At 33.3% G+C, this 144,179-nt stretch overlaps 3 protein-coding genes across 5 annotated transcripts; 1 reads left to right on the forward strand and 2 right to left on the reverse strand.

Moving 5' to 3' along the window:
• Positions 1 to 14,645: 14,645 nt before the first annotated feature.
• On the reverse strand, positions 14,646 to 30,011 carry LOC118195211 (cdc42 homolog). Its single transcript, XM_035366473.2, has 5 exons — positions 29,573 to 30,011; positions 26,885 to 27,075; positions 20,739 to 20,921; positions 19,726 to 19,923; positions 14,646 to 14,859 (listed from the first exon to the last, which is right to left on the reverse strand). Exons 2-5 carry the CDS (start codon positions 26,987 to 26,989, stop codon positions 14,758 to 14,760), a joined length of 588 nt encoding a protein of 195 aa, XP_035222364.1. The 5' UTR covers positions 26,990 to 27,075; positions 29,573 to 30,011; the 3' UTR covers positions 14,646 to 14,757.
• A 12,979-nt stretch (positions 30,012 to 42,990) lies between these two features.
• Positions 42,991 to 96,607, reverse strand: LOC118195210 (cdc42 homolog). Of its 3 annotated transcripts, none has more exons than XM_035366472.2 (5): positions 96,459 to 96,607; positions 82,842 to 82,992; positions 75,507 to 75,689; positions 71,132 to 71,329; positions 42,991 to 45,116 (listed from the first exon to the last, which is right to left on the reverse strand). In XM_035366472.2, exons 2-5 carry the CDS (start codon positions 82,944 to 82,946, stop codon positions 45,021 to 45,023), a joined length of 582 nt encoding a protein of 193 aa, XP_035222363.1. In that variant the 5' UTR covers positions 82,947 to 82,992; positions 96,459 to 96,607; the 3' UTR covers positions 42,991 to 45,020. The 3 variants fall into 3 exon arrangements, with proteins under 3 accessions (XP_035222363.1, XP_035222360.1, XP_035222361.2); XM_035366469.2 differs by lacking the exon at positions 96,459 to 96,607 and adding an exon at positions 90,533 to 90,682; XM_035366470.2 differs by lacking the exons at positions 42,991 to 45,116; positions 96,459 to 96,607 and adding exons at positions 57,960 to 59,496; positions 90,533 to 90,553.
• Positions 96,608 to 112,900: 16,293 nt separating this feature from the next.
• Positions 112,901 to 129,082, forward strand: LOC118195209 (uncharacterized). The gene is made up of 3 exons (XM_035366468.2): positions 112,901 to 113,135; positions 117,354 to 117,508; positions 128,534 to 129,082. Exons 1-3 carry the CDS (start codon positions 113,045 to 113,047, stop codon positions 128,783 to 128,785), a joined length of 498 nt encoding a protein of 165 aa, XP_035222359.1. The 5' UTR covers positions 112,901 to 113,044; the 3' UTR covers positions 128,786 to 129,082.
• The last annotated feature ends 15,097 nt before the right edge of the window (positions 129,083 to 144,179 follow it).

Below are 144,179 nucleotides of genomic sequence, written 5' to 3' on the forward strand. Positions count from 1 at the left end.
TTAGACCTCAGTTTCAAACTAATTAACTCTGGCGGGAAGTATGTAAGGATTCTAAGTTTTACTAACGTTTATTTTATTTTAAATGTTTACTATCACTTCTTATTTTCTACTTCCGGCCAGAATTAAAAGCTTTAACTTATTTATGCAAATTTGTCTTGCTAACGCCAAGTACTTAAGTTGTGGCTTTTTGCCAAGCAAGAGAGCGGAAGGAGTTATTGGAAGCAAGCCGCTTGCCATTTTAGTGTTACGAGTTTTCACTCGGTTGCTGGTTGCCTTCAAGGCCAGAGGTTTAGTCCTCTTGATAATTGCAAAACGCATCGTAGTTTTAGCAGCTCTCTGTACTACATACGGACTTTTGTTAAATAACGGCCAATCTTAAAGCTAGGCACTTGTATACTAATTCAAAGTTAGTTTTAGTTAGAGTTTTAGTTAGTAGTTTTATATTCTTACGTTCAGACCACAAGTGGTTGGTCTCTGTATTCCGAAGTTCCGGAAATCTCTGTAAAGATAGAAAAATAAAGGGTTTCGTATACCCTTCCTGTGTGTATTGTCTACTTCACAGTTTATTGAACATGGCTTGAGTAAGCTCCCTGTTCCGAGTCAGGACAGTTCATGTTTCCAAAGCAAGTCAAGAGGAACACAAGTCCTGATAACTTTAGTAGTGCGCTGCCAGCGCTTTAAAGAACTATCAGAAAAATCGGTTAAATCAGGCTCTGTTATTGATGTTAAAGGTCGCCCGACTAGAAAGTGTGCGGATGTAAGAGCTTCTAAATCATTGGTGTCATTTGACAAAGGGGATAGTGGACGTGAATTTAAAATTCCTTCAATCTGGTTCAAAATTGTAAGAAACTCCTCAAATGTAAAAATACATCTCCCAACTGCACGCTTAAGATAAAACTTAAACGACTTGCCTCCCAGATACCTCCAAAATGAGAAGCCCTGGGAGGGATAAACTTCCAATGAATTCTTTCAGATGTCAGATATTTGGTTAAGAATTCATCAGGGTATTTCAACAAATTGTAGAGTCGCTTCAATTCCTTGCTAGCCCCAACAAAATTTCGAGCGTTATCGCTATATAAGGATGCGCATTTACCCCTTCTAGAAATAAATCGCTTCAAAGCTGCAATAAATGATCCTGTAGACAAATTTGAAACGATCTAGGTGGACTGCACGAGTCAAGAGGCAAACAAAAATTGCAACATACACTGGTGTGCAAAAATTAAGGACGAGACGGTTTTTTCAATATAACTTTGTACAAAAGCCTTCCAAATTAACACATTTAATACCGTAAGATCTCTAATACGTAAGGACATGAGTAATGTAACCAACACTTACTAAAAGAGAAATCAGAGGGATAAAAAGAGGCTTTACTGAAAAAGTAGCATGGAGCGCAATGCGACTGAAGGCCGAATCATCCCTGTGATGGGTGTCCAGCAAGAAACATCCGGTCTTTAATAGGGGATATGATCTCCCCTGACTGCTAGGCAGGTTTCACAGCGTCTGCCCATGCTGAGAATGAGGGTGTCAATGAGTTGTTGAGGCATTGCTGCCCATTCGTCTTGCAGCGCCAATCGAAGCTCCGGAATCTTTACTGGTGGTAAGGTACGAGCTGCCAAGTGTCTGCCTAGAAATTCCCATACATGCTCGATGGGATTGAGATCCGGAGATCGTGCCAGACAATCCATACGTTCAATATCCTCACTCTCTAAGAGCTGTTCGGCAGCTACTGTGCGATGACATGGTGCATGAAAAAAAAACTGCGGACCCATAGCGCCTCTAAAAAGACGCACATATGGAAGAAGAATCTCGTTACAATAACGGGTCCCGTTGACTGAATCTGCGTCGAAGATGTGAAGGTCTGAACGACTACCAAGCATGATGCCTCCCCAAACGAGAACACCGCCACCTCCATACCTGTCCCTTTCAATGATGTTCGAGGGATGATTGCGGCTTCCCCGCACTCTCCAGATGAGCATGCGATGAGAATCGCTACTCAGACTGAATATGCTCTCAGCTGTAAAGAGTACTCGTCCCCATTCATTGTCTCTCCAATTCCGGTGTTCCCGGCACCACAGAGAACGCCTTCTCCGATGGGCAGGCATTAGAGGTACACACCGTACAGGGCGTCGTGCAAACAGACCACCACCGTGCAGTCTTTTGGCCACGGTAAAACGCGATATCGGTCGTCCAGTCGCCTGTGTCGTGTGTCTAGCGATTTCTCCCGCTGTCTGCCGCCAGTTTCTTCTGGCCTGTAAGGCAATATACCGGTCATCTGCGGGTGTGGTTCCTCGTGGACGACTACTACTAAACCCCCGGATAGCTGTTCCTGTAGTTTGAAATTGTCTCCAAAGTCGTGAGACGATACTGTGAGCAATTCCGAACTCTGCAGCCACACGTCTCACACTGCAGCCTTCCTCCAACTTCCCAATGATTCGACCTCGCGTAAAAGCATCCAGATGTCGTCTAACAGATTGATTATTCGCCATTTCTCGCTGAGGCAGCAACTCGGTGTGATTTTAACTGCTATACGGCGTGCAATCTCTTTGCCAGAAATACTGATCTTACACCGACAACATGCTTTATACTACTCAGACACTCCCCCATTACGTCTACCTGCATATCTGCGCATGTGCTACCGTACATCACCTTACTTAATCTCCTGATTGGTCTTTCTGTCCGCTCTGCCTCTTCGTTCAGCTGATATGCTAATTTTTCGACTTCGTCCTTAATTTTTGCACACCAGTGTAAATCTTGTGCACTACGCTCTTCTTCTCAGTTGTATACTTTATAACAAAAGGGCCACAAAAGTCAACACCAGTATGGTTAAAGGGAAAGGATGGGTTCAGTCTCTCTAATGGTAAATTTCCCATCTTTTGATCCAGCAATACTGGTTTTACCTTGGCACATGTAACACATTCTCTTACTACGTTTCAAGCAAGATTACGTCCACTTATCGGCCAAAATTTTGTCTCACACTATGCAAGAGCGCTTGTGCTCCAGTATGAAAATTTCGAATATGGTAGTGTAACATAATTAAATGAGTCAGTTTATGATTTTTTGGCAGGACAGCAGGGTGCTTTGTGTTAAAGGGTAAGTTAGCTTCCTGCAGTCTATCACCTACTCTAATAACTTGAGATTCATCTAGAAAGGGACATAAAAATTTTAACTGACTATTTTTACATACTTCCCTTTTCTTACTTGAGTTCTTGAATTCTTCAGGAAAGTTTTGACGTTGGACTAAGGAAAGTAATTTATTTTCGCTTAGCGAAACTTCATCTACTGTCAGATGACCTAATTGTTTTTCCTTGGATCTGCAATTTCTTATAAATCTTAAAACATAAGCAAAAACATTAATTAATTTAGCATAACAATTAGTAATACTAAAAACATAATCCAAAAGAGAATTTTTAACAGTTACTGTCAAATTTCAATGTCATTAGAAATAAGTTTCAGTTCGCGCACATAGTTCTCATTTGAATTTTCAAAGTTATTATTAACACTATAATTAATGACCTGTTGATGCAGAAAATTTGATCCTTGAAACCACAAAGAGTTGTCAGCAATAATTTCCGGGCTCAGACGGCGAGAAATTTGGTCAGAGGGATTGTCTGCGGTTCTGACATGTTGCCAGCAGAAATCCTTAGTTAGCTCTTGGATACGAGCTACCCTATTTTTTACTTACGTATTAACGCAACCAGGCCAAAATTCGCATAAATCGCCAAATTTGGCGACCCTACTTACGGCAGCCCTACGTGTTATACGTAGTTTTGTAAAAAGAATTTATTTGTAAAAAGAAAAAATAACACTCGGCGTGTACTACCACAGCAATGGGTTTTCGGCGGAATTTGCCGAGAAAAGAGACTTTTTTGGTTACTGTACCTAACAGAAGCGCCGTTACCCTCATGGAAAAAATGTGCGAAAATATCAAGGAAGGAAGCATCATTTATTCGGATTGCTGGAAAGGATACAATACAAGTGAGTTCGGAAATGCTGGATTTCTGCATGGAACTGTTAATCACAAATATAACTTTGTGGATCCCAACACGGGCGTTCACACACAACATGTAGAGCGCATGTGGGGCTCAGCCAAATGGCGCAACAAAAAACAGAGAGGAACAGCCCGTCATCATCTTGACTCATACCTTATCGAATTTATATGGCGCCAAGCTCAAGCTGTTAATGGCGAAGACGGTTTTCAATCAGTGCTAAAAGCAATAGCCAAAAGATTTCCGCCGAAAAAATAATTCTGCAACTTATTCAAATTCGAAACCGGAAGGGTTTAATTGCTATTTTATATTTTAAAACAAAATAATATAGAAAACTGTATTAAAAATTATCTGTAATTAATAAATGTACATTTTCTTTCTATTCATACTTTTTTACTCAAACTTACAAATCGCGCCAACCTGGTTGCGATAATACGTAAGTACCCTCTATTTGACACAAACACTTTTAGAAGATGAGGAGATGTAGCAATCCAGGCTAACACAATTGTTGAATCTGTGTACAGAATAACTTTGTCAACATATAAACTCAAAGATGTTATTACCTTACACACAAGTTTGGAAAGAAGCTCTGCTGCACACAACTCCAGACGAGGAATGGCTATTACTTTGATAGGCGATACTCGAGATTTGATGCAAAGTAAAGTCACTTTAACTTCGCCAATTTTAGAGACACAGCGCAAGTAAATTACTCCACCATATCCAAACTTTGAAGCATCAGCAAAACAGTGGAGCTCAATTTCTTTAATTGATTCTATTAGAGTGCAACGAGGGACTTTGATTTGTTTCAACTCTGGTAGGGCCTTTCGAAATGTCTCCCATTCCTGTCGCTCTTTGAAAGGAAGTGGATCACCCCACTCTAGATGTAAAAGTCACAGCCTTTGCAGGAATATCTTAGTACGCATGATTACAGGCCCTAGGAAACCTAAAGGATCAAACAGTTTAGCAATATCTGCCAAAACCGTGCGTTTTGTACAGATTTTTGACGAATTAGACACAGTAAAACTAAAAGAGTCTTCTTCTGTATTCCATCTTAAACCCAGAGTCTTTATGGTGCTTTGTGAAGATTCTCCAAAACGATACTCTTGTTTTTCGAATGGAACTTGTTCTAAAAGAAATTTTTCGTTTGAGCACCACTTGTGCAATTCCATTTTCGCAGATTGTAGAATGTCTATTAACTGCCGCTGCAATTCTACAGCAGAGGTGACATCTTCTGCACCAGACAAAATGCCATCAACATAAAAATCGTTGAGTGTCGTTTTGGAAGCCAATGGATACTTATCCTTTTCATCTAAGGCTAACTGCTTCAACACTCTTGTGGCTAAAAAAGGCGCTGATTTTGTTCCATATGTTACCGTAAGTAATTGATAAAGTTTAGATGCATCATTCAACGTATTTTTCCAAAGTATGCATTGAAGTTTGCGTTGCTCAGGATCTATACCAATCTGCCGATACATTTTACATATATCAGCAGTGAAAGCCACCTTGTGTTTTCTAAATCGTAGCAAGATAGAAAACAGGTCATCTTGAACTACACCTCCATTTATCGAACAGTCGTTTAATGAAAAACCAGACGATGAAGGAGCCGATGCGTCGAATACCACTCGTAACTTAGTTGTACTGCTCTCTGCCTTATAAACACCATGATGAGGCATTATGTATTTAGGAGTTTCCGTCACACTCTGCATTTTTTGCATATGCCCTAACGCTTCATATTCACTCATGAACTCACAATACATCCTAGACATGTCAGGGGTTTTGTCTAGTCTCTTCCACAAATTATTTAACCGTTGGGTGGCCAATTGCGAAAAATCACCCAAATGAACATCTTGCCTTAATGGTAGAGTCACTACATATCTACCCTCAATATCCCTCTGATGGGTTTTCATAAAATGCTCCTCACATTCTACTTCTTCTTTATTCTTTATTTTGAGAGATTCTGTAACAGCCTCAATTTCCCAAAAGGATTTGATTAGTGAATTTAAGTCTTCTTCGACTTTCATAAATCCGCACTGAATCGTATTGCCTGAATTTGAACCAACATTTACACCGGTAGCAATGTATCCAAATACGGAATTTTGAAGAGTTAAATTAGAATTTCGTGGATGAATTTGATCAGCCTTCAATAGTTCATAAAAGCATTCTGCACTTAACAAGGCATCTATTTTCGGGGGCTTGTTAAAATGAGGATCCGCTAGTTAGATCTTTTGCGGAAGCTGTGAAAATGAAAATTTAAAATAATTCATTGGTACTAAATCATTAATTTTAGGTACAACAAAGAATTCAAGAGTACGGTGGTAATCACGCTTGTTTGATATCACAGCAGTAAGCTTGGATTTTACCGATAGAGCTTTTCCATTTAAACATGAAATTGATATGTTAATTTTACTCCCTTTTATTCCAAGCCTATTAGCGAAATCATAGGTGAGACACGAACACTGACTTCCGCAGTCAAGTAAAGCTCGACAAGCAATAAAATTCCCGCAAGAATCTTTTAACATAAATAATAGCAGTAGATAGTAATACCTCCTTCGAAATCACTTGTGAATCAGTTACAGACGAACCAATAAATTCCGAATTGTTTATTTATTTGCAATTAGATAACATTTCAAAACATCTGGAGTCAGCGTTCAGCTCCGAGTTGTCTACTAAAAGGTGGTCAGAATTATTAGCCGGTGCTTCCTCCCTCCCCACACAACTCGCTATAGTAGCAGGTGAATGCGAAATGTCTTGATTGGGAAAATGCAGTAAACGATGATGTTTTTTCATGCATTTTGAACAGCTGAACTCTGAACGACAGTTCTTTGCAGAATGAGTCGGATTCAAACCCAAGCAATTAAAGCATAATTTATGTTTCTTAACAAATTCAAGACGTTCACTTACAATCATTTTCAAGAAAGAATTACATTTATACAACTTGTGAAAATTGTTACTTTTATAACAAATACATTTTAAATCTTGACCTTTAACATTTGACACTAAGGCAGTCACCTTTTGAATAGGTTGACCCTTTTTCGCATTAAACACATTAGATGACTTTGACGACTGCAAAGTTCTAGCATGATTTTTTTAGAAATGTAATAAGCTCAGATAATTTAGGTAACTCACTTGTTTTTGAATCTCTTTCCCACCAAAGACGATGTTTTTGCAGCAAAATGTATGCAAGAAATGTTTCTGAGAATCCCTCTATTTTTTGGTCTAATATTTCCAGAGACCTTACACTTTCATTCACTGTGTCTACTAATTTTAAAATAGAAGACGGGCTTTCATTTTGTATGGGAGAAATTGACATGAAACGCTTTATCTGGGCGAAAACCTGATCACGTTTATTGGAGTATCTCTCTTCTAAAAAATCCAAAGCAATTTTATAGTTACTGTCACAAATTGTGACTGATTGAATAATCCTCGCTGCTTCGCCATGAAGCGATAGCTTCAAATACGAGAGCTTTTGGGAATTCGATAATACATTATTATTATGAATGCTTGAAATGAAAAGATCCCGAAAGCTTAACCAATCTTGAATATTTCCACTAAAAGATGGCAAGTTTAATTTAGGTAATTTCATACCTTGTACACTGGTATTTTCAATCTTTACATTACTTGCATCTTTAGCACTAAATTTTGACATTTGCCGTTTAACCATAACCCACAAAGTATCCTCTTATGCTCTCTTGAACAGTTTGCTGTTCAGTTACATATTTGTCAAACTCTTTTTCATCTACTCCTACGAATAATTTATCAAAAATCTCTGAACACTCATTATTAAATTTTGCACATTTATTTTCAAAATGTTGTAACTGAAATTCATCACAAGTATATTTTTCGAAATCTGAAGTTGCTTTCGTTATACTTGACTTTAACTAAAATTCTTTTCTTAATTAAAAGTGCTTCCATAATTAACGTTAATTAATAATACCGAACATATATGAGCAAATTCACTTACCTCCGTTTGAGCTAATCCAAATGAACCCGAAATTTGTAAATCCAATCACACACTAGGTTTTTAATTATCTTGTCGAATGCGAAGTAACATATCACAATTTTTTATCAATTTAACACTTCACCTTTAAGCGTTTTAACCAGCACTTTATCCACAGGCACTAATATTCCTACCGGGTTGCACGGACCACAATATGTTCGAGAATAAAAGTACTCATGAAACACAAACACTAAGATTTAATGAACTGTAATTTTATTTCTCTTGACTTCTGTTTGGATGGACACTCTTGCCATCGCATAGAAGCAGCACGCAATCAAGCACAATAATGACCGTTATCTAACCACGTTGCTGTTTTCTCTCATCGTGGTTGACAGATCACTTCTGCCTTAACATTTGGAAAATAATATTACTCTGTCGGATGATATGAAGGTCAAATTTCTGTGATTATTATATTTGAAAGTTAAAGAAGCATTTGTCAGGGAAATTAAACACTAAATAAAAAAATATCGAGATCACATTTTGTAAACTTATTATGGATTGTGATCATAAATACGCATACTTGAAAAATTTTTAAAAATCACTTCACTACAAGAGTAGCCGTTTAAAATAAATTTTTATGTTAGAATCAACCAAACAAACCAATAAACAAATACCGAAAAAGTTTAAAAAAATCTGAAAGGTTTCAGATTTTAATGCTTGCCCAGAAGGGTTTCTTAAGGTATTTTACACTCATCTTCTATTACACTCATCTTAATAACCCATTTTGTGTTTTGTCTTTTTAGTTTTATTATTAAGCATAATTCTCTTTGCACTTAAGCCATATTCAATTCAACAGCAAAATTACAAAAAATTTAAGAGCAGCATAGCAATATACGCTTAGAATTTGTGAAGCAGCACTAAGTGTCGGCATATATTTTTCTGTTTTTTTTTTCTGTGTTTTTTTCAGGTAGTAATTTCAATGCTAAATTTTCTTAAAAGATGGTTTGCGAAACTTTTTATCTGGCTTTTTATTACTAACGTTTTGTGTTTACATTATTTATTAAAAATCACTTTTTACGCCACATAAAATTCGATGCAACAGCAAAAGCACAAAATATTTTAAAACAGCATATATTTAACATTTTCCATTTGACAGTCTAGCGCGCTGGGGATTCCCCCCCCCCCCGTAAAGTGTAACCACCGCTCGCTCTAAAATCGTTGAGTTTCTCAATCAAAAACTCGTTAAAGTTTTTCAAAATATGAAACAAATAATAAAAAAACTTCGAAATTCAAAATGCGAGCTTCCAGGTGCTCGTGTTCGGGTAGAGGACTACGTTATTAAAAAATTAATGGCCCTAAGTACCATCGTTTTTTCGTAGGGCAAGAAATATACATACATTCAATGCAGATTCTTCATTACTTAATTTCTATAAATATAATACAGGACAAAAATATTTGGTGGCAACAATTTGAAAAGTGATGCAAAGCATTTAAGTGTTTGATTCAATTCTATTCGGGACTAACGTCACGGTTGGGCTAATAAAACCGTGTGCCAATATTTCAAGGCTCGATAGCTATGATATAACGCGGTAGGTACACTGTGTCATCGGCAAAGCTTTGTGTTCCCATTCTGAAAAAATATTACGCTATTTATGTTTCAAATTTAATTACAAAATTCGGCAATGTAAAAGGAATGTGTAGCTATTCGCAATATGTTTGTGAATTTAATAAGCAAATTCAGATATGTAAAAGAAATGTGCTTCCACAACCCGAACTAATATATTTTGATCTTCTGTGCGGTGGTAGCCCACCAGCGGCCGAGTGGTAAAGTTGCTGAACGCTGGTAGTTCGGTCCGAGGTTCGAATCCCACGAAAGGGCTGGCTGCATGGGCGTTATCGTGGTTTTATCCATGTGTAACATGTATACGAGCCAGTTTCCTTTAGAAAGTCCTCCATGAAGGCATCCCTCCCCTTATGCAGATAGCCCTTGAGGCTTTGCCGTAATTAAGTAACCTAAACTAACCTCTGTGCGGCAGTGCGTTGTAGTTCACCAAATCGTAGGAGATTTGACTTTTCTTCCAAATCTATTTTTCCATTTATTAACACAGTAAGCGATTTAAAAGCAATAAACGCCAAATCATTTCATTTATTATTAACTAGCAGCTACGCGGCCAGCCTTTGCCTGGCTTTTAAATGTATCGGAAAAGTGTCTGAAGGGAACCCGAAACTTTAAAAACTGTGCAGAATTTTATTCTGCAGAACGACTTCATAACACAAATTTTTAAAAAATGTATTACATATAGCAAAATTACAATGAAATAAGCAATATCCCTCAATACAAATATTTATTATCGTAATAAATAAAATAACTAACTTCCCGTTGCCTTCTCTCGACAAACGTCCAGTATGCAAGAAAAACATTGAATTTAAAAACTGCACAGAGTTATCGCCCTCATTTTCCCAAGTGGCAACAGTGCTGATTTTCAACTGTCAGCAGTCCAGTACACAATTGAATGAAAAACGGTTGCCATAAGTACATTTCTAAAAGAATGAAACTTTTCAAAGTGATGCGAAAAATCGAAAAGATGAAATAAAAAATCTGATTCGAATTTTGAAAAAAAATCGCTTCGAGATGCACATAGATGCACCTATATACCAAATTTCGCAGCCCTGGGGTCTATTCACACGAAAGAAAAAGACACTCAGACTCTTTCTTTTATTATATGTACAGACTACTAGTTAGATTCATTACAATCATCTACTATATAATGTTCGTTTGTTTCTGTGCATGCAATTCATACAAAGCTGCAGTTTTATTCCGATCTTGATGAAATTTTGAACACCTGACCTTCAAAACACGAGGAAGGTCTTTGTCTACATAAGATTTCGAAAAATCAGCCCATGGTGTCTACACTCAAGTCGTTTGTATTAGAATGCTGAGCTCCCGCTATCAATTTTTACTAAAACATTTAGAATGCACCTTTTTCATTTATTCTTTAGAACACTGTAGAACTTTCCAGAATAGTTTAGAATCTTTAAAGAAGAATTTAAGTGCTTTCTCTGTCAGTTTTCAGTAACTACTTCATAAAAGGGGAAGAATACGGCCAAAGTGTAAGGTGATTTTCCTAAAGCTAATTCCCCTTTTCTCCCCCCAAATGTATACAACAAAGCAAATAATAGTTTTTACTAAAACCGTTTAGCAAAAACTAGTATTTGTGACTAGTACACGCCATAACTAACATTACGCCGCGTTACGCGCGTTAATAAGATTTCCGAAAAACCTTTCCCCAACCCCCTTTGAAGCCTTTTCATTTTGCGTAACGTCGGGTACTTCAGCTAGCATCTGAATGTAACTGGATTAAGAATTTAAAAAAATAACTTTTAAGCTATAGCAAATTAGATGTTCTCTCTCATAAGTATATAATAATTTTTTAACTCGCTTGCGAGAACTGATCTATTAGGTTAATCGAAAATAATCTTGCATCTAAAGGTCTTTTTTTTACAAGAGCATAACTTCCATAAAAAATTCATTTAGAATAAACCACTCTTCATGAAAAGTTGTAAAATGAGCATAAAAGTCATAAAATGAATTTGCACCTGTCGTTTGGTTTTAGTGTTTTGATCTATCACCCGAGAACATAATTCAGCAACTTTTAATGCATTTGCTACATTTATTACCAAATAAAGTAAGTGTGCATGAAACATAAATAATCCCATTGTAAATAATTCCCCTCATCAATCGAACGTCAATTTTTTTCGCTGTGTTCATTCGGTAGATATAGCAGATGATATTTTTGGTTTTTTTAAAGAATTAGATAGGGGGGAAATTAACTTTACCATCTGAAGTTGCTTTACTAACATCTTCAATTGCACATTTCTTATTTGGTGAAATTCTTAAAAACATGGAAGATACATTTCTCATATCAGGAAAGCAATTGGGTATTTTATACAGTTAGGTCAAATTAGCTTTAACTTAAAAGATTCTTGCACTTGTGGAAGGACTTTGCAAACCCGGTTAGAAACTATCTGTTTGATAACTTGCAAATTCTTGTTAAAGAATTATACAAAATATAAAAATGACAAAATTACTGTAAAATGTTCATATAAAAAAGTTAAAAAATTTACCAATTAATTTCGGTTAATAAGTCACAACTGTTTATTTTTATGTATGCTTCTGTATAAATTATGTATAATATGTAGGATGCGTGTATATGGTACAGCTTCAAGTTTTATGAATCTAGTTTTGATAGTGGAATAGGCCTGTAATTTGGGAATACCACTTAAAAAAAAACGAGCCTAATCACTTACCTCTTAGGTGGTTTGGAAAAAGTGATACAACATAAAATTGGAGCTCACGCAAATAGAAGGCTGTCCTTTTTATGAATTTAATTAGCATTTAATTTTTCGAAATTTTCTTGAAAGATTTATTTACAGTCAAAAGTCGTTAATCCGGACTCGTCGGGACTTCGGCGATTCCGGATTATCGATTTTTCCGGATTATAGATCATCAGTTTAAATCTGGTAAGATGGCATGCAGAAATTATAAAATTAAAAATATGAAACCGTAATTTATGAAACAAAGAATAGTTATGATCTAAAGAGTATCAAAATTTACAAAAAAAAAAAAAAAAAAAAAAAGCTTAATATTTATTTTTTTACTTTATTAAACATTTCTTTCAATGTAGGTTGTTTAAGTTGCTTCGTTTTATGTGATAATATTTTCTCTTTAATTCTATAAACAGACATAACTTCTTGTTCAATTACAAAGTTCCGCTGTTCAAGTCCTATAAATGCTGAGTCGAGAATACCGACTAATTTGTCAATCGAATTTTTTTCGTTTTCAATAACCTCTGTGTCACTTTCTTCACTATCGGAAGCGAATTATAATGAAGAGGAATTTGATTTAAATCATATCAAAGACGGAGTACATCGAGGTAAAATACTGCATTTAGTAAGGAATTATAAGCCAAATAACATAAAAACATCTGCCTTGAAGATAAGGATAGTGCTGACAGATCAACTTCTAATTCATTGCCGCCGCGGCGTTTCCCCCCCCCACACCGCCGAGCAGCATGAAATTGATAAACAGATTTCGGAATGGTTAGAGAAACAAAGGATATGCCTTTATCCATTTTTTGCAGCAATTCCACTTTTTGTTTGATGGACATCGAAACATACTTTCGCTTTGTAGATCCTTTGGGAGCTCCAGCATCGGAAATTCTATTTGACATAATCGAAAGTTCAAGCTTACTTTTATAAAATTGCTCTAACAGTCTGCAAAAAATAATAAGCCGGATCCAATTCGAAGATTACGGAACAACGCAATCTGTAACATTAACTGAAATAGATAATTAGATAATTTTAGCTTATACCGTCCGTTATACATTAAATGCGCATGCGTAAACGTATTATGCGCATGCGCATACGCATGTGCGCAGCCGTAAAGGTCTTACGCGCATGTGTAAACGACTATGCTCATGCGTCAACGCGACGCATGCGCAGAAATTTTGTAGCTTTGAGGTCCGGATTATAGATCATTCCGGATTATGGGCGTCCGAATTAACGACTTTTGACTGTATAGTATAACATGCATGCAAGTTTATCTTCATACGCAAATTTTCTAGCATTTAAGGAATTTTTAATTCATTTCCCTGTTTTGACAAAATTGTGATATCCAAGTTTTTTTTAGCGAATGAAATTTTGAGAGATGACTATTGATATTTGTGTTCTAAAAATTTATATAGCTGATGCGATGGTAGCGGCATGGAGGTTTACAAAATATTCCGCCCTTAATATTTATTTTAGTATTAAGAAAATCTAAATAAATTTTACATTCATAAATCTATTGAATTTTTCCCCTTTTGTGGATTTTATATTATTTTGGAACAAATTTTATTTAGATTGAATAAATAGATTCCATTTTTATTAAAATTTCAGATATAAAGTTTGTATGTGGTGATTCTCAAAGATATTTTTAGTTACATAAACAAAGTACAATAGTTTTAAAAATTATTAAGGCTGTGCATTTTACCGCCTGTGAAAATATTACACTATGAAAAATTTAATGCAAGTCATGCTACCTACTCACGTTTATTAATTTTACTTATATTTATTTTAAGAGAAAACTATTATTTTCGGCGAGATAAACTTCGCCATTATAGTGAAGAGAAAAAGATCGACTATTTTGATCACGTGACCTTCCGAAACTGATTTCGCTTCAAGGCCATGATAGAGTCGGCCATGCATTCAAACTCCAAAAATTTCCTCCTGATCTTCAAACAATAACTTTAACTGTTTACATTTTAAGCATTATAATGCTAATATTAGTGATGTAAGAAACATCAAAATTTTAATATGCGTTTAGGTATTAAAGACAACTGATGGTTCAGAGAAAATTACTTACTAGAGTAATTAAATAATTAACACTAATCAAGTAGTTGATATTAAACAAATCAGAAAGATATATCACGAAGGAAGAAATAATTGGAATAATATTTAAGGTATGTGCCATTTTGCTATCACGTATTTATTTTTCTAATGATAATTCGTTTTAGATTACTTTCCTGTTAAAGTTACTTTCCTGTTACAGTCAGAATTTCAAAGGCGTTCCTTCTGTGTGATCATCTAGTATTGCGGCTAGCACATTCTTTACATTAGCCTTAATAATGTTTGTACGAAATTACAGAAGTACATATAAGGAAATTACAACGAAGTTATTTGGATGAAATGGACAATAAATGATTTTATTCTAAAACACTTGTATTATGCTGTACACGCTTTAAAATCCTTACATTCATTTGATGAAAACAAATTTCTAGAACGTGCAAAAGTCAATTACGAAATGTTGCAACCTTTTAGAATTTTTCTATGTCTCTTGTTTCTTGGGTAGCTTAAAGCAGTTAGGATTGCATCCACGAAAATATTCCTTAGTCCTTCCTATTAAAAGAATAATATCAAAAACAATAATCCATAATTATTACACAATTATTTAAGTGGCATTTAAAAAAAGGTCAAGAACTCAAAGAAATGTGACCTAAAGAAGCAGTTTAATTCTGACAGACATTTAATTCAGTTAAATGTCTTGAGTATTCTTAAACGTCTTGAGTCTTATTATAAACGTCTTGAGTTTTTTTTTTAAACATTGAAATAAACTTAAAGAAGAGAAATTTTCAATAGCAATGCGTTTCGTCAACAATGGCAGAAATATATTTATTTAGTTAATCTTACAAATAATAAAGACTGCGCGGGATAAGAGAATGGAATAATTAGTAATTGTAAAACACTGCTGCATGCGTACAGGTTCGTAACAGATTGAATGCACAAAGAACCGATGATAGCTTGATGAAATTTATTTTACGAAAAGAAACACTTCACAGTTCTGGAACTTTTTACAAAAATCACGCTGAACTAACAGTTAATAACAGAAGCTCAGATCAGATGCTCTTTTTGGCTTTACATAGTTTTCACACGAACGCCGAGTTATTTCTCGTACTTTCTGCTTTTCGAAATAGTTGGAAGATAATATGACAGTCGAATTACAGCTATAGTTAATGCAAAGATCAATTACATTTTTTTCAATTACAATTCCTATTACGATGATGCAGGGGCCGAAGCAAAATGTCGCCAAGTTTGGTGACTATTGGCGATTTCTCACCAAATTTGGAGACGAAAACTAGTCGCCAAAATCGTTACCAGCTTAGCAATATTTAGCCAGTTTAGCGAGGAAACTATTTACTCAATGTTAAATATATAGACTTGCCCTTGTATTCTTACTTTTCCGACAAAGCATCGCTTCCTTAGATTTTCATGTTACATTATTAAAAAAATTTTACAAAAAAAAAAAAAAAAAAAAGAAAGAAAATCTGAAAGGTTTCATATTTTAAATTAAGTCCAAAGGGGCGATTTTTTAACGTTTTGTGTGTTACCTTTATTTACGAAATATCATATTCTTCGCACTTAAACCATAAAATTCACTTCAAGAGCAATATCGCAAAATAATTTTAAATTGAGCTTGAGATAAAAATGTTTTTTTTTTTTTTTTTTTTTTTTTTTTTTCTGTACAACGTTGCCATTTCTGGCTGTGAAATCCTTGAGTTTGTTAATCAGAAATTCGTTAAAGATTTACAAAATATGAAATCGACAATAAAACAAATTCCAAATTTAAAATTTGGGCTTCGAGAAGCCCATATTCGCAGCAGGATTACGCCATTCAAAATAGGATGACTTTAGGTACCGTTGTTTTAACACAATGCGAGAAACATGCATACATTTATGCAGATTCTTCATTATTTAATTTCTTTACTATCATATAGGACGATAATATTTGGTGGCAATAGTTTGAAAAGTGATGCAGCCTTTTAAAGATTTCAATGCAAAATGCTGAAACGAAAACAATAGTCCCTCAGAGACAAAGCCCCTTTGGACTGATAATTTAACCAGAATTATCTAAACATCTACAAAATTATTAACAATACTATAATATATATTACGAGGAAATTTTCTGTCATTTTGTGTTTAAAATATTAACATGAATTCTGAATTATTAGATGCAGCAGCGGCTTTAAGGGAAGGTTCCAGGAGGACACAAAGTAGTGCCACGTACATTAAACAAGTTTAACTCGGGACATCAGAAAATACTTTTTTTCCAATTAGTTTACTAATATCTTTGATTTAGTTTTATTTTTATTTTAATCGTGATAATGAATAATCTTGCACGATTTTTTTTTCCCTTTTTACCGCCGCCCTTCTTGGCACGTCTGGCTAGCAGTTGGCATGTCCGAAGTTCGCATCCCGGTGACAGCTTTGGACAGTCTCCTCCTTTGATAAAGCTAAATGAAGCCCAAACTAAAAGCTGGTAGAGGATAATTCATCACCACCAGGTTTGGCGATCATCGTCTAGTCGATCACCCTTGTGGGGGAGAATGTTAGTTTTCCTACTTCCTTATCGTGTGTCTCCGTGATGTAACTGTAAAGCATAAATCCGAATCCGAGTAGAGGATTGCATAGTTTTTTATTTATTTCTCAGACAAATACCTAATAAATGCTACAACTTTTTCTATTAATTTGAATGACGTTTAGGTGGCATTCTTAAAATAAATCACAAATAAAAGTAGTTTATTTCTGTCTTCACATCTGTCATAAAACGTTATTTTTCTCATTTAAAACGTTTTTTTTAACTGGAAGTTATTTTTAACGCTTATTTTTTAAATAAATGTTGTATAAAGCTTTATAGATACTGCCACTATTTAAACCACCAGAGTGCCAACGATACGTAAAATGCCACTCTGATGAAGAAAACGAAAAAAAAAAAAAAAAAAAAAAAAAAAAAAAAAACTGTTTACTGCCACTGTTTAGACCACCAAAGTGCCAACGATACGTAAAATGCCACTGTGATGAAGAAAACGAAAAAAAAGTTTAAAACGAAGTTTGTTTTAACACTTTATTAGACGTTAATGTTTTTAAATGAAAGATTTCAACGTTTAACTGCCACAAAGAAATTTTTATAGATTTAAAAAACTATACGCAGAACAAAGGAACTTATTTAACATAGCGTTTATTTATAGATAAAATTAGAAAATGATTAAAAATTAGATATCGGTGGAAAATTATTGAATGACAAATTTCTGATTATTGAATTTCTGATTTATAAGATTTCTTTCGCGTAAAAAGCCATGTAACTCTCTGAGCGTTTAAATTACTAAAAAAGACAATGTTAAAAAATTTTATCCAAACATAGGAATAGTTTTTCGCACATTATTGTTTACACTAATAAGTGTAGCAAGTACTGAATGTAATTTCTCTAAAATTAATGATAAATGTATCCTTCTGGTTCTTGTCAACAGCAGAATTTGTGATTGAAACGTTATTTATAAATGCAAACATATTTTGAACATTCTTACCGACTAAATAGCACAACAGAGTGTGGCAGCACATTGTTGAATAGAGGTGGACAAAACTGCTGTTTTATGGGATCGGACCAAAACCGTTTTCTTACTGAAATGAATTAGTTCCTTTTTATAACTTACTAATCACTACCAATAATCTTTACGAGAAAAATCCGATGAATCAAGAGCAGTTAAAGAGGATGGAGCAGTGGAAAGTTTAAAGGAATTAAACAAGCAGTGGGATCAGGGTAGGTTAGTGAGGCTAAAGAACGAAGAGTGACATCGGAAGAACTGAATCAAATGCTAACTCACGCTAATCAAATGCTGATTTCTTTCAACTGTAGTTTTAAGATTCCCTAAGACCTTCATTCTACACAGAACTAACCAAAGAATTCTGTCATAAAATTTTTTCAAAAAAGGGGAGAAAAGGGAAAATATTAAACTCTATTTTAAAATAAGAGAACAACCATTTTTTTCTTCCCTAAAATGGAAATCAGACTTTCCTGGCACGCTTTCAACGAGATTAATCACGCGTCAGCTCTCTCAGTAAAGTGAATCAAATCGTGAATAAGCGCATCTGTATTCCTGGCACGCTTCCAACAAAAGCTTTCCGTGAACAATAAAAGACCTAAAATTATATTTTCTGGAATTGGAGTAAATTCGCTTAGTAAAATGAATCGATTCTTTGAATCAATTCCGGAGCAAAGTTTCCAACTCTATTGTGGAGCAGAAGAAAATGAAAGTGCAGAATTTCTTGCAAAGAAGGAACGAATGTCGTCTCTAAACGTAGAAACCTTATGAACTTTCATTCTACTAAAAGAAATAAATATGGAATTTAACAAGATTTATCATTCGAATTCGGGCATATACGAGTAAGCTAAAAAAAAAAAAAAGCCTTCGCAATGTCAAGTAGAGCAGAGGATATCCTATCCTTTATTCTATTTACTGTGGCTTCATTCAGTCTTTTGACTGCACATTGTTGTCTCAATGGTCATCTCGTTTACATTACACTCAGGAAGTGTGCAGTTTGTTGTCTTTGTGAATCTCTATGAAAAAACTATGGGCAAAGGACTGTTAAACACTTGAACACTTGCACTCGAAGCCCGAATTTTAAATTTCTAAATCTTTATTTATTTATTCATGTTATGTTTTATTCGAGCTCAAAGAAATTTTGATTAATAAATTCAGTGATTTTCAAGCAAGGTGTTAACACTCGGTAGAGCGAAAGATATTTATATTTCAAGTTTCAAATATTTATTGTTAAAAAGAAATTAAAACTCTATAATAATATGTACATTCTGCACTTTTTAAAGCAAATGTCAAAGGTTTATAAATTACTCCACCGGCTGAAAAAAGTATAATAAGAAATATATGCAAATATGTGCGATCTTATTATTGTAAAATTTCATCATTAGCATTAGATTTATAATCTAATGTCTATCTATATTCTAATCATAATGCTATATGACGTCTTAACAGCATAAAGACACTTGTTGCAAAATGTTATTATATAGTACTTTGAAAATGATTTACTTTCTAGCGCTGATCAGAAACATGCTTTTACAGTGTAGAAGTTAGATGAAAAGACCTAGACTTCATCGGCTAACAATAAATTCTGATTTTCATTTTATATTTTCATATAAACTTAGATAAGTGAAACCAGTAACATCCCTTCAAGGTGTTAAAAAACACAATTTTTATATAATTCTCCGTCTGATTAGTTAAAAAAATTTCGATAGAAAAAGAAACAGCAAAATTTATATTTGAGATATTGTTTTGACAAATGCTGAATATTGTTTACAATATTGGAATTGAAATAATAATTATATATATAATTATGGTATAGGACATATTAAAAACAAGTGCAAATTGTCAGAACAGAAGAAATTCTTACAACTGTAACATAAACAAATCCTACCCGAGTTTTAGCTGAACATTCAACATATTTCACAGCTTTCAACTCCTTTGCCAATTTTTCTCCCTGATCATACGTAATAGGCTTCTGTCTACTTTTAGCTAATTCTTGTACTATCTTCACGTCATCTCTTAAATCAATCTGAGTTCCAACTAAGAGAAAAGGTGTTTCCTGGCAGTGATGAGTAATTTCTGGAATCCACTGCAATATCAAAGTAGTTCCAAATTAAAAATTAATCAGCATACGATGCTAATTAAGCACTTAATACACGGAAGTTAGAGCACTTTTTGTTAGAGCACTCTGGTTTGTTGATCAGTAAATTAGTAAACAATGCTAAATATACGAGACCTGAATATGTGCCTAAAAACAAAACCTTACTTTGCTGTATGTACCCTTTGAAAAACGCTCTCTCGATTTTGAAGGCAATCAAATACAGGTCCCTCCTCTTCAGGAGTTTTTTTAGAAAAGCAAAAATGAACACAGCATCATCTATTGACGAAAATAGGAAATAATCCTGTAAAACTAAGTTATTAGAATTTTGAAAGTGTTACGTATTGGAAATAACGTCATTAAATACAGAAGATACATTTTTGTGAATGTGAAAAGCTTCTTATGGATAAGTTTTGAAGAACAAGAATAAAGATTGTGACTAAATGCCCAACCATGATTAGCTGTCGAAGATTTGTTTATTTTTCCTTTTCGAACATAAGATTCGTAGTTCTTGAAATTTTAGCTTTTACTTAATATTATGCATTGCAAACCACTCTGACAAGATACGCTATCAGTGCCCCCCCCCCAAGAATTAAAATTAGGTGCCCTTAAGAATTGAACACTGAATAACTGTCAAGAGTCAGTGTTTAAAATGCAAATTTGGCAAAAAGTTGCCAAACTTGATATTTGGCGTTTTTACAAAACACTGAGCAATTCCGTTAAAAGTGAATTTTGTCAGTAAAAACTAGAACTGCTTTCGAAAAAACTACGAAAAATTCGTAAAAAATTGGCAAATAATGATTTACTTTCTCTTTAACATTCTCAAAAGAAGAAGGTGACGCAACAGAAAAACACACAAGGAAAACGTCTGTTTGGGGATAGGATATTGGTCGGAGACGATCATAATCTTCTTCCCCTGGCGTATCAAACAAGCAATTAACATAGTTTTCTTTGCCAACAATAAAATCAAGGCCACAACATTCCTGAACCTAAAAGAGGAAAAAATATATTTTTAAATTGTAAATGTTTTATTTCGAAGTTTGGTAATAAAGTTATACAGAATTTATATATTTGAACATAAACATCTAAAAATATTACAACATATTAAATCAAATTGAAATGAAAGTTTTCTGGAACTCAGAAGCTCAGAAAACGAGATAAACGTAAGACTTTGAAGAGGAACCCCAAAACAGATAGATTAACTATTCAGCAAAATAAGCACGCTCTTAGGACATCTAAGGAAAAGGGCATCATAAAAATGTGTTTAGCGACTCAACAAAAAAGAGTCACCACAAAAATTTCCCATTGCTCATTATCAGTTTTACCATGAAATATATGGTACAGCTAAATCAAGATCGAAAGAGCAGAAATGGAGAGACAATTGGCCTAAATGTATGCGAAGGCAGTAAAGAATTTCAAACGTTTACGGCCTTTAAAAGTTTTAAACAGAACCTGCTTTTGGACAATCATAAAACGTAATTTCGAGACTATTGAATCGATTTGTTGGAAATTGGGAATACTGGACGAACCAGAAAAGGTCATAGGTACGCACCAACACAAAGCGAAGGCAGGTGTTTTACACTACTAATCAAAAAGAAATCGCACTATGAATACCACTCTTTTGCAAAAGCACATTTTGAGGACTACAGTCACCAGTATTTCAATTGGAATTATTTGAAATCGCCTCTGCAGCCTTGATTTGTGCGTTCACAATCCTGTGGCTTATGCTTTCTTCAACAGCAGGCCACTATGCTACCGTAGGAATATTGGACAAGAGCCATCTTGGAGAGTGGAACAAAGTTCTGTTCCCTGATCAGTTTCACTTTATGCAGACTAGATGGTTTCACTCAAACTTTATGGTTTATAATTTAACGAGAATGTGGCCCTTTGGATGCGTAAATGAGTGTTGATTTGAAAATGGCGAATTCTTGTTCTTGGCTGGTACCTCTGTGAATGACTATCCAACCAGTGCATGACGAAAAATGGATAACTGATGTTTGAGCGATATAAGGATGAGATCATCAGAGCTTTCGTAGTCTCTTAACTGCAGCAATAGAGGATGAATTCAGCCTCATGGAAAATGACGCTAAAGTACATTGCGCTCGGTTAAAGCGCGGCTTCATTTTCAATGAAGGAATCCTTCAGATGTAAACTTTGCACTCTGAGAAACACTCAGCAACCGGAAAGCGCTCTTATACAATAATAGGAAAGAATACTTCAGTGCCTCCATGATAGTTTTTTTGATTAGTATAAGCATCACAAGTTTGTAACATTGTTTTCGAATCATGGAAAATCATATTTAATATTAGAAGTAATATTATCCCAGAAATACCCCTTTTACCTTAGTTTTTATGAGAGGAACAAAAAGTGAATATTTTTATTTTCCGAATAAATTGTAATTAATGAATACTAACCCCGAAACGAACTGAGCCCTTTTCATAAATAGTTATTCACTTTTATAAATACTAGTTAAATAAATTTTCAGAAATTCACTTCAGAATTTCTAATCAGATGTTTTAACATACAACGAAATTTTGTTAGTTGATTTAGTTTGTGGGCATTTATTTGATTTACTTAATAGTTATTTTATTTTGAAGCAGCCTTTCCTATCGCTCTTGCTTTAAACTCACACTTTATTGCCAGAATGTAAATGATCTAGCGAGCATGTATTCAAATGAGGTTAAAAAAAGTTAGTATTTAAGGGAAGGTTTTGGAAGGTGAATTCAGAGCGTGATCTGGCTGTCTGAAGGTCACGTTATTATATTTGATTTCCTAGCGATTAGACTTCTGGGGCGTTGAGCGCTTCTTGCCATTAAGTAGTTTACGCCGACTTTCGAATCAGAGCGAGCTTGCCCTTTAATGAACTTATGAAGCCGTTGGATTAAATTTAATTTTCATTTAATTTTTAGTTAGTTATTACCTTTTTCAGTTAATCCAAAGTGTTAGTTTTATAACCACTAGTTGGTGCCATCTGTGAACTGTAATTGAGTTAATAAAGCTACACACTTTCTCCTGACTTTGTCGTACTTAGGGATAATTCCCTAAGTAGTCTTCTAACATCTAGCTTAGTTTATGCTACCAAAACATATGAGACGTTATAATTTCATTAAACATTGTACGCAGTTAATATTAAACAATGCATGCAATACCAATACAGCCATTGTATACAATTAATACTACAAATATATTGCAATATTTTCACAGAGAAATATTTGAGGATCGGATTTAGGAGCAGATTCTGAACATCCATCGGAAGGCTTTTGCTGTATATTATACGAACTATTGTTTTAGCTGTCAACAAAACAATAGCAGGGAACGCGGGATAGCTGTTTCCAAACCGTGCTAGACGGGCACTTGCGATAGCGTTTTTCTTAATAATTCTATATAGTGCCATCCTTAGAGGAAATAATCAACTTTAGGAGACAATAACCAATGGGACAAAGTATTTTCTTAAAAAAGAGACTACTTAGAAGGAATGTAGCTATAAATGTCATTATTTTAGAATATTAAGGTAAGAAATAGAGAATAAAAGTTAGCATTTCACCTTTACTATCCTATAAACTCAGAAGCTATGCATATATGATAGCTCATAATGTACTAATATGTAAATTACATTTGATTCTTTTATAAGAGGATAACGAACGGTAACATATTCGCAAGCGTAACCTGTCATAGGTCACTCTTATTATAACATTTTATCTCTTATTATTCATCTCTTATCGAATTATGAATACATCCATCGTTTTGCAAGCTATCTTGCAATCAAAATGCTTTGTGTGGATGATACTAGATTTAACAGATCACATCTCATAATGTTCATCTCTCCGTAACGAGTGCTATTACGTAAGTGGCATTCTACGACCAGTCACACTTCTGTCCCTCTAGCATCTACCCGGCGTAATTTTCTAGTAGAACAATGCCACTCTTCATATTCCAACAACAAAAGCGAGCTTTCTTCAAGGTTAATAATGCCCTCTTTCTCCTTCGTCTTCCTAGATCACCTAATCTATTCACCATCAAAATATGTAGAGTACAATCGAGGGAGAAGTAATGAGTTTTCCTGAAAACACATGTCGCACTTTTGACGCAGAATGCAACTTGTGATGGCTATTTTTCAAGACTGCATGAAAGGTTTTAAATTCAGTACTATCGTGTATACAACTATAGAGACATTAGGTCTTTTTTGAAAGAAGACATGAAAATGAGCAATGCCCTCGCCGGAACTCCATCCACGGACCTCTCGATACGCGCCGAGCGTGCTGACCACTACACCACGAAGGCATGCTAAGAAGGCGGGAGAAATACCTTATACAACAAACAATATAAGCTAGAGGAGGACATATAGAAAGAGAATTGCATTGTTATATATAGTATAATGCGTATTAATTTGAAATACTAATGATTTGTTCCATGTTATCTACTTTGCAAATCCTGTAATTATAACCGTCTTAGTACTACTGTAGTGGAAGCTCTGTTTTTTTAAAAAAAACTCTTATCAGATGGCTTGAACTCTTACGAACTCTTATGAGCTCAGTATTGTAATACAGCACCCTTCATGTTACCATATCGATGAGAAATAAATCAAATGATCTTAGTGGCCAAAGAAGAAGTGGGACATTTTTAACTCTAAAGAAAGCCCACTTCGTTGTTGCAATATGAGAAATAGCATTGTTTATTATAAAGATATTACAAGTAATAATTTTGATTCGTCTTTATGTTTAGATTTAAGAAAAGTATCTAGATTTAAAAGTCGAGGTAGTATAACGTCGAGAATCAAGCAGAGCCTGTGAAAAGTAACAGAACATAACGTGAGTAATATAAAGATCGTGATAGCATAAAATTGCGCCTTTCGAACTATGCAAATTCTCCAACCGTATTCGAAGGCTTCATGAAGATAATTTTATGAGGCCTATTCATATACAAAGGGGAATAAGAGTCATTAGACATTCTAAAATCTCATGAAAAATTAATGAAACGAAATTAACGTAGAAGGATAGGGTTTGGACCAAAGTTCATGTCGTAAATTTGGATTTTATTTGAGGAAGAGCAATCACAATTTCGCCAATAGTCACGGCTGCGCTATCATGCCGCACTTCGGATGAATTTTATTGACAGAAAGTTTACTTGAATTCTGTATAACTCCTTCTTTAAAAAAGCTTTACATTCTCAAGCGTTCAATGTGTCCTTCACTATAAAAAAATTATATTCTGCAAACAAACGGTCACACTTTTCATCAATGCGTTAAACAATATTTGGATTGAGGGAAATATCTTCACGGCGGATAACATTTTCTGATTGAGGTAGAGATGATGGATGCTGGTGTACAGCTGGAACTTCATACAACACCGCTACTAAAAGTTCAGGAGCGTCAAGTCCAGCGATCGACAAAACCAGGAAGTAAGACACCAGCAACTAATAGTCACTCCTGTCCAAACGCCCTTACAACGAATTGTTCCAGGGGGCCTGCTATATGAAAGAGTGTACAATTTTGCATAAATGTGGCAGTCTGTATGAGATTTCATTTCTTCAAGCGTGGTACCATGTTCTCTCGAAATATTTTCAGGTAATTCTATCCTTTCACGGAGCACATTTTCCAGCCATGCTCCGTGAAACATGCTAGTAAGCGCGTTGCACATAGTTCTTCAAAAAGAGAATGCGCATGAGAGAGGATATCATGAAACCACTCCACAGACTGATTCTCAGCGAATTCGAGTCTACCAAGTTCATTAGTACAGAGGTTTCACACAGTGAATTAAAACTGTTACGAAATCACGAACTGATAACGTTAGAGAGAGCTGAGTAAGAGCGCTCGAGCGATGTAGATGTTTTTATGATTTTAGAATGGCGTAATTTAACTACAAAAAATAAGATTGTCTGTGATTTCTTGAACAATGCAAATAGCGTTCTTTGATTGTGCTGCTAAAGCCTGTCTGCGTTGTCATACTGTTTGCGCAGGATTGAGTGGTCAAATGACAAGCCAAACGATGTTCTAACATTGGACCTCAAAAGACTAAAAACATTTTTTTCGCTGCAGTGGAAACATATTGAACCTTGGCAGTGAGAAATACTATATAATGGAAATGACTGTGCAGCATTTACGCAAATTTTCTCTTGTTGAATGTTATTCAAAGGGCAGTGCAGTAAAGTTTGTCGATGAAATTATGATTTCTCTCCCCCCCCCAAATGTTCAGATTTCCAAGTTTGAATCCTGGCAAGGGTATTGTATATTTTTCATACTTCTTGCTCTAAAATAAAGCTAAAATCTCTAGAACTGATGTCCGAACTAAAATGTGCTGGACAATATATCGTGTCTGCCAGGATCAGGGACTGGGCTTACTCCTCCTCAGTCGCCCTTTAAGTAGAGAAAAATGTAAGAAATTCTTATATTTATTAATTTACAATATAAGGAATTACATTTACAATGTAAGAAATCCTTATATTAATCTCATTTCTTACCGTCTGTGTCTTTGCGGTGTAATCGGAACCACATCTGGCTGGCAATCGGAAGTTCAGAAGACCGGACTCCGGCGAAAGTACAGCGTATTTATGACATTTTCAGCTCTAAAAGTTTTAAATGATTCTACAAGTTGATTCATATTTTTATGAATTTTCAAAATGCTTATGTTTTTTGATGCACTCATTGTATAAATCATACTATAGAATATAAATTTATCCTTGCTTATCATGGATTACCCGCTACTGTCTTGAGCGGTACAAATTTTATACGTTAATTATCTTTTACTTTTATTCACCAACTGTATTAGTGTAGTTGTTTCAAAGCTTGAAAGTCAACTTTATTGAATATCTGAAAAACAACAACCATTAAAAAATAGCAAGTGGCTGTGGCAGTGGTATTTTTTAATGACACACAAACACTAAAAAATACCACTATGTATACACTTCTGCACTGTTCAATATTTGAATAAATTTAGAAAACTTTTAAGTTACTTACAGCAGGAACATATTCAGACGGAAACTGATTCATTGAATATGAAATTAGAAGGCACGTTTTTCCGACATCCTTATCTCCAACTAATACGCACTTGATATGCTTCATGATTTCCCCAGTTTCGTATGGAATGATATCAAAAGTCCAGCACAACAGTTTACATATAATAATAATCAGTGATATCCGCTCTAAAACTGGAAAACAAGAAGAATACTTAACTTCTGTAAGCCCTGTATTATAAATTTCTAATGAACGGAAAATGTTATTTTCATTTACCACATTTTATTTCAACAAAAATTATGCAGTTAAAAATGAAGTAATATGAATTAAATAAAATTTTACTCGTAATTTAGTTTAATAAAAATTATAACACAGTAATTAGGTTATATGAAACTACACACAATAGAGCTAACAGAATGTTACTGATTTTAGTTAAACTCAATATTTTGAGAGAAAATTTCTTGTACAGAGAAGAGATTGATTTAATAAAACCAAATATATTTAATCTCTTAGGTGCGTAGCGTTCATGGCTAAAACAAAATAAAACTGTAGACTTTTTTTTTGTGTCTGTTTCTTGGAAAAGCATCCAAAGATATTTGGTTAAAGTAAGTTGAACACTGTCATAATTGGTGGTATTTATGCTTCACACATGAGAAAATCGTGAAAGCCTCTATATAGGCAGCCTATTCACCGGAATTCGAACCCTAAACAGCTACTGATGTTTAATAGTCTTACCTACCGATGCACTCATAAGAGGATGTCATACAGCAAGTAATTGCCTGTACTTTTGCAATTTACATATATTTGGAACATTTTAGGCCAATTTATTTATAGTACATAATAATTTTAAGTTACTATAATAACTTTAGTTTTATAATTTAATGAACAGATTTGCACTGAAACTGTAATAACGTACACTTAGAATTCCAGAAACTTCTAAAAAATACATAACTTATAAAAAAATTTAAAAGCGCGTAAGTAAACTAATAGCAAAATTGATTTTGTTTGGTTTAAAAAGCAAAAGCTAATCAGGCAACTCGAGTTTCAGACGTTTCGACTTAACTACAAAAGAATATCTAAAATAAGAAATAAGAAAGTAGAATATCTGGAATTCTAAGTGTACGTTATTACAGTTTCAGTGCAAATCTGTTCATTAGATTAAAGAAAATAATCTTCATGTTGGAAGTAATTCTCTTCAAGATAGATTAGCATTTATTCATTATAAAATAAACGGCATTTGCCTCATGAAATTTATTATTAAGGATATAAACGAATGAGCTGAATCCCCTCGCTGTTAAAATCTTAATTCAGCTCACGGAATAGTTTGCATTGAGATGGTTTATCTTAAGTATATCCATGATTTCTAGATAAAAAGATACCGAATCTGCTGTGACAGCAGATTCTGCATCATTACTACTTGATTTGTAATTTCTTGAAAATTTATCAAATTAATAATTCAAACATAAGCGTATTCGGAGAACTATAGAATGTTAACATACTAAAACAAGAAGTATTAAAGTTAAGTAATACTTTTTAGAAATGCATATAAAATTAATGTAAGCAAAACTGAGTAGAAAGTTTTATATGGTGTAAAATAATTTTTCGAAATATTTGAGTTTTTCTGTGTATTGAAAGAGCTGCTAAAACAAGCTGCTGATACAAGACAGATTAAAAGTTTGATAATTTGTAAGACTTATGCACATTTAGATATGTTGATTCATTAAGTTTATTTCGGAGTTGAAAACATGAAAATGACAGCAATTTTTCATAAAACTTCGAATTCCACACCTCTCGATTAACAGCCGTACGTGCTTTCAATGACACCACGAAGGCGCTTGGTACGAATGGAGAGAATTCTTACAAACAGACTTAATTCAGAACATTGATTAACCCAATTTCGGGTTATTAGGATTTGTTACGTATGCAAGTTTTAACTGCAGAAATAGAGATAGCTAAAATATTTTAAAAGATTTGTGAATGGAAGAATAACAAAATTCAATTGCAGTTAAAAGAAATTTGCCTCAATTGCACTGACTAAACATACAATTAATTAATACGAGATATTCAACCCGTTTTAAATTAAAGACTTCATAACATTCCAAAAAATACCGCTGAAAGTCGCTGAACTCTGCTAGCTCGACTTGGGATCTAATCTCTGCGAACGGGCTGGCTTCATGGTTGGTTTTCGTCGATTTTCCCATGTGTAACTTGGATACAAGTTTCCCTTAAAAAGTCCTTCAAGAAGGCATTCCTACTCATAGGCAGATAGCCCTCCAGTTGCTTTGCCTTAATAAATCTTATAATAATATTAACCAATCCAGTTTGGCTAACTTAACCTAACCAAAAAGCTAATAATTTCAATAAATCCAAATTGATAATCGTCAGTAATTGTTCAGAATAATAATCTTTATTCATTTAGATTGGCTAACCTAACCTAACCAAAAAGAACATTAACTAAGCTGATATTCTCTCACTTCTGTGAAAATAGCGATCAAAGAAAGTAAAATTAAAATATTTTTTTTCTTTCCCGAATAGCAGAGTAACAAAACTAAACGGAAGCTAAATGAATATGATGCAACTTGCAATAACTTAATAACACAAATTTAATCAAGAGAAATTCATTCTGTTTTAGCTTAACGAGTTCAGAGCTTTCCAAAAAAATTTCTTGACTAAGCTAAAACTCTTACTTACCAGGTTTAAGTACCACACATCAGATCAATTGTGAGTCACAGGCAAGCGCAAAGTTGGAATTTATCACAGTATATTAGTTTAGCGGACAAACTTTTCTAGTGACCTCTCCACAATCATATATGGGCAACCGACATAGGCAAAGTCATCCAAACCTGGGTATTATAGGTGAAATTTTGTCCGTATTTTCTTTATCTTTATTCACTGCGAATACCAGATAATAATAGTTTCACTATGCCAAGGTCTTTTAATGATAATTCTCATAATATTCATTCATTTGCTTAATACTATCTAAGGCTTTTTTAGTTGACAGTTGTCTGTAATTTTTCGTCTCTCTCTTTATTCGTTTCTAATATCACATAAAAATGTTTCACGATGCAATTATTTTAGACTGAATACCTATACTGGTAATGCTAAGCGTTTATCTAAACAATCCTTTTTCCTTGCAGGAAAACACGATGATAAAGATAAGATAACACACGCCTTCCCAGCAGTTCAGAAATCGACCTGTTTTGCACATTGCGTGAATTAAGTTCGTTTCACAATGAATCCAACAGTTCACTCCATATTAAATGTCATTCGAACTATTATCTGTGCAACAAAAGATATTTCCGGATAATTTGCAGTAGCATGGAAATTATACACATTAGTGTTACACAATATTTTAAAATAATCAGCATCATTTTTATGTAATGTTAGAAGAATTATTAGTCCAAAGAGGCTTTGTCCCTGAGGGGAGACTGTTTTCGTTTTGCGATTTTGCGTCGAATCACTCTGAATGTCAGTTTCACTTTTCAAACGGTTGCCACCAAATATGATCGCTTTGTATTATATTTGAAGAAATTAAATAATGAAGAATCGGCATAAATGTATGTATGTTTCTCGTATTGTGATCAAACAACGGTACCTAGAGCCGTCCAATTTTGAATGACGTAATCCTGCTGCGAATATGAGCATCTGGAAGCCAACATTTGAAATTAGTTTTATTTTCTATTTCATATTTTGTAAATCTTTAAACGAATTTTTGATTAACTAATTCAAGGATTTCAAAGCGAGCAATGGCAACGTTGTACAGAAAAAATATTTTTATCCTCAGCGCGTGAGACTGTGTATCGGAAATTCTAAAGATATGTTCAATTTAAAATTATTTTGCAATATGCTCTTGAACTGAATTTTATGGTTTAAGTATGAAGAACATGATATTTAATAAATAAATAACACACAAAATATTAAAAAAACGTCATTTTGGACGTAATTTAAAATCTGAAACCTTTCAATATTTCCCCCCCTGCAGTGTACCTTCCCTGTTTTGTTTCCTTTATATTCTATTTAGACATATCTGAAATGACTGCCCTAAAAATATCTTCATTAGTTTGAAAACGTTTCATGTAAATTAGAACCATTGTTAACGTGTGGTCAATACAATTTATGAATCATTAAACTATTGGCAAAGATGATTTATGCTGAATTAGTTTCATCTAAAGTGGCAAGAAAATAACTGCTTTTACCAACAAAACATACATTTTATTTACAGCGTTGCAGGATCGAAAAGTGTTTACATACTGCTTATTGACTAAAGTATTAAACACTGTTACCAATCCGCAGTAACTAAATGCTGATAAGAAAAGAGGTGTGGCTTATTACTAGCCAAAAGCTTTCTCAAAAAGGATAAGAAGCATTCAATTTATTACGAACCTATTACGAACCCATAGGCCTGCAACATTATTGTTACAAAATATTAACGGAGAAATCACGGCTGTGTTTCCTTTTGTTTAGGATTTTATCATCACATCGCCGTTCCGCAACTGTTTTCAAACATAATGGCATCACAGCGGTATCTCCATAGCCAGCCCCTGCTCCAGAAATTTCAGTGTTATAGGCGATGATTAGAATTACAAATGGGCTCTGCTTCCCAACGATCATGTATTTTACAGAGCACTGAAACAGCAATGCATTTCGAGAAAGGTAATAAAAAAATTCTGTCATCCATTATTTCGCGGAACTCCTACAGGTATAACACAACACGATATTGTCACTGTATTTATGTTCAAAACTGATGGAAGCTTTCTTTGCAGTTTCAAAGATCTTGATCAAATGTTATTTACTGTGCTATGTCTGCAGTCGTGACTAGGAAATGGATAGATGAATTAGTCAAAAATAGTATTAGTTTTAATGATCAAAATTCTGGTCTTTCTAATATCTTAACACATTATGCTGCGTAGCGGGCTAATTTGCCAGCTAAGCGAAATATATGCGTGTGAAAATAAACTTGATAGACGTAAAAGTAATGGTTAGATTTTTGCAAAAAACGCGCCAAGCTTGAAAACGCGCCAAGCAGTGGGCGATTTTGCACTTTCTCCCATAGGTAAAAAAAAAGTATGCAAGCAAATATACAGTTTATTTAAATCCTTAAATAGTTACAAGTATATATACAATATATATATACTATATCGCCGTTAGCGGTTTATTTTATAGGATATATATATATACAAGACAATATACTAGTTTATAAAGTTTGGTGTAGTCAAGGCTAGTTCCTAATATTTTTCTTGAGTGTGATATTTGAAGAAACAATCTCCCCGATGCAGCGAAACTTTACAAAATTCACACATATAACAAGTTAAACTTTTTTTTTTTTTATGTATGACACATACGCGACACTGTCTTTGAGGTTTCAGTTTTGTTCCACCAGTGGTAATTTTAACCAATTTATGCCTTTTGGGATCTTTTGATAACCTCCCCGGAGGATCACTTCTGCTGGACGTAGCGGATGTACCTTGTACAGGATCATCTGTATTGCTAGGAAGAGCTTGGCTAATCCATTCCTTTGCAACATCATGTAAAAACATCTTATACTTTTTTCTGAATGTGGATTTAATGCTTTAAAAACTCTAAACGCATTAAATAACGCACAATTGATAAAAAACATTACAGCTCGTTTCGTCCATTTTTTTGTACGACGCACAATCGAGTAATACGATAAGTATTGATCAGCGCGATCAACACCTTTCATGTATTTATTATAATCAATTACACATATCGGCTTCCAAATTCTTTGTTTTGTTGCCCAGTCAATATTATGGCTTTCCGCAATGTCAGCTGAATGTATAGTTGAAATCATTCGGACTGTTCTTTTTGATTGCCAACATTGTAATAAAATATTCTGGCGGCGACGAAATATAGATTCCCCCTTGCTAGTTAAGGATTTTTCAAACAACTGGGAAGGCCTCTGTTTACTCGAATAGTGCCGCAAGTCCGAAAACTATTCTCTAAAATTAATTCACAAGTGGCAACACTATTGCGATAATTGTCCATGTATATGTGATGCCATAAGTTGGAATAGGGTTCAAGCAGATTTAAAATCGTTTCTTGCAAACGACTTCCTTCACCACAGTACATGCGAAAATTACAAATGTATCCCGTTTTAGCTTCACACACCATTCTTATAAGTAAACCATACTTTATAATTTTTGATGCATTATAAACTTTAAATGACAAACGGCCCCTCCACGGCATAATGCTCTCATCCAGTGATAACTCTCTCTCTGGCTTATAAACCTCTTGAAATTTAGGTAAGAAGTAAGATATAATCGGTCGGATTTTTTTCAGGCAATCTCTGTCATCATTATTAGAGAAATGCCACGCATACCATATCTGTCTAAATCTATCCCTGCTCATTACTTCCGCGAAAATTGGAGTTTGGGTAGTTTTATCTGTAGACCAATATTCGTCTCTTGTATCTTTACGAACTCGTCCCATTAGGAGAAGTATTCCGAGCATTTTTTTTTTTTTTTTAATCTACCATATTCACATCCTTCCACTTTACAGATTTTGCTCTCTCTCGAAATGCATCTGGGTTTTGTTCGCGATACCGATTGGTTTCCGTTGCCATATATTCAAATAAGTCATCTCCAATAAATAGCTTAACCACATTTATTACACTTTCTGAATTATCTGGCATTACAAAAACTCCGCTTTGTCCGAGGAATTGTTCAATAATTGGTGCATTATCAGTTGTTGACCATTGTTGTTGCTGACTTTGACATATGTTGTTGACTTCGTCATCACTGTCTTCGGAGTCGCTAGATGATGGTATTGGCAAAACTCGATTTCTTCTAGGTCGAAATAATTCCTCGTCACTTTCACTGTCTAAATCAGGAAATTCCACGTCACTTGAAATCTGCGACAAGTCATCTGCATATACATCATTATCACTATTAGAATTCGTCGTCTTTGAATTGAAGGTGGTATCAACCGCCCACACAATATCAACGTTACATCTGTCTCTTTCTACGAGCTGCTCCACTGATACACTATAAACATACAACATCGCATAAAACTAATTTGTGGAAACACGTGGCTGCGAAGAATATTATTGGTTAAAATATAGATAGACGGAATTTTTTCAATCTCACTTTACGTTCTTTGAGACGTAGTCATATATTTGATAAAACATTATTTTTCCCTTGTGTCACTTAAAATTACTTATTTTAAACGGGTACTAATACCTGTCCCTCTTATAAGTGGCAATCCTCGCAATGGGTACTAATACCTGTCCCGCTTATAAGTGGCAATCTTCGCAACGGGTACACATACCTGCCCCTCTCATAATGTATTAATAGGGGCTGATACTGCGAGAAAGTTAATGGACGGCGAAATTCTGACTTCTAGCTTCGGGATTTGAGGCACAGAGACGAAATTAAGCTGAAATATAATGCATAAAAATAGCGTTTCAGAAATTTCGAATAACTCAACACTCAAAGAAACTTAATGTAAGTCTTAATTACCTACCAATGCAAGAACATACTTGCTGTAAGTTAAACTTTAATGGGTGCTTTCCTTGAGATTAACAAAACAGATGAATATGATATATCAGCCTATGACATGTGAGGGCAAAACATATAGATGAAGATGTATAACGGGTGATTAACTTGACTGGTATGTCGACAGGTACTTCACTACAATAATTTCAGACGATACTTGATATAAATGCTGTTTGGAACATAACATTCTGTTAGATCCCTAATCTCATTTTAGTCTTCGGCAGCTCTGTTCTGTGTCAGTATTTTCTGCATCAGATCGCCGCACCACGCTGGAGAGAATCACCGCTACAGACCACGTCGATAACCAGCTACAACACACACACCGGATAGACACATCAAGTATAGGTACAGGTAAAAGTATGGGGGGACACCAGCGATGTACCATAGGTCAGCTGGTAATGCTTTTCCATACTAACTCTTAAGGAAAAAAAAAAGGGGGGAATTACAGGTTTTATACGAATTTACATAGACTGAAGCTTTCCAAATGGTCTAGAGTTTGCCTGTTATGCAATCGCGCAATCCTACCTTACGCCCCGCATCCAGTAAATACTAATATTAAAAATAATAATGTAGGGCATAAGTAGATTACAAAATACTCTGAATATAATTTGAAATTTACAAATTAAATTAAACATCTGTTTTGGTGCAATAAAAATAGGAGATAAATATAATTAGTAAACAGATAAACATAATGAGATAATTGTAATTAGTACTGGCAACACAATGTTGTAATGAATTGCAATAATAATGCTAAAGAGGTGAGTGTCCATGGGTTATTTCAAATATAAAGGTTTATTGCAGTTTATAAAGTTCACGAGTGGAGTCATTTTGTCCATAATCGCAGCATGTAAAAGTTCACTAAATTTCTGCAGTATGTAGACTTGCACTTGACAGAGATCTAAAGCATAGGAAGAGAGTTGTTGCGTAATTTTTTGAAACTTTGGATACTGATGTTTATCTTTAATTAAAACCTTTGGAATGCCCAGAGATCAGTTCGTGAAGATTTTATATGAATATCCTCAGTTAAAAAGCATGAGAAATTGTAATGATCATGAGTTCCCTGTTCTCCACATATTCAGATATCAGAGTTCGCCATATTTCTTGCGCAGAAATATGTGGGGAAGGTTCCATGTCCTGTTATATAGTAATTTAATGAAGGATTCGAGTATAGAGATATGAAGCTTACATTGGGGATCAAGTTATATGTGCGTCTTCCCTGTGGAGCATTGTTACACAAATCTTGTCAAGATTTTGAAGCAAGTTGTTTTAGTTGGTACTTGAAAATTGAGCGAGGCCATGGAATGATGATTCCAGTACCATCTTGATCAATAGCTGCTTCTTTGGCTAATTCATCTGCCTGATCATTACCAAAATGGCCGTTATGTCCTATGATCCATGAAATTTCAATTTTGTAGTTTGGAATTTTGCCAAGAAGATAATTTATGTCGGATATCAATGGAGAGGAACGTAAGGGATTATTTAATCGCTAAAATGCTTGAGAGTCAGAAGGACACACAGTCTTCACACCTTTCTTGGCTTTTACCGCGAGACTACATAGCAGGGATAGCCAAATTGCACTATGATAGCAGCCGCATGGTAGATTTCAAGAAAGTTTGAGAGCCGCAGCTGGATTTTCCAAGAGCCATAAATCCATATTTATATTAAAAAATAATAATATTAAGTAAATTAATATGAACTTCGCATTTTTATGAAATTATTATGCCCGTAGAAAAATGCGAAACTTTATTTCTCCTACTTTGTGTTCAGAAACAACAAATTATAAATTTGAGACTACTGTATGATGTATTTGAGCATTCTTGTTTTAGGTAAAAAAACAAGCATTTTCTACCTCTTCGTTCATAATTGTTGTTTGTTTTTATTAGAAGTGAACTGAAAACGAAAGCATACGTATTGGCCTTTAGAAATATATTTTTTAAAAGGTTTTTCATTTGAATGTATAAATCACTCATTTTAAAAAACAAATTGAATAGTTTTTCTTGAATTTTAGCTCTTACATATTGTTTTAGAAAACATAAAAAGTGTGATACAGAACTACACACAAAGCAGAGAAACGGAAATGTAAATTATTTTAAAATAAGCTCATAACTTTCTTATGAAAATTAATAACTTTATTTTCCCACACAATTAGCATGAGAGCTAACATACTAAGATTATATCTAACTTTGAATGATTGAATTAATTCCTTAGATGCGAAACGGTACAGTTTTCAAAGATTCAACCCTGTTTTTCCAGGATGACTTTCAACTTCATAGGTCTCGAATTTTCAGAATTTTTATTCTAAATCTCGATCGAATCTTTGAAACCAAACCTAAAAAATTGTTAAACGTTTGAAATCAAAACTTTCGAATGACTAGTTTTATAGATGCCCAGTAAAAAAGAATTTACTAAAAAATGAAGATGATTGCAATTTCAATGGTATCGGAATCATAATTTTTATTCATGACGGCCCTAAATGCTGCACTGTTTCATATAATTTCCAAAGAAATTTGCTAGAATTTTTACGTAATCAGTAAGCTAAGCATCATTGAGAATTCTGTCTCGACAATTTTGGACATAGATAGCCTACTACTAACAAATCTAGCAACTTCTGTCATGATTTATAAATCTTGCTTCAGTCACATATTCCATTTGTATAGCATTCGAACACTTCAGCAGTCGCTGTTGAATTTTGAGCTGGTTTTCAAAGGCAGGCAAATCAAATTAATGGTACAGAAAGAAGAAGAAGAAGAAGAAGAAGAAGAAGGAAAAAAAAAAAAAAAAAAAAAAACCACTTGTGACTACTGCAATGAATTTATTTCACAAATACATTATTTTGCCACCCAGACGGTATAATGGTAGGGAAGCCTGACTGCGATACCGAAGGGCCTGGGTTCGAATCCCGGAAAAGGCATGGTTGTAACTGTCCGTCCCTTCATAGGAGGCGATGGTGGCCCACCTATTAGGTGCCTCCATAATAAAGAGACCACCACATCTGGCCTTGTATAGATTAATGGACTGTGTTACACTGTAACTGTTCACAATCTGCCATTGGGAGAAAAAATTATAAAATGGAAGTTCAGATTTCCAGATTTCTACGGACATGCATTAAATGTTCAATGTGAAGGTTCTTTGTAGTATGGCAGAATCTACACGATCATTTAGTTCCCGAGTTCTTGCCACAGAAGTGTACGCATCCATCTTATTCTAACTGTTAACTCATAAAGATAAGTCAGAAGGCTTATCGTTTCGTCTTAAAGTTCTAAGTAAAATAACTCCAATTGAGTAACCTTCTTTTCTAATTGTCAGACTAACGGTTATATAGCTCGTATGTCATAAACTAGAGCTCAGATAAAATTAAGATATTAAATTACAAGTCAAAGTGAGCCCACAAGCTTTGATTCAGGCTCTCAAACTTTCACTAACAGTTACGGCTAATAAACTAGAGATGAAATAAGTAACACAGTTGCTAACTGAGATGTAAACTAACACTGAGATATAAGCTATGGATGCCAAAAGATTTCTGTTAAGAACTCTGTGCTTAATACATGAACTAATGTGGATACTGGTGGGAACCGATGATAATGGAAATGAAAATAAAGGGAAAATAATTAGGTAACCTGTTAATAAACACAGAACTCCCTACAAGCGATAAAACAGCTTGATAAATTGAGCCAAGAGCCTCGCCTGAGCAGAGCTTTACTTGCTATTAAGTCCTGCTGAGAAGTGAGCATAAGAAAATCTTTCCTTTCAAGCATTCCCAAGAAATAAATTACAAGATTGTGCGAAGAAAGAGTCTAAACACATCGCATTTTGTTAAGGCACAGAAAATATTTATTTTCAGAGAATTACGTATATGTTTCTTTTGTAATTAGCGAGTTTTCCGTGAACCAAATATCAAATTATACTTTTTCAGTTTGCCACATGAAACGCGGCTTCATCACGGATCACCAATTTTGCCCGTAAAGTCATACACTTGCAGATCTACTCTAAACTTCATCCATTTGACGTTTCTGCAGTTTTCAGTGCTCATGCTTTCTCAAATTTGTAGCACTTGAACTACAAAAGCTTGCGCAACAAACGCCATAATTTTGCTTCATTTGTCTGTTAGCATGATGCATGGACTTGCTGAGCATTCAAGGTTAACTCTCGCGAATAATTTACGCCATTTTATTATTGGCTTCGCTTGGTTGTTGACTTAAACCAAATGTCAGAATATTTGTCCTTTTTTTCTCGCGCAAGCAACCCCTAGCATTAAAACGCTTCATCTGCTTTGTGATATTGAGGCAGTCAGGTGCTTTTTTAGAAAATTCGGCTGAAAAGTCTCTAAACGATTACCGATGGAGGTTTTGCGTGTTCTAGTTAATAATGAACTTTTTTTACACTAAAGCTTCCATTTTGAATATCATCACCTCTAATGAGTTTTCCAGCATTGTCAAATGAAAGTTAAAGAGTTAACTTTTCGTTTCCTACTTTTATCTGTCAAATAAATTTATTATAGGGATGACAAATATGGTTTCATTTTGTATATTCATCTCGAATTAACTTTTATGTTTATCAAATTTTGTCGAGAAAGTGAGCTTCAAGATTCAAGCGTTTACTCACGTTACAGTTTACCTATGTTTAAGTTTGTTTGTATTCTAATTATGAATATAGGCCTAAATAAGAAGGGCAGAGTATAATTAAGTATCTTACAGTTCCCTGATGTTAAATACCAATTGAAGAATGAAGAGTTCTGACATTTGTACAGAAAACACGCATTTTTAAAAATATATTTTCATACTCGTTTTCTCTTATGTACCTTTCATAAAATAATTTTTTAGTGTAAGCATGTTTGATGGTAGATCAGCTAGACGTCGGTTCCAGATTTGATGGTTTCGGATTCGCAGCGGCAGAATTGATAACAGTGCCATCAAATCTTCCATTCCGTTTTAATAAACGCTCTCTGCATTTCTTATAGAAAATTCTATATTAATCTCTTAAAGGCAAAAGAAGTTGCATAAATTTGTGTTGTTTGAAACTAAAGTTCTGAGGCAAAAATAAAGGTGTCTACTTAAGTTCTCTAGAAAACGGTAGTTTGATATGAGAATTCTTTGAAATTGAATCTGTATCCATACGCGGATACTTCAGAAAATGAAAGATCATAGTTCAAAACGAAACGTTTCTGGAGCTAAAATCCAGCAGAATTTCATAGTACATTACGTGAGATTTTAGTGATCAGGGAGTGGAGAGAAGTATAACATTCCTTTGGGCTACTAAAGCACCGTTCACACTTGATACTCAACGACGCTATCGGAACTAACTGCTGCATGGAACACGGATCTAACCTAGCTCGTTCACACTGGCTGGAAGCGCCCAATCAGCGCAGCCAACTAGCGCAGCCAATCAGCGAGCAGAAAATCGCTCGCGCTTTCATTTGTTTACGTTTCATAGCTGACGATTTTCATCTCGGGAGGCAGCGCACCGCTGCTGATGATTTTAAATATTCTCAAATGTATTGCACCTTTTTATTCTTTTCAAAACTTTTTGAATGTTGACTCCTCTCTCAAAATTTATTCCTGGCCCTTTTTAAACACAAAATTTAATTTAAAGAATTTCTAAGAGTTTTCCTTTTTTTTTTTCCTCATGCGGAAGGCATTATCTGAAAAGCTTTTATTTTTATAATTAGGCTTCAAAATCTTCCCTTATTAGATGAACCCCTCTTTTGATGTAATTATTCTATCTCTGATGATGTGGAGTTAAAGGCCTAGCCTAGCGCACTCCGTAAATTAACTTCCTTGATCCTTGATTTCGTGATTGGTCGGTTCCACGTGCCGACTAGCTCTGTTTTGCGTGAAGTTCAGATTTTTCAACTGGGTCCGTTGTGATAAAAAACATGTGTGTTTTTTTTCTAGCTCATCGGCTGTGTCCGTTAGCTCCGATACGTCTCAGTATGAAAGGCCCTTCATCTGAGCTAACGCAGTCAGGTCCTTGTGTCGATTAACTCTGCTGTGACTGCAGTTCATATTTTTTTCAACTTGCTGGCCAATGGGAAAAACTGGTTTTGGAGATGGGTCAGGTACGTCAGCTATGTCCGTTAGCTCAAAAAAAGTTTGAGTCCGTTAGCTCAAAAAACCTCAAGAAACCTTAAGGGTAGTGAAGGACATGACAATATACAAGATGATCGAAGATTAAGAAGATAAAAAATATCAGCTGATTAAAGAAATGTAGTGCAAAAACTAGAACCGAGACAGCCAGTTCAGCTATAGTGGACTGCAGAATAAAAAGGCGAAAAGTTTTAGAAGCACCGAGGCAGAGAGTCTAGCACCGGCTTCAATCTATTGGGATATTTGCGAAGGGCTAGAAACAAGAATAAATTCGTCAAGCAACATGCAAGAAAAAATCACAGCACTTTTACTACCATCGGTATTTTGTATGAAGCTGTATAATACAAAAAAAAGAAGTTTATGTGCAGTTGGTGACTCCTTTCTTGCTGCAGCGTTATTGAAACGAAGATCTGATGATAAAGATGAAATATTTCTGTTGGAAATAACTTATAAAACCTGAATTAAAAATTTTGACCAGGACTGAAATCCAGTGGAGTTCATTCTCTTCGCGACCCGCAAAATTTCAACATGCTCAACCGTTGGTTACGTAAATGATGATCTTTGCTTAAGATTATCAAGGCATTATTGCGAAAGATGTGAGAAGTGAAAAAATATGTTTCATGTGCAAAACGTGTTACTAGAACATTTAGTATGCAGAAAATGTGAAAAACATTGCATAAAAATAACCTAAAATACTTAAGGATTAGGAATTAACTTCAAAGGACACCTGTAAAAGGACTACCTAAAAAATCCCTAGATTTCAGATTCTTCCCCAAATTAAAACAGCCCTTACGTTAACAGTGATTTACCTCCCTGAAAGAAGTTTTTTCAATAGTTGCCAAGCTATTCAAAGACTGAATGAAACTAGTATCTTGGAAATAGCACATCTCGCAAGACAATGAATGGATCAAGACTGTCAATGTGAAGCAAGGGGTTTGCACAGAAAGAATGTAAGCAGAAACTGACTGAAATAAAACTAACTTAAGAAAAATAAATATTGGAGAGCATTACTTTTAAATTGCCCTCGTAGTGTATATTTTATGCTATCCCGATGGCCATTATCTGCTCTAAAAATGCATGGCTGCGATAGTAGTTGGCAGCAATGCAACTATTTGCAAATCTGGGGTTTGTTATTTTGACAATGAAATTACAGAGGACATCTTGAAATAAATTAAATTGATACATACGTAATATAATTTAAGAAATCAAATTAGTAATTTGTAAAGAAATGCGTCATCGCATGCTTTCTTTTTCAAAATGCAATTATATGTCGAAAATTAAGCTGCTGTTTGTTGAAAGCGAGTCGCATTTAATGGGCCAAAGAGCCGCAAGGTAGCGAGCCGCAGTTTGGCCATGCCCTGCTACATAGTGTTAAACTATACGCCTCTTCAGCACTGCGCGCCGCTAGGGAGAACGCAAATTTCCCAACAATTAGTAACATTAATTATGAACAAGGAAATGTTAGAAAACCTTTTGTATGAAGCTTATGGGCAAATGCTAATAGTGGGAGCAAGAAGGAGTAATAAAAAAGATCTCAAATAATGAAACTGAATTACCGTACTATTATTTATCTCACAGGCATGAACACGTTTTCGATGCTTCAGCGAAGCAGGAAGGCCAACCTAGTCTTGAAAAAGGACTGAATCTCATTGAATTAATTCCTTCAGTTTTTAATACATTTCGCATGAAGCAAATTGCAATTGTGTTTAATATTCGTAAGGCCTTTTTACAAATAAGCATCCATCCTAGAGATAAAGATTATTTACGGTTTTTGCAGCATAGATCCGATGAATTATTAAAGTATTTCAGACACTGTAGAGTCATTTTTGACTTTTCGTGTAGCCCATTTTTTATTATCCAAATATCGACCTACAGCCCTCCTTGGACTTTGGGAAGTTGTTCATGAGGAATGGTATAAAGTACTTCGTCCGATATTACAAAACGCTTTATTGTCTTGGAAATTACAGTGTAGAAAAATATTTAAGAAAAAGAGTTATCAAACAGAACATTTAAAACATAAAAAATTTTGATAAAATACTTATTTAAATAAAATCGTCTGAAAAATGTGCGAAAAACCTCTATTAGAATTAATTACTTGAAACATAATCAAGCCATAAATGATTTGAAAAAGACTTCAAATGAGCTTTAAAAGAATTTCTGCTATTTCATAATGCTGTGCGTATAGTAAACATTCCTTAGGTTAGAAATTAAATTTAAAAAAAATAAACAAACGCTTAAAAAAGATTTTAGATACTCACTTATATTTTTAATGAAAATGGCTCTAAATATCATGTATTTTAAAAGCATATTTCCTTAATTTTTCTTTATGGAAACTGATATTAATTTAACTCTGGATTATTCGAAACTTGATTTCTACAGCTCCATTTATGTACCATGCTCATCATTTTTAGAATTTACAATTCTTTCTTTTTAACTTAGAAATTAGTGTACTCCCAAGAAGTTTGAATTGATAAATGAAGCAAAATAGCAGTAAACAAGAAAAGGAAACAACACATAAATGCAAAAATAATTTATTACAAAAATATAACATATTTAGAAAAGAGCTAACAAATACTCGTTAATTATTACTAACCAGAGTATAAAGTAATTTGAAATAAAGGAAACATCTTATCAGACAAATTTACTATCCAAAGTACGTTTCGCATTTGTACACAAAGTAAAATTTCAAAATTTGATTACTTTCTCTTTTCAGCGATGTATTTACTACGGATGCTATATTCAAATTCGATTTCACAAAGCGAGAAAGATGCGAGAATTCGGATTTTCGTATTTTTTTATCATCCGAATCTTAGGAATCCCAACCTAAAAACGATTAAGCATTGTAATACAAATTTTAGAAGATTTATTTTATGGACGTTCGGTAGAAGCTTTTATTAAAAACAAGAATGTGGCTATTCCTTTTCAATGGATCTAGATCCCGGTGTCATCTCATGACAGCTCTCACAGCTGTACGCTTCGTCTTCCATAGTTAATCAATAAACTCAGTTATTAAAAACTATGCGTGTTGCCACTGCTTGAAATAAAGTACTTTTCTGTTACGCAACTAGTGAGATACCTTTCCGGCAAGCGGAAAATATTAAATTTTTCTTTCAAATTTAATGTCTTTTTATTTTCTTGTAATTTAACGTTCCGTTTTTCATGTTTGCTGTTAATTCTTGACATAATCCATTCCCCGCTATATTTGATTTCAATAAATAAATAAATAAATAAAATGTCGCAGAGGAGGCGAGAGGGAAAACTGAATATCATCAAGCTTGGCAAATGTAAGAGTAAAAAAAGATTTCTTAGAAAAAATAAAAATTCAGGAAAAGCATAAAATGAATTTTACACATAAATACAATATCTGAAGGAAAATGCTTTTCTTAAAAATTGGAAAATTAGACAAATAAAACGAGTTTTACTACATTAACAATTTTCAGTTTTTTTTTCCCCGCAACTTGTCTTTTATAACACTTATTACCTAATTTAAATTTCAAAATTATAATTTTCAAAAATCGATAAAATTAGACGTAAAAACATTTCAAAATACGACAGAGAAAAATATAAATGTTTCACTTTCCTTTTTTAAAAGTAAGCAATTTTAATAGTAAAATAAAGATAAATAACATTACAATATTGTGTTTAATATTATGCTCTTTAAAATTGTTATAAAATTCTCAAACCACGAATCAAAATTTTTGTACACAAATTGATTTTAAAATTGTCCAAATATTCGACTAAACATTTTAATTCAAAAATTGTATTATTCATTTTCATTTCAATTTTATTATTCATTTTCATTTCAATTTTATTATTCATTTAAACATTTTATTTCAAAATAAAGTGTCCAAATCTGGCGATGCACAACAAAAGAATACGTATTCCAAAAAGAAATGACCTGTTCCTGATGTCAAACAGGAGACCTATTTGAATTATAACGATTATTTGCCAAGAGTCAGTACTTAAAATACCGATTTGGCGGTAAATCACCAACCTGGCACAATTCAATACTGAAAGGGATGCAGCATTTCATGTATTTAAGCGTTCAGAAATGTACATATATAATCATTTTACATGTATTCATTTAACCTTTGCAGTCTTTATGTATTTTAAAGTGGCTAATTCATGTACTCAGGTTTTGTTTATCCGTTTAAACTGCCTGCGTTGCTAAAGAAATCAAAAAGCGAAGCAATAGAACTGTCAGCCATTTTAGAAAACTTTCAATTAATTTTCTTCTTTCGAATGGCAACATCATATAGAGACAATTCATAGTTGGCCATAAACCCTCTCAAAGGATAGGATGGGGTGCTACTAATACGAAAGTATATATTTCTATGAGTGAGTTAACACTGATGCGTTTTTTAAGGTGTTCCTGCAATAATCTGATTTCTTTTTTACAAATAGTACTTAGCAATATTATATATAAAGGAAAATATATAAACTAACATTACAAGCTAAAGTAAATGGATTATTTACGAGCATAATATTCCTTAATCGTACTTAGTTATATAATTTAAAAAATTTTCCATGATGTATAAAACTCAGTTATAACAGATTGCAATTCCTGTGAGGGCGTCTTTTTTTCTTCGGTGGACTTAAAGCTGCTAAAATTGCTTCATCGAAAACGTTCTTCAGTCCTTTCTGTTAAAAAAAATAATAATAATTTAAATAAAAACTGTTACAGTTATTATGTGCATTATATTCATATGAATGAGTTTTAAAAGTAATTTAAGTAAAACTGAAAATTAATGCTAAGTATTTTGCTGTCTTCCACATCTTAAATAATTTTTTGAAATATTGGAATAACATTTAATAGCAGAATCGTTAATAGGACTAATACTGGTCAACAAAGAATTTATTATAATTTATGCTGATTCTTACATACTTTTTTGTGCTGATTGCAAAAATAAAATTACATTTTTCCTTCCTTCACAACTTTTTTTTTTTTTTTTTTTTTTTTTTTTTTTTTTAAACTTCAATTACATTTACTCTTATTATTTTTTCCCTCATACAAGTACTCAAGACCCCGGCTGATGAAAAAAAGTCTTTTAAAAATAGATTTCAAGTCAGGAAAAAAAAAAAAAAATCTATAAGAAACAACTTCCATTTCCGTTTTGTAACTAAAAATTAAATTTCGTTAGCCAGTGCAATCATATTCTAAGCAATTAATATAAAAGCCAAAACGTACCGGTGAGGAAGCACTTTTACAAACATGGCTAACTGACATTCTGTTATTCCCCCTCCAATTTTTTAATTTGACTTTCAAATTATGACCCTGCATTGTTCATTAGAACTAAGCGAAATAAAGATAATAATAAAATAAAACAGAAATCAAAATAAGTGAGGACCAAGAAATTTCTCCATATTCAGAATAATTTTCTCCCGAATGATTAAAATTAATAACTATTTTTTGGCAATCAAAATCCGCAGCAATATACGCATTTTCAAATAATAAATACAGAGGGTATTTACACATTTTTTGAACTATTTTGAAGCCGTTTAATTTATGCCAAAACTGTAAACAGTTTTATTTTAAATGTTTAATCTGCTAGCCTTTTTTCTGGATTATGAGTCTGCATTGTTATTTTCATGATAGAAAGACGTTCCGCCAAATTTCTAGGAATACTGATTTCCATTCCTTTTCCAGTCCATCAATTGTGGTGGGTTTTCGCTTAAAAATAACTCTTTTCAAGATAATAAAAGCACACTAGTCCATAGGTAAAACGTCAAGGAACTTCGCAGGAATGCGTTGAAAATGCAGTACCTGTATCAATCTTCATTTTTTCAAGGAATGCAGCAGCACTTTTCAAAGTATGACTTATTTCTTTGTCTTGATTAAGTTTTATAATTTCATAGTCATTGGGATAGAGAAATGGACTTTCTTCTGTAAATAACAGAAGTAAAACCTTCTCTTGATAAAACGATTAGTTGATTTTAACACTTTTATTCTTCTCTCTTATTTTTAATTTCCCATTGTAAGAGAAAAAATCCCGAGACAACCATAAATCCCTTAACTGAAACATTTTTTTTCATAGATGGAAACAGTTTCGTATATTTTTTTCTCTTCGTTTTAGATAACAAATAGTGCAGTTTCTCAGTGCAGTCATTTAAGTAGACTCATGCTTCGTCGAAGTTCATAATGTATTCCATTTATCTCCTGCTAATTACTTATCATACGAGATACTATCTAAGTTGTTCTGCGTCGTGCCACCTGCCAAAGCAAAAGCTGATAAACATTACGTTTTTTAGAATTTTGAAATTGTAACTATTGGTTTATTATTTTATTTATTGTTGTTACAGATGTATTTAAAGACCTTGAAATTAATTTCTGTGCCGGAGGATTTTCTGCTGTTATCAACAATTTAACTTTAGAAACTTTAAGAACAGTACGTACCTTCTTCGGGTATTCATTTGGACTCTTCTTCCCTGTAGAAATAATACTGTTTTTTTCCTTTACGATTAATAATGTTGCTTATTTTGCACTTAGAAATTTTAATTCTATCATCAACCCCGCTACAAACGCGAAAAATTTCAGCAGCTGTTTCAAAACTAAAAGTATACCTGTCTTTATAGTGTTACAGTATAGCAACCAACTTTGAAATGTAAAAGTTCCGGAGGTTCTCGCGGCATCTAAAAAATTGCATTAAATTCACATTTTAATACATGATTCAGATTAATAAACTATTGCAATTCTGATATAAAATATACAAATATTTAGCTAGATATTTCAATTTTTATGTTCTTTGGCTATAATTTTCGTACATTTTTATACTGTGAAAGGCAGAAAATTTTTTATTTATCAAAGTATCTTTAAACACGAAAACAAAATTAATAATTAATATACAAACTGTTGTGCGTATAAACATAGTAATGTACTACAGTTGATCTCTAGTCACTTTTTTTCGGGTCAAATCTTTAAAAAAACTCAACCCAAACTTACGCATAATTTAAACGCTTAATGGGCCAAAAGAAATTCAGTAATTTTTTATATATATATCTGGGATTTTTCGAAAATATGCCAACATTAGGGTAATGGGAATCAATTATTTATCTGCCATTACCATAAGCTGCATCTAGCAATGCATTCATTTACAGTATCGAATTTATTTAAAATTTGCCAGTCTCAAAATGCTGAGAAATGATTTTATATTTTCAAGCAAAATTACTTTGATGGATAAAAATAAAAGCCAGTCACTGAATACAAGCCATTGTAGACTTGCTGATGTCCTAGTACACCAAAATCTACCACAGTGCATTTCCTACAATGAGAAAACCAGCTGCATGAGGAGTAGGAATTACAAACAGAAATTCCAAGAATATCCATAAGAGTAATGGAAGGGAGATCCATACGTGAAAGAAGTATTAGATTAATGGTTTTCTATTTATTAACACCTCAGATCTGAATATCAGCCGCCCAATGAAGGCAAGTCAGAAGACATGGCTAACTAGGCACTACAATGATTAAAAAAAAAAATCTAATGGTTGGTGTCTCTACAGAAAGACACAATGTCACATTTAAAAAAAAAAAGAACAGTACAGATAATGGAAGTGCTATATAAAGGCAAAAAACTAAAATCCCTACTTTAGAAAATTTTCTGTTCAGATGGTATTTACAATTCTGATAAAACCTATTCTCATGCTATTTGCCGAAAGGTTCGTTGTGTTATAAAGATGATTGCAATGCTAGAGTATAAAAGGTTAATGGACTGTATTACTGGGCCAAAATGATATGCACTGGAAAGCAGAAACTACAGGTTTAGTACACTACAGGTACGTGGAAATTGAGTAATCGATGAAAAAAATTAAGGACTTTTCATAGAATGCATTGTCAATTAAACGTCGCCCACATGGTATAGTGAAGCCTACTATGTACCGAAGGGTCTGGGTTCGAATCCCGGAGAAGACATGAATGTTTGTAAATGTGTAGCGCTGGTGTGGTATAGCAGCGAGCAGAAAGTCCTTTAGTGTGGATTAGCGGAAAGGCAGAGGGTGGGAGACCCCTGAGTGACCTACCTTGAGGGTGGAAAATAGAAGTCCACCCTCTCTTTGGAGTAGGTTCTAAGAACCACTGTTCTATGTAATATGGGCATGACAACAACATTTTTACTTCCTTGTACGAAGTAAAAAGGAAGTATTGTAATCGCGAAAAGTTTCAGGCAGCATATTTCAACGAAAATATCCATTTTGACCGCTATCGAATGCAATTTAACGATGTTTTTGCATCATATCTGTACGTAAGGACAGAATAAAATACTCTTTTCCTTCAAAAAAATTATAAAACTGCTTTAAAATTAATTCTGAAGAGAATTTTTCGTGGCGTCTGTACGAACGTATGTACGTATCTCGCATAACTCAAAAACGAGTAGCCTTAGAATGTTGAAATTTTGTATATAGGACTGCTATAACATGTAGATGTGCACCTCGTATTTTAGTTGCAATCGGCAGCACCAAACGTATATAAATATATTTATATATATATCCACTCTATTACCCGGCTCAGTGATCTCAGTTTCTTTACTCTTATATGTTTGTAAATTGTACATTTTTTGCTTTAAAAATGATTGAATTAAGTTGTTTTTATCTTCTGGTTAAGGATTTTATGCCTTTAGTAAATCTGTGTGCAATATTTTTAGAATTATCAGCAATTTTAGAGTTGTTTAATTGCCGCTAAGCCTGTTTTTAATGGCGGCCATTGATGTTTACATTTGAAACAGCAAACTAGTGGATTTGTTGCCAATCTAGAGAAACTTAGCTTCGCAACAACAAAGATAACGCATTCATTTATTATTGCCAATTAAATCATGCTTAATTCTTTCTGGAATTTTTTCGAGGAAATAAGCGTTTGAGATTTACTTCGTAATTTTTAATATAGATATTTTGAGTTTTTATGTATTTTTGCCTTCTCGCGAAGTGAGAACTGAATTAAATGAGAAATACTCAATCGTCTGTGAAAAACTGTTTCTGTTTTGTTTGCTTAATTTCTTTTATACATAGTTCTAGCTTTATTATAGTATTTGAATAGAACATGTGGCAAAGATTAGGTAACTCTTTATATGATATACATTTTGTGCATTCTGAGTTATAATATGAATGAAATATAATACTTTTAAGTAAACCTAGCGCCAGAGTTTCGCTATGGTAAACAAAGTGAATTTTAAAGAATGCATTTATTCTATTGTGGTTTATGCGCTGTCGGCGAAGTAGGTTTAATTCAATCTAATAAGTTTAAATAAAATGCAAGAAAAAATGTGTATAATTTAATATTCCGTACAAGGAAGTCATGTGGTGTACACATCAGATTTTTATTAAGCAAAATATAATATTTGAGTTAATTATAAAACAAATTCAAGAATAAAATTAATTTTACAAATCTCATAATTAGCATTAAATAATAAATAGTTCTACATATTTTTAAAAAAGATTAGTAGCTTTTTATTTTAACTTTTCTAACAGTCAGCTTTATACTGAATCTTTTCTCTCTCATTTTGTCATGTGCTCGCTCAGTCTAGAGGTATATGCAAATTTTATGTCAAGTGGAATAAGTTAAACTGTGAAGTAAAATAATAACCAGCATGACTCATAACATAAGCTCTATGTTCCCACTGCAGTTGCTTGCTCAGAGATAAAAAGTGCTGATCAGAATACGCGTGAAAGCCTGACATTGAAAGTGGTGAAAGTTAGTTGCACATTGTCTTTTGTCTGGGACATCATACACTGGTGTGCAAAACTTAAGCAACAGCAGGGTTTTTTGCCATAACACCACGAGAAATCAACTGAGAGACATGAAATGCAGAAATGAAGGAGAGTATTATGTACATAAAGGATCACAAAAGCATCGGAGATGAAAAAGGAATACAATGCATACGGTATGGAATCAAACAAAAACAAGCTTTATTGAACGCATAGTATCGTGACTCCTGATAGTCTATCCAAGAGGAAGAACAAGCAGATGTTCCTTAATATGGGATATGCCCTCACCTCACTGCAATGGTTGCTTTGCACCGTCTCTGCGTACTCAGAACTACTAGCTGGTGTAACATTTCTTGCGGAGTGCCCCTTCCTCAATCAGCATCTATTTGAGTTGTTAGGTGTTCTCCGGAGGATGTAAGCGTGCTGCAATGAGTCTCCCCAAAGCATCCCACACATGTTCGATGGGATTTAAATCTGAGAAGTGCACTGGCAAATCCATTCGAGTGATATCTTCACTTTTCAGTAGCTCCTCAACAGCAAGAGTCCGATGTGGCCGTGCATTGTCATCCATAAAAGTCTGGGCCAGTGGCACCTCGGAACAGACGCACATGGGGAGGAATACCTCCTCACAAAAGCGATCCCCAGTTACACACCCTCTGTCGAAAACGTGGAGCTCAGTTCGCCGTTCAGCACAATGCCTCCCCAGACAAAAACTTCAGGACCACCGTTACGGTGTCTTTCCTTGATGTTACTGGGATAAAAACAGGTTCCGACCTCTCTCCAAATCAAAACACGTTGAGAATCGCTTCTGGTACTGAACACTCTCATCCGTAAAGAGAACACGACTCCATTGATCAGTTGTCCCGTTTTTGTGCTCTCTGCACCACTGTAAACGGTGGCCAACTTTTAACGGGAGGCAGCATTCAGGACAGCAGGCGAATACACCCCCTTTGCGAAGTCGTCTTAGCACAGTACACCGCGACACTTGTCGCACCATTGCTGAGCAATGGCGCTTGCTGTCGGCCTCTTTTCGCCTGTAGGACGATATATCGGTCATCCCCTGCAGTTGTCGTCCTCAGGCAGCCACAACCAACCTATCTAACAACTGTACCTGTGGTTTGGAATGCTTTCCAAGGGCGCGAAACGACACTTTTGTTGATTCCGAACTCTGCAGCTACGCTGGTGACAGTACGCCCCTCCAGCTTTCCGATCATTCTTCCACATGTGAAGTCGTCCAGGTGATTTCTTCTAGCCATACTTCACGAAATGACTCACTGGTACCCCCAGACAAAAACTTCAGGACCACCGTTACGGTGTCTTTCCTTGATGTTACTGGGATAAAAACAGGTTCCGACCTCTCTCCAAATCAAAACACGTTGAGAATCGCTTCTGGTACTGAACACTCTCATCCGTAAAGAGGACCCGACTCCATTGATCAGTTGTCCCGTTTTTGTGCTCTCTGCAACACTGTAAACGGTGGCCAACTTTTAACGGGAGGCAGCATTCAGGACAGCAGGCGAATACGCCCCCTTTGTGAAGTCGTCTTAGCACAGTACACCGCGACACTTGTCGCACCATTGCTGAGCAATGGCGCTTGCTGTCGGCCTCTTTTCGCCTGTAGGACAATATATCGGTCATCCCCTGCAGTTGTCGTCCTCGGGCAGCCACAACCAACCTATCTAACAACTGTACCTGTGGTTTGGAATGCTTTCCAAGGGCGCGAAACGACACTTTTGTTGATTCCGAACTCTGCAGCTACACTGGTGACAGTACGCCCCTCCAGCTTTCCGATCATTCTTCCACGTGTGAAGTCGTCCAGGTGATTTCTTCTAGCCATACTTCACGAAATGACTCGCTGGTACTTGCAGCGAATATGTTGAATTGCGTCTCCGTCCTTCCTTTTATTCTATTGTTGAGCTGCGTGTGCCGACATCATGCATTTTGTGTACGCTCACGTCGCCTCTGACGTTTTGTTCCTGATATTTGCATACACATAACGTTTCTACTCACTTACGTGTTCATTATACTGATCACCAGACCTCCTTTTCTGCAATTTTATGGCTATCTGCTAAATTTTTACATTGTCGCTTAAGTTTTGCACACCAGTTTAGTTTCATGCAAATTTGCTGAAGTTGCAACCCAATTGATATAGAGTATTTAATATAAAGTTCCAATAAGCCACTGAAATACTAGAGATGGTAAGTCGTTTGGCATTAAGTCTAATTAGCTGTAAGGAATAAATTTTCCCATTTTTGTGCTGTATCTTACATACACAATAAGAGATAATTTCTAGCAGTTAGTTACAAATAATTAAATTATGTAGTTACTCTTAGCGATAATATATTTACATGGTTACAATTAGAATTTTAAAAAAATTTCTAAGAAATAGCCATTACGAAAGCACCAAGAACATTTTAGAGTTACAATTTATAACATTGATTCCTAAATGATTACATTAGAAGCTACATCAAATTTATGTTTTGCAGCTACAACAAAATACTTATATGCCTTTTTAATTTGAAAATTTTAAATATTTTAGCTAATTTATACATAGATTTCCTACCCTTTGGCATCTTTTTTAAGTTTTTTTTTTTTTTTCAATAAACAAAGCAATGCTCCCACTAGTTCTCTGCTTCATCACCTAATTTGTTAATGTTTCAATAATGTACCTTTGAAGGATATTTTTTTTTTTTTCAATCAATTTCCTCGATTTTAGAATTTTCAGAGTTCGTTAAAATTTTTTTTTTTGTTATTTTAAAGAACTGCTTAGAGTGTAGAGAAGATATTGGTAATTTTATTTCTTTAATATAGGTATTCAAAATAAATATGAAATGATATAAGGTCAAGACCAGCATAATTTTTTTTAATGTAGGGCCAGGTGCTGAAGTATGTATAGTACATAGAGACATATATGATGAATCTTTTAATTAATTGTCAGTTTTTAATTTCTTTGGTGCTTGTGCCTAATGGAAAGATAAATAAATATACTAAGAGAAAGACTTCTTGGATAAATAGGAGAAAATTCAAATAATTTTCTTTTCACTGCTCTCCCAAATATTCTTCATAAATATCCGACAAAACACATCCATTACATAATAATAACATGATGCTAATTTTCATCTCACATTTTTCTGGAAACTTTACGTCTATAAATCTTGCCTTCAGATCTGAGAGGTGAAAGGTCTAAAATCCAAAAGACAAATTATCCTAATCACCTCTGTGAGAGCAAAAAGCCTGAAGATTTTTTTTTAAAAGTCACAAAAGAAAAGGATAAAGTGAATTTTCAAGAGAAAACTGATGCATATTGAAATATTCTGAAACAATTACACGAGAAAAACTCTTAACATGAAAAAGTATAAAAATACAAATGAAATTAATTTTTAAATAGTTATAGTAGCATTTTTGTTTTCTAAGAAGTGTTTCAGAAACTGTGCTTTATAGCATTTATTATCTTGTTTATTTTTAAGTCACCAAAATGGATAGTACGGTCACTTTAATAAATATTTTTATTTTTGTTATTTCTTAAATACAAGTATAATTTCAATTTATTATAATTATTTTTAACGATATTTATCATGTTTCTAATTATGCCAAAAGAACCTCCTTTAAAAATATCAAAAGGGTGGCTACAATTCAAAAAGGTAATGCTTTATATACGGTGGGATTACAAAAGAAAATATATACCATGAAATTGTTGCTACAAATTCAGACAATAAATTTTAAAAAATACAGTTCCAAAATGGTAGCAAAAACTAAAGCAAAGGCATAAACAAAAACTAAAGCAAAAGCATGGTCAATCATCTAAGTGTCTTCAATTATGACCAGTGCTCGGCCTTACATTTCAGTGAATGCCATACAAAAACTTACTCAATATGGCTGGGATGTTTAGTATACATTCTTCCACATTCACTAGACATTGCCCCTCAGATTTTCACCTCTTTAAAAATTCTCTGAATGGCTTGGAATTGATTTCTTTGAAGACTGTCAAATAGTTCTTTGGTAAATTCTTTACACTTTATGAAATTTTATGCTTTTGTACTACTTTATTCTACAAAACCACACAACTTTTTAGATGAATATCAATAAATTATGATCACAAGGTAATAAATAAAACTGCATGTAAATGTAAATATTATTCACATCATTTTAGCATGTGAAAACTTACAAATTATTCGAGTCAAAATCCTTTCAGTGTGTTCATAACCAGATTATAAATTTAAAAATGTTAGACACTTATAAATTGCAAGGGATATCATTAGATGGCATTGGTCATTACCAATACATCTAAATATATGAAAATATATTAACCAAAGTTTTTATAAATTGCCCAATTTTACAGAATTATTTCTTGTTTGAACGAAGTCAAAAATAATTTCCATTACTCATTTCCCCTTCATCTAAGTTCCAGAACATACACACATGAACAACACTGAAATGCTCTTTCTCAACAAGTTACAATTCTGTTATAAATTTAAGCTACTAACTTCTTCACTCCCAGCACATCATACATGATATACTTCAGTTTCATTCTATGGGTACACCATATCAAATGTCAAAGACTAACGAAATCTCACTATATCATATTTGATCTGTTGAGACAGAATACTTTATTTGAAATGCAAAATATGAATGAATAATGTTAGAATTTTATGAAACTTAAATAAAAGGCCTGATTGCTAACCTTCTTGGTATGAATATTACTTATAATTTCATTCTATGGTAATATGTGCTGTGTTTATAATACATATAGTACAAAGTCCGTAATCCAAACATCCATTATCCGGACCTCAAAGCCACAAACTTACGCATGTGCACTTCCGATAGTGAAGAATGTGACAGAGAAGTTATTGAAAACGAAAAAATTTCGATTGACAAGTTAGTCTGTATTCTCGACACAACAATTACAGGACTTCAACAGTGGAACTTTATAACTAAACAAGAAATTATGTCTGTTTATAGAATTAAAGAGAAAGTATTAGCACAAAAAACGAAGCAACTTAAACAACTTACATTGAAAGAAATGTTTAATAAAGTAAACAAATAAATATTAAGCTTTTTTTTTTTTTTTTGTAAATTTTGATACCCTTTAGATCATAATTGCTCTTTATTTCATAAATTATGGTTTCATATTTTTAATTGTATAATTTCTGCATGCCATCTTACCAGATTTAAATTGATGATCTATAATCCGGAATCGCCGAAGTCCCGACGAGTCCGGATTACGGACTTTGTACTGTATTTAGAATTCAGAAATGTTTTACATAGTACAATTAGCTTAAAATTGTGTTTTTAAGTATGGAAATAGGCTGTGATACATAAAGATAATTAAATTCTTATGTTTTCTACTCCATTCTCATACAAAAATAGTTTCAGTATGTAAATATAATCATTACTACTAATACTGCAGTTTAACGCTATAAAGCAACCAAGTTGTAAAAATATGTTAATATTAGCCAAATCTAAGTACGCAGATAGAGATTTTAAAATGTGCCCACACAATTTCATTACATATATATTTTGGAGGAAAAGGATTCAAGGTGCAACTTGGTCATTATATAATCAAGAAAATGCTACTTATGATCTTTTTGTAAATTTTGAGGTTTGGGGGCCTAAACACTTGGCAGTTTGTAGGGTTAGCTAATTTTAAAGTTTTATTTGAAGTATGAATAGAAGGATATTATATTTATGTTATAAAAACCGAAATATTTTGATAAAAACAGAATTTGTAGGAATTAATTTTGCATGCTCGGACAAACATTTTAAGGTCATGGTTAACAAGGAAACTGGTGTCAGGAGAAAAGAGGTTGAAAGCAACATTCATTTATTTTTACACAGTATTTTTCTTTAACCACTTGCGCTAAAAAGACGTGCCATGCACGCCGAGCTGCTTTTGTCTCAAACCGCAAGCGACGTGAACACCACGTCGATAGGCATTTATCGCAAAAATAAAAAAACGGGTTGCACACCTCGCCTAACAACGAGATTGTTTATGTTTAGAAACGTGCACAGAGTTAATACACAATAATTTAATATGTTCATTATAATGTAGATTTTTTGTGGCAACAGTTGTTTTTTATATATTGCTTTGACCTTGATAACTCACGGTATGTTATTCTTTTTGTAATGTTTAAAATGCTAAATAAATAAGTTTGTTGTTAATTAAAAAAAGTTTTCTCTGCGAAATATATTACCATTCATCCGAAGTTATTAAATAAGTCAAGAAATTGATTAATTTCAAACAGTTTATTTCTCGAGTTACAGCTCTAGATTGCATTCGCAGACGCGGAGCGGCGTAAACGAGACACTTTACTGCTTGTTATATTGTAGCGCACGGCACCGCAACCGTGAAATAGTGGTAGCACAAATGGTTAATATGGCAAATATGATTTAGAAGATCAGTGTTCTTAAATTCACTAAAACTTTAACCATTACATACAATACAGGCATTATTTCATTTACAGTAGTTAACAAGGAATCATACCAAAAGCATACTTGCCAACCTACAATACTCAAAAATTGGAGGAATTTTTTAAGAAATCCTTAGATTTTTAAATGATAAAATATATATTTTAATAATGAATTAACTTTAAATAGTTATTAATTAATATCTGAAAGTTCAACTACTAATTCCTAAATGCCCTTTGTTTCCACAGAAAAAAATTGCTTTTTTCAATAGAACTGTTGTCCTTGTGCTTTTGTGTCAGCACGTTTGAGAACATTGGACCGAAAAAATCGAAAAAACGCAATGACCAATGATACACATTGCAAATTTATTGCATTCCTTGAGGAAATAATAGAAGTCATCGGTGTACGATTTTTGAAAAGTACATGAGTATTTTACCTTTCTGCAGACACAACTAAAACAAAATATTGCAATTCTTAAAATTATTTAAGTAATTAAAAATATTACGTATTAAACCATTCTTAAAAATCTCAAAAGCACATATGTTCTTAACAGCTTAGCGACATGATGAACAAAATAACAACCTCAATCTTGCTTTTGTGCTCATCGGGCTAATATGTGCCAGTTGTCATGCAGTAGCACTTCATGCTCATTGGAGAAATGGAACGCAATGTTTTCAGATATATACTCTCACACACAAAGCAGAAGTGCACCGTTAATTTTTCATTGATGAAACTACTATGCAGTCTAGAGAAAAACAAGATACCTAAAATCACTTTTTGGAGACACAAATAAAGAAGTATAAAGCCAAGATACATAAAAATCGTGAGATATGCTAAGAATAACAGAAAGTTAGGAGACATATATTGTAAATCAGATTGGCGGGAGAACAGCTGGAAATTGGGAGAGTTGGCAACTCTGCAAGAGAATTTTAAGATTATGATGGAAGTTTAAATTATTAACAAATATCAAATACAATATGCAAACTATTTCAACATAACCTCACCAATGAAATAAAAAGAGTGTACTGCTATATTAGGCAAACCATAAATCATCAGTGTTAAGGTATTTCAAAATCTTTTAATTAAAAAAGCACATACATAATAAATTTATTCATTCTCTTCAAAATACCACTCACAAAGTACTTATATAAGAAGGAAGCAGAATTTTTAAATATAAATTATACCATTTCTTAATGAATTTTCCCTTTAAAAAATAATCATTTATTAATTTTTATAGAATACATATTACTGCTAGTTTTTGTAATGTTACTGATAAGAAAACCATTTTAATCATTTAAAAACACTGACACTGGAAGAGGGAAATAAGCTTTGGCACAAATCACATATTGTTTACACAGGAATACACACAACAGTAAAGCAAAGACAATATAGTTTATTAATTTTTTTATTAAAATTGCTTCATCCAGTACATAAAGTGTATATTAACATGTGGCACAGGCTGTCTCTTATAACACACAAACAGGCAGAAGCCATTTCACATTATTATTTTTTTTTTAATATTTTCTTTAAATACTGAACAGCATTCTATTAGGAAGACACATTGTGCTGAACAGTGCTCTTACTTTTGATTTGTACAGTACAAAACAAAAAATGCACAAACAATTGAAAAAAATCACATAAATAGTTATCAACACAATTACAATCAGTTGGGTCGCAATGAGCACCTACTGTGCATAATAATAATATTTAAAAAAATCAATGAAATGGAATTAGAATTGCATTTAAAAACTGATAAAATTAATGATTAAAGGGGAAAATCAGTTTGAGCACCCTGAAGAGAAACTTTGATGGGTCTGTTAAGAATATGGGCAAGTTAAAAAATTTATATTTTAGAAAGAATGTTTACATGCCTAAAAAAGATAAATGCATAATATAAGCAATAAGCTGACTACTCACCCAAAGGAGGGAACATGCATACCAAAGGTGCCACAGGGAGATTATTTCAAAAAAGTAAATGTTTCCTGTACACTTAACAGATTAAGCATAATAAAACTGTATTAACTCAAGTTCTACACAATGAAAATTTATATTGAGCATGTATTACAATCCAACAATCTAAATACCTATGCATGGCTGCAGTTACAACAATATATTTTCCCAAAAATTGTTCTGAGGCACTTTAAGGACTAAAAAGGAATGAATGTTTTAGATCCCCAAAACACTTTCAATATGCACAAGAAATATATAAAAAGACTAATTGTTTCAATTTTTATAATTTTTTATAAACTCAGATTAAATTTCATTAGAAATTACAAAATGGATTGTGGCAACTAAAATATTATGGTCATCTGATAATAATTTAAGATATAAAACAAGGTTTACATAACACTAAACTAAAAGTATTGCATCGGCAAAAAAAGGACATGGGTTCTCCACCTTTCCTCTAACACTCATAAAAAAATCAACCATGATTAAGATCAGCATCAAACAATCATCCTCCATCAATAGAAAACCCACCAGCTAAAAAGACAACCTATACAGCAGGTTGAAAAACAGTTTTTGCTGGCATATCTTTTCTCCATACTATACTTAGAGAAATGAAATAAAGTGGCACTTAATAATCAGTCTTGGTCCTTTTCATTTAACCCTGAAACATGCTAAATGATGTTTAGTTTGGTAAATGCGCTTAACATATAGGAGTACAATAACGTAGTCCAGAAAATGATACAATTAGCGCAGGGATTCGCTAATGGATTCTGGATTACAAAAAGAGCAATTTTTTTATGATGTTTCACTGAATATAATTGTTCAGAGAAGGAGAAAAGCCAAGAGATGAAAATTTCAGGTCGTCTTGATGTCGACTTAAACCTTGATCTTATAACAGCCTGCATTTTCGTCTTGGTTTAGGTTCAGGCGGTTCCAAAGCTGCCAATATTGCCTCATCAAAAACATTCTTCAAGCCTTTCTATTAAATAAGAAATATTAAAAACAATTACTACATGAAAAGAAAAGATGTAAATACCATAACTGCCAACCTTGAAATATAAAAAAACAGGAGGTTTCTAATGCTGCACCATTTCAAAATTGTCTTAAACTGACTTTCTTGATTTATGTTATTAAACTATTTACAACAGGATTCTGATAAAAATTCATTAATATTTAATGTTCTTTGTCTCAGTTCATTTTGTAATTTTCTTACAGTTTGAAAGTCCTGTTTGAGTAGGAAAGAAGTGTTTTTAAATATGATTTAGCCTGAGGGGCATATTAACCTTTATACTGTATGAGTTTTTGTGTGTGTGTGTGTGTGTGTGTGTGTGTGTGTGTTTTGCTTACTTTATATACTAATTCATAATTAAAAATATTTTGATTTCTTACTTTCTTTAATGATGTAAATATCTTAATAAATGGAAAATTTTGAACATATATTACATGTAAGTAATTATACAAATTTTGTTGATAAATGTTGTTTAAATACAAATAAATGCCGTTTGAATAAATAAATTCAAAAAGCAATGCCACTTAGCTAAACTAATAATGTACATATTAGTGCATAGACAAACTTGCCATATATTCATGTAATATATGACATGCAATGTAAATATACCATATACAAGTATGATATAAATATACTATACACCATGTCCTCAAAAGTCCACCTGGCCTTTGGTTTAGCAGCTGTTCATCGCAGACTTTCAATTACAAGAGCATTTTAAATGACACACATATTAATGTTAGGGCATTTTTAAACTTGAAAAAATTAGTTTTATAGATATTACAAAATCTAGCCTTTTATATGTTCCTCAGTTTTTTTACATTTAAGAAAATTTTATACTCACTATATTAAAAAATAAAAAAGATTTGACTCTATAGCCAAAAGTGATTGAAATATTTAACTTCAAAATCTACAATTGACATCATACTCAATTTGCATTGATGGATTGGTTAGCAAATAAATTGGAATAAATTGACAGATTCTGTCCTCCTTAAATGCTACTATTTTTGGATTTACCAATATCTAATTTATAATTTTATTACACTTCATATAACAAATTTTTTACTCAAATAATTAACATGTTTCCAAAGTTTAAAATGTATTAATAGTCTCATCAAGTTTTACTACTTTGGAATCATCCAGTAATAGTACAAAAATTCATTAATGTACAGACGCAAATAAGATTATGAGTTGGCTTCTTGCCAATGCTGAAGCCTGCTAGCATTTCTCAGAACATTTTATAACAAGTTTAAATTTTTCTCAATATAGTATAGGGGGCAGAAGAAAATGTATATATATATATATACAGGGTGATTCTAAATTACTTTTACAAATTAAGAGGGGTGATAGTACTCATCCAGATGAGCAATTAATAGTTACTATAGAACATAAGGTCACATTCCACTCTTAGAGGCAGAAAAGAAGAATATTAGAATTCCAATCTGAAATTACAACAGTGTTGGGAGAGCGAATGAACGAGACCAAATGTTGCACAATCAGTTAAGTGACAAACTCGCAGAGAGTGCACAAAACGGATAAAACCCAAAACTTGGCGTTTGAGCGTTAATTAGAGCTAAGACTTTGATGGCTAACATTCAAATACACATCTTTGGTAGGCAAGGTCTCAACCTCGCAAATGATTACAACATGTTGATTATCTAAATTATTAGGGGGAAAAACTACCTTGACATCAAGTATCAAGGTAACAGTTGTTTTTCTCTTAGCCATCTTTTATCCTGTCTTCCTGGATTTGCTCTGCTGCGCTCATTCTACTTGAAGCCTAGTTCTATGGGGCACGACGTTCCGACAGCCGGAATGCAGCATGAGCTTTTCATGCTAATCTTGGCATGCAGCTGACGTTGTAGTTAGTTGATAACATTCAGCCCTTGATTACATAATTAACTTGTTGCAATCGTTTGGGAGGTTGAGACCTTGCCAACCAAGATGCGCTTTTGAGTGTTTGCCATCAAAGTCTGAGCTCGAATTAACACTCGAACGTCAAGTTTTCGGTTTTATCCATTTTGTGCACTCTGCGAGTTTGTCACTAAACTGATTGTGCAACATTTGGTCTCGTTCATTCGCTCTTCCAACACTGTTGTAAGTTCAGATTGGAATTCGAATATTCTTCTTTTCTACCTCTCAGAGTGGAATGCGATCTTATATTCTATGGTAAGTATTGTTCATCTGGATGAGTACTATCACCCTTCTTAATCTGTAAAAGTAATTTAGAATCACCCTGTATATATGACCAATGGTAGTGAAAATAAAGGCTGGGGAAGAATTTTACTAAACATGTTAATGTAAAACTAAATTAAATACAAATGTTAATTTATTAATTATTGGTTAAATCTTTATAAAAAATGCTACAAATATCAACAATCAATTAAAACCATTCAGACCAAATAAAATTAAATAAAATTACACTGAAAATCATTAGGTATGGGGAAATGGTATATACCACACACTTAAATTACCAAGATTTATCAATTCAATAAATTTCATTTATCGCTGGGAAACATTTTTCTTAGTAAAGATTAAAAACTGGAAGTTGTAATGAAAAGGAAAAAAAAGGGGGGATTGCCAGCTATGAAATGCTAATCAGAAATCCCCAAAACAGCACTTGTCTTTTGTAGTGGCCTTAGGGAGAAAGTTTATTTGGTGCATTTCTGCATTGGTAAGAAATGTTTGATGATCTAACTAGATTTTCATAATTGCATTGTGTCAGTAAAATGTTTTTTCATTGTCTATTTTCAATCTCTCACTCACTATTTTCAATCTTCCATCAATATAAAAATAAACTGTAATTTTTATCCGAGGCATTATTAGCAGCAATTACTGAGTTGCAGACACTTGAAAGAATGTGTACAAAAGGAATTTTTTTAATAAGTTTATATATATATTTTTAATAAATTGAAAACATGACTATATTAAATAAAATACTAAATAGAACTTTCTGGCATGTTTAAAAAATTAACATAACTGTATTAAATATGATAATGTACACTTTAAATATATTCTATTGAACTATGTTATTTTAAATAAATTGCTGAAAAAATTGCATTAAATGCTATAATAAATACAAATTTCTATTAAGTTTGTTCTACATATATACATTAACTTGTGTTGTATAGATACTGAATAAATTGCCTGATTATTATTTAAAGAAGTCAATTTTTGTGGATGTTTACAAAATTTGGCAATAAATCACAATTTTTTAAGCCCAAATTACACCAATGCCATTTCAAGGCTACTAAAAAAGACAAGTATTCCCAAAACTTAGAACAGAACTGTATTGTAACTTAAAAGCAGAACTTATCTACATTCAGGAATACTTTACCTCACTTTTTCAAAATACATACTTTGCTCTGAGCTACTATTAGCCTCTGAAGCCATTTAATTTGATAAACAAAACTAACCAGTTTGTCTACTTCATTTCCTACCATCTATTTTCCACAAGCATGTTCTAGCACAGGGGTTCCCAACCCTATGCCTGAGGGCACCATGGCACCCGCTGATCGTTTAGCGTGTGCCTGCCACTGTGAGATTACAATAAAAAATTAAAATGTTTTAGTTTTCAATAATATCCTATGTAAAAGTTTTGACATTTTTAATGAAATAGAAATTGCATCCAACACAGATAACAGTACAAAATTATCTGATTGATCTTTTTTTATATTCATACATTATTATATCTATCTAATTATAAATTCACCTTAAAAAAGTAAATGGTGCCCTCCGTCTGAGAGAATATAATTCATTATTCTAGAATATACTCTTAGGGGCAGAAAGGTTGGGGAACCCTTTTCTAACAGTATGCTTTAATAACTATGCAGAAAATTTTCCAGCTGTAAAAAGGATTACTAAAATTTGTATTTTGTAGTGTAGCATCATAAGATGAAAGTTGAATTCATAATTAAGAGTAATAATTCGTGTTCTCACTTTTTTTTTGTGTGTGTGTGCATGTTCAGGTTTATAGAAATTGTTGTTTATGTTCTGCATAGTTAGCAAATCTAATAAAGTTAAAAACCTAACTATCTTTTTATTTATTGACGCATGACAAGACTTTAGGCTAAAGAAGCAGTTTGCTGCAATTTTTAATAAGAGATTTGTCTATTTTTTTCCAATTATTTACAATCAACTTTTAACACGGAAGCTAAAGTATTAAAGCAATTAAAATTACATGTGAACCTGAAATAAATTAGCATAATGCATATTAGCAGATAAAACATGCAAATGTAATATTTTTTCTTAAAACAAAATATTTTTTCTTAAAACAATCGTAAAATGACAAATAAATAATTTTAAAATATCTTTGTGTGATATTTAAATTAAGGATTCCATTATAAAATATTTATCCTCTTTTTCTACAGGGTGCGGCAGGAAAACTACCTTATTTTTAAAATGAATAACACAAACAGTATAAGCGATATCAGTTTATTATTTTTTTTCCAAGTTATAGAGAGACACTTAAAGTTTTCTTTTATTACGGTTTAAAAATAATATCATTAAGGTGGCCTCTGTTCTAGTCAATGTATTAAGATAGTCGAGTTTTGAAGTTTCTTTCCACTCTTACCAGCATATCAATGGGTATGTTTTCAATATCAGCTTGAATATTGTTCTTCAGATGAGTGTGTCTTTGGACGTTAGAGATTTCAGATAGCCCTACAAAAAGAAATCACACAGGGCTAAATAAGCGAGCACACTGGCCATGATAGCCCCGTAAGGAGATAAGGCATCCAGGGAAATGTTCTCCAAAAAACCATGGTCCAATGATGCCTATTCTGGACAATGCACACCAAACAGTCACACATACTGTATGGAGGGGCTGCTCATGAAATTCTAGGGGATTCGTGTGACTCTATTATCGCATGTTTTGCTTAATGCATGCTGCAACCGGAAAGATGAAAACTAGCCTCATCGCTAAAGAACACAAGGGCATCACGAGGCATATTGTCAAGATTGGCTTTGCATGCATTATTCCGTGAAAGAAAATTGCGTGGATTAAGTTTTTGCACCACTACCAATTTATATGGATGAAAATGCAGTACGTTGAAAAGTAAGACTCCACAGTGAACTCTCACTCCTCTCTCTCCCACTGCATGATTGGGTACTAAACCTACATGGTATAAAATGGTAGATACCACTCTTTTCAATAAGCGCTACCCCACCTTTCTCGGAATAAATGTCTCTAGATGGCGTGCATTTCAAATAAGAAAGTTCCCCTGCCGCACCCTGTATTCAACAGTTTTGGCTACCTGGCCATTAATTGAACAAATAAAAACTTTTAAGTACCAAAAAATAAATTTAAAAAGACGTTTTTGGTGTAGTTTTTTAGTAAGTAAAATAATTACAGATGTTGTTCTTAAAAAATCAAGAGTTTAAACAAGAAATTTTGAATCTCCAACTAAGACTGTCAAAATTAAATGGAATGATAATATTCAAATACTGATGATCTAAAAGCTGCATGCACACATAAAAAAAAATAAATAAAATAAAATAAAATAAAAAACTGTAGAAATTCCAAAATGAAATGGATATAAATGACAAATTCTTTCAGTAGAAAACTCCCAACACTGTCATAGGTAATTTATCACTTGAAATTTTCATGGAAGTTCATGCTCTTAGCTTTCAGTGCAAGGAAGGAGAAAGGTTTTCTCCAAACAGATTCACATTTTCAAAACAACTGCCCCTCTCCCCCTAACAAGGACTTCCAGAAAATGTTACAAACCAATTCTTAACCCCCCCCCAAATATAATAAAAAGCAAATATTAAAATGCTTATAAAAACACAAATCTTAAATACATATATTACATTACACTGCAACAATCATTAACACAAACTACTCACAAAAAGCACACACAAGCAATACATTTGGGAAAAGATAATGATTTCCTTCTAATTCTACAAATTCAAGTAGAATATAAAATCTAACATAAATCCCTTTTTATTTCAAATTTCTCAGTCATATTTACATGGAACCTTCAACAGACAGACAAAAATTTTTTGATAGTATTTGTGGTTTATAAATAAATTAAAGAGCTTTCTATTTTCACCTTCCCCCAATTTTGAAAAACTTCAGAATTTTGTTATTACTTTCAATGTTGCATGCACTATGATGTAATAGGATAACATAAATGTACCATTTAAAACACATATAATTTTTATTGATGATGCTCCAAAAATTTTTATTTTCTATTTCTTTACCTCTTCATACAACGTTAAAGCATGGCTATGCATAAAGTAAATTACACTAAAAACTATATTCTGCACTGTAAGAAGGACTAGTAAATAATTAAAGAATACAATTCAACACCACTAATTTTATTCATATTTTATAATTCAACTATTTGCACTATGATATCTGAAAAAATGAACATATTCAATATTTAACTTATTATAATTTTCAGAAATGACAATAATGTTAAATTATCAACTTAGTCCATAGCTGAATATATTTTTTTCTCCCCTAAATTTTTTTAATTATGAAAATAAAATATTCTCCACAAGCTACACTTATGTTAACAATCATTAAAGCTATTGCCAATTCAGAAACAACTGATTATTATAAATAAATAATTTTATATAAATTAATAAGAAATTGAAAAAATTTAGGTTATTATAGAATGTGACACTAATTCAGATGTAAATAAGCTTTAAATATGGATATTTATTCATATAAACCTGTACCATTTATATTTTTAATGTGCATTGATTAATATTTTTAAGAGCCTTTAATGTAAAAATCAGAAGTAACATTAGCAGAGCTTATGTATTAAGCAATCAAATATAGTATGCCATTTTACACAACTGGTGAAAGTCTTATCATTTGGTATTCACATTATATCAAGGAAAAGTAACTGCTAACTGCCACCTTCCAAAAAAACAGGGGGCGAAGAATAGATTAGAACCTAAATTAATCCAAGGTAACTGGGATCATTATTACTTTTGGCTCATTTAGCAGAGACTAAACTACCTCAAAGCTACAAACTTTCTGTGCATGCATAGCATTTACGCATGCATGTTTAATGTATAACGGATGGTATAAGCTAGGCTAAAATTATCCATTTCAGTTAATGTTGCAGATTGCATTGTTCCTTAATCTTCTAATTGGATCCGGCTTATTATTTTTTGCAGAATGTTAGAGCAATTTTAAAAAAGTAAGCTTCAACTTTAGATTATGTCAAAAAGAGTTTCCGATTCTGGAGCTGCAAAAGCATCTACAAAGCGAAAGCATATTTTGATGCCCATCAAACAAAAAGTGGAATTACTGCAAAAAATGAATAAATGCATGAAGAAAGTGACAGAGAGGTTAGTGAAAATGAAAAAATTTCGATTGACAAGTTAGTCTGTATTCTCGTCACAGCAATTACATGACTTGAACACCGGAACTTTGTAACTGAACAAGAAATGATGTCTGTTTATAGAATTAAAGAGAAAGTATTAGCACATAAAATAATGCAACTTAAACAACTTACATTGAAAGGAATGTTTGATAAAGTAAACAAATAAATATTACTTTTTTTTTTTTTTTTTTTTTGTAAATTTTGATACCCTTTAGATCATAATTGCTCTTTATTTCGTAAATTACGGTTTCATATTTTTAATTCTGTAATTTTTGCATGCCATTTTACCAGATTTAAATTGATGACCTATAATCCGAAAAAACCCCTAATCCGGTATTGCCGAAGTCCCGACGAGTCCGGATTAATGACTTTGTATTGTATCTTTATTACTAGGAAAAAATTATTTCTTCCGATTAACAAATATTCCATAAAAAATTTTATTTTGTGCCTAAATATGCATGAAAAACCTAGAAGAAACTTCATCAAAGCTTAAGCAAATTGTGAATTTTTTTTAGGGAAAAATATATTAACCTTTTTTTTATGATAGTCCCCAAACTCTATTAGCTACTGCATAGTTATGCCAGTTTTAGATCAATAAAAGATTCATAAGATAGCAACAAGATGTTGCAATACCTTTAGCGGCTGTACCAAAAACTACTGTAAACTAGTAATTCGATCCTGCCCAAAACCAGCTGGTGATCTTGTTTTCATATGTAACATACATAAAATCTCTCTTAAAAGTCTTTCATTAAAGCAGAGAGCACCTTGTATGTTTTGCCATAAAACAAAAATAGTTCCAAACCGAGACATTCAGCATGGCTAATTTTCGCATTTTATTTAATCCGCATTCAAAGCATCATTGTAATTTTTGTTTTCTGGATTAATGTCATGAATGATTTGTTTGCTGTTTTCTACATTTATGTACTCTAAAACATATTCCTTTTGTTTACTACATTTCTTATCAGTAATGACTCTTAGTTTCTTAGTCTTAGTTAGTCTGAGTTTCTTATCAGTAATATATTACTGTGCATTTTGCAATAATGCACAATACGAAGGTCATTAAATGATATATTATTGCTAAGAAATGCCAAAGGATCAATCCAGGATAAAATTCCCAAATATTATTGGTTTTTATTATACTCCTTCTAGTATTACAATACTTCCCTAATTACTTCTTTAAACTGATTACCAGCTTGGTTGACAGAGGTTTAATTAATGGAGGTTCAACTGTACTTTTTATTGGATGTTTTTATTATCTTATTTAATTCTTTATAGAGTCAAAAAAAATTGGAGTCTCGCATTTTTTATGATAAAAGTATTTTTTCGCATGCCGACTTAAAATAAAAAAAGGAAATTTTCTATTTCTCAGAGGAATTTGCTTGGCAGGATAAAGTTCACCAAAAGATTTGGGTAGGATTAAAATGCATAAAATTCAGCCTTTCCCGACTAGCTATAGCTTAAACCTAAATCATCTAAATGTTTAGTAGATATGAACATTTCTATGAAACTTATGACAATTATGATATTTAACCCAAAATATGTATAATCCTTAATATCTCTCAATTATCCCATAGTTCAATTTATCAATTAGAATTTTGCAAAGCTGAAAACTTAAAATTAAAATTAATTGCTCCAATTGCTCACTTAATGGCATGTTTTGTATCCAGAACTGCACATAGAAAAGCTACACAAAACTTAGCTAGCTTAACATAAATTTCAAATGTTGGAACATTTAGACAAAATCCTTACATCGCTTTCTGTCAAAGCAAGTTTAGCTGACCAGCAGTAAGATCAGCTTATATATATACATATGTGTGTATATAAAAACAAAGTCTGAAGTGAATGACCAGGAAGAATTTCGATGGTGTAGAAGTGTTGAAGCATAATGAATAGGAAACTGGAGGCGAAGGCAGATTAAATTGTTATTTTTATTTCAGCAAACATGTTACAGCCACAAACAAGTTGGCACATTAAATGTGCTAAAAAGCTTACATTTTTGATAGATTTGCAGTAAAAAAGAAGAAGCAGACAGACTGTAGTACAGCTAGGCCAAAGTGTAAAAAGCAAGTGCGTTATGTTCAAGATGAAATCTTTATTCAGACTGAGTTAGTTTCTGTTCTCAATGCATTTTGATTGGATAGTTAATATTTCTGTAAAATTATTATTGGATGCTTGACTAGAAAATTTCCATTTACATCATCAGAATTATGTAAGAGTCATATGACATGGATTAATGTAGAAATGACACAAAGCAGAGAGAGGTTACTATTTTTAGAATTGAGAAGGGAAATTTACGTTGGGAATTTAATCTTTTACATATTCTTTTTCTTACATATATATATAAATTAACAATATGCCAACTGTACACTCATATGAAAGCTCCAATAGGAAATGTGATGTCTTATGTATACTTTTGTATTTAAACCACTTAAATTTTAAATTTCTTTGAATTTCACATCAAAACAAAATTTCATCTTCAATATTTCATTTATTCCAATTCACAAGGCATCAGAGATAAATTTGTTAAACCTTTAGAGAAAATGGTGATGATAGAATGCAGTTACACTAATGCTCACATATATTTCATTTTTATTAGTAATACTTATACATTTAAACCTATTTTTAAACAATCTGTTAGCAGAAATATAGAACAACAGATCTTAGATATTGTGCAGGCTATTGTACCATACTGTTATACAAGCATTTTATTTTTTTGCACTGAATAAACATTTACTATTTCTATGAATAACAGGTAACACAAAAATTTTACATGGTTAATTTGCTATTGATTTAGAATTAAAATATATATATATATATATATAGCAGCACTTCAACTGTCCCATTGTGTAGCAGCAATGGATTTCAAAGAATAAAATATATTTTAAGAATTTGCTTACTGTTTGAAAATTACTAGTGTGTTATGACTGCTAGGGAAAATGAATCTTATTTCTACCATCTTCAGAAAGAACATGTTAAGTTGTATACTAACAGAACTGCATTTCTTATTTGTGTTTCACAGATAAATATCATAATCCTATACTTCTGAGATATCAGAAAGTATATTTTAAAATAAATATATTTCACATTGATTTAAAAATACAGTATATAATGCATTTTGTGCAGAATATGTTATTATTCATTTGTTTAATGTTGGTGATGTCTTAACTGCATTATTTATCTGTTAGACTTAACCATAACAAAGTATCTTTTACATGAATAAATTGTTTTACATTTGCTACTATTCATGATAGTCTTGAATAGTGAATACAGGGGCACTACAGTATACAGAAGTAAATTTTCTTCTTCCTCCTCCCCCAAAATTTTAATCTTAGAAAGAATAATGGAAATTTTAAAACATTTTAATCTTAGAAACGAAATAGTACACAAGGCTAAATAAGTGAAAAAAGAAGATTAATTTAATATCCTTATAAGGTGATAAATTACATACAATATATAAAAATTTACATTTTATTTATTGTAGTATTGATTTTCTCTAAAGGAATGTTCACAAGATTTTCAGAGCACATATTACAGAAATTGAACATTTAAAGTATATTCATTAATTCAGTTCAAACATTATTATATCCGTACTTATAAAATTATGCTCACATCACTTTGAACAGGAAACTATTATTTGCACAACTAAAACCTGTTTAAAAACAGCTACAGATCCTTAAATGCATAGCAGCCACAAAGGTCATTTTTGAAGGCAGAATGCAGTAACAAGAAATTTAATACTTCATTAAGATTGAAATCACTTTCAGATTCTGAAAGTTAGTAATTTAAAAATTCATATACAATTATTCAATCACATAACAAAAATCACATAATAAAAAAAGTTATCTGAAAATTTGATGGCTTACCAATGTAGTTTATCACGGGGGGACCCAACAAATATAAACATTAGCTCAAAAACAAGTAACTTGTTGTACAGTTAGTTAAGCAACTTAAAAGCAACACTTATTAATCTTAAAACAGACATAAAAGATGCAAACAGCCACATATATCATTTTTGAAGACAGAATGCTGTAACAAGAAAGTTTTCAGATTCTGCAGGATAGTATTTAAAAAAATTCATACAAAATTATTCAATCAGATTAAAAAAAAGTGATCTGAAAATTTAATGGCTTAACAACGTAGTTTATCACAGGAAAGGAAGGGAACTCAACAAATATAAACATTAGATCAAAAACAAGTACCTTGTTATATAGTTAGTTAACAACACTTACTTTACTAATCATAAAACTGGCATAAAAGATACATACCTGGGTTAAGGCTGAACATTCAACATATTTGACAGCTTTCAATTCCTTTGCCAATTTTTCTCCCTGCTCATATGTTATAGGCTTCTGTTTATTTTTAGCTAATTTTTCTACTGTGACTACATCATCTCTTAAATCAATTTGAGTTCCAACTAACAGAAAAGGTGTTTTCTGGCAGTGATGAGTAATTTCTGGGACCCACTGAAATGTAAACCATTATTATTCACAGCAGTCGGAAATTGAAATTTTACAAGACTTTACAAACATGAAATTTAAATTTATTGTACTAATAGGCTAATAAGATGCATCATCCAATAAAATAATAAGTACTTATTAAAACGTGTTTTGAAAAATAATGGAATACACCACAAATTAAAAAGTAATCGCATTACTTTCCGATTTTGCTACTAAAGAATACATTTTTACTTCCTTGCACGAAGTAAAGGAAGTACTGCAATCACAAAAAATTCCGGGTATCATGTTTCAGCGAAAATATCTGTATTTTATTGAAATATTTTGACCGTTATCGAATGCAATTTAATGATGGTTTTTTTCAACATCTATATGCAAGGATAGAATAAAGTACTCTTTTTTTTCCAAACGAATTATAAAACTAAAATGGATTCAGAAGAGTGTTTTTTCCCTGAAGTCTTATTCTGCATTAATTTAAAAAATACTACTTTAACTGCATGTTGGTGGGCATAAAATTTCAATATCAACTGTTTGATTGATGGATGCAAAATTTTCGAGGGGAAAATAAAACGAAGATGTCATTTTCTGTGCTAACACTTTAATTTGGTAAACGTGATAATGGCATATTGAACAAAAGTGATAAATTGCATCAAATCAGAAAGGAACATAATTCGCAGTGGTGGCTGAACTTTAAGTTAATTCTAAGCCATTCCTCCTTTGTTCCTGCTATGCTAATAAAAGGAAGGCTGTAAATGCAAAATGCCACTCCAACTGAACACTGGTCTTTGGTGTTCATTTAATGTTTATGAGACTCGATAAGCACTACAAAATGCAACCCCCACGACAATTTAAGAGCCAAAAATTAAAATGTTATTCACTAGCTGCCGAGTATTAAAGCTGAAACCGTCTGATTCAATATTATTGTGGATAATTAAATTTTCCAGCTCCTCCCAAAAAAAGCTAATCAGAACATTTCAGTATACTTTCTTTTGTTTGAACATATTATCCATTCCTACACAGTGTAAACATTGGAAAACATTAAAAAAAATAAATAAATAAAAATAAAAATAAAAAATGGTGAGGGGGGTCCCAGATAGTAAACAATTCTGGTGTCTTTACACTATATTACCAAACTTAGACTTTGGATGCTGGAAAGTTAAACATTTTGAATATTTTAAGTTTGACTTACCAATATTTTACTTTAAAATAATTCTGCATTCAAAATTACTTTTACTTGAATTAGCTTACATCATAACTAGTTTTTAGAAGTTTATGACTCCAAAACACATTTTTTAACCACTTTTTATATAAATGCAAAAATTAATCTCATTTAGCGACTGCAACTTGGAATAAATCTTTGACTCAAAGTATACTCTTTTAACCCTTTGAAGGGCACCGGTATATAATATATACCGGTTATTTGTCAATTTTTTAACCTCAAGAAATGCTAATTTTTCTATACCAAAAGCTATAATCGTAAGTGTCTAGTATTTTCTTTCGATTCTAAATGGTAACATCACCTTATGAATGCTCAATATTTTACAGTTATGAAATTAATATACCTCGTTCCAGGGTATCATGTTGGAAGACTGATAAATTCTATTGGAGGGAAAGAAAAAATTCAAAGTCTTCAAATATATGACGTACACATGCTGAATCTTATATATTTACTTCATTTCAGTCAGAAGTGCTAATTAACAGAAGATTATTTATACAATTTTAAAACCGGTATATAATATATACCGGCGCCCACATTGAGGGTACCACGCCAATAGATGGCAGCACCAGTCTTCTCCTTTTCTCTGTGACATGACAGAATTTCTTTATTATTATAACAGTTTATGATGTAATAATTTTTCATGATTAATTTATTAGTCGTTTAGGATTAAATATTATGTTCATGGAGGAATGGGGAGTTTACTGATCCTGCGCTAGGACTGAATACAAGTATATTAGTTTCATTTATTCTTTGTGTACTCAGCTCAAGTTTCATTCCTCTGTGTTTAGCTAAAATTTTTATTTCAGCACTTATCCCTTTCCCAAGAGAAAGACTCATCGATTTCAAAATTGCCGTCTGGGGTCAAAACTTTACACAATTGTGGGGGTTAAACGTGGCATGCTAGCCCCCAAAAGACACCTGTTGTTTCCTGTTTTCCAAAATCCTAGAATGCAAGCAAATAAAAGGAGGCGATTGACAACCAATTTGTCATTCGGGAGTCACACCTTCTTCCCTTTGTGAGGTGTGATACGATCACACAAAGGTAAAGCTCACTTAAAATGGAAATGTACTGAAGGTCCATCTCATAGTGTAATCACAAAAACTGCTGGTTTGAAAGCATGCTTTTATTTTTTAGGGAAATTCTTTTTAATTCTTTGTTAATTTCAGATGAAAGACTAGAGAACACAAGAGAAATATGCGCTCTGGTTGATACAAATAGGTTGTTTCGGAAATAAATATTCACAGTTGGTGAAAGGAGGAAAAATATTTCTAAGGCCGGTTTTAGATGCAAACTAAAATTTATCCAAAAAAGGAGCCCCTATGAAGTCAAAGGGTTGAAAATCAGAATAAGAGCATTGAGGTGTATCAAATAATAAAATTGTTTAATGGCATCTCTTTCTGAACAAAAAGATATATTACAACCTATATTTACAAAAAATAAAAAAGTGACCCTTACTTCCTCGATGATCTAAAGTGTGTGTGCATGGAGGGGGGGGGCGATTCTGCATATCATAGTATGAAGCATGGTTTTTTTCACATATTATCTAAAGCATAAAATACAAGTTCAAAAATGCAACATACTTTCTCAGCTGAGTCAATCGCAGTGCTTTATTTTTCAATTTTTTTAATTTTCGGCTGAGTTACATCTGCTTGTAATATTATACTAGTTCAGTTACAGCATGATACGATTTACACATGCAGTATTATATTTGCTAAATTTTTTTATAAAATAATATTGAATTTAAATCAAGTTGAAAAGCTTTTTACTCATATTTTACATAAGTATGTTCAGCTGGGTTGCATCATCAAAGTGCATAAAAACATAAATTTTATTTTTAAAATTTTAAATTTCTGCTGAAATAAAAAAAAAAGTTTGTCTTTAGACTTACATAACTATATTCAAGCACTCATCACTACGCACATCAAAAGTACCCAAAATTAATTTTAAGAACAAAGATTAACAACTACCTGCAAAAAAAAAAAAAGTCCTAGAGGGGTGCTGGTATAAAATATATACCGGCTCTCAAAATTCAGGATTTCGCTCCGGATTTTTTTTAAGTCTCAATTTTGTGTCCTTGGGGTCCATAAGTTATAGTTCATGCAAAATTTTACCACAGTTTAAATTATTTTATATACCGCCCCTCAAAGGGTTAAAGGGGGTCCTTGCTTGCAATTTAGCAGACCAAGATGTGATGATACTAATGTAATTTTGATGATGATTTAAGTAACACTAGTCTCCGTTCTTTTGAGGGCAACAATTTCTTAATAACTCATTCCTTCATTCTTATCTTTTGTTTACAGTTCCCAATATTGCACTGCCAAGAAAACTGTTATTCAATTCAGTGATTTTAGATAACAAACACTTTTTTTCTTTCATCCTTTCAATGTTACGAACTATGATGCTCTATTTTTTAAAATAAATCACAGAACAAATGTAAATGCCAAAAAGCATTTAAATCTTAAGACAAATTTATGTTGAAAGAGGAAATAGTTTTCAGATGATGAATACACATCTATATGATTGCAGGTATTCTGAGTGCGTATTTTTTAAATGCTAAATAACATTCTGAAATAAAAAAGTTAAAAAAAAAACTTATATTTAAGAGAAAGTTCAGATAAATAAAATTTTAGCAAGAAAAATTATACTGAAAATTACTACAAGTAGGAGAATGGAATCTGCTTAGGTTCCTTTAACTCAGTTCTTGTTAGGGAATACTTTTGTTATGGTTTTCTTTAGTAAAAGCTAAATATATGTTAGATTTAAATATATTTAAAAAAATATTACATTCTTTGGACAAATTCAGGAAAATCTGACATTAATCTGACATTCTTGAGGTCAGATCAATGAAATCAACTATTAAATTAAGGATAGAGACATTGGACATTAGTAAATTGAAGTTTGAACATTTTAGATGTTAGTATAATATTTCTACAAAATTACATTCCATTGCAATATTCTATACATACTTTCTCTTTAACATTCTCAAAAGAAGAAGGTGAAACAACAGAAAAACACACAAGGAAAACATCTGTTTGAGGATAGCTTAATGGTCGAAGACGATCGTAATCTTCTTGCCCAGCAGTGTCAAACAGGCCAAGAGTGTAGGGTTCTCCACCTATCATAACTGTAACTGCATAATTATCAAATACCTGGGTAAGAAAATATTAATTAAGATTTTACTTTTGAGATCATACTAAGTGGAGCAATGTTAAAAGCCTATATACATATACATTTTACAGATAATAAATATGAGAAAATAAACTGGAATAAGCCAATAATACAGAAAGCTAATAAACATAAATTTTATAGATATTAAATATAGGAAAACATATGAACTTAACCAGAATAATTTTAGGAAGAGCTACCATTTTTGAAAAGTTCTAACTGAAATCCAATACATTTTAAAGATGGTATTGATACGACAGGAAAAGAAAGACAGAGATCATTTCATTGATGAATATGAAAGTAAAAAAGACAACGCATTTTCTTACAAAGAAAAGAAAAAAAAACCACCAGACAAGAGCTTTTTAAGTCTGTTTGCCAGCAAATAATAACACAGACTTTTCATATTGATTAATACTTATAGAGAGCACATGGATAGATTTAACTTATATTTTGCAAGTCTAATAACCTATTACATTCTGTGTGATACATTACATAAACTTTTCAGTTATATAAGAGAAAAGTTAACTTTTGCAAGTGCCAATAGACTATTACATTCCGTGCATTAAATTCTGTAAATTTGTCAGTTAATCCATCTGACAGAAATCATATCTGGAGTATACAGTTACCGTATTTGACGGCATATAAGACGCACCCTTATTTAGAAGGCCACACACAAGGAAAAAAAGTTTCAATAGTCCGTGCCACAATAACTTAAAATGTGGTTTTTCTTTTAGTTCTCACGTTTCGTAAAAGCCAAATAAACAATCATTGAATGCAATTACCAAACATATTTTTATTAAGGAAAATTAACAAATGGCAAGCTATTTTGAATATGATGTGTAAATTTCAATAATGAATAAATGAATGAACGGCAAGCAATCAAACATAATGCAAAATAAAGCAGAAACAACAAAAAATACAGATTCAAAGAAAACGTTGCCAATCATGAAATTAGATTTTAACCCCTTTCAAAACCATAAAAATCCTTTTCATTATCATCATCACTACTGTTTCCGTCATCGATAGTATCACCTTCTTCGAATAATGCGTTGTCTTCTGTTCCGTCAACAGCATTACTGATTCCGCACTTCTGAAAGGACTTAACAATTACTTCAACCTTTACTTCCTCCCAAAATCTTTTTACTCACTCGCAACACCTGTGAAATAGAGGGCCGCTTCATTCTACCTAAGGGTGTGAGGGCGTAATGTGGCACTCCTATCCACTTGTTCCATCGTTCTTGCACTTTTTCCTTAAATGGCTTATTCACCGATACATCTAAAGGCTGCAATTGGCTAGTCAGCCCACCAGGAATAACAGCTATCTGGGTTTTTAATTCTCTCGCTTTATTCCTTACGATTTCAGTTCTATGGGCTCTAAACTGATCCAAAACCAAAAGAGAGGGTTTTCTTAAAAGTCCATCAGGTCGCCTTGCCCATATGTTCTATAACCATAGTTTCATTCCAGCTTCGTCCATCCAACCTTTTGGATGAACATGAACAATTACACCCGTTGGAAGTTTTTCTTTCAGATAAGTTTTTCTTTTGAATATGAAAAACGGCGGTAGTTTCGTGCCATCAACACAACATGTTAGAACTACTGTATATCGGTTTTTTTTATGACCTGTGGTTTTTATGGTTATTGATTTAGACACTATAATACTCACAGTCTTGTTGGATGGTACATCAAATGTGAGTGGAATTTCATCCATATTTCCTATTTGACCGAGCTCAAAAGAAGTTTTCTTGTGTGCATTTTCTGTGCAATAGTTGTTTCTGTGCGCATTGATAAGCCTTGCCTTTTCAAGAACCTGAAGCACCAGCCCTCAGACCCTGAAAAATTCCGATTCCCATGTTTTTCTGCAAATCTTTTGGCCTCATTGATTACCATTTTGGTTGAAACACTTATCCCAGATTTCCTCTAATCTATCACTCACATTTTTACGGCATTTCCAAATTCAGGCCAAGATGCAGCTGGGCATTGAAAGTTATGTTTTTGTATTTTAGCAGTCTTCAGCTGATCTTCATGCAGTCGCCAAGAACGTATCAATTTTTTCGGTAGGTGGTGGACCGAAATGCCTTGCTGCTGCTCTGTTTCCATGCACTTTGGCGTAGTTTAACACTCCTAGTTTATACTGAAATGTATAGCTTAATCTCTTGTTTCCTGTAGTCATATTTTCCATTTCTTATATTTTTTTAAAAACAAATAGTTTTAAGCACCGATACCGACACGTGTGTCGGCTGAGTCAAAGAAAGTCTATGTAAAGAAGGAAAGGCTCCACAGACGTAATGTGACCATCGAACCTGTTCGAACTTCGACATCAGCTTTGAGCTTTGAGCTTTTTGGCGACAGATATTTCACGCATGCGCAAAATAATTATGGCAGATTTAGAAAAAGTTATGTGTGTCTAGACCTTTATCTGGGCTAAAAATAGCATTCACTATTGAAAGTTAACCTATATCCTTCATGTATAAGATGTAAGTAACTTTTTTGAGACCAAATTTAGGAAAAAAAGTGCGTCTTATATGACGTCAAATACGGTATATCTTCAAAAAAGGTTTGCATTATATTTCTACTTCTATACAGTATTTTAAGAAACCTATAAGAAAGGCAAGCATTCATTTTGGTTATGCTCCTGTAGGATACACTATCCTTCCTAGCCACTTCTCAAGGAAATAGCCCTTTAAACTATTTTGTTGGATGCTGATCTAGATCTCTACATCTGAAATCTTACGACTACTAGAACTACAGAGGATGTTCATATATTTTTATAACGATTTTCCATAGCTTTATATATAAATCTACACTAGAATTTTAATGCATTAATTATTTATTTTAATATGTTCCGTCTGATAGCCATTTTGTTGAACTATCATATTATATCTTGATTTCAAGGATAAAAGTTCTTGTCTTAAAACAAAAAGATTGATTTTATTTAACAATTTTCCACAGTCCATCCAATGTTTTGGGATACAGCTTATAAAGAGTTTATTTTAAAAGTCCAAATGCACAATAAACATAGGAGTCACATCAGGAGACTTAAGTGGGATGCATTTAAAGGGAATGGCTTCACTTCTATTTATTTATTTATTTATTTTTTCAAAAAATGGAGCAGCAGATTTAGAGGTATGACTCGCAGCCTTATCCTAATGGAACTTAACACAGTGAATATTGTTTGGATAAAGAGTTGGAATTTCTTATTTGAAAACAGGTGTTAAAACATATTTCTCATAGTAATCTGAATTAATTTGGACATTTTTTTCTACTGTCCTTATTTTAAGTTTTCTGTTATAATCCAGTAATAACCATAAAAACTATAGAAAAACTTTCCTTGTTTTCTCCAAACCAACAAATTATGTCTTTCTCCTCTTTTTCAGTAAAAAATCTATCTTTTCTATTGCAATCAAATAAGTATATCCAAGATAAGTATATTTTAAATATTAGCTTAAATCAGATTTTATAATTTTGTTCACAGTTCTTACAGCAATCTTTAAAGATTTTGCAATAGCTTTTTGGGTAGGGGGATTTTCCTTTAAAGTATGAGATATGACTTTAGATTTAGTAAGAGCTGTATGTACCTTTGTTGGGTATGTAATTTTTGCCTTTTTTCCAGTCTTATGTATATTTTGACATTTCTTTCCTTTCATATTAATTATGCCGGTTTTTAATGTGTAGAAATATTAAAACCATGCTTTTCACATCTTTTTTTTTTTTAATAACTGAATAAGAGTATTTCTCTTCGGACAGCACAAAAAAATAGCTTTCAATCCATTGCTTATTTTTCAGTGCCCTTTTAAAGAAAAGAATATTTTTAATGCTGCAGATGATAATTTAACCTTATTCTAATTTGATACTAGTCACTTTTGTATTTTAAAATTAATATTTAATTTCAAGGAGAAAAAATCAAAATCATTACGAAAATGTGTGAACACCCTCTATATTTAAAATTGCATATATATGCACATAGATATTCCTAACAATTTTAAGAGATTCTGTTTGTGTGCATATATCAGACAGCCTTACTTTTCTCCCTTTTTCCTTAGAAAATGCTATTAAGTTCATAAATTTTAATATATCTTCAGACAGTGTTGAATACTGCTGGCTGTCACACTCAGCATTTATCAGAAAGTTCTTTTACAGATGACGTGCAATATGGTTAAAAAAAATGCTTATGGATCATCTAATACCATATATAATCAAATATAAGATGAGTTCCAATTTAAGACATTTTTTCGATGATTACTGGATTTTTTTTGCATGAATACAAATGAATAAATTCTGCTTTACAATCTATGATTCTGAAATATAAACTGAAACATAATTTAGGTACTGACAGTATTTGTAATAAACAGCCATTCTCCTTAAATGAAAGTTGTAAACTTAGGACCTGTTTTAAAACTGTATACATTTTAACAAAAGTATTTCTATTTACGCACACATTATGCACTTATAAGGACTTTGACACTGCAATTGTTTCCTGCTGTCACTTTCTCTTGCTATTGAGAGTCTTGTAAGAAGATTCCTTTGAATTTTCTAAATAAAAGAAGTTTTGAGGGTAACAGTAGGGAATGAAGGATTATTTCATCTACCGTACAACTCAAAAACATGTACAATTTTAGCGTTTTTTTTATTAATATATGCATTTCAAATTACCAATATTTTGCATTAAACACTGGAAAGGAGGACCTCTCATCTTATATTCATGTAAATACAGCACAGTCAGTTCAATACAAATGAAGTTGAATACAAATGAAGATTCTCTTCTAGCGAGAAACAGACATACTTATGTAGACATAATCTATATTTATGTTTTGGGAAAGTTTCCTGCTCGTTATGAAAAAATAAAATTACAAGTTTGACTTTCATATAACAAAAACTGACCAAGATAATTATTTCAAAATTTGCAATTTTTGATTTTCAACTTGCTTTGAGAGATCAATTAAACGAAGTGCAGCAAAAGATGTCTATAATTTAATAGGCTGTAAGATGATGTCATCTGATGACCACATCAGATTTTTTTAATATCTACTAAAACTGTTAATCTCGGAGAAGTATCATATGTGTTTCTTTTATTATAACAAAAAGCAATAACAATGTCTTCAAAATCTGTAACATGCCAAATCCAGAAATTCATTTTTGCATATTGAGATATCCAATTCCACAGATTTATAGAATATTTTAACATTTCCTTGTTGAAGAGACCACAGTCATCAAAATTAGCAAACTAAACAATCATCTAAACTCTAACATGCAAGTTTTAAAGTATTGGCAACAATTAATGTGATGGCCATTTCAACATACAACTACAGTCAAAAGTCGTTAATTCGGACACCCATAATCCGGACCTCAAAGCTACAAACTTTCTGCGCATGCGTCGCGTTCATGCATGCGCATAGGCGTTTACGAGTGTGCGTAAGACTGCCTGCGAATGTGTGTGTGCGCATGCGCGTTTAATGTGTAACGGACGGTATAAGCTAAGCTAAAATTATCTAATTCAGTTAATGTTGCAGATTGCGTTGTTCCTTAATCTTCAAATTGGATCCGGCTTATTATTTTTTGCAGACTGTTAGAGCAATTTTATAAAAGTAAGCTTGAACTTTCAATTATGTCAAATAGAATTTCCGATATATATTTATTAATATGTAAAGGATATACAAAGCGAAAGTATGTTTCGAAATCCGAAATCTGTTTATCAATTTCACACCGCTGCGTGCAATGAATTGGAAGTTGATCTGTCAACACTATCCTTATCTTCAGAGCAGTTGTTTTTATTTTATATGGCTTATAATTCCTTACTAAATGTAGTATTTCATCTTGATGTACTCCGTCTTTGATATGATTTAAATCAAGCTCCTCGTCATTATAATTCGCTTCGGATAGTGAAAGTGACCCAGAGGTTATTGAAAATGAAAAAATTTCGATTGACAAATTAGTCGGTATTCTCAACACAGCAATTATAGGACTTCAACAGCGGAACTTTGTAACTAAACAAGAAATTATGTCTGTTTAATAGAATTAAAGAGAAAGTATTATCACATGAAACGAAGCAACTTAAACAACTTACATTGAAAGAAATGTTTAATAAAGTAAACAAATAAATATTAAGCTTTTTCTTTTTGTAAATTTTGATATCCTTTAGACCATAATTGTTCTTTATTTCATAAATTACGGTTTCATATTTTTAATTTTGTAATTTCTGCATGCCATCTTACCAGATTTAAACTGATGATCTATAATCAGGAAAAATCGATAATCCGGAATCGCCGAAGTCCCGACGAGTCTGTATTAACAACTTTTGACTGTATTACATTTTTAACAAAATCTGAAGTTGAACAGATTAAAAAAAATATTACATACACACATATATATTAAAAATAAAAACTATGTGGGTTAAAGATCAATACAGTGAATTTTTTTTTTCCTCTGGCATTTTTAAGAGATTGCAAACAGTGTGAAATAGAACTGTAGTATATTTTACGAAATTTTAAAATGTAGGGGATTAGATTTTTATTGCAGTTCACTAGATGCTGTAACATTAAGCATTCAGAATTAATAAATTTATGTACATATAAAAACATTAAAAAAATCAGGTTTAGCAAATAGAACTAATTATAATTTTAAATGCATTTTTTTACAACTCCTTTTCCCACTCACTCTTACCAGAGTTAGTTTACATATATGCTACTTTCATAAGCTTGATAGCCATGCAAAAAATCAATATATGCCTCTGCTGCTACTTTTACAATACACAGGATGAAACAGACACATAAGAATGAGAAATCAAGCAAACTAAACATTTTACTTATACAAATCTAATAATTCAGGTAACAGGTAGATAAAGTAACAAATGGTTTCCCCCCAAGCTTCCCCCCCTCTCAAATTAGAATGTGAAACGCACTTTCTTAGAATTCATTTTTGAAAGGAAAAAATATTTTTGCATGATTAAAATTGAACAAGAAGAAGCATTATAGAATTATGTGTTTTCAATGCTGATAAAAACCACTTAGAATATCCTATTTGCAATAGACACACATTCAAGCAAAAAATAAGTATACTTAAGATATAAACAATTTTACAAAATATATGCTAAAAAAAATTAACACAAATGCATGAAGCAAACCCTTTTAAAGTTACTTACAGTAGGAACATACTCTGATGGAAACTTATTCGTTGTATACGATATAAGAAGGCATGTCTTTCCCACAGCTCCATCTCCAACTACTACACACTTGATAGTTTGCATGATTTCGGTTCTCTTACGGACAATAGGCCAGGTCCAGCGTGGCTGCCTACAAGTAACAAGAAGTTATATAAATACATAAAAAGACATGGGATTTAATGTTTCCAATTATTCATTTCTTTCTTTTGAACTAATACAGAAAGAGTCCAATTAGCTTAATAAAATAGCTTAAGAGTTTGTTTGTATATCCAAACTCTTAAGCTATTTTTTATAACCTATCTAAAGTTGTTCACAAATGCAAATTTTCACAGAAATAGCATCTAATACTAATCTAATAATTTAAAAGGACAATTATCCTTAAATTAAATAAAATAATCCTTAAATTTAAAAGGACAATTATTAGTTTTATTACTAAATATAACATTTTAAATTATAACTTAGCTGGTGTTCTTTTAATCTTTTTACTGTACTATCAAAAATATTGTTCATATATAGATGCTAGCAGTACTATAGGTTTTTCAAATCTACTGAATTTCTACATACTTCAGAATAGTCAAAATTATATCCATTAACACACATTAAATTACCAAGAATTTGATTAAATTCAAATTGAATTCTTGATATGTCTCAAAGAAAAGGACACAATTTTCACATAAATGATGAGCACTATTATGTACTAAATATTTATAAAAAGTTCAGTAATTCCCGAAATTTTATAAAATAAGCAAATCAATTCATATCAATAGCAAAACTGAATTCAATATAAAGAATATGGAAAAAAATTTTAACTCTTACAGAAGTTAATTCTCAAGTTATGAGCAAAAAATGTATTTCAATTTACAAAAAATCCTTTTATTTTAATGAAAATATAAAATTTAATCTTGTTTTAGAGAAGAATGAAAATAATTCTACTTACATACAGAGAACTATCCATTTTAAATGAAAAAAAGGAAGGTGTCCCACAGTCAAATTTAACTATAATACTCAATACACAGCCTGATAATTATTACCAGTAGTCATTATGTAACTTCTGTCACATGAAGCAAACAAGCAAGCTAATTCTGATGCCATATAAAAGTATGTATATAAAATTATAACAGTTTGTAACAGACTTTTTAAAAGAAGTTTGTTTATTTGAAATACTCTCGATAGGGGTTTTAAGAAAGATTTATATTGTTCTTATCGGCATGACATGATAATTATAAAAGAAATTACTCAAAAATTAAGAGAAATTTAACTCTGTAAACAACATTCTTGTTATGTTGCATATATATATATATATGGTCTGAAGTTCTCAGATGCTTTAGTTTTAAAAAGCCTCACAACTTCATAAAACAGTACCTCCATATCCACAGTTTACAACACGAGGAAAAAAGTTCTTTGAAATTTCAAAATGCATACCTAATGGTAAACTGCCTAAGGCTAAAATATTAAATACAGCCAAACAATTAAGCACTATATTTCCACAGTAACTATGACAACACAGTTTCCTAACAGATGTAAATAAATGAGAAAGGAGTGAAAATGGTAATGTTTCAACATATCTAATTGAGAGTACAAGTTGTTCATCAAAATCTTTTTAGTTCTTGCTTTTCTTAGCTCATCTTCTCATAATCCCAATGGCTATGAAAATGTGAATGAGAAACTACAGCTATCTGTGGTCAAAGCATCCAACCCCATCTTTCCTGTTACAAGTAGAACAGAAACTTTGCTCAGATGGAGAATGGTGGTGTAGATACCCCAATGCCAATATGCGAGGATCCGTTCAAATGGCAATTGAACAAAGCTGAAAACATTTATACTACTTGATTTTCATGGTGCCCATTATCAAAATGGTGGCAAGATTATCGCTAAGTTTGCAATACTCGCATATAATTTATGGCTACCATATCTCCATGACTGCTTTTAATATGGTATCAAAAGGCTTATCTTTCCCATAAAATTTCCACCACCATGAATTCTGAAAGATAAGACTATACAATGTGGAACTGGACCCCTTTGCTTTTTGTTTTAGGTATGAGAACCTGTTTTGAAACAACAAAATTAAATGTGTGATTTACAGTAAAATAGCTATAATCACATTTAATTTTGTTGTTCCAAAACAGGTTCCAAAAGCTATTTTGCTATTTTTGTTTGGAAAGCTTGAAAAGCTATTTTATTGTTCCAAAATAGCTTTTCAAGTTCATCAGTTTTATAGGCTCACCAACAATCTGAACATATTGCCGATCCTTCCACTACGAGTCTACAATCATTGATATCAGTATGCTTACTTCTCGATTTGAAACTCAAAAGCACTTGCCACTTTCATGGCATAACCTGCTGAATTTGGAAGTACCCTGTCAGCATCATTTTTTCCTGTTTGTTGCCACACAAACAAACTCTCGCCAATTTCAGTTCCAGGCCACTTATTTGTCCTTTACAATGTCAAAGTATATTCAGCGAATACTCGTCTCTCATAAAATTCTTCAATTGTGGTATTTTGACAAATGTTGACCTGTTTTTCACACCATTTCAGAAACGTTAGTGCATTTGCCCAACATTAGATGAAACATAGTGCTGTTATGAATAGTATTCTGGAAACACTAAACTAGTTGTTGATTGAATGCTCTTTTTTTATTTACAACTTTTCAAGTTGCCCATCCATATACTTTTGTTTACATATAGTTTCCTTTCTTGGCCATTTACGCATATTCGACTGCGAGGTAATATAGCTTTCTCCTGAAAAAACGATACAGCATCTTTACTCTTTACGAATTCAAACGTTACTTATTCCTCAATAATTTTTTTTAATCAACACTTTTTCACAATGTTTAAATTGAAAAAAACGGCTACTACGATATTACGCTGTTCATCAATTTGGCAAATACAAGTCGAAAGTGCCATTTTTTACATAAATACATAGACTGAGACTATTACAATCTCATGCGGTTTTAACATTGGGGCCGTGTAAATTAATAACAAAACTTTGTTATGCAATGACACTTGTATTTCTATGTTAATATGCATTTTGCAGCCTCATGTTAGGCTGTTTTATTTTAAGAGTAGAAAATCTCATCAAAGTTGAATTATTCATGAAGCATGCTATACAATCAAAACTAGAGCTAGATCAACAGCCAGAGCATTGAACAGAGATATTAGCAACTTATAATTAACTTGAAGCTCGATGACTGAATTAATTAAACATAGCAGGGCTTATCCAGATCATTAATTAAACTCAGTTCTAACTAAGATTCTCAATGCACATTTTCTTTTAGAATGAACTATGTTCACATTCTCAACAAACAAGAGGGGGCATGAAATCTTCAGTTGTCCCCAGATACTGAAACCACTAGCTAGGGCTCTGGCATAGCACAATTTTTAAAAAACATATAAGCAAACACTGTGGATTATAATCAGTACATAATTAAAAAAAAAGGAGGCATACAATAATTTTTCATTTGTATACCATTAAAATCCACGGAAATGTATAATTTTAACAAACAGTGAATATCACCAGCCCTGAAAACTCAAAAGCCACTGCCTTAAACAGTATCTATTCTTACTAGAATCTAACATTATCTAATGCTTACTTCACATTTTTTTTTTTTTTTTTTTTTTTTTTTCCATTTCTGGATCTAGGCTGAAAGGTGGGTAAAGGGAGACACTTATGTTCTTTTCTGATCAACCATTTTGAAAATAAAAAAACTGCTGCTAAACAGTATGGTTTAGTGATAATAATGAATTTATGATGCCACAACACACCCTCTCTCACAAGATCTTTGCTTTGGTTTGATATAACTCCAATTAATTCTTGATACGATAATGTTAAAATAAACAAAATTGTTAAACAATGAAGTGACACCTTTTTTCAAATCTATAATTGTTTTAGATTCTTAGATGGCCTACAAAACTAATAAATTAAAACTTGCAAAATTTGAACATTTTAAAATTTATCACCATCAGTTTGTAGATTACCCATGATGCATATACACCAAACAGATTCTGGGATTTGGCAATATAGTGGAATAAAATACACCACAGAACTATAGATTCATACTCAACCGTTTGACTGCTACGCGGCACAAAAGCACTGCGTTCATTTGTCTCGAAAACTGCGGTGCAGTTAGTTGTTTAAGAATGCACTCGTGTTACAAAGTACGCGTGAGGTCAGATTATGTTCACACCCACGAGGAGCAACAAAGACACACTGAAACTTGCAGCGCAAGAGCGGTGCATCGCACTTTTCGAGACACATGTAAGCAGCATTTTTGCGCCGTGTAACAGTCAAACGGTTAAGTGAATTTATGTGTTTCACAAAGGTGATAATTTTGAGCTGTTTTAGGGCCCTCAGAATGACTTGTTAAGTCTTCATGACCATGTCAGATACACTCAAAGCTTGAGGTCAAAGTTTAATCAAGTTTTTTATATGCTGTTACCTGTATATTATTTAAGTATAAAATGGAAGATTTTTCGAACTAAATAAAAAACTTTTTTCCCCTTCAAAATTCTATCAGAATGATTGGTGCAAATTTAGTTGGATCTCTAATAACTTCTATGACCGACAATAGAAAATACAATAAATGTCTATGCAAAGAAGCAAAAGTTCCATAGACATTATGTAAGCCAGTTTGCTTACACCACTAGAAAGCCAAGGAAAAAATCTGCCAAAGGACTTGGCGGCGAGAATATCTTCTTAAACAATGTGTACAGGAAATTGAGGAACACATGTCTTTGACTTTTCGCAATAATTTAAACTTGGATTTTCGTACATTTTTTTTTGTTCAAAATTACTAATCCATTAATTAATTTACTTCTGCAAAAACATAGTTTCTTCAAGGAAATTTAAAATGATATTCATTTTATAAACTCTTGAAAAACGCGACATTCAAACTTCAACGTTGGATTCACGCTTGGGCGGCAGGTATTTTGCGCATGTTTGCCTCTACATTGGAACAGAGCCTCTCCTGTGCAGACTTAACAATATATATTCTTTGGCCTAACTATCTGGCATTCGACTATTCGAAAAGCTGAAGTATCCGGAATTTTAAGAATTTTTAAAGAATGAGAAATTTATAACATTATTAAACTTGTAATATTGTCAATACATATACACTGTCGCCAAACAGTGCAATTTAGTGCCAATAATTGATAAGCATGAAGTCGCAACACATTCGTAAAAAGTTAATTTTGGTTTAGTGAAAATTCGAGTACAGAAGGATAAAAATTCTATTTTTTCCCTCTGAAAAAATAATATTTGGGGCTGCATGAAAAGGAGAATTTTCAAAGTTAGAGAATCCGGGAGAAAACAAATAAAAAAGGGTGATGCAGCGTGAAAAGTTATGATAACCGATTCAATTTTTTATATGTTATTTGTACCTTTCTTTTATATAACTAAATAAAGAACAATTCGCTTATATAAACTTCTGCTGGAATGATTGACAACATCTCTGCCAACTTTCATGTTTATTTACTAATCAGATCAGATACAGTCAAAAGTCTTTAATCTGGACTCGTCGGGCGATTCCGGATTATAGACCATCAATTTAAATCTGGTAAGCTGGCATGAAGAAATTATAAAATTAAAAATATGAAACCGCAATTTATGAAATAAAGAGCAATTATGATCTAAAGGGTATCAAAATTTACAAAAAAAAAAAAAAAAATATGCTTAATATTTATCTGTTTACTTTATTAAACATTTCTTTCAACGCGCGCATGCGTAAGGCATACATTACGCATAGTCGAAATTAGAAAATTGCAACCAGAAAACTATTTATTGTGTATTCGTGATATTTGTAATGACGAGGAATTTGATTTAAATCATATCAAAGATGGAGTACATCCACATGAAATACTACATTTAGTAAGGAATTATAAGTCGAATAAAATAAAAACATCTGCCCTGAAGATAAGGATAGTGCTAACAGATCAACTTCCAGTTCATGGCACGCAGTTCATGTCCCCCCCCCCCCCCCGCAGAGCAGAGTGAAATTGATAAACGTACTTCGGAATGGTTAGAGAAACAAAGAACATGCCTTTATTCATTTTTTGCAGCAATTCCACTTTTTGTTTGATGGACATCGAAACATGCTTTCGCTTTGTAGTTTCTTTGGTAGCTCCAGAATCGGAAATTCATTTTGACATAATCAAAAGTTCAAGCTTACTTTTATAAAATTGCTCTAACAGTCTGCAAAAAATAATAAGCCGGATCCAATTAGAAGATTACGGAACAACGCAATCTGCAACATTAACTGAAATAGACAATTTTAGCTTAGCTTATACCGTCCATTATACATTAAACGCGCATGCGCAAGCGTATTATGCGCATGCGTTAAGGTCTTATGCGCATGCGTAAATGCATAGTTTACGCGCACACAGAAAGTTTGCAGCTTTGAGGTGTGGATTATGTACGTCCGGATTAAAGACTTTTGACTGTATTTTACTTTCATGTTTAAGACTTATGAAATAGGTCAAGTTTTACGATTGAAATGCATCTCCCATCCACTGAAATCATGCAATTTTAAATGTAGGCTTTCGATATTATACATCAGTGTTGCCAGATCTCACGATTTTTTGCAAATTTTGTGGTACTTTTTTAACAAATTTTTAATGTATATAAAATAATGTATCTGTTAAAATTAATTTATAATTAAAAGTAATTTATTTAAGCTTAAATAAAAGTTGGCAGTTGACAAACCTACAATCATGGCCCATGACGGCAAGGGCACTCCGTTTTCAACACTAGTTGTTGATGTTTCAAACATTTGATCGATTGCTTTGTTACATATTTTTGTAATTTGCGAGTAAAATTTCAATGTTATATAACTGACGAGTTAAAATATACAGCATGAGTAATGTGAATATTTCAGCACCACCTTTCAAAATGCTAGAAAACTGGTCTATACTGAATGAAAATAAGTGAAATAAAATTTTATTGAACGCTACATAAATGTGAACTGAGGGCACTTAAAAAATAATACCCCACCAACTCAAACGAATTAATACAATAGTGTTTACAATCCAAACCTGAGAAAGCATTTAATAATGGATATGACAAATTAACTGAAAAATAATAACATCATCAACAAAGAATTAATTAAAAGAAATAGATATATAAACAATGGAAATTGGTATTATGAGTTTAAAATTTTTGTCAAAATTGTTATACATAAGTGAAACAATCACATTACTGTCTAACTTACATAACACAGACTGAATTAGTTATGACATCGGAGATTACATGAGCTTATGCATCTGCGACATCATAAAAACATAAAATAGTCTTAATTAGTGTCTTAATCATAAAAACATGCTATTTTTGTAATTTCTAACAACGTTATATGTTGGTGATGAATAAGAAGTTTATTTTTATTATACTACAGCAGAAATTTTCCCCAGTGGCTTTTCTAATGTGACTCAACTATCTGGAAATTTTATGTATTTGGAATTCGTCAATTTCTGAGCCTTCCTGATAGTTGAGCTTTAACTACACGTGCATACTGAAAAACACGAAAAAAAAAAAAAAAAAAAAAAAAAAAACCCCGCTTCCTAGCAAACTCCAGGCAGAAATATTTTAAAGTCTTTCCTTAAGATTTAAATACAAAAATAAGAAAAACACTCTTTAAATATCTAAAATTAAGAGCGTGAGCAGGTATAACATTAAAACATACCTCTGAACAGCATACAGCTCTGAACTCGCATTTAAAGGATGAATATCTGGAAATTGTTTATCCATGTTATAAAAAGGCAATACAGTAGAAGCTTTCTATTAACCAGTCGAATTATACAGAAGTCTCATTAATCAGTATCATTTATCTTCATATATTCTTAAAGTGCTTTATTTCAATTTTAAATTTATTACAAGAAACTAAAATTTTTCATCTCATAATAATAAAGTTTTATCCTGAAATCTATCACAAATCCTGCTAATAAGACATAAAATTTATGAATTCAAATCTGATTATGATGATTTTTCATCTGAATAACTGACTACCATTAAAAGTCTATAATACCTGAAGAAGGTACACCAAAGTTCTACATGAGCAGATTCAAATACTATTGGGAGAAATAATCATAAAAAAGTCTTAAAATTCAAACAAATACTATTGGGAGAAATGAGCAGAGAAAAGTCTTAAAATTCAAACTACAGGCTATTCCAGTAATCGTATGAACTATTAGTAATAAGCTGCATACATTCTGGCAGAATGTACTACATCAAAATAGCCTTTTTTAATAATGAAATTGGAAAATACTAGAAGATCAAAATGGAACATTTTTGAACACAGATTAATGTTACCAAACTTATAATTAATCCCTCACTGGAGACTGCATAAAATTAGCTAATATTTATCTTCCAATGTGCCTGTCCTCGATTCACAATGAAAACTAGATAATACAGCTTTCTCACCGCACCTTTACCATTGTACTAATATCAGCTTTTTGGACTGTAGCTAAGCAACCACTCATCTACCTCCACTATAGATATCAAACAATAAAAATGAAAGTTAAGCTACCATATTTCTCCCTAAAGATGTCTAAAATTAACATGTTTCAAAATAGCAATGTATATTTCTAGATAATATGAAAAAAAATGAGTTTTTAAATATTTCAACAAAAATTCATAATTCAATCATTTAAAATAATTTTTATTCATATTTTTGATCAATTCTACTCAGTTTTCAAAATTATTTCTAATATACAAACGAGAATGATTAGTGGTACTTTTCCGTTTTGCCGGCGCAACCAACAGTAATGGTACAACTGATGCCAAACGGAATATCCTCGCTGGTAACCTTATATGCCTCATTTTCAAAATAAGTCGCAGTCATTTCTTATTAGATTGATTGTTTCTTTCAATACTGGCATACAATTACATAGAATTTTTATCAAATAGTACAATTTTATGCCTTAAGGCCATTCGCGGTAATTAAGTCAATTAGAATGCAATCACACTGCTCACCCAAAGGTGAAAATATAGAAAAAGCAAAGTCAAGGTTTAAATTCATCAATTCTAATGAGAATACACTAGCGAAGTAAAGCACTGTGGTTTTACATAATTTCTGAATAAGCTATTCGTATGACTAGAAAGAATTCTTGCATTTAAACTTATATTCCAAATTAAGATTTAACTTAAAATTAATGTAGATAATTACTGAGAGAATTAGATTTTTGCAACGTAGTTTACATGAGATGAGATCACTTGGGGTCACGTGATATGAACCGGAGAATCAGGATGTTGAACTGTGAAAGCATAGTAAATTCTTAAGTTATTGTCTTTTTACCAAATTTTAAACAATATTAAAATGTTTATTTTGAATTCTTAGACCTAACATTTGTTAACATTTTTTATGTGTATACTGTATGTTGTCGCCGATAAAGTCTGCTTGGCGATATTTGCGCCGGCGAAACGGAAAATTACCCGATTAGTAAATTTAGAAAAACCATATGAAGACAAATATATCTAAATTCCAACTCTATTTTGACCAACCGCATACCCATATTTAACAGATATGAGATGATCTTAAATTTACTACATGCTCAATTCAGTGGTTTTATTTTAGCAACCTTACTTTTGTGATCATAACCAGTCCATAATACCAAAGTAATGTGCAATTGTCACAAAAACAGACTACTGTGTACATGAGAAGAATGGAAGTAGAGTATAATATAATCTTTATTTAATAATTTAAATTTGTATTTTAAATTGCTACAGTATGTTCTCTTTTGAAATGTTGATGAAGATGTTTGCTGACTTAAAAATAAATATCTATAATTTGGCACTATTTTAAAAAAACCAGAATTCCCAACTTGTTCACAAGTAACTTTAAATATAAAATTAAAAATGAAAATTTTACAATCATGAAGTTAAATTTATATATCAGTGAGAAAAAGAAGAAAAAAGGGAAAAGTTTTAAACAGTTAAAATTGGATATTTCTATTGGAAATGTTACAATTTAAAAATTACATGCAGAATGAGCTTAAATTTTGTATCAGATAAACGGACAATAAAATTAAAATTTTACTATTTAGTACATTGCATGGCATTTATGCAGAAAATGCTACAAAGCTGTGTCTTAGTATATCACCTTGGATGAACACAGGTGCTGAAGTAATTTTTGTGACAGCAGGAGATAATGGCTAGAAGCAAAATGAATATGCCCTCTATATAACTGGTGATAAATATATCCCCTTCCAATTTGAAACAGTAAAAAACTGGAAATTATTGTTTCATACAGCCCCAGCTGTGCGGCATATACAAAGACTAAATGGCAGTCAAAGCTGGAAATGCCAAATATCCACAGATTTGTTATTAAAACAAAAAAAAAAAAAAAAAAAAAAAAAGGAAAAACTACTGTACACATGGTGGAAAGCAAGATACATGCATTTACACCATAATGAAGTACATATACAGTTTTATTTTAGTAAAATTATTTCTCAGAAAATAAGTTCCTCTTCTGATTATCCACATTCCCACCGAAAAGCCGCAAACTTATTCCCGACTTCAGGAAGAAATGTTACGTTTGTTGTATTGATGTAGAACGCATTCTACCACTTTTAGTTATGTATTTCTCAAACGACATCACAAAAACATTTTTCTGAAATTTGAAAATAAAAATAACTAATATATTAATGAAAATGATTTCATTAATTAATTTAATAACCTATAAATTTAAAAACAAAAGCAGGAGTGGGCCCCTGAAAACTGCCGTTTTTACAAGTTTTTTGGAAGTATATGCTGCAAATACTACACAGACTAGGCAATAAATAGTTATCACTTTTTTCAATGGTTCTCCATCAAACTTTTGCAAGGTAACGTAAAGCATTTGCACTGTACATCATCATACTGTGCAGAATCTTAATATAAAAGAATTTATATTGCGGTACTTCTTCATGCTGTGTAGAATCTTTTCAAAATTACCCAGCACAATTCAACTGAGTATTAATATCATATGCAGAATAGACAAAGTTCTACTGATAGTTTATAGTTTGATGGAAACTGCAAAGCTGTACAGCATGTATTATATAAATACCATATTTCTTTTAATATGTAATTCATAGAAATAACATATTAAAAATATGTACTTCATTTTTATCTTGAATATCACAATACGTTACAACCTTCCCAGTTTATTAACTTTTTTCCCTTTATCCATGGAATTGGTTACAGTCAATCCTCGTTTATTGCGTTTTAACATTTCCCCTCTATTGAAATAGGTGAATTTCTGCAAAAGCAGGATTCTTTACTCTTATAAATCAAATATTTTCGATATCAGAGCACGGAAAACCTGTTTACGACTTAAGTACGTTTTTTAATATTATCAGAGCCCTTTAGTCAACATTTCACTCATACTACCTAATATATTACTATTGTATGCTTAATTAAAATACACAGTTCTTACACACAACCACCAACTATAAAAATAGTGCAACTTGTTCAATGCGAAACGGTAGGAGCAAGGTTACTGCAACTTTGAAGGCCTGACCTCAGGTTCGAAAAAAACAGAGAACAGAGTGAAGTAACAGAGTGAGTAACAGAATGAAGACCAGAGTAACAGAGTGAGTAACCAGAGTAACAGAGTGAAGCCGTAAAAGGTCAAAGCTCGAGGTGGCGAGAGACAACTTCTCATTACTTCCACATTTCAACAAATACAGTACAACTCCAATTATCTGAATCGCTTTCAAAATTTCAGAATCAGCTGAAGAAAGGTAGGTAAAGGAAGAAAAGGAAAAAACAAGCTCAAGAAAAAAAAAAGGGAAGAGGCGGGAGAAGATGAGGATAACCCATGACTTGAGGAATTACAAAAAATTCCTGGATGTTCAGAAGTTAATGTTGAGGATACAGCAGAATGGATGGCGTGCAACTCATCAGATCCTGGGTTTCAAATTCTAAATGATGATGAACTTATTGAAAGTATGAGAGGAAAAAATTGTCGAGCAAGAAGATAATCTTAATGTCAAAGCTGAAGCAGACACAAAACCATTAGCTAGTAAATCCCAATTAAAATTCTTTGATGAAACATCAGCCCAAGTGTGACCAGATGCAATTTCTCATTGTCAAGCAGGCGTGTGAGCCCCAAAACGGATGAAGACAGTCAAACAGCTTACTTTAACCGAGGTTTTCAGCAAGCAATGACTTGTACCAGCACTAGTAAGTACTGTACAGTACACTGTATAACATCTACATAAAAGTGATGCCTTTTTGTTTTAATTAATTAAAATTGTTTTTCTTTAAAAATAGTTTTTTTCTTGCATTTGCAACATGCAGTAATTAAAGTGTATACAGACCCTTTCTTCGGAAAAAATCAGATTATCCGAATTTTTGATCATGCACATGGGATCTGGTCCCAACTGATTCGGATAATTGGAGTTCTACTGTAACTTTATTATCTGTTCTCAACCAATCCTTACATTAAACTTGTATCCTGAAGGAAACTATGACTGGTCATAACATGTAAAGAAATTCCGAGGGAAACTGCCAAAATTTGCAATTTGAAGTACAATAATCATCTCGGGCACACAAATACCAATAAAATAAAGAATTTTGTAAAATATGCACAGGCCATGTAATGAAATGCTCATGATTACAAATCACTTTAATGTAAGCCAACAAACCCAATGAAAAGACTAATAGGAATAGTATGAACATGTATACACTAATCAAAAAGTTATCAGTAAGTTACTTCAAAAATGTAAGTTGTACACTAGTTCAATGAAAACAATTATACAAAAATCATAAAACATTAAAATGATTACTGCAATACCTACTAACAGTGATATGCAAAAAACAAAAAAAGAAATATTACTTTTCAATTAAAATGCTCTAATCGCAACTTTTTAACAGCACTAAATTATTTTAAACACTTCAATTAACGTGATAATTAGTACTAATGTCAGCAAATATATCGAAAATAGAAATACTTATCATTTGGTTTATTAGCAAATTATTAAAATATCAACGCGAAACAAAATGTATGATAGAAGTTTTCAAAATGAATTTCAGTTCCGACATTCAAACTTTAAAATAGCATAATAGACCATAAAATTTCCTAACAGAAGCCAAAGGTGTCCAGAACTAAAACGCATGCTAATTCCACAAATAACTTCATATCCTCTAGGCCTAAAACAACAAATATTGACAACTTATTATCTCAACGTAAAAAATAATCCATACTTATCTTAAATGTTGGGAACTTAGAATCATTCAAATCCTAAACATGTGATATACAGGAATCATAAGTTTTGTTTTCATTAAATTAAATATCCCCATTGTGAAAGCAACCCTAAACGCTTAGCGAGAAAATTGTCGTAAACAACTCACACACATTTTGTCACGCATGTATGTATAAAGTTCATTACCAGTAAATTAATTTTCCATTTTCAATACAAAACAAAAGAATATGTAATAACAAGTACACTAATAATAATTTAAGTACAGCAGTTTTTAATTCAGCAACACCGCCATATTGAAAATTACAGTACCGATATCTTGTTTTCGAAGTACTCGGAAGATAAGTACACAAAGTAATAATGTGAATATTTGTCTGAATTTTTTAAATATTTATCGGAAACAAGCATAGACTCTAAATTCAACATTACCGAAGAGAATCCGCAAAAACTTTCACAACTCCTAAACAGATTTATCACCGATGTCTATTAGACAGTGGTGGTGACTGGGCGTTGACAATGGTATTGTGACATCACAAGTTTTCCGTTTCCGGCGAGGACATCTGCTGGAGAAAATATAAATTAACTATTTTATATAAATTTATTTTTATAAAGAATGCAGCTAAATTAGTTTTTACAAATAGAGCACAGTTTCGATTGAGAGTCTTTTGTTACAATATGCTGAACTTATTTTTAATATGATTAAACGTACTGATGCATTTTCTAAATTTATTTTGCACCTTATTATTATTATTTTTTCAATCTAAACAGTAAATACTTCCTAAAAGCATACTATGTCAACTGAAAAAAACTTATGTAGAGACACTTCGAAGAAAATTTTGAATGCATGGTTAATGTAGCTAAAATTTATATCGCTAAAGATCTAGATGTAACTGTTTCCTACGATCGCCTAACTAGGGAAGAATACAACTGCAGCTCTTAGCGTAGCAAATAACTTAATTGCAGAAAATAAAACCCAACTGCTGAACTTTGGGGCTCACCTGGTTTTAATTTTATACATATTCATGGTGTGTCAGCCAATCTAGACCATGGACCTTATAAGAGATAGACTAACCCAGTGGGCGGGCGTGCGTCACCCACAAGTCGGCAAGAAAGAGTAGGGACGATCTGGTTTACTATAACACTGAAACCTATGGCGTTTGTATCACATAAATCTTTTTAATTATTAAATGTGATACATTGTATAGTGATGAGATTATGAAAGCCACAGTTTTTTTCCAAATAGGATTTAATATATCTCATTAGCACTTTTTACTGCATTTCGCGCATTTTTTTCACGCGTAGAGTAAAAATAAAGTAAAATTAAATAAGATTGATAGTACGCGATGCTTTGAAATAAATAAGGTAAAATTAAACAAGATCTGATATATATATATTAATTTAATGAACATTTTCAGGCAGTGTTTTTCTAAAATATAATAACATTACAAAACGATCATATTTATTTGATTATATGATCATTAAATTATTAACATTAAAGTGAATTTGTTATTTTAATAATTCATAAAATTCGGATCATAAAATTTTCTATACGTAATGAAGGAAAAAAAAAAGATAAAATAAAATTTAGAAGCACTCTTTTTTTAAAGTTTTGTGTGTTACTAATATTTATTGAATATCATGTTCTTCGACCGTAAAACTGTTGAAGTTATCGTAAAATACTATCTGGGCTAAAAACAAAAAGCAATTAATTAAGTACAAATAAACCAGGAATCATATTAAGATCAAGCAACGCAACCGTTTTATTAGTGCATGCTACAGTTGGCTTAAAAAAAACTAGAGAGAGTAAAAACATGAGTTGAGTAGTAGCTTGTCTGATACAGAGTTGTTACTACAATACTTCCTCCACAAGCTACAACTTATTTAAGATTAAGTTAACATTCATTAACAAGACTATTAAATGAAAACAGTCCTAACAAGGTACACAGTTCTTTGAACCTAACAGTAGGCAGTGGTTTAGTCATGATGTCTGCTAATTGCATTTTACCAGGAACATGCTTGATGAACAGTTCACCATCAATAAATTTTTCTCGCACAAGGTGATAACGGACATCTATGTGCTTGGACCGTTTATGGTATTCAGGATCGCTGAGCAGATGTTTCAGACAAATTAGTTCTTTAGCACTCTCACTCGCAGCAACATATTCGGCCTCTGTAGTAGATAAAACCCCACTCTTCTGCTTTTGGCTCATCCACGAGAGGGCTCCACATGAAAATTTAGAGACCATTCCAGTTCTTGAGCGTCTTGGTTTTAAATCACCTGCATAACCAGCATCACTGTATACTTCAAGCTCATTGGGATGACACTTTGCTTGATATAACAAGCCAAAATCTACAGTTCCTTTTAGATATTTAAAGATTCGCTTTACAGCACACCAATCTGAGGTCCTGGGATTTTCAAGATTTTCAGAAACAATGCTTATAGCATAAGCTAAATCAGGTCTTGTAGCAGTTGCAACGTACATAAGACTGCCGACCGCCTGGCGATAAGGGACTTCTTTCCCTATCAATTTGTTTCTGTGTCATCAAAAACAAAGCTTTTGTCACTTGGAGTTGACACAGGATTGGCGGAGTCCATATGAAATTTTGAGAGAACTTTTTTTAAATAGGCACACTGATTCACAAAAATTAAGCCATCATTCAATCTTGTTATGTTCATACCTAGAAATTGATTTAATGAACCCCTCATGATCTGAAAAGCATAACCAAGTTGACTCATTAACTCCTCCACTTCAACTTTGTCTGTCCCAGCAGCAAGGCCATCATCTGCATAGATAAAAACAAGGAGTTTCTTGTCAGTTCTGTGTCTGATAAACAAGCAGGGATCAGCTGTACTAACTTCCGGTACCTGGTCTTTCATAAAATTCACAAGACACTGATTCCAGCAACGGGGTGCTTGTTTGAGTCCATATAAACTTTTGCGCAATTTACAGACTCTCCCACTATTATCATTGAAGCCTTCTGGTTGTGTTATGAACACTTCCTCATTAAGGGTTCCATACAAGAATGCAGTCTTTACATCAAACTGCTGCATGTACAAATTTTCTTTTGCCGCTACATAGCAAGAACAGCTCTCACAGTGTCATATCTTGCAACAGGGCTGAATGTCTCGTCGTAGTCAAAGCCTGCTTTTTGGGCATGACCCTTGGCCACAAGACGAGCTTTGTGTCGCTCCACAGTACCATCTGGATTAAATTTCTTCCTCAGCACCCATCGACAGTTGATAACTTTGGAACCTTTGGTTCTCTCAACAAGTTCCCATGTTTCATTTTCATTAAGGGCTTTTATTTCTTCTTTCATGGCTTCCAGCCACAAGTCACTTTCACTTGACGAAAGAGCTTCAAAATATGTGGATGGATTTTCACTGTTTTTAAATTCTTCTACTGCAGCTATGTTTGCCATCAGATATTCTCCAGATTTCATCCATGCAGAAGGGCTTCGGTTTCTTTCAGACTTTCTAACAGTCTTTAGTTCTTCAGATGAATTACGTTCTTCACTCCGAGTTTCTTCATACCTTTTATTTAAGTCATCCTCCACCTCCACTGTCACAGGAGTGGTGCACAAACGTTCTGGTTTGAAGTCAACATCTCGAGATTGTATGATTTTCTTCTGAGAGGGCAGACAGATCTTATAAGCATCTTTCTTGTTTACATACCCCACAAAATGACCACGAATACTTTTGTCGTCAAATTTACGTCTGAAGATCTTTGGTATATGTGCATAGCATTTGGTTCCAAATACTTTCAGGTGGTCAAGTTTAGTTTTTGGCTCACCAGTCCAAAGCTCATGAGGACTTTTACTTTCGTCTGGGGATAAACCAGTGTGATTTAGCAGATATACTGCGGTTTCACATGCGTTGGCCCAAAGTGACCGAGGCAATGCACTTGTTGCAAGCATAGAACGAGCCAGTTCAACAATTGTTCGGTTTTCCCTCTCTGCTGCGCCATTCTGCTCTGGTAAGTATGGTACACCGAGAGTTAGTGCTACATCTTTTTCAGCAAGTATCTTTTGAACTTCACCACAGTCAAATTCTCCTCCTCCATCACAACGGAAACTTTTCACAACATGGCCAAGATTAGCGGCTTCATTGAGAAACGTACGTAGACAACAACTAACGTCACTTTTGTTTTCAAAAAGAAGATCTTACGGTATTTGCTATAGTCATCTTTAAAGCAAACATAATATCTTGCACCACTAAAGGAGCCCACTGACATAGGGCCATTGACATCAGCATTAATGATTTCACCAGTTGACATCTCTCTATAGGGACGTGACTTGAAGGGTTTTCGATGAGCTTTTCCCAGAGCACATCCATCACAAAATTCACTTGTCATTGCATGACTTACAGATATGCCCATATCAGTTAGCAGTTTTCGAACGTGTCGCTTATTTTGGTGACCAAGGCGTTCATGCTATAGCTGCAAAGATTCAGTCTCGGAAGCAATACTTATCTCAGCTGGACTTGCTGGGATAACAACCCTCATATACATAATGTATGTGCCATTTTTCCACGATGCAACTGCAACAAGTTCTTCATTACGAAAAAATTCAGCATACCTTTGAGTCATTTTTATTTCACCTCCGTGTTTGGCAGCCTGTTGTACGGAGAATAGATGCCGTTTCACATTAGGTACATACCAGACATTTTCCATGTGAGCATCATGCCATTTACCTTTAATACAAACTTCAATGTTTATTCTGCCAGATCCATATGCATAGATCTTGTTATTATCAGCAAGTGATACCTCAATTGACGCAGGAAAATGTCTGTAAGAAGTAAAGTACTGTTTGTTAGCAGTCATGTGGTGTGAAGCACCAGAATCACAGAACCAAACATCAGGGTGTGTTTTGTTTGCACTAGCGGCAAATGCACCTTTTTTATGCTTTGATACATTGAACATTCTCTTAGGGCAGTCCTTACAAAGATGTGTATTCGAACCACACTTAAAACAGTTCTTTTGCTTGAAATTACTAGATTTATTACCTACAGTACTTTCAGGAAGTCTTTCCTGATTTTTCACAGTTTTTTGTTTAAAACCAGGCACACGAGCTGCAAATGCACCATAATCCACAGCAGCATTATATTTAACACGTTGTTCAATTGTACACAATTTTTCAACAAGATTCTTGGTTGTTCGTTTATCAGAGTCTAGAGACTCCCAAACATTGCTGAATTCTTGGAATTCTGGACCCACAGTAAGCAATATTTTGCCATGCAGTAATTCTTTTGGAATATTACTTGTTCCAATACGATTTAATTCACCATTCATATCCATGTAGATTCTTTCAACTTTAGCTGCATGTGTAGCAACATTGTCATTAGAATCTCTACCGACTTGAAAAAATTGTGTCATTAATAAATTAAGTCTCTGAATACTGCTTTGCTAAAAAAACTGATTAATTTGTCCCAAATGTCCTTTGCATTCGAGTACGTCATCACTAAATCCGCTACAGAAGCGCTCAACGTACTTGCAATAAGCGCGGCTGCCTTAGCGTTATCACGCCGCCATTCAGCCACCTTTTTCACGTGCTCATCCGCACTAACATCACCGTTTACAGCGACCGAACAAATTTTAGTTCCATCAATAGTTGACGTGGGATCATATTGTTCAAAGTGCATTTTCATTTGCCACTTCCACTTGCTCCAATTTTCCGCACCTTCTAGTTTATCGATTTGTACTTTCAAATTCATAGCGTTTTGCTGTTAGGCCTAGCACGCGGTTCACTTCGCTTTTCAAAAAATTTTAGCAGATATTAAATTCACGCAGATTTAAAACACGCTGAGCCCATAACTTGTTGAAGTTATCGTAAAATACTAGCTGGGCTAAAAACAAAAAGTAATTAATTAAGTACAAATAAACCAGGAAGCATATTAAGATCAAGCAACGCAACCGTTTTATTAGCGCATGCTACAGTCGGCTTAAAAAAAACTAGAGAGAGTAAAAACATGAGTTGAGTAGTAGCTTGTCTGATACAGAGTTGTTACTACAATAAAAACACATACATTTGAAAACAGCATATCTTTAGAATTTCCGCACTGGAGATAAAACTGTTATTTTCCGTACAGTGCTCGCTCTGAACTCGTTGAGTTTGTTAATCAAAAATTCGTTAAAGTTTTACAAAATAGGAAATAGATTAAAGCAAATTCGAAATTCGGTTGTCCAGATGCCTATGTTCGGGTGGAGGTTTACATTATTCGAAATTTGATGGCTCTAGATACTGTCGTTTTTGTCACAGTGCGGGGAACATACGTGTATTCATGCAGATTCTTCATTATTTAATTTCTTTACATATAATACAGGGCGATAATATTTGGTAACAACAATTTGGAAGGAGACACGACATTTATAGTAAAACAGCGCAAAATGCCGCCTCGAAACTAACAGCCTTTCTAGGCTAGCGCCCCTTTGGGCTAATAAATTAAATTAAGAGTAAATAAAAATAATCTTATGTAGAACTAAAATAAATTTAAAAAAATAATCACTATAAAATACAAGCAAAATTAATTATTACGGTTAAATACAATTTTAATATTGTAATTAAATGTATAAAATTTTTTAAAGAGTCAAAAATGTTTATCACTATGTTGTATTATGAAATATAATTGAAATAAAATTCCTTTATAGAAATTGTGCTATAATACTCATCTATAATTTTAAAAAAGCAGCACAATTTAGAATTTTAAACAAAACTTTAAAAAATTCGTTTTAAACATTTTAGTATTTTTTTCTTATTTACACCAATAAAAAGCATAAAATTGCTTGTCTGAAATTTTCTATTAGTTCAGATTTAAAATATTATTTTCTAAAAGAAGTATTTACAAATTTCCTTACAGCATAGGAAAAGCTAAAAATATATCCAGTCCTGAAAGCATGCAATAGCTTTATAATTATTTGGAGTGTTAATTATGCTTGATAAATATGCTAAATTTTTAAAAATCAATCTCAATTTCAAAAATAAAAATATGTAGAAATTCTAATTTGTGAGATGAGGCGCTACAACCAGCTTTTTCTTGACAATTATACATGCTGCAATAGGCAACCAATGTTAAATTTCTGCAAGTGGTTCCTACTCCTCCGGATGTGATCAAGGTGACAGCCGGGAAAGCCTCAGACGAGGGAGAAAACCCGTTTGGGTTAGTTTATTTCTTATAAGGTCCATGATCTAGACCTGCTGCCATCATCGACAGTGGCTTGTAACAAGATGGAAGAAGTGAATATTTGAGAATGAATGTGGTGAATTGAAAAGATGTGTATTAGCGCGTAGTAGCTGATATAGTTCTTTTTTAATTATTGGAACATAAATAGATTTCTATTTCTTTTTTTTGGCCTCTGACATTTATATTAAGTACTACGTGCTAATGTGAATGGATAAGTGAACCCATCTCAAGATTATTTTTCTTTTACTCATCAAGAATTTTGAAAAATTACCTTATAACAAAGGAATTACTCTCCAAAATTATATTACATTGTGAAAGGTTTAATGGCAAAACATTTGCTCAGCCATCTGTTACGGAATCGCGAACTGACTGGGCAGAAGGAGCTGATTCACAGCACCCGATCGATGTAAAAGTTTTGTTTTGGGTTTTAGAAGGAATAATAGAGAAAAAGAAAGCTAATAATTATAAATAACAAAGATGCACTTTTAGCTATTTAAACTATTTATTTATAAGCCTAAAATATTATATGTTATAGATCTCTGGAACACTAACATAGTTTTATTTTTCCATTCATAAGTTACTAAATATTAAATGCTGCCATTTACAAATACTAAATACTAAATACTAAATGTTACAATGTTCGTTTTTTATTAAAATGTTTCCTTTTTATTAAAGAGTTCAACAGTTCTTTTTAAAAGTGTCCAAAATCAGACCAAATACCTGACCGGCTTTCAAATTACTCTCCTTCTTCTAGTTCTTTGCTTACTGTCCCTTGTTTCTAAGTTAACGGAGTCTGGTAGTTGATCTTCTAAACCTTGCTCTTGAGAATATCTGGGATCACGTTTTTTTAAATTTGTTTTCTGTGAATTATCTCCTTGTTCTGTTTCTCTGATGTTCTCCTCAGAAGCTGAATCATATGTCTTTTCTATTTCTTCTAAATACTGCACCTCCTAATCTCTGTGTATACAAGCTAATTAGATATGTAGTTGGCCTTAGTACATATGATCTGAGCGTCTTATGTACTTCTTCTGCAACTACTGGTTTTTCAGTGATTATTTTGATATACTCTAACATAATCTTCCTTGTTTAACGATGGTAATGTTTATGCATAACGATCATAATATGACTTAATTCTTTCTTGTCTGATTTTTCTTTTACGTTTTTCACAGTTTGAGGTTTTAATAATTCTTCTGATATTAGTTGTAGTGTTTCTATGAGCTAACAGCGCTAAATGTGGCAACCTGCCTACTACAATTCAACGCTGCCAGTCTGGTAACTCATAGCCACGAAAAACAGAATAATGTTTATTCTATTGTTAATATAGATACCATAAAAATGGATATTATTAATGATCTGTTTTTTAGCATAGTTGCTTGTCCATATCCTTTCTTGGTCATGAATATTCCGCTGATGGCATTCGACCCCTTCCATATAGAGTCACCGCTATCCGCGATATGCCTAAACCATCTACAACGAGGACTTAAGAAGATTTCTTGCTATGTTCAATTTTGATCGACGTTTCTTACATCATGCGGCGACCCTACAAGCACCTCTGGATTCTTTTTTAAGTTGGAAGCAAGAAAAACGATAAAGGTGTTATAACCTGGACCATAGAATCTCGCGAAGCCTTCCAAAAAAATGCAAAAATGATTTAATTTCGGCAACAAATTTGAAGTATCCTTCAGCATCTTAACCATTATCACTCTACGTTGACTCATCAACTACAGGTATAGGAGCAGTTTTACAACAGAAAGATCAAGAATTATGGAGACCACTTTCATATTTTTCTAAAAAACTCTTACCAGCAAAAAACCAGATACAGCACTTACGACCGCAAATTATTAGGAACTTATAAAGCTGTCAAATATTTTCGACATATGCTAGAGGGACGCATTTTCATGATCTTCACAGATCACAAACTCTTAATCTATGTTTTTCAACAGCATTCGGATAAAGCTTCTCCTCGTCAAATGAGACACCTAGACTTCATAGGGCAATTTTCAACATACTGAGGGTTCGCAGAATATTGTTGCAGACATTTTGTCTCGTATTGAAGAACTAGCCGTTCTTTCGCCAATAAACATTGCTGCCTTTGAGGATGAACAACATCGGGATTCAGAACTACAAATCCTCTCGAAAAGCATATCTTCCACCAATCTGAACTTGCAGCTTATGCAGCTGTCACCTAGAAAATCACTTTATTGTGATGTTCAGGATTCAGGATTTCGACCTTATGTTTCCTCCTGGTTTCGCCATGCCATTTTTAGTCAGTTACATCGTCTGTCACATCCTGGCATCAAGGCTTCGAGCAAACTGATACAGTAACGTTTCATATGGCCTAGCATGAAAAGGACTTAGCCAATTGGACACTTTCGTGCTTAGATGCCAAAGATCTAAAATTGTGAGATACACCACCAGCCAACTTAAAAATTTTAATTTGCCCTCATCTTGCTTCAATCACGTGCACCTCGACTTGATCGGGCCATTGCCGCCTTCTAATGGATATTCCTATATTCTTACTTGCATTGATCGATTTACTCGCAGCTGATACTGTGACAAAGGCCTTTTACATCGTTTGGATTTCTCGATTTGGAGTTCCGGAGCAGATTTCTACTGATCAGGGGCGTCAGTTCTAGCCCCAACTCTTCATGTCACTAACTAAGTATTTGGGCACTTGCAAAGTGAGAACCAGCCCCTGCCATCAAAGTTCCAATAGAATTGTCGAGAGATTTCATCGCTCCTTAACAATCAATTCTATGCCACACTGCATTACAGTGGACTGATGTGTTACTGTACTTCTAGGTCTTCAATCAGCGTTAAAAGAGGATCTGAATGCCTCTTCTTCCGAACTGGTATATGGTACTAATCTCAGTTTGCCTGGGGATTTCGTACATTCAATCAATCTATCTACCTGAAACGTAGATCCTGTTACATTCGTGCATCAGCTTAGAAACTGCATGTCAAAATTGCGACTAGTTCCTTCCAGCGCTCATTGCAAACAAACTGTGTTCGTGCATAAAGAACTTCGAAACTCATCTCATGCTCTTCTCAGTTGTGATGCCTTCTCTCGCACCTCAGTTTTCAGGGCCGCACCAAGTGCTAGCTCGAAAAGAAAAAAACATTTAAAATTTTGGTCAATGAAAAAGAAGTTGTCTTTAGTATCGACAGTCTTAAGCCGGTATTTATCTAGACACCAGAAGCCACTGGAGCGAATGCGTCTTCATCATCGCAAATTCCATCTCAAGATCCACATCCATCTCCAACGGACTTCAGTGTAAGCTGTTCCAAGCCTTCGACAGAAACCACGACTTCCGACTTATCAGATTCTAAGACAAGAACACGCTCGGGTAGTCGAGTTCGCATCAACCCAAAGTATGTGTAAGGTATGTAAGGTATTATTAGCACTGGAGGGGGAGTACTGTGGCGAAATGCCTACTACAACTCAACGCTGCCAGTCTGGTAACTCATAGCAACGAAAAACAAAATAATGTTTATTCTATTGTTAATGCAGATACCATAAAAATTGATATTATTAACGATATGTTTGTGTTATCATAGTTGCTTGTCCAGCTATGCTTTATTTATTATTGTTCAAAACGGTTTATTATACAAATTAAATTATTATATTGAAAGCAGCATGTAAAATTTTATCTGTCTCAAAAAATTGTACTACCATACTAAGTAAGTATCATCGTGATTTGGTCAAGCCTTCCTCAAAAATTTCTTCGCCGTTTGTACTGAACGCTCTGCTAATCTATTTGACTGAGAATAGAATGAACTGTTCATTGTATGTTTAAACTGGCATTTCTTGGTAAAATCCGTAAATTTTTTATTTGTAAATTGAGGTCCAGTATCAAATACCATTATCAATGGTATGTCATATCTTGAAAAATGAGATTTCATATAACTGATCACTGTCTGACTTCGAGTATCCAGTAATTTGGAGATTTCAAAATCAGTTGGCATAGTAGTCTGCAATTAAAAAGTAAGCATCTTTATTAATCTTCAATAAATCCGTTCCAACTTTATAACAATGGAAATTAAGAACTTCATGTGGTATCATAGATTCCCTTACGTTTTTTCCCTGATATTCATTACATAAAAGGATATTTTGAAATTTTAACTTCTATCTGCTTGTTCATGAGTGGCCAAAATAAAACATCTCTAGCTCTTTTCTTACATTTTTTATATCAAAGTATTAAATTTAACTTCTCTTTTTGCATAGATAAAGGGATAATTACCCTTCCTACTTTGAAAAATAAGTCATTTTCCATTGTCAGATCACCTCTATAAGCACCAAATACTTTGAATTGAGGTTCTAGTTGATATTTCCTTTCTGGTCAATCTCCCAGAATATATTTCTTTAAACACTGTAATGTAGCATCACATTCATTTTCTTCTTTCAGTTCACCAATTTTGTTCATCAGATGCTGGAATCAGAGTACAAATTTTGTTTCTTCATCATTATCTTCTTATGTTGCATTCAAATGTGCTCTTCTTAAAGTGTCTGATATTAATAAATCTTTCCCCCTTTTTATAACGTACACCTAGGTAATATTTTTGTAAATTTAACAGCATTCTTGAAATCACTAGGTGTCTAAAAAAGAGGTTTCTTAGTTATGCTTTCTAATGTTCGATGATCAGTTTCAACTGTAAAACGTTTGCCATTCTTAGCTGTATTTTTAAACTCAGAAGTGCCGAAGCCCTGTCGAAGGCCGCCAGGAAGGAAAATAAATAAATAAATAAAATAAATAATAATTTACACTTATTTAATTAGTTTAATTAATTAGTTAAATTTAAATTAAAATTCAATAAATATAAAAATATAAAACAATTAATAAATTATTAAATTAATTATAACTAGTTAAATAAAAGAAATAAAATATATCGAACCTCGCCTTATTTGGGGCTTCGATTGGATTTACAATTTCAAACAAAAAACTAAGAAATAGCTCAGCCGGCTTCCGGCTGAATTTAGTCTCTAAATATACAGTACAACGTACGATTTCAGTGGGGAGTGGAAACTTCTTTTTCCAGCACGGCAGTGAAAAAAAGTAAAACGATTAAAGCGTCACTAATAAAAATAGAGAGGTGTTGTGGTGTGGTGGTGTATTTAATTACGGCAAAGCACACTAGAGCTATCTGCCTAAGGGGAGGGATGCCTTCGTGGAGGACTTTCTAAGGGAAATTGGCTCGTATACACGTTACCCATGGGGAAAACCACGAAAACATCCATGCAGTCAGCCCGTTCCCAAGATTCGAACCTCGAACCGAACTACCAGTAAATTTAGAGAGAATGCTAGACACAATACATGAATAAGGAAAGAAATGTTTATGGAAAACTGTAGCTTCGAAAACAAAGACAGAAGAATCCAACCCTCTCTGACCGCGACGCCCCGCCAGTATAATTCTAGCTGTCAAACAGAATGCGACCGAGTAAAAAAAATTCCCCCGAATCCGAGCCACATGTGAACAAATGTAAGACCTGCATAAGTGACAATTTTTGCCCCCCTTCCGTATTTGGCTGCATAGTTCAAATCTGCAGGAGCACTGCAGTGAGAGGGAACTAGCATTGGACGTGGACGACAAAGGTAATCATTGTTAATACATTCGAGAACAAAACATTATACAAGCTTTCATAATTATTGCACTATCTGGAGAATGGGCCATTGACATGTGAATGGGGGCTTTTTCTTCCTTAAAAGTCTTAACCTCCTTCAAAGTTTTTGTTCCCCAGAGAAAGACACGCATGAATTCGGAAGTTATAGTCGATTTTAGATGTATATTTATTCTTAAAATAAAATTTTTCTGTCGAAACTCTGTTTTACTTACATAAAAGGAGTACTGGATTCCTTTTAGGGCTTCGTTGTGCTCCGGTTAGTATCACGATTTACCTCAGAAACTAAGAAGTACCGGAGCCAGGCTCCTGTGGGCTCCGGCTCCGTATGTATTGATGAAATTCAGAACATCCGAAAGTAATGTTAAAAGTTCTTTTTCTGTCTGAGAATAATTTTTCTGACTCTTCGTTAGAGCTTTGAAAGCATAAGAAATCGGTTAATTTTCTTGTAGTAAAACAGCACCTAACCCTTTAGTACTTACATCTACTGAAAGAGCTAAGTCCTTATTATCATAGAATTTTAATACAGAGGTTTTTTTCCCTTAATTGTGCGCTAATAATAGTTTTAAGTTAGGAATAAATTTACCAAGTAATTATTTTATGATCAGATTGCCTGCTGCTACTTACATACTTTTTAATCATTGAGCAATTATTTTATAACGTACTTCTCCCGCCTTCTTAGCATGCCTTCGTGCTGTATTGGTCAGCACGCTCGACGCGTATTCGAGACGTCCGTGGTTCGAGTCCCGGTGAGGGCACTGATAATTTCTAATCTCTCCTGCTTCCAAATAACCTAATGTCTCTATAATTTATTCCTAAACATCCTTGTCACCATTAAAAAGGCATGCTAAGAAGGTAAGATTGTAGATACATTAGGTATATTTTTGGAAGCAGCCAAGATGAAAAATTAACAACGCCTTCGCCGGGAATCGAACCACAGACCTCTGGAATACCGGCCCAGCGTGCAGAACCACTACACCATGAAGGACGCTAGGAAAGTGGGAGAAATACCTTATATACTCCCCTTTTTAAAGGGTGACTAGGGTTTTAGGGGACCTAGTCGCCAAATCCTGGGTGTGGAGAATCATCATCTACAACCCTTTTATTTCGGGCGCCACTGTAGAGACATAAGGTATATTTTTCGAAGCAGCCAAGATGAAAAGTTAACAACGCCTTCCCCGGGAATCGAACCACGGACCTCTGGAATACCGGCCCAGCGTGCAGAACCACTACACCAGGAAGTACGCTAGGAAAGTGGGAGAAATACCTTATAAGATTTTACCCTATTATCTAGTAAAATGAAAATTGGGGACTAATTTCAGTGTAAATAATTATGTCTGTGTATTTTTCTTAAACTTAAAATAGCAGATAAAGTGTTTTTAGTTCAGTGGGCCCAGATATGAGTGACTTCATCTCTAAACATGGATGCAACCATATTTAGCGAATGAAAATGGCCCAGGAGCTCAATTTTTTTTTAATATGACATCTTTTTTTTTATTTTTTATTTTTTTTTATTTTTATTTATTTATTTATTTATTTATTTTATTTCGTTATGTTAATGTCTAAGTTTGTACACATTCTACCCATTTTTCTCAAAGTTCGAATTTATCCATATCAGTTGTATTCAAACTAATTCCCAGTTTTCTTCAAATTGAAATCCAGGTGCGGTCGCGAATATTTGTAGTGGGATCCGTGATTTATAAAAAGGCCTAAGAAAATCAGAATTGAAGGTCAGAATTGAAAGTCGACGATCGACTCTCTGACTAGGATCGCAAAATTATTTTTTGAGATCGTTTATATTTTTATGGGGTAACACTGCCATAAATTTTGAATACCATTAATATTTATCTTCAGTCAGCCGTCAATTTGTAAAATATCTTATTGTAATCTAATTCGTTGTCTTATTTGATTCTTTACTATCTCTATTCAACAGAGTACGCTAAATGTTCCTCATTTAGCAGTGCCAAAATATTCCTTGAAATCTTTTGTTTTGTTCCTCTAATGGATTCATTCACGTTCTGTAATTGCTGGAAATAAATCAACTGATTATTTGGCACAGAACAGAAGCGAAAATTTGTAAAAGCTTTTAAGAAAATTGTTCTTTCCTTTCTTGAAACTAGCCACCAAACGAAAAGAGTTAAGAAAAAGTGCTGCTTAGAGAACATGTAAAATTCTGTGATTTTGATGAGATTAGTGAAAAATATTTTTATATTGTATAGTTTGCAGATAGCAATAAAATTAATAATAAGGTTCAAAGGGGGAATTTTTTCCCCTTTGAAGACAAATCTGAGGTTTTCTATTTCAAGTCCCATTTTCAAGGAGAACTTTTCTGTATTTATCATGCTGTCGAAAAGATCAAGAATAATGGGACTGTATTTTGAGGTACATTATTTGTTCTGATTCTCATTCTTCTCTTGATCTTTTGAACAGGAGACAAACTGGTAAAAGAAATTGTTTTCATTGTCACTTTACTTAGACTGGGGAACTGATTTGGTTTGCTCATGTACACACGATGACCACGGCATTTATGGATATGAAAGAGTTGATTTCTCAAGATACTTTATATTTACCAATTGACATCAATATTAGTACTCCAAAGTACTATTGGAAATCCTTTTAAGATAACAGTTTTCATCTGAATAGAACGAAAAATGCTCTCCATCATGTAATGTTAGGAGACACCAAACAATTCTGTTCCTTTGTTAACCATTCCGAGGTTTACGAATTTTAAAGCATCTCAGTTATTTGTCTGTCGTAAATTTGTAAATTATCAGTTTCATTTCAATCTAAAATCAGATCTAACCTACCTTGCGGCAGATTTAACTTTCTCCTGTTACACTTTCAATGGTTCTGACGTATGTTTAAAGCGTCATTTAAGAAAGCTTAGGCGTGACTTGGCCAATGAACTTCTCTGTTTTTGCTTGTTTTATTAATGTTTGTAATGTTTAATTAGCAAGCAGCATTAATTTGGCAAGCACCATGTTATATATTTGTGATGCAAGGGGAGTTTATCTGTTTAAAAAAAGATCACTAAATTTTTTTACGATCATAATGTATATTTGTATTCGACCTCCATTCATGTCCATATATGAATCAGTTTTCATTATGGTTTTACGTCCTTTTTTTTCTTTACATATAATAGATATTTATTATCTGTTTAAAAGTATCTTAAATAAGGCGAATTTAGAAAACCTATATTTTAAGTTATAAATTTGATTTCTGGATTACGTTTTTAAACAATCTGTTTGGTGATATGTTTAAAGCGATTTAGAAAACCTGTATTCGAAGTTATAAATTTGATTACAGGATTGCGTCTTTAAACGGTCTGTTCGGTGATATGTTCAAAGCAATTGTAGAAAACCCGTATTCGAAGTTATACGATTTCTAGATCTTGATTTCGTAACTTGATTTCTAGATCGCGTTTTCAAAATGCCTACTTAATGATATGTTCAAAGCGAATTTCGAAAAATTAAACAGTTACAAATTTGATTTCTGCGCTGTGTATTAATACATTTTTTTGGTGACATGTTCAAGGCAAATTTAGGAAAACCTATATTCGGTAATACAAATCTAATTTCTTCACCCCATATTAATGGATCCAATTAGTGAAATTTCGTTACTCTTATAATTCAGTAATTAACTTCATGAAATAATTTGAAACACTAAAATCTTGTCATAAATACTTTTAATCCTGTCATAAAATCAAAAGGTTTTTTTTTTTTTTTATTTTTTTTATTTTGAAATTGTCACTCTGTTTTTGCGATACCATAACCTAAAGAAAACACGATTTGATATTTCATATCCTATTTCAGATCTCCTTTTCCTTTGTTTTCATTTTGTGAGCTTTACCTTTAATGGATAAGTATCTTACAATATCCAAGTTTTGAAAGCTTTCATCATTAAAAGCCATTCTGCTGTGTTATCATATTGAGGTTAATTTTATCTCACAGTCGACGTCTGCCCTATTTGCGTAATAACAATGGGCATTGATCGATTATCCATCCAGTTTATACGTGTCTCTTTAAGAGAAAGATAACAAGGAAGGTATAAAGGATGATCATCCAGCGAGACGATCTTTTATACTGTTCACCCTTCATACGATGAACAAGATTCGAACGCATAAACTAGAGTTTCTATCTAGAACAAGTCGTACTGCATGTTTCTGTATTTTGGATGTGAGCAATTCTACACTTGGAGTGCTGTTGATGACAACTACTCAAAATGAGATCGGCATCACCATTAAATGAACAGGGGTTGAAGAGGAGCATCGTTCGAGGTCGAAGATTCTTGGCAGCAAGCAAACAAAAGAAAGGTAAGATATGATACGATTGGAACTCCTTTTATACCACGAAATTTTCTCTATGTCTCTATGTGTCTATATATTAATTTTAAATAGCTTAGTATGTTAATCAATACAGTTAGATGCAATCTGAAAGAAAAATTAAGTATTTAGTCCAGTGGAAACCCACTGAATATAAGATAAAAGTATTTTATTTCGGATAATTGCAATACATTTCTTTTCAAATGTTGTCGCTTTGCCGAGTGGTAACACATTTCTTTAAGTCACTTAAGTTTTATGATTAAATCTGGAGAGCAAATATCTTACGCTTTGAAGGTGTAAACATATTGATCTTAAACTGTTGAATGTGATAATCAAGTTCGTACAAAACAGAAAACGAATAAAAATCAAATTCGAAGTTCAGTATTCAGTGTTCGAGGTATATATGTTACCGGCAATGTATGAAACGCAGGTATTCTATAGAATACCTAGCGTTTTTAGGCAAAGTTTGAAATAAGAGAATTATTACACACGTTACCTAGACATTATATATAATACCTAGGCATTTTATTAGAATGACAAATATTCTTTAGGCAAAGTATAAAAAAAGTGATGATAAGTTTTAGCCTATAGTTTAAAAGGCTTTCATTCTTCACAAGCAGAAAGTTTATTTTGGAAAAAAAGTAATGAAAGACACATTAAAAAATGTTATTAAAAAATACATTATAAGGTATTTTGGTATGCCTTCGTGGTGTGGTGGTCTGCACGCTGGGCACGAATTCAGAGGTCCGTGGTTTGATTCCCGGCGAAGGCAAGGCTCATTTTTCATCTGTCTTGCTTCCGAAATAACCTAATGTCTCTACAGTGACGCCCGGGTGTTGGATGAGGATTCTCCCCACCCAGGACTTGGCGATTGGCTTCCCTAAAACCCTAGTGGCCCTTTAAAAGGGGAAGTATATAAAGTATTTCTCCCGCCTTCTTGGCATGCCTTCGGGGTGTGGTGGTCTGCACTCTGGGCGCATATTCCACAGGTCCGTGGTTCGATTTCTGGCGAAAGCGATGCTGATTTTTCATCTCTCTTGCTTCGAAAATAACCGAATGTCTCTACAACGTAAAAAAATAATTAGTGAAATGATCTTGGTACACCATAATAAATTTGTGTTTTGTATCTGGCTGAGATTGGAAATTAATAAGATCTACCTGACAGCGGAAATTAAATTCAGAAAATATCATACGTTTCACAAAAAGTAATTTTTGGTTCCTTTTTTTTTTTTTTTTTTTTCTGGAGGGCTCATGAAGGTGGATGTACAGCTCAATATCATTCCGTGTAACGTTTTTGTATTTGGCTGAAAATTGATTCAAACATTCTGTCGCGTTCTTCGAGTTCTGTAGCCAAATGAGTTTCATGAAATACGTGAAGTAACTGAATGTCCGTGACGTAATACTGTATTGTACTGACGCCTTCTTTCACAGGATAAATGAATTTACTTTTGTTATCCACAAACATCACATCCTAGCGATTCAGCAACCAATAGTCTCGTGGTTCCTTCTTAGTAGTCATTTTGGCTATTTTAGATCATTTGTTAACTTTTGGTAAGTAGTTTCAGTTATTCGACACGAATCTGAGATTATTTCATACTTTGCCGGTTTTTCACTTGGCATTCTGTAGATGTAGAATGCCTAGGCAATGAGTGAAATGTTTTATCGTTTCACACATTGCCGTCAGTTTTCGGCATTCTATAAAATGGCTATGTATTCTACAGACTGCTGGATTTCATACTTTGCCAGTCTCATATATATTCGCGTGGAGGAGTACGGGTGTCCAAAAAGAAAATACCTTATATACTCCCTCATTTAAAGGGCGACTGGGGATGAGGAGAGCCAACTGTCAAATCCTGGTGGTGATGAACCACCACTTCTTAGTTCAGAGCTCACTCGTCGAGTCATTAGGTGTTTTGAAACAGAACATGTGAAAAATGGGCAATGCCCTCGTCGAGATTCGAACCCTGGACCTCTCGAATACGCTTCGGGTATGCTTCCAATTACACCACGAAGGCAAGCGGAAAGGAGAGAGAAAGTACCTTACAGCTTCTGTTAGCAGTTATCTAACATAATAACTTGCTCAACATAAAATATACTAATATTAAAATGTGCTTTTATGAAATAAGACCGATATGCTGTTAAAAATAGCAGTCACATAAAGCACTTAGTTAAATTTACTAACTTAATACATAAAAATTTTATCTACTTGTTACAAATATACAAATTTAAGTAACTGCTTACAAATATATTTAAGTTTACAGTGTTCGCTTTTTCATATCATATATGTTAGCTTTTAGTAGATTACCATAAGAATAAAATGGTATAAGTTTTTCTATGATATGTTCACCATCAATGAACATACGATATATAAAATAAAGTAATAAATAAAAAGGAGAAATGCAAGTTAATCGTAAAGTTTTCAGAGAATTTATTTAAAAGAAGAGAATCCTGTTTTGTAATAAACATTTGTTGTCGCAAAACTTTTGAATAAATTTTGAGGTTCACACCAAACAGACGTATGCAACTTGTCCTGGCTTTATGCAGAGACTTAAAAGGAGACTAAATTTAGAGGAATGAGGGTCGTGTTTTTGAAATCTCAAGTACACAGTGATTTTCATCGTATTTCTGTTCAAGGTAATTTATGCAAAATATTAGCAGGCTTGAATAAAACTTTAGAACAGTGTAGAACTAATATGGTATCATGAAACTGCTTTAGTAGGAGCTGGTTCTTACCTTTTAGTGATTTTTTTTATTCACCATCCGCTTTGGGTTCTTTCCCATTTTTGAAATATTTGAAAAACTGAAAGCGAGAGAGAGAACACTTAAATTTTGCCTTAAAGAGTCTACCTTGTATTGTAGTTCTGCACTGTTCTGAAGAGTAAATAAACATGGCACAATCTAACAGCTTTTTGTAAGAACTGGTAGCTGGAACACAACAATGAGGACGTGAACCAAAGATGGGTGACCTGATATTTTTAAAACTGAAATTGCACAGAAATAGTATTATTTATTTTTTGTAAAATATAATATATAAATTCCTTGCTTGGCACGAATGACATCTACTGATAGCGGGAACGCAACAATGACCACGTGAACTTAAGGGGTTTGATGAGAGCGCAACGTTCTGATATAAACGTGTAGAGACATTAGGATTTTTTTGGAAGCAGGAAAAATAAAAAATTCGCAACGCCTTCGCCGGGAATCGAACCACGGACCTCTGGAATACCGGCCCAGCGTGCAGAACCACTACACCACGAAGGCACGCTAGGAAAGTGGGAAAAATACCTTATATACCTTCCTTTTTAAAGGGAGACTGGGGTTTTTAGTGAACCCAATCGCCAAATCCTGGGTGTGGAGAAACCTCATCCAACATCCTTTTATTTCGGGCGCCACTGAAGAGACATTAGGATTTTTTTGGAAGCAGGCAAGATGAAAAATGAGCAATCGCCTTCACTGGGAATCGAACCACGGACCTCTGGAATAACGGCCTAGCGTGCAGAACCACTACACCACGAAGACAGGTTAGGAAAGTGGGAGAAATACCTTATAAACTCTATATTAGTGTGAAACTATATGAGTGTGAGGTGGATTTTTGAAATTTTATGACGGATTACGCACAATCAAACAAACGGACACTCTTCTTTATTTATAAATATACAGATGATTTCAATGAATCCAGCTCATGGGTCTAGGTAATAATTTATAATAACTGATAATAACTAAAATGATTCTGAGTTTATTTCTTTTAATTCGCCCAGTTTGTTAATTAATAACAGAATAAATTTGAGAGAAAAATGTCATAAATTTTGCTGAACGACAGAATATAGCCCCATTGAATATAAAAATATTTTAATTCGAGAAGTGGCAACATACTTCTTTTATATAACCAAGTTTGCTGATTGAATTGGAAACGTAATTGATTGAATTGGAAACCTTTGCGCTTTGCAGAGTGCCAATATAAAGCTCTACGTATTACCAATGTTCTCCTTATCGCGTTATATTATAGATGTGGAAAACAACTCGACTCACTAGTCCAATACAACATAAAATGCGTTAAAATATATATTATTATAATATTTATGAGATATTTCTAATGTCATACATTAAATACCTCTTTCATAATCGTTTATTTTATTTCCTCCTTTCTGATTTCTTGCTATCGATTCATAACAAATCGATTCATAACAGAATTTCCTTGAATTCAAATAGGCATTTCATCTCCTTCCACAAAGCCGGTGAAACCAAAGCCTATTTTTCTGGAATCTAGTGAACTGGACAGAAGTTTCAAAACATGCGCTTACCCAAGTGCTGTTGAAATCTTCAAACTCTCAGAACAAATGGAGATGCCTGCATTAAAAATTAAAGTGAGTACATTCTTTTGTATTGTAAGGATTATGTTAATTTTATTAACGGTTAAATTTTGAGTTAAATTTCCTTTCCTATCGCTTCTTAATTTCAACTTACCACTTCCGGCCAGAATGTAGTTTTAGAATCATGTCTGAATGCTAATGAAAAAGAGCGGTATTTAACCGCGAAGTTCTGCTGTCGTAGGGAGAGAGATACCAGATATTTTGGCTAGTAGGCGTCCGCCATTTTAGGCTATTCTCTCGTAAGCAATTATTACGCTCTGCCGTACTTTAGGCCCTTGATAGCTTCGCAGGCAATTAGCGTTAAGGGGCCAACTCCGGTAGAATTTTATAGTTTCGGCTATATCTCTTTAGTTAAGATTAGTTTAATTTAATTCTTAGTCTCTTAAGTTGAAGCCCGAGTGTCATCTTTATTGTACAACTCCAAGACGGAGTTCTGTTAAATCTGATTTGAATAATAAAGGGTCTTTTAACCCTTTCCAAGTTTATTCATTGTCTCACGAACTCAAGAGATTATTCGCTTACTAGTGCTTAAGATTCTTCACTTTAACTGGAACTTAGAATTACACAGTGGGTAAGCCTACAGTATTATATGATATTCTTCTAGAAAACATTAAAATAATCGGTATTTTCTGATTATCCAACCAGAATAAAGCCAACTTGTCAACGACTTCTGAAGGCATTCACGAACACGTTGATGGGTTTCGAGAAAAACTTTTTTGTGTGTGTGAGTGTGGAGGGATGTCTTTATGTCTACTTCAACAACGCATTCACTGACGCCTGACTTTTTTACATTCACTAAAAAATTAAACACTTACCTTTTCCTAGAAGTCTTTCAGTCCCTCCTTTTTTTCTCTCTATTGCTTGTATTCTCTTTATATACGGGGGAGAAAGTGTTTGCCCCTACTTTTTAGCCAAATTACTGCAGTAAATGTGAAGTCAATATATCCATTCCCAGCGGTGGACGTTTCTAGGACTGGCCTGGCCTTATCTGCCACTAGCTTAGCGGCACGGTGCTGCTGTCAGTTGTTGAAGATGGCAGTTGTGCTTCGCACGTCAACGGCATGCGGGCTACAAAGTGTGGTTCGTTTTTATGCAGCAAAAGACGAGCGTCTATTGATATCCACAGGTAAAGGCAGCCCACGTATGGATAAAAGTGTCTCGTCTTGAAAAGTGTAAGATGGTGGTGTTGTGAGTTCGGAAAAGGCCGCGAAGACTTACATAACAATGAGAAGGCCGTGCTCGTGGCTGACTAACAACACTTCCCGAGTGGATGCAATGCTGAGAGTAGATCGGCGAGTGCACATTAAATACATTTCTCAGGACTTGGAATTTTGTATGAGAGTATTTATGACATAGTTCACTGGTCTTTAGGGTATCGGACATTTTCATGTCTGTGGGTGTTTAAGCAGTTAGACGACACGATGAAAAGCAAGCGAATGATTGCTTCACTGAATCATCTGCAACACTTCGCCGGGGAGGGTGAAAATATTCTGGACCACATTGTTACTCGCGATGAAATGCGGATACTGATTTCACGATGGAATCGAAGCAGCAGAGCATGGTGTGGAAACATCCATGTTTTCCAATGGCAAAAAAATTCCGTTCAATGAGGAAAAGTGGTTTTCTGAAATAACTGGACAGCTCCTGCTGAAATTCCTCACACAATGTGCAATCATCAATGCTGACAACTATTATTCCACTCTGTCACATCTGCGGGCTGCCATCATCGAGAGCGCCGAGGGATTCTCGATGTAAATAACGTGATTATCCTCCACGACAATGGAAAACCACATGAGGCAATCAGAGCCTCCGACAAGCTCCAGTCATTTCGCTGGGAGAGTCTGGACCACACACCATACAATCCGTACCTGACCTCGAGTGATTTCCACGTTTTCTGCCTGCTGAAGAAGTTCCTGGCAGGGCAGCGATTTACGTGAAGCTAAGACAGCAGTTCGACGGTGGTTTTAGAGTCAGCCGGACAAATTCTACCACAAGGGCACCTCAAGTTTAGTGCTGCGATCGGACAAATGTTTGAACTGGTGTGGGAACTGAAGAAAAATAGTGTAAGGTACGCAGAGTAGTACGTATATTTGTAATAATCTGTACGTACCTTATTTTGGCTGATAAAAATAGGGGCAAAGACTTTTTGATTCGCCTCCTTACATATTGATATGTTTTCGATTAAAAAAACAGAGAATTATACAAACCTGACATCACAGACAAGCTCGATATTGCGCACCGGGCATAAACACCATCCCCACCATCCAAGAACAGTTGGAACTTCAACTACACTTCAAAGAAATATTCCAAAATAATAAAAATATAAAAAGGCTTACTACACAGTTCAGATACGATTAATTACTACAGAAACAAATGTACTCAAAGCAAAAGAAACACTAATCAGAAACACGACCGATGAATTTCAAAATTGAAAATTCCCTTGTACACAAAACCATTTGTTGCCATGAATACTTTTGGGCGACTTGGAAAATTGCCTCATCAATACTTCTTCGCGGCTATTCGATGGAAATGTAGATAATCAGAACAAATCAAAACGTCATGAGAAAAAATTCATACATATGATGAAGTTTGAAAAATTAACTCTTCTGAAGAGGGGAGATTAGAATATTCAGAAGAAAATAAATAAATAATAAAATAATAAAAGGAAAGACACTAGCATGTCAACATGACGAGAAAAAAATATTCTTTGTATAAGTAATCTCAGTTCTTTGTGTAAATAATCTTTGAAAAATATGAAATTATATTCATAATAATGTCTATTGTTTACAGAGTATGCTGGCTTTTGTCTTTGCTGATAGTTATTAAAGATATTTTCATGAATTGCACAAATTTTTCGATTTCATAACAACTCTCATATGGAATTCACGATAAAAGAAGAGTTATTATTTCTTCATATCTTATCCTATATTTAACTCCGATATTTCGTTATCTTCGGTTGGAGATATTAAAGCTTAAATGCTTGTTAATTTCTCAAAATATCATGTATGAATTATGCTTACAGTGCGTTTTCCCCATTCTATTAAAGATGAGCTTACGTAATTAAGAAATGTCGTTAAATAAAAACGTAGTTAACAAAATGGCGATGGCTGTTTCCAGTTATAATAATTAGTCTAAGTCTAACGACAGTGACATGTCTAAACTCTCCGTCATGTCCGTTCAGTTTTAGCTTATTTCAATGAATTCACGAGTTTTACAATGAATTTATTAAAAATATCAGAAGCAAATCTAATCTAGGGAATCTAATATCTTCAAGCTGCATCTAAAACACAAATCAAAAGAAGTTTCTTTCATACTTAGATATTTATATGTTATACTGGCATTGGCTGGCCTGATTTGTTAATCTGGGACTATTTTGATGGGTTACTGTATAAAAGCTGTGAATATTCTCGTATATTATTGAACGGTAATTGTTTACAATTTAAGGTCGTTTTGTCGGGGCTGTTTTGGCAAGGGTTATTTATTTAGCCTTGGGAAGTTCTGTCGGGGCTCTTACAGCTTAGGTTATTTCATTAGAGTACCCTCACTTTTAAATATATATATATTATATATAGTATGAGAAAGACCTTTTTTCCTTAATGCCCGCACTATTTTACAGTGATGACTCTCCGGTGCTCTTCAGATGCTGACTTTGACATTCCTGCAGGAAATATTACCTCGAAACAGCAATCTCTAATAATAGAATGCAACTGATTCATTGCAATATGTAACGTCTGTTATATAATATTTACTTGCAAGTCGGCGAGGTGAAAAAAATATTGTGTAGATACTCTCAATCTTTTTACATCACCTTAAGCGAAGGTTGCAAAGATTAAGTTTCTCAGTTTATTAATATACTAGATTGATGTAGTTCATCGACCTTCAGAAATACTTAATGCAAGCCTGACTAACATGATAAAGCTTAAAGACGAAGGATTTCTAAAGTAGAATCGAAACACCCACTATGAGAAGATGGAAGAGTGGGTTCTAAAAGGTACGAATTCCGTGCGCTGTCCATTGTCAAAAAGATTAATGATAATATGCTCTTATTCTTTCGAAGATTAATGGTAAGCGTTTAGTCGAAAATAGTACCATGACGATCGATAAGCTTTGGGTATTGATAACCGGTATCTTCCGACGAGATGATTTATTCGATAACATTTTTCCCCTCCTAAAGAAGTGAGCAGAATGAAAATTGCGCTTTAATATCAATATTTTTGTCATGAGTGACGAATTAAAAGGAAGTATTCTCATTGTTAAAATGCAATACTTAAGTTTATAGAGGTTAAATTCTCAAACGTTCCAATTAATGAAAAGGAGAATAACTTAAATTTCTTTATGGTTTCATCAGATAATAATCATAAGAAATATATAGCAAAAACATTTTAGGTTAGATAGTTTTAATGAAATGAAAGGAAAAGTTAAAACTGATTCTTTTAATTATCATAATATATTTGGCCACATATGATTAAAATTCAAATCTCTAAAAGCCTATATAGAATTATTATTAACAGAAATAATTTAAAAGAATTAATTTAATTTCCTGAATTCATCGTAATTAATTTTATTTTATTATGTTAAATTAATTAATTTAATTTTATCTTTACATTAATTGAATTTCATGGAAGATGAAATAATATATACCGTACCCACAAAAATCACTACCATGCCTTTACTATGGCAATCTTCGGTCGCCCAGTTACAAAAAGGTTTTAAATGAAGCAAAGATTACTGTGTAGAGTCGTTAGGTTATTTTGAAGCAGGAGACATGATAAATGATCAATGCCTTTCCCGGGACTCGAACCTGTACCAAGTGTGCTACCGTTACATCATAAAGACGCTCCAAGTGTGCTACCGTTACATCATAAAGGCATGCTGGAAGGAGGGAGAAAATACTTTATATACTCACCTTTTTAAAGAGCGACTAGGGATTAGGGGACGGAATCGCCAAACCCTGGTGGCCACCAATTGTCATCCAGTATCTTTTAGTTCGGACACAATTGTAGAGTCATTAGGTTATTTTGAAGCAGAAGACGTGATAAATGAGAAATGCTCTTGTCTGGACATCTCAAAAACGCGCCGATTGTGCTACCTTTACACCACAAAAGCATACTGGAAGGAAGGTGAAAATATTTTATAGCTGTTTTGGCATTTTTAAATTTAAAAAAAATCAGGTTTGAAAAAATTGAGGAATTTAAGTTTTTATATAGCTTTTTTCGTTTTATGTGTTTATATTAAAAAAATTACATCATTATGAAAAATAAAACCCAAAATGTTTGATTCGTGTAATCACAGAAACTGGCCGAGAGAATGTAACTTAGATTTGAAATCATACTCAAGGGCCAGAATTATTGAACTGCAAAATGTTTGCATTTGCATGTAATTAAAAATAATGAACCAGTTTAGAAAACGTTTCTGAAATTAATGCATTAAGTGGCGATCATTTCTATGCAGATTATAGAAAGTATCGATGAATCTAATGTAATTTGGGAAAAAGAGATCTTATTCATAGAATCTTATACTTTTTGCTCTCTAGATAAACTAACAGGGTTCAGTACTGGCACATTAACCAACTCGTAACGTTATTTGCATGAATTAAAAATGAAAGATACTTTTACTCTCAACTTTTTTTGTATAATTATTAAATTAAAGATTTAATTAATAAAATTTTATAAGAATATTAACAAAATCTTTTTATCGTGAGTTAACTTACAAATTACTTACAAGAAATGCATTTAATGCATCATTTGTAATAAAATTATGACATAAAAAATTTTCCGCACCAGTAAATCAGAAAAGAATGTAACTAAATGACATTTAAAAAGGATAACACTGAGAAACTATTTCGGAACACAATTTCTTTTGAGTTTTTGAGTTCCATTTTTCGCTGTTTTAGATTTAAATAGGCAGGCTGATTTCAAAACTGTAGCTAGCTTTCTTCAACTACATTAAGTGTTTCTTCTATAATTTATTTGAATGTGACCTGTCTCCGCTGTATCGAGGGTGGATCATAGTACATTTGCCAGGGAAGCTTATTTTGTCTATTTTAAAGTGAAAATTGGTGATCAGGATAAATCATAGCACGCTCACAAAGTAAAAACAGTGTGTCGAGAGTTTACGGATGCGGATAAAGCGAACGCGTTCTAAACTTCCATTCGATATACCTATGATTGAGCGAGAGCACAAAGATCATTGAAGCGATTTCTATTTTTATGTGGTGAAAATGTCAGGATAAACCAAGAAAAATAAATGCAAAATAGAGTATCCTAGTTTGCCATCAGGGGCGGTACGCCCAATGCCTCACTCAGTTGTACTCTCAGTGCCAGTTTCAAAGAACTACCCTCTTTCAAAATATAGGAATACAATTCCGGTGAATATCGAATTGACTTCAAGGACGAAAATTTTGAAATTGAAGATGATTTCTTTCGTAAAGTATTTGATCAGCATGATTTAGCACGAGATTTGGCACTATCCAGAAAAGCTTCAAAGCTGTTGTCATCAAGACTGCACGAGAAAAACTTGCTTGAAAAAGAAGATAAGGTATCCTTTCAATCAAGAGAAAGTGCGTTTCTGCAGTACTTTAGAAGAGCTGAATTGATTTGTGTATTGCCATAATGTGCATGGTTTAATGGAAGAGTTGGGAATTTAAGCCTGTAACGCAACTCAATGGTAATTTATTTGGTGCAGTCCTCCACAATGGTAATTTATTTGGTGCAGTCCCAATCGACCATTCAGTTTGTTTGTGTGAAGAATATGAAGACGACATAAAGACAGTCATTGATTTGTTGCAATATCACATGCACCAACGGACTAACTATGTTGACCTTAAAATGGTCTTTTTCCTCCTTGGACAGCAACGCGGATGTACGAAACATCTCTGTTTTTGGCGTATGTGGTACAGCAGAGCTCGTGGGAAGCATTGGGTGCAGTAGAATTGGCCACCAAGATCTGATCTGAAACCTGGTGTTCCAAACGTTCTAGATCAGCTACTTGTCAACAGAAAGAACATTACATTTTCCACTCTGGATATAAAATTGGGTCTCATGAAGCAATTTGTAAAAGCTTTGCCAACTGAAGGAGACTGTTTCAAGTATCTCATTTTGGAATTTCTTAACCTGTCATTTCAGACGATAAAGACCGGTGTGTTTGATAGTCCACAGATTCGGCAGCTTCTTAAATATGAAAATTTTGTCGGAACAATGACAGACTTTCAAAAGAATGCTTACTTGGCAATTTCATTGTCAGAGACTTTCTTGGAAATGCACTGACACAGAACTATGGCGAAATTGTCAAGCAACTTTTGGACAGCTTCAAAATGCTTAGTTGTAACATGAGCATCAAACCGCACTTGTTATATAGCCATCTCGATAACTTCCAAAAAATCATGGTGCGGTCAATGATCAATAGGGTTGGCCATTCCATCGAGGTTTGAAGGTTATGGAGGCACAATACCAAGATAGATGGAATGTACATGTAATGACTGACAATTGTTGGAGTATCAAGCGAGAATGCCCCCTGATTAAATACTCCAGAAAAAGCCATAAGTGAAAATTTTACCTCAACATATATGTTTACCGTTTGGTTGAAAAACTTTACTATTAGTTAAGTTTTTTGTATGAATAAAATTTAACTTGCAATAACTATGTATAAAACTACTTTTCGTGAACAGTATATTTGAATATTTGATAAGGTTTTCCCTTTATTTTCCTTTACATATTTTTTATAACTTTTGAGACAAAGAGAGACTATCCTGTAGCTTAAATTGTTGAGGTAATAGACAAAAACTGAAGTAGTTTTTGGCCAAACTTTGTCAAAAACAAATGACAGATATAAGACAAAGAAACTGTTATTCCCCAGAATAATTAACTTCATATTTTTCTAATTTATTTATAAATGAATACTTCATAAACATCAGAAGTGAGGTAAAAAATCTCAGATTTTGAAAGTAAATATGTTTCAATTTTTCACTTTCTTGTTCTGAAAATCTTAATGTCTGTAAAAACAGAAGAATGACGTACGCAAGAATAATTATTTCAATTCACCTAAATTTATCCTTGGAAATTTTTGACTAAAAACTCCCCATTGTTGGAAATCCTACGATTTTGCTTTTAGTTCTCTCCTCTCCCATGTGAACAAGAATATTTATGGTAGAAAAAAATTGTCATTTTTCTTTTTCAGTGCATTTGACTAAAAACATGTAACTAAAGATATTTATTTCTATATAGTCGAATCCGGTTAATTGGACCACCAGATAATTCGACCAGCCGCTTTTTCGGACCGAATCCTAAAGAACCGAAACAAATCCTATGTACATAAGCCTAATATTATTCGCTTATTTGGACCAAAATTCCGTTTAATCGGACCAAAACAACGTGAGAGTGAATAAGAAACAGAAGCCACAAGTCGACCGCGTACAACGGATGTATAGGTAGTCAGCGACATATGGGAGGATCTGTAACTGCGCTTCTTAGGAGCTTTATCAAAGGTCAGGAATTCCTTAAAGTGCATGACAAGAGCAAAACCAGTGGAACACGCGCAACATTATCTTTGACCTTTCTTAAAACAGAGCTACCAATGGCCGTCAGCGAGGTTATTGGTCTCAATGCGTCTCCGATTTTTGATGAAATGAACAATAGAGTGTCAGGCTTCACCAGAAAAGAATTCCCGCCTGTCAATCATGATTAAAGTTTACACGAGAAAGCTATCATTTCACCACCCTTTTGGAATGATTTTAGTGCCAAAGCTTTGAATGGCGAGCCTGTTATCTCCCTCTTGACCTCAACATCTTGACCCTGAAACACAAAGGTTTCTTCACACCACTTTAGTCAGTGAACTGTGCTCGTGTCTTGTCTCCTCTGCAAAAATGCCACGACGGGACTTGAAGTTAGCTGAAAAAATTGGTTTCCTGGATAAGATCAAGCAAAACCACGAAACACTAGTCAGCGTCGGTTGGTGGAAATTACCGGATTGGCAAAGACTAAAATTTCGCACTTGATAAAACAAGAGAATGAGCTGCGAGAAGAATGGGCACAATGTGAAGGACGAGGAGGAATTTTCAAAAAACGGAAGCGTCAAGGCAAGGATCCAAACGTCGATGAGACCCTTAATGAATGGTTTGCCATTGTTACTGGACAAAATGTGCGAGTAAGCGGCCCAATGTTAAAATGCAAAGCAGAAGAACTCGCTGAAAAGCTGGGTCACGATGACTTTAAAGCTACGGACGGTTGGTAGTCTCAATAGAAATCTAGACATGACATAAAATTCAAGAAAGCACATGGAGAGAAGGAAAGTGTTGATAGTGCAGATGCTGAAGAAAGGAAATCAACAAAACTACCCGAGTTTCTTGAACATTTTTCAGCAGATGACATCTACAATGCTGATGAAACTTGGCTGTATTATTGTGCTCCACCGTACGGCTCGTTAAGTTACAAACATGTTGCACTCTCTGGCTCCAAAAAAGCGATGGATCGCGTAGCTGTCTTGCGCTGCTCTAACATGTCAGGACAAGAGGAAGGTGTTGGTTATAGAAAAAAGCACTAAGCCTTGCTGCTTCAAACATTTTACCATTTGTGTATAGTGCGAACAGAAATGCGTGGATGACCTCTGAACGTTTTAAAGAAAGGTTGAAGGACTGGGACAGAGAGCTACAACGCCAGTCGAGAAAAGTGTTGCTTCTTCTTGACAACTGTGCAGCACATCCTCATTTAGATTGCTTGAAGAACATCCAACTGGAATTTCTACCTCCCAGGACCACAGCTTTGTCTTTGGTCCAGCCAATGGACATGGGCATCATCAAAAATCTGAAGACCCTTTATCGTGCAAGGTTTGTTGATTACATCCTTGAAGCAACTGAAGAAAGTTTGCTGACCTCATCGTCAAAAGCCAGCGAAGTCAGTGCAAAGTTCAACATCTTACAAGCAGTTACATTTGTGGTCGACAGCTGACGAAAAGTGAGCAGTGAGACAATTCAGAACTCTTTTTCTCACTGTGGCTTTAAGCACTTGGCTTCGGAAATGGATGTAGACATGCTCATTGAAAGTGAAAATGATCTTCAACAGGTCCAAAATTGCGAACAATTTTTATCCATCGACAAGAGCTTCAATGCTACTATGAAAATGAAGATTACGACGCTGCAATCGTTGCTCGAGTTGCAGCAAAACACACGACAGCATCGGAAGAACAAGAAAGTGATGATGATGATGATGCCGCTAATAAGTTGGTGCAAGTGACAACACAGGATGCAAGGAAATGCATTGAAACTTAGCGTCGGTATTTCATGCAGGAGGGAAATGAAGGAAGTCCCATTGCTGCGTTAGATGTTTGTGACCATTGCTGCGTTAGATATTTCGTTCACGTGCAATCCGTCAAGAGAACGCGTCAGATCACATTAGATAAGTTCTTCAAATGTTGACTGGAACTTGGTAAGAATTTTTTTTTACTGTGCTTCGCATGCTGAGTATCGTGGAGATTGTTTCTTAGAATTTGTTTCTAAATTAATTTTCTCAATGAAAAAGTTCGACTGTAGTTCTTGTTTGTACATGTATGTTCTCCATACGTGTGTACCGCACAATAAAGGTCATAATTATAGTTTAGTACATGATTTACATGTACATTTATTGTTTGCCACATATAGCACGCCCCGTTTTACAACATAGGGCATGTTCATGTCATCGGACTAGCCGGTTATTAGGACCAAAACGATCGCTTCCCGATGTGGTACGATTAATCGGAATCGACTGTATTTTATTTTTTGTCCTTTGGGTTATATAATGTGGGAAAATTATAAGAAAGGAAAATCCTATCATTTGAACTTAAGAAAATAATTCCTCTAATTAAGGTAGAACGAAATGTAAATAACGTGATCACCTCCCCTTGCTCAACGATAATATATGGTTAGCCTCGATATGGTTCTCATGATGGAAAATATGGATCCACATTTACTAAATATTAATGACAGAAAGCAAACTGAATTAATAAAATGCATTATTAATATTTTTACCTAAATTTGTCGTTTTCTTACAGGCTGAATTCCAGAAAAGAAGGCAGGTTTTTCGCCAGTGCAACAAGCTTGCTGAAGATGCTATCATTTACAGTTATACTCTACCTCGACTCTTCCTCATGCTCCACTTCTTATGCAGTAGATTCAACTGCACGCAGCAAACCTTGATGCAAATAGCTGTTTTCCTTTTCTCCCTCTTCTCTCTGTGGTACTCTGTCTACATAAAAATAAGAAATGACAATTTCAATGAAGAACTAGTACTCTTGAGCAATTAAATTTAGAAGTTGATGATTTTCTAATTATTAGAGCTTTCTTTTAGGAATATTATTTACTCTACAAATAGTGTGTTCTGTTGTTTCAGATATCTCATAATCTTAAAAGTGTACTCAGGTTTTGACAATTACAATCAAAACGCCATTAGAATGAAATAAAAGCAAACATTAGCTGCGAAAATGAAAGTACATTTTCCATCTGGACATGTTGCAGTCCAACGATTGTCCTTTGAGTAAGTTTTAATATAAATAACCATACTTGTGTATTTTTTGTCTCAAAAATAAAAGGGTGAAAAAATGCCTCATTTAAATTCTTTTTTATAACAGATACAAAAAGCTGATACCACATTACAATAATGAATTCAACAAAATTAAAGAGTAAAGAGAGAATTATTCTTCTTTCTTTCTGTGTTTAAAAAGCCCTCAAATATTTGCTTAGTATTGTTGAGAGCTACGGTGTCTTGGCTGTCTGTTTGAATAATGATTCCAGATGAATTGGAAGAAACTGATAGCTTATTATAAATAGTACGTCACAAGGCAAAGTTGCTGCAAATAGCTCAAGGATAATGCACATACTAAGCAATTTCTCCTTAGCAAACGAGAAATATCGTAAGAGCTTGTAAACTCTAAAATATACCGTATTTGCCGGCGTATAAGATGCACTTTCTTGTGGTTAATCCTTTAAGAAGTCTGGCATCAGTAATGCACTGGGTGGTACAAAGGACAATTTGTTGTATGAGAACTTAGATGCTGATTTAGAAGACGTTCCAAGTGACTCTTCATTTAACTCTGGAGATGAGTGTCTGGATTTTGACGTAAAAGATTAAAAGGTGTTCTTTCCCAGATAGATTGGGTATTTGCAGAAAGAATTACTTTGTATTTGTATTACTTTATGTTTAAAATACTGTAAATTCACTATAATGATCTGTAATAAAGTGTTATTCTTAAAAAATGTGTATAAAAAGCGGGTGCGTCTTATAGGCCAGTGCGTCTTATACGCCGGCAAATTCGGTAATTTATCTAACTCTTCTTTAAACCGTAAACTCTCGCAGCTAAATAACAACTGACTCGGCATGGCTTTCAGACCAGTAAAAGTTCACGAGCTTCTGAAAACTTCGAGAAAAATCGCTACTCGAATTTCGAAAGTGCGTTTTCATGAACCTTCTAAAATTTAACCAAGAAGGCAAGAAATCACCAAATGTCGCCAAGGCTAATCGGGAGAGTTTCCGCCCAAACCTCACATTTTAGTTAAGTAATTTTTACAATTTAAATATTGTTGGACTCGAAATTGAAAGATGTTCCTTAAGAAATAGATATTTGTAGAGTCATTAGACTTTTTGATGCAGAAGACATGTAAAATGTGCAATACCTTCATCGGGATTCGAACACCGTAATTCCTAGCTGTCAGGCGGAAGTGCTATCCAGTTACACTATGGAGGCACGCAGAAAGGAGGGAGAAATCATCTTTACATTTATAGGAAAAGCATGTGGCCACAATTTCCGTTACAAATAAAATAATACCAAAAACGTTTATCCTGAAAGCAACAAATCAACAAGTAATTGAATAAAACAATGTGCAATATTAGAAAGATGCAATCAAATGAATTTGAAAGGCTGCAAAAATTTATAGTAATGTATCATCTAATAATGCAGTTATGCCCTGAAAAACCATCAGATCATCAATGGGCATGTTGCATTCCCTTACAAAGATAGCTCAATTACTTATAATCTAAAACCATAAAAAGTGGTAGCAAAATATTTCCGTGTATTTGGCTGCCACTTTTACTACCATTTATTTAGGTTAATTGGAAGTAGGAAAGATGGAAAATGAGCAATGCCTTCGCCGAAAATCGAACCACGGACCTCTGGAATATGCGCCCAGCGTGCAGACCACCACACCATGAAGGCATGCCAAAAAGGCAGGAGAAATACCTTGTAATGTATTTAAATTAACTGCTGTTTGTCTGTTTCTCTCTTGCATGTTGGGAAAATGATTAAAATTTGAGATATACTTCTACAGCAGTGGAGTATTCATTAAGAAAATATTGTCGTCATCACAACAGCAGTGGAGAATTCTGAAAACTTCTGAATGCTACCATTATACTCAAAACATCGAAAGACTACTGGATTCCGAAAAATGGCTCAATAAAAAACACCGCGAAATCACGCGACATAACTGAGATTCGTATTTGAGCGAATTTATGTAGTCTTAAGTTAACAAAGGATATCACTGTTTGGCTACCAGCTTAAATGCTATTTTGGGCCTTGAAATGAATGGCGCAAGTTTGAATGAATTTGTTTCCCAGATAAATCTTTAAAGCTTACGTTTTTATATACTGTATCGGTAATTTATATCTATCGAAAATACATTGGTAATTTCTATCTTGTCGACTACACAACTAAATAAAGAACCACCTGGTCCTTCAAACCAATTCTGCGCAGCCATCCTGTATTTTTCTTTATTGGATTTCGTAAGAAGTTTTTAACAAAGTAGGGTTGTTAACCCTACTCTCAATCCTAACCTGAAGGGCCAGGCCTCCTTATTTATAAATCACAGGAGGCGGAGGAGCCAGCTATACCTCCGGTCACTGAGTATTTTACTCGCCTTCTTAAGACACGCATGGGCTACGTTGGGACTATTCTTTCACACCTGGTCACTAAAAAGTAACCGTTTAGTTTTCTGTTCCAATAAATAAGGTAAGCGAAAACAATATTTGAATAGCTCCAGCATAAAGATTTCAACGATACTTATAAGGCTGTTACTTTCAATTTCGAAACTGATGTTCAAAGCGTGCCGGCATCTTGTTGCTGGAGCCCTCTCATGAAGGTTTCTGTGATGGAGAACAGTGGAAAATTTGGGTTGCCCGTTCAGTATTGTTATGAGAATATTTACTACACTTTTTTAAACCAAAATTGGCAAAAAATGACCAGTATATAAAAGAAATTCATTATTATAAAACCTTCCAGAAACAATCCAAATTCTTGAACGTCTCAGAATGGCCATCTGTACAATAATAAATGACCATTCGTACAATAATAAATATTCTTCAGAAACTAATAATGCAAATGATTGTAAAAAAAGGATTTGAAGCGCAACCAGTGTTAATTTTTCTATACCAAAATTTATCTGAACGGTAAACTCACGAAAATCTTTATATAGCATAAATGACTAAAACCCTCCAGTTTTCATTAGGAAATATTTCTTTATCAAAATAACATACAATTTAAATTTAAATGTAAATTTTTACGTTTCTTTATTGACCAGAGATTCTTTATATATATCTGTCAGAGATGCACAGATATATATAAAAAAGTCACTGCCCGCAACAGCAGTGACTTCTTTATAAGTCACTGCTGTTGCGGGCTTTCATGAAAGCAACTGATAAGACTTTCAATGACCACAAGAATTTTGTATTATTTTAGAAGACCAATGCCATTTACTTATATCCTGTAAACACTTTCATCTTAACATTTAATTTGTATTTTGCCATCATTGCCTTTCTGATATTGTTTTAACTGCTCAATGTATATGTATAACCACATGATCTAATCAACCGCACAATGAACGGGTTTTAAAAGCATGATTAAAGCCTCCTTTCACCGTATGATAGTTGATTTATTAATCTGTTCGTTGCGTAAATATTATCAAAATGAGCTAAAGAAAAGATATCCCTGATATTTTACACATTATCAAATATTATCGAAATCTGATATAAACAGTCTAGTAACTAACGAAATTAAATTTAGTTGAACAGATATTAAAATATTTTCGGCAGTTTAATAGTATATAAACCCTGATGTTCAGCATAGTAATTACTTGTATTCAGCGACTTTCCCTGCTGGTGGACCGCTTCATGCATTGTGTGCAGATGTGACAAGTTATGTAAAATTGTCGGGGTGCTTGTCGCGCCCAAAATGGTGTGTGATTGCGAATACACATACATAAGAATAAAGTGTAATAGAGATAAATTGCTTCTTGTTGTCTTCAGCTACGTCTGTTAAGTTTTTTCCTTCTTCATTATGTCATTTTCTGTATCTACACAGCTGTTTCCTAAATTTCAATTTGTAATGTAATTTTTGGCTCACCAGCGGCCGAGCGGTAAAGTCGCTGAACACTGGTAGTTCGGTCCGAAGTTCGAATCCTGCGAATGGGCTGGCTGCATGGGTGTTTTCGTGGCTCTTCCCATGTGTAACGTGTATACGAGTTTCCCTTAGAAAGTCCTCCACGAAGGCATCCCTCCCCTTAAGCAGATAGCCCTCGAGGCTTCGCCGTAATTAAATAACCTAACCTATCTAAATTTCAATATATATGCGGAATAAATATGGGAGATTATAATAGCCGCCAGGATCCTATGAGCCTATTTGCATGCTTTTCAACGTGCTTACGAGTGTATCAACGAAACTTTACCCACAGAATATATTACACTTACACACATTCATATATCTTGTAAAAATATATTTACTGTCAAAACTCTCTTCCCGTCATGATGTACGTACATCTGCAATGAATTCCATCACATACTGGCCTCAGTGGTAATGAAACGGCTGATGCCCTGGCTAAGGAAGGTACTTTAATGACTGTGACACTGGCACCCTGTTCTTTATGGAGATCTGCTCGAGAGTTAAATTTACTCTTGCCTCTTCCTGGCAGTCTCCTCCGGCTCATGATTGGTACTTTGGCAGCTGGGAGGTCCTATTGCTTTTGGGGGTAATCGTGCTCAGCAGACTACTTTGACGAGGCTCCTAAGTGGATACCTGAAATATTTTAAATTTGATCGGAGAAATAAAATCTACTCCATGTGTAGGAAATGTAATACTGATCATTTCACTCCTGGACATTTTCTCATATGTTTGGGACTTATTGAAAAGAGGACCTATTGAAAAGACCTATTTTCGTTTTGGAAATATTGACGGCCCTTGGACTCATGGATCTGGTCTAGCCTAATGGCTAATCAGTTAGGATCAGTAACAAAAACAACAACAAAAAATATATTTTATGTAAATTTGTACAAATTTTGCATAAATTTTTTTGTATATCTAATATAAATTTCTATATATGCCAATATAAATATGCTAAAAGTAGTTTATCTTACCTCTTTTTATTACCTATATCAGGGGATCTCAAACCGGTGGGAATTGAGTAATTTCAGGGAAGCAATGCGGTCAGCCCTATGTATACCTGTTAAGTAGTTATTTTAATTTTATAAATATTAAAAAATCTACTTTTATTCAGGTTTTGACATTTATCAACATTTGCTATATTTTTTGTCGTTTAATTTGTAAAAAAACATTAAAAAATAATCTAAATTTAAATGTTTATATATTTTTCTAATTTGTGAATGGGAGGAATGATGGCCTAGTAGTCGTGAAAGGGGTAACTGAAACAAAAAAGGTTGAGAACTCCTTTATCTATATATTTAAATAACTAAACTTTTCATTCCATTTAAGGAGTAATAAACTTTCTAGAACATTATAGCCAATGTTCAAACAAATCAGAATCTTTATGAGATTTTGCCTGAGAATATCAACAATTAGGATAATTACCTAAATGCTGACTCTTTTATGATTAAATTTAGTCTGACCGTGATGTTAAAGAACTGCATTCTAAGAAGTTGCCTAAGTAGGTATATCAAAGTAAATTACAGTACTTGGTACGGAATAAAATTCCAGTACATACTTGATGCTATGCAGTCGAATATTTAGATAGGAAAGACAAAAATTATTACTGAAACAAAAAAAAAAAAGTATGTAATTTTTCAAGTTATATGACCGACTAGTGAAATAAAAGTAATGCATTGGAGACTTACTTTATACGTCAGTGCAAGCGTGGGTTAGTTTATTTACTATATTCTATGTTCTTTTGTGGTACTCGAAAGCAGACACTTCAAGCTGAGCCATATTGAATGCGTATTTCGAATAAGCAATGGTTACCATTATAAAATGTCTTGAATTTGTCTAATTGGTCAAGTGTCTAACAAACGGGATATTGATGAAAACTTAGTGAGATTATTAGCATTAGTACAATGAGTAGCCATTTCTACATTGAGCTTACATGGAGAAGGTTATTCTAGCTAGTCGATATGAGTTGTTTAGAAACATGAACAAATGGTAAGGCCAGTGTCCTGACCATTTTTTTTAACCTTTTAAGAGAATTAAGTAAAAGAAAATTTGTGATTCTCTTCAAGATTACTAGCTACCGGCTTAATTTTGGCCCTCAGTGGCGATGATCATCTTAGAAAAGAGATGTCCAGTATTAACGTTTAAGCAATGGTTACCATCTCTGGCGTTTAAGCAATGGCTCTCAGCAATATTGGACTTTTCCAAAAGTGGTTGCTTAAAGAAGGTGTACTCGCAATCAGAACAGGCACTAGACACTTTACCGCCCAATCCAAACTCTACAACTTCTAAATTCTGCCTCCCAGTTTTATCCTGAGTTCTGTAGCCCAGTTCGATTACGCAAGTTGCAATAGCTCAAAATAGAATTTTGTGTATTTTGAATAGGAAAACTAATCAAACTAATAATGCGTACCGCTGGGTTATTATTTCTAAAACTTCTAGAAAGTTTGCTGTTCATTTGAAAGTCTTTCATCGGATGGGGTAGCTGGACTTGGCTTTTTTAGAACAACACTCCTATTTCTTGGTCAGAATTATTGGGATCGCAAAAAGAGAAGGAAAAACATTAACTCGAACGGCAATTAGGTTTCTCCTTTGTCCATTGCGAAATTCTTGCTTTGATATTTTAAATGTAATTTCTCGCTATAAAAATAATAAAGTTCTAATTTATTGTTTGATCACGAGAACACCAAGTCATTATCATTATTAATTGCTTTAAATATTTATTTAAATAGTTAGAAATAAATTCTTAAGAAAATTAACTTTCAACTAGACTTTAACCAAAATACCTAGATTCAACATCATTTGATTCGTTTAAAGGTGAATTCTGCGTATAGTCCAAAGGGGCTTTGTCCCTGAAGGATTAGAGTTTTCGTTTTGCGATTTTGCATTGGTTCACTATGAATGTCCGTTTCACTTTGTAGAGTTCCTCATTTTGTAATTCTAAGTTAATGTTGGAAGTGAAGAATCTAAGAACTGATAAGCGAATAATCGTTTGCGTTCGGTGACAAGAAACAACAAGATAGAAGGGTAACTAACCCTTTATTATTTCAATAAGATTTAACAAAACTCCGCCTGGGAGTGTACAAACAAAGTCCACACTTGAGCTTGAACTCAAAAGACTAAGAATTAAACTAAAACTAAAATTAACTAAAGAAGTATAGCCGAAGCTATCAAGGTTCAAATCGAGTTGGCCCCTTAACTTATTTGACTACGAAGCTTAGCAAGGGCCTGAGTACAGCTGAGCGTAATAACAGCTTTGAGAGATAGAGAGTGGCCAAAAAGGCAGACGCTAGAACTCAGAAACTCTCATTCTCTCTGACTCAGTAAGTAGCTTCGTGGTTTAAATACCGCTACTTCTCATTAAATATTCAGCAAGATTCCAAAACTACGTTCTGGCCGGAAGTAGTAAGTTGAAGTTAAGAATTTGATAGGAAATGAACTTTAACTTAAAATTTAACTGTTAATAAAATTAACATAATCCTTACAACTTTTCAAACTGTTGCCACCAAATGTTAGAGTCCTGCATTATATTTGAAGAAACTAAATAATGAAAAATCTGAATAAATGTATGTATATTTCTCGCATTGTGATAAAACAACGGTACATATATAAGGTATTTCTCCCGCTCTTCTAGCGTGCCTTCGTGGTGTGGTGGTCGGCACGCTGGGTCGGTATTCCAGATGTCCGTGGTTCGATTCCTGGCGCAGGCGATTGCTAATTTTTCATCTCTCCGACTTCCAACAATCATAATGTCTCTACACATAGAGCCTAATATCTCTACTGCGGATATGGGCATGCGGAAGCCCAAATTTGAAGTTTGTTTTATTATCGATTTCGTATTTTGTAAAACTTTAACGAATTTTTGATTAACAAACTCAAGAATTTCAAAGTGAGCAATGGCAACGTTGTACAGAAGAAACATTTTTATCTCCAGCGCGTGAGACTGCGTATCGGAAATTCTAAAGATATGCTCCATTTAAAACTATTTTGTGATATTGCTCTTGACTGAATTTTATGGTTTAAGTGTGAAGAACGTGATATTTAATAAATAAAGGTAACAGACAAAATGATAAAAAAGTCCCTTTAGACGAAATTTAAAATTTGAAACCTTTTAGATTTTTTTTATTTTTTAAAATTTGTTTTATTACCAATACACAAATTGTATTTACTACTAATATTTGCCATTAACAATAATATCACTCTACTAAAAGTCTACTATAACTCGAATTTTAAAATTAAGAAAATGTACTTTTATTTTACATTACCATTCGCTTTAGTTGTAAATAAAAAAATAAAATAAATAAAGTTATAAATGAATAAAGGTTTAATTAAATAATTTCTATTTCAAACAGAAACAAGGCCAGCAAAACAGGTCACTTGTGAATTTGCTTATTCTCATCATTCTGAAATTGTATTTTTTTTTTTTTTTTTTCTTTTTAAATATTCCATTTTGGAATGATAAGCATAATGTTTTACGTTTGCACAAATCAGAACATACTGTGTACGTGTTGGGATTATTTCTTCTTTCTTCTGAAAATGTACCCAAAGGATTCGGTAGACAGGCAACTGAGACTGTAGAACAGTAATCCTCATAGCTGATCAACTCCGTGTCATATAGCGGTTTTATAGCATATATGCTTCTTAATAATTTCTTGTAAGATGTCACATTCTTCATATTCACTCGGAATAATTGCGTCAATATATTTTACTTCGAATTCTTTCTCGTATCAAAAGAATATTTTTATGAGAAAGAGCTAAAAGTTAATTTAAATTTAAAAGTTCAATTAATTTCGCTTGTTAGAATCTTGAGAAAGTTAAACTATCTTATGATAGTACCAGCAGTAATTACCAGCACGTCTTAATGAGGTTATTGAACTATATGAAATCTTCCGCCCTGGTCGATGAAGCAGTCAGCGAACCCGGCTGTGCCGTATCTTTGAGCGCGGGTTTAAATTCCGGAGAAGGCTTGGATATTTAAAAGCGTATAGTGTCTGATGTTAAAGTACATGGAGCGCCGAAAGTCCCGTTGAATGGTTTGGTGGTATGGAGAAGAGTGGGAGACCCTGAGATCCGCCCCCCTTGGTGATTTTCTGTCAAATTTGAAACAGAGCTGGGCAAAAACAGAGCTGGACTGATGCCCATAAGATGCTAAAGGCCTATCCGACGCACAATAACAACAGGTGAAATCTAAGATAGCTTTCTTATAGCCAGTCAATCCTCGAGTAGAATCATTGCAACCCAAACGCATCCGAAAACATAAAAGTTCGATTACATTCGAAAGACATGCACTCTTTAAAGGGGTAAAATATGAATTCTTTTACTGCTTGTGGATGTTGAGTAAAATTTAGCTGAAAATGTTGTTTTCTTAAATGTTAGAGGATTAGCCTAACCTCCTATCCTAACACTTAATAATCTAGCCCACTGACGGTACACTACGGGAGAAGGCCACTGATCGAGATAAAAAATGCTTCAAAACATCCCATCCGGTTATAAACCTATCATAACTGTTTACTTTCATTATGATGGAATAGTATTTCTGCTGGCAATCTCTTTGCCCAATTTAAGAAATTGTATAAGTATTTACACATAATTGTTACTCCTTGCTGAATGCTTAGATTTGTTCGGTCTAGATGCAACTGAATTAATCAGCTTTCCCTATCACAGCCGTAATGTAATGCTGAATGAACTGTATTGCAATCTATTGCTTAAAACTTATCATTTGATGTCATTCCTCAGAAATGGTGATATTTGCATTTTTTCCATGGATCTATAATCTGCTAAAACCTTATCAACATAAATTGGTGGCTGATTAATACTGATTAAATACTTTCTATCATAGCACAGAATTTAAACACATTCTGCCATCACAGAATTTAAAACAGAATTCAAACCTTGGAATCACTTTGCTCTATAATAAACAGGCATAACGTAAGCTAATAAATATACAGTTTCAAGGTTTGGTCAATGACTGTTATTATTAGTTACGCCTGAATAAAGAAAGAAGAACTACAGATAAAAGCCTTTACAGCATATCACAGTAATATTAGAATTTAGAAACTTAATCTCTTTGTTATTTATTTTAATTATTGCTATAAATAGTAAATTTCTAGATGATGGATGAATTATTTACTTAAATATTAAAAATTACAGAGCGCATATTGTAAATAACGAAGTAATTCCATCATTTCTTCTTTGCTTCGCTTTTTGTAAGCAAAAAAGGCATCATCTGATCATTTGCATATTAAAAATATATGCTTACATTGTCTATACATCAAGATTTTATTATATCAAAGCCCTCCCCCCAAAAAAAAGTTGCTTTCCATATTAAAATTTAAAAGATAGTTTAAAATCAGATTATCCAAAAAATTTGATAATGCAGTTTATTTAGGTAGTGCTGCCATCTATGAGTAAAGAGAAGAAATATTTATTATATTCATACATATTATCAGACTACTAGTCTGCTTGAAGAATAAATGCTGATGTTTAGATTATATTATAAAAATTACATCCGAAACATTTCAGTTTGAAGGAAAACGCTCTTTAAGTACATTAACTGTTTGACCTCAGTCAAATATTAGAGCATAATCTCTTTAATAATCACTATGTCGGTACACTATGAAAGACCGTCCAAAGTGAACAAACTCATAAATAAAAAAAAATAAATAAATAAATAAATAAAAGCTATAATTAAAATAGAGTAAAATGAAGAGATAAATAAAAATTAATAAATATAAGTAGTCAAATAATATTTTAAAACAAACAAGCACACCATATTTGAGTCTTTGGCTGGAATTAGATTTTACTCGAAAACTCACATGTACCGAAGTGAAACAGTCATGGGTTCCGGACGAATTAAAATCCTATTTAATAAGTACAAAGATTATTGGCTGTGATTTCATGAATGAATATTTTTATAAACTTCTGAATACAGAAATATAAAATATATGAAAAATAAAGTTATGGCAAAATCTCTACAGAGGGAATAATTTCCAAAATTTTATATTCTATTTTACATCATTTCACTTTTATATTTGGTTCTGTTCTCTTCCTTTTAGCTTCCCTGTACAAAGTAAATGTACTGTAATTGAGGGGAAAAAAAAAAAGAAAAAAAAAAAAAAGTATTGCAATTGGAAGTATTGTAATTTCGAAAAATTTCGGGTATTATATTTCCACAAAAATATCCATTTTGACGCTCTCGAATGCATTTGAACTATTTTTGTGCCTGACATCAGTACATACCAACAGAATAAAGGACTCTTTCCCAAAACGGATTGTAAAATGTATTTGAAATGGATTTAGAAGAGAGTATTTTCGTAACGTCTGTACGTTCGTGCGTACATATGTATCTATCTCGCAAACTAAAAAACGAGTAGCCGCAGAACGTTGAAATTTTGCATATGGGATTGCTATAACATCTAGTTGTGCACGTCCCGTTTTCGTTGCAATCGACTGCACGCAACATATACATATATATATAATTGTAATTAAAGGGGAATATTCCTATTAAGATTCTTATATTTTCTAAGAAAGTAAAAGAATTACAATTTGGAGTCTAAATAAATTCCAATTTATAAATTCGGATCTTTCAAGTAATATTAAAAAAAACTGTAAATTTTAAAATGTTTTCAAAAATTTTTTTTACAAGTATTCAATAATAAAATTTAAACGGGCTTGGAAAAACTGCTTTATCAGCAATGGCCAATCGTAGTGGATATGCATAAAATTGTTAATGATAATTAAAGCCATATAAAGAAAATTACTTATAAAAGAACTATTGAAAGGAAACAGATATATTTCTGTTAATTTGGAATACATTCGAATTGAAAAGAAACTTGGGAATATTTACTCTAATAGCCTAAGAAGAATTACAACACTTTTAAAAAGTATTAAGACAGATATAATAAGTTTTGAAGATGAGGTAGTTTCTTATAGTTCCCGAGAAGAACTAAATAATGTAGTTCTCAGGGTGGAAGATTTTATTGTTGATAAGATGAATAGATATTTAAAATATAAAGGAAAAATTAAGACTGCCTGGTAGACCCCGAAGCTTCAAACACTGAGAAGGAAAACTCATGCTCTGAGGAAAAGTTCTGAGGTGGTGGGCTTGGATACTGAAACAAAAATTCAGAGAAAAATAAATTATAGACGTATACTAGCGTTATATAAGAAAACGATAAAAGCATCAAGAAAGACTTTAAAAATCATGTATTTGTGAAGAATAAAATATGTCATAAGTTTTACATACACGCCACAAATAAAAGAAGAGAAAATATAATTCTGAGAAAAGACGATTGTAACCAACAAATTTTTTCTACACGTCTTCTGTCTTTATTTTTTCATACGTTAGATGTTATTACTGGTCATGCACAAAGGAGAAAAAACTTATATATCCAACAATAAAATTCTAATATTTCTAAATTTTGTAATTATTATAAACATTTATTTAGCTCACTCACTGTGATTGTAGCTACTCTTAAAAAAGCCCACCAGCGGCCGATCGGTAAAGTCGCTGAACAGTGGTAGTTCGGTCCGAAGTTAAATTTCCCAAACGGGCTGGCTGCATTGACATTTTTGTGGTTTTCCCCATGTGTAACATGTATACGAGCCAATTTCCCTTAGAAAGTCATCCACGGAGGCATCCCTTCCCTTAGACAGATAACCCTCGAGGCTTTGCAATAATCACATAAAACCAAAACCAAACTATGGTTTAAAAAAAAGTAGCTATCATAGTTCCCGATAAGCTATCGAGTTTCAAATTTTGTACACGCACTGTTTGTGGATGAATATGCAATTCTTATGTGGTACAGTGATATATTTCAAATAACATTTTTTTAATGCCTAATGTTCATAGTACATATTTTCGTGAACTTAAAATATTAGAATTTTACTCTTTGCACCATCGGATAGAGCGAAAAAAAATTTTTTTTAATGAAATTCATATGAAACTTCTAAAGTATGTTTCATTTTTTGTCGAATTTTTGAAATTTGCTTGAATTTTTTTTTAAAATTCTGACAGCCATTATTTCATTATTTTAAAATTTCAACATCTAAACTTTATTGGTTACAAATTTTTGAAATCTTCTCATATTATAAAACAAATTCTTCGCCCTTATCTTATGAAACTGAATATTCTAATTGCATTGTCAAAAGTCATTAAATCTGTAAATATGGCTAGGGCTCTCCGTTTTATTTATTCCTGATATAAAATAATAATGAATTTTGTGAACAGAGTTATTTAATCGAAAGTTCTTATTAAACCGGATAATAAATTATTTTTCTCCTTTAAGTTCGTTAATGATTTTATGGGCGTTAAAAGCCTTTTTTAGTAAATTTATTTGTTTATGATATTTATTTTTTCACGAAAAGGAAAAAGAGGGGAGGAGGGAAGAAACAGGCTAGTAGACTGGAACTTTTGTTAATAAATGACAGACAAACCACCGAGGTCGAAAATGTTGATATGTTATGATGATAGGGAGAGAGAGAAGTCGTGGGAAGGACGAAAAAACACATTGCCACGTTTTGTGCCACCGTCGAAATCCAAACATTTTTCTTTTTTTCCTCTTTACTACTGAATGTATTTCTCGTGAGATGATTTACACATTTCTTTTTCTTAGAATGCTAACAAACAGTTTACAACAAAACCTGTTCCCTGGCCTCGCAGCTGCATTACTGAGTGAGAACGTGAGATGGCAGTATGCGGAGGAAGCTGAGATTTCAGGGGAATTAGTTCATTGTTTCGGCTGGTTGGTGGCGCCCTCTACAACCGACACGAACTTCTCCTACTTCGGTGGACCGGACCAGTCATTCCAGTTCCAACGCCTACGCACGGTGAAGAGAGGCGCCGGGGTTGACCGGAAAGGAGAGGATGCTACAGTGGGCAGGTCAGAGAGGTTTTGAACATCGCAGGCGTTGAGTAGATACCTTTCAAGGTATTCTTGTGGAAACCCAAACTGTTATTTCATTGCCAAATTGTTGTCATTTAATGTATTCAATAACAGATGCATAAAATAATAATAACAACACAGAACTTTGCGTGGGGGTTATATCATTAATACATTGCGCATACAGCAAAATCGTATCCCGTAAAATTAACTTTCTGTGCAAAAAAAGCGTTAGGTATAATCAAGTTAAGAAAGTGTGTATAATTTAAACAGCCACCCAACCAGTATAGTGGTTAAGGCTCAGACTGCCATACCGAAGGGCTAGAATTCGAATCCCGGAGACTGCATGGATATTTGTAAATGGATACTGTCGAAAGTCCTCTCGAGAGGGCGTTACTTAAGATCTTATGATATTGATTAATGTTAAAATGACGCAGGTGAGATTGATATATTATAAATAGTTAATTTTTTAGAATAGAAATGGAGGATACCCAAATTAAAATGAAGAATAACGGGCTACCGCAAAATTAAAGTTAGTAATTTGCTTCCGTATTTTTTAATTCTACACAGAGTATACTTTCCGATAATGACTTTAATGAGTTCAGCTATTATAATAATAATAGATATGAAGAACTGAGTTTGTTGCTTTTAAATTACTTAGTTGATTAATTAATAGCAAACAGATTAAAATAGAGACTGAAAGAATAAAGAAAATATCTTACGCTTTGCCGAATAGCAATACTCTGGCGAGCGGAAGATCAAAATACAGGTGTTCTACAGGTTGTTTACTCTGATTACAAAACAGGTAACTCAAGAAAATGCGTTGAACCTCAACAAATTCTTAAAATTTATAAACATATTGAAAAACATTTCATAAACTTCTCCATATACATCCCTGGCAGCTCGCAAAATATCCAATGAGTACTCAGTTTCACGCCACACATTCTTCAAGATTGGAGTTATTATGTGTCGGCGTCTGCGATGCACTGTCGCATGGTCACAATATCGGAAATTATTGCAGTGTTTTATCATAGCCCAAACGCAGAAATCTAGGAAAGAGGGATACTATGTTAAAATTGAGTACTCTGAAATTTTGAGTGCTACCAGAGGTGCACGTTATAAAGTGTTTTCTTATAATTATAAACTTTGAGAGTTTAAGCATTTGAGGTTTAATGCATTTTTAAGAATTTTGTATATATGTAAATAATTTTAGTGAAAGTATATGTAAAATTGCGATATCTTTTTTTATAATAGATTATAAAATGCTTGAAAGAGAAGCTACTCTGCCGTAAAAATAAGAGGAAGTCTAACATTGAATGCATGGCTATCTCGCTAAATTGGCGAGATATCGCCAAGTTGACGATGGTTTCAAAAACTAATTTGGTGAGAAATCGCCAAAG

The sequence above is a fragment of the Stegodyphus dumicola genome, chromosome 3, assembly GCF_044657685.1.
Source record: "Stegodyphus dumicola isolate Sdum_Otavi_A_Nest chromosome 3, ASM4465768v1".
Lineage (NCBI taxonomy): Eukaryota > Metazoa > Arthropoda > Arachnida > Araneae > Eresidae > Stegodyphus > Stegodyphus dumicola.

Coding starts and splice junctions, on each gene's coding strand:
- LOC118195211 (XM_035366473.2), bottom strand. CDS start 26,989: ATGAAGCATATCAAGTGCGTATTAGTTGGAGATAAGGATGTCGGAAAA. Junction 20,922..26,884: donor CGTCTGAATATGTTCCTGCT/GTAAGTAACTTA, acceptor TTCCTCTTTTAG/GTTCAGGAATGTTGTGGCCT. Junction 14,860..19,725: donor AATGTTCAGCTAAAACTCGG/GTAGGATTTGTT, acceptor TTCTTTTAATAG/GAAGGACTAAGGAATATTTT.
- LOC118195210 (XM_035366469.2), bottom strand. CDS start 90,597: ATGGATAAACAATTTCCAGATATTCATCCTTTAAATGCGAGTTCAGAG. Junction 82,993..90,532: donor GAGCTGTATGCTGTTCAGAG/GTATGTTTTAAT, acceptor TGTTACTTGTAG/GCAGCCACGCTGGACCTGGC. Junction 71,330..75,506: donor TTGAGAATGTTAAAGAGAAA/GTATGTATAGAA, acceptor TTTACATTTCAG/TGGGTCCCAGAAATTACTCA.
- LOC118195209 (XM_035366468.2), top strand. CDS start 113,045: ATGAGATCGGCATCACCATTAAATGAACAGGGGTTGAAGAGGAGCATC. Junction 113,136..117,353: donor AGCAAGCAAACAAAAGAAAG/GTAAGATATGAT, acceptor GAATTCAAATAG/GCATTTCATCTCCTTCCACA. Junction 117,509..128,533: donor TGCCTGCATTAAAAATTAAA/GTGAGTACATTC, acceptor GTTTTCTTACAG/GCTGAATTCCAGAAAAGAAG.